The sequence below is a fragment of the Hakea prostrata genome, chromosome 1 (genome assembly GCF_041222555.1).
Source record: "Hakea prostrata isolate BN-2017 chromosome 1, UWA_Hpros_2, whole genome shotgun sequence".
In the NCBI taxonomy this organism is placed as follows: domain Eukaryota; kingdom Viridiplantae; phylum Streptophyta; class Magnoliopsida; order Proteales; family Proteaceae; genus Hakea; species Hakea prostrata.
In genome coordinates, this window is record NC_142600.1 from 78,966,529 (window position 1) to 79,110,707 (window position 144,179).

The following is a 144,179-nucleotide window of genomic DNA, read 5'->3' on the forward strand; positions in this document are numbered from 1 at the left end:
CTAAAAACAAAATAACGACCCATTTCACCAACCTTTTTGGCGTTCTTTTGAGAATAAAAAAACGACATACACTATTCATTGGCCCATACCAAACGTGCCCTCAACATAACAAAGGCAATTTTAGTAAATTTAGTACAATTTTCAAATTTTCTACCTCTAAAATCAAGTTTTATCAAATGCCTAAAAATGTGTATATATTCTCTGCAAACACTCACGAGACACAACTCGTCCACTATGGTAACCTAGGGGTTTAAATGCTTGTTGCACATGCTAAGTGCAACCGTGATTCCTACGAAAGTGAGTTAGGTTTTTCTTTCTTTATTTTCTGTATTACTTTTATTGTTTCATTTTGCTCGAGGACTAGCAAACACTCAAGTGTGGGGGTATTTGATAAGCATGCATTTACCATTATTTATTTGATTTAATTCCCCATACTTATTTAATTGAAGAGAGCTAATTGAGTATTTTTGTGTATTTTTCAGGAATAAGGTGATTTTAGATATTAGAGATAATATGGAGTAAAGTTGGCAAATATATTAGATATTGGTGGCTTTTAAATCATGGCATTCAATCTTGCTGCCCAAGAAATCATGAAAAGTGAAATCTTAGCCAAATTGGAAACAGGTGGAGGTCTAATGAACAAAATTGGTAATAAATCTGAAAATCGGGTAAACAGACCTACCTTCAGTATTTTGGGTATATCTCTCTCGTATGAGCTTGGATTGCAGTGATTCAAGATACTATGTACAACTTTCCAATTTTGAGTATTTTCAAAATCCGAAAGTGTAATTTCCAGCCCTATTCTAACCCTGACCCTAACCCGGATCCACTGTTGTATTTAGGTCCGAAGACCCGAAGCGGTGGTAGAAGAGACTTATGGACCATTATGATTAATGATCATGATTCGGAGACTGAGCCTATGGACATTGATGATGATACCCCTTGCTTAAATGCATTGTCAGTGTTTAAGGAAAGTCTGCACATCAGAGAAGATTAATCTAGTTGATGTACCTAATGACCTACTGTACACAATCCGAAGGTATTCCCCGAAACTAGACTTATCGATTGAATTGTGGAATAAAATCTCACTCAAATTGACCTTGTATAGCCTTTCAAATCCCTACTTGAAGTTGCTAAACTAAACCTGTTTTTCTGCTGAGAAACATTTTGGTCGATCCTTTTGGTCGATGGGGTCAATCCTTTTGGTCAATGCCATTGACCAAAACCATCGACCAAAGTTTCCCAATCTGCCAAGTTAATGATTCCATGGAATATTCTCATTCTATTTATTATAACCTCGAGCCTTGAGCCCTATTGCAATCATTTTCTCACCTGAAATCATGGGGAGTGATTCCCAAAGTAACTCCTTGGCTAATGTGAAGGGCACCTCATCAAAAACTCACTATTTACTATTGATTATTGTATACATCTTCCACACCAAGGTATGAATCACCATTCCACTCTATATCCTACCATTTTCTATTCTTTTCTATTCCTATCTTGCTGGTGAGACATTGGAAATGGTGCTGCAACCACCACTCCAAGTGTCTACACATGATTAACCTATGATCTTCTTAGCCATCCATTGATGCTATGCCTCCATCCCATACCTAGCATATGTATTCCTTAATTTTTCTATTAACATCATGCCATTTTGCACCAAACTGAGTTGTAGGGCATGCTATGTTTATGTTTACCACTACTATATGATTCAAATCGAAATTCTATTAGTTCCCCTAGCTACTACATGCCATTTCCATGTCAATGCAATCAATCCCAACTCATACTATGATGTTTGTCACTTGAACTTGTTAGCCCAATTTGGGGCTTTTTGTTTGGACCATTGGATTGGGTAAATTTCTTGACTAATAGTGTCCTACTACTGTTGTTAAGCATTCCTCAAAGTTTCAGATTGATCCTAAAACCGGAAAACCAATTTCGGATGAAAACCCCCAAAATCCACTATTCTGTCCCGAAGAGATTTTTGGTCGATCCTTTTGGTCGATGGTTGCAACCTTGGCCAGTTTTGATCCAATTAATATCCAATCTTCCCAATTTCTTCTCTAACTTATTATTGATGTTTGTTTAGGGCCTTAACAATTATTTTAGATTATTTATTGGTATTCTCAATTCATCATCAATTCAACCCAAGGTAAGGATGGTTATCTCCATAAACATATAGACCACCAACTTATGATTTATGTTATTGTTTATGAATAGAATCTCTTGATTACTTTTAAATCTTTATAAGATTGTTATATATGTGTTAGAACAGTAATGTTGAAATCTTCATACTCTTGTCATGTTACATTACTATTCTTGTTTACTTATGCCTATGATGATTCATTTCAATATCATGATTTAACTTTTATGATAAGATGTATTAGATGCATGAAAGATGATGAACTTGAATATGTGATTGTTTACGTACAACTTGGGATTGGGGAGTGTTCTATTGACACTTCTGTCCTTAGGCATTGGAGGGAATAGTATGGGATGTTCTCCGATGGTGCCTATTGACACTCTCCCGGTTTATTAGATGACATACATAGGACTGTCTAGTTGGTTGGCCAGGTTTATCCTTGTCGTGTCAGACCCGAATCGGAAGGGCATTGAGATCGAACAACCTGTGGTAGTGTATGGTTGGATGGGCGCTCTAGGCCGATAACCAATCCGATAGGGGACATAAACATACTACGGATACCCGAAAGGGGCCATTTATTGGTAGGGTTGCAAATGGCTAGACTTGGGCTCACGGGCGCTCAAGATCAGTAACCAATCCGTGAGAGGACGTGAGAGCTTCCCGTTTACTATTTGTGGATGACCAATAGGGTTGATGAGTCCGAAATCCGGGATTTCGCTGACTATAGTGTGAAGGATATTGGAAAGGATTGCCGGGGGCGAGGAATGGATGTATCTGAATCTAATTTGACCAACTGAGTAGATGATTTGCATTGGGCTAGGCTTTACTATGACATGCGCCAGTACTTATACCAAACGGTGATGTGAGAGAGCGGTGACCTATTCCCTTACCATGGTTTTTGAGATGACTTTATCGAACTTCCCTGGCATACCCAAGATATCTTGTATGATTGAGGGGGAGTGACTGACCACCCAAAGAAGTATGGTGCTATGACTTAAAGCATGTCTACCCTAGAGACTAGCATTCATAGAGTTAGAATCATACTGCATCATATGTTCCATATCACATTGCATTATGTATGTTTTGTATGTGTATGATTTCTAATTGTGGAATAACTACCTTGCTAAGTTCTTCGAACTCATTCCCTTTGTACATATGTTTTTAGATTATCCTACAGGTATCGAAGACTATGATGGCACCCCCTTCGAGACGGACTATGATTCCGCATACTACCCTTAGGGTAGTGGTGTCTGTGAAGATCCGAGTGTTGGTGCCGAGGAGGATTACTATTCGCACTAGGGTTAGCCCCACGGTTGTGCGGGAGTGGCAAAGCTGGGTTTACTTCATTCGTACCATTGAGGAGACTATTATTAGAGTGGAGGAAACCCTAGCTTAGTGCCCCATTTCCATTGTGTATTTATGGAGTATTTGGGCCTGTAATTAACTTTTTGGATTATTTTTAAATACTCGGACATGTAATTAACTTTATCACACTTCTTTCCGTTGCTCTGAGAGGGTGGTTGTCATTCATTCTCTCACCTTTATGACTATGTTCACACTTTGATATTATCTGTCTTCCGCACTCTGATTTATTTAATCTTACCTTATTCATGATACTTAGTATTAGTTGTTTTTACCTTGATTATCATTGTTCATGATTATGTCATTGTGTATGTGGGAGGCATGGACCTACGAATCTTGATCCTTTGACTGTGGATCACATTCCCGGGTATTTCAAATGGGGTACCGGCTGGGTGGATGTGACAGAAAGAATAAAGGTCAAATCGACGGGTAAAGAGAGGGGATTCATTGTGTGCGAGAGACAAAAAAGAAGATGGCAAATGCGGCTCTCATCTCTCTCATTGTTGAAGAAGAAGACCACATCTCTCTCTCTCTCTCCCTATGTTTCATCTTTATTTTTCTTATAAACTTTATGATAATGAGTAGCTAGTTCCTTTTCTTTGGGATGTAGATGAACCATGCTTATTTCATTAATTTGATTGTTCTATCTCTTATAGTTGATTGTGTTTGAGTTTGGCCAAATATGTTTTATAGCTCAGCGAACTAAGCGTGCCAAGCTTCTACGAAGGACGATAGTCTTGCGAATATAGGGCATACCTAGGAAGACCATCCCTAATTTGCTTTGGAGTGTAGAGTTATATCAGTTAGGGAAAAGCATTGGGGATTTGAAATCCCAAAGATCTTCACATATTCATAGTTAACGTTTTTACATTAATTAGTAGATTTAGTTTAAATTTAGTTTTATTGAATTCAATCTTAGTGACTTAGCCTTTTAGTTCCCCATAGTTCGACCTCGTACTTCCTGCTTGCTAGATTAGTATAGGATTTTATTTTTCATTGGTTAGCGACACGATCAGTAAGATGGATGAGGAAAGAGACGGGCAATCCAATACCCGGGAAAAAGGAGCCAAAGGAAAGTTGAAAAGAGACTCAGGATCTGGCCGAGAAATCAACACCCCTCTCACTGCTAGGCCTTCGAAAATCCTCATGCAGATATGGGATAGAGAAATCCCTGAAGTAGCCGGGGAAGATGCACTCCCAACCGAAAAGTATTGGGACATGAATAAGTACTGCCATTTTCACAAAGATTAAGGCCACAACACGGACGACTGTCGCAACCTCAAATATGAGATTGAAAAATTAATACAAGATGGAAAACTCAATCAGTTCATCGGAGGCTCAAGACGAGACTGGGACAAGTCGCTCAACAACCGAAAGAGACCCCAGTTAGACTGTAACAACCCCCATATTTCTAACCCGAGATCCGTATTTCAGGTCCGAGAACCCAAAGGTCTAGTCGGGTGAGTTTGTGGAGTGTCCAGATTGAAGTCCATGATCCATACCTTGAACCCATGGATCTGGATCCTTTATCTGAAGAGCCTGCCTTGGTTGGATTTTGGAATTCTGGAAGTCAAGTGTTGTTCGGAGACGTCCGGAATGAAGGTAAGATCTCCCCCATCTCTTCTTTAGGGCTAGGTTGGCCTTGGGTATCAACCCCATAGAAAAAGCACCCTTGTATGGCAAATTACATGGGGGCGGTTGCTAGTGGCGGTCGATCAAACCAAGTGACCGCTTGGAGCGACCGCCCGGTCTGTTTTCGGGAATTTTACCCTATTTTGCCCCCTGACTTCTATAAAAGGCAACCCTCATCTAAGTAACGAATATTTTATTCGTGGTTGCTAAATTTGGAGGTTAGACAGCTGCGGGGAAATTCCGAAAGAGACTCGGAGGCTTTGGCAGTGACTTGGAGATCAGTCCTTTCCTTCTCTGACTCTCTGGCGTGAGGTAATGAATTAATCCTTTGTTCTTTACTCTCTTTGTCCGTTAAATTAGTGTTAACCCATCCCCTCGTCTTTGTGGTTACCCCCTTGGATCTTTTTAACTCTCTTTTTAATCTATTTGAGATGAATTAACCGTAAACGAAACCCTGTTTTCGTGAGAAGGTTAATCCAGTCAAGGGGAGAGTTCGGGATAATCTATTGATGGTAATTGTTAGTTTTCCCTCACCCTTTTGGCCTAGGGAGTATTAGATTTGGGACTTAGGTCAAGATTACTCGAAATCCGGATTGAAAACGAGTTATCAGAAGCATGAGTTTCGGATTGAAACTCACTGTTTTTGGGGCGGTCACTAGTGGCGGTCGCTTAACCTAAGCGACCGGCTAGTAAACAGAGACCAAATGGTTTTTAGTTCTAATTCAAATTGATTCATTTAACTTATATGTTACTATAATCATGTGTATAGGTAATCACTGTTTGAAAGAAAAGTCATATAATAGTTATCGGATTTCATTTTACGGACAATCTTACTTATATGCAGGTAAGGACAATTCATCCTATCTCTTGAATAGACTTATAATATGTTAATCTAGTGTATATTTGAAATCATATTACTTTACTGCTGTTTGTCTTACTTATATACATATTGTGTTGATTATGAATGTTATGTATTGATGGTAGTTGGTATATGGTTCTGATGGATGAGGTATCTATTTTGGGATATCTTAGCTAGGGATATCAGAAGGTTTTGGAATGGGACACATGCCTGCTGATGTCTCTAGCACTGTCTTTACTATTTGATGGCATTATTTAGGTAGAGTCTAGATTTGCATGGTTAGGTACCCCACATGTTACTACCCTTTCGGTAAGGGGATTGAATCCGAGTGACCCGTGATGACAGTGATGTGACATTGTGATCCACTGTTAGTCATATAAATGGTAGGGTTGCATATGTTAGAGTAGGGCTCATGGATGTCCAAGGATCGGACCGGGTGTCGTGAGGAATCATGAGAGCATCCGCCCCAATAATATGTGGATGACCATAGGGTTAAGAAGTGGAGTCCAACAGCGGTAACCAGTCCGTGAGGATTCTCTCTCCTAGGTTGCGAAGGATATTGAACCGAGTTGGTTGGTGCCATAGGGGATGTATCTGGACTTCATGTAGACATGTAACCAGTATGACCTTGCATTGGATTAGAAACCCCGACATGCGCCAATACTCATTACCAATGGTCGTGGTAAGAGAGGGTTGACTTAACCCCCAACCATGGAATTGAGAGCCAAGTGTGGACTTTCCCCTTTTTCCCAAGATCCCTATAGAGGTAGCCAGTCCTTGCCAGATCAGAGTGATGAGACTTACCCAGAGGAGGGCTGGTGTATAACTTAAAGCATGTCAACTATTAGAGACCTGCATAGTTAGAAACCATAGTATCATTAATATTTTGTATTCATTCATATTATTTATGTATCTTGACATTTGCTGGATAATTGATGGGATATGTGATTGTTTTTTACCGAGTTCTCTAGAACTCACGTCTTTATTTTGTATTGTTTATTAGCCTACACAGAAGAAGGAACTTTACAGGAAGATGGACTGATTTCCTATGAAGGAACCATCCCATATGAAGAAGATGTGGCACCGTCAGTGGGAGATGGAAATAGCATGTGCGGGAGCTCCTGCAGCTACATGGAGTGCACTTATCGCACCTATTGATGATCAAAGACGGATGGTGGTCAAAAAGTTCGCTCGGCGAATAGAGTTGAATTGGAGAACACCTTACCTTGAGATCCATGAAAAACACTTTTTAGATTTAGAAAAGGAAACTGGGAAGAAATTGGTATAACTTTTTGTTTACTTCCGCTAAACCTTTATCCATTTTATTTATTATTTATTTCCTTTAATATTGTTATTGGAGTATTTGGACTCCTGTAATTCATTTAATTCAGTTATTGAATAGTCTTTGCTATCTTTATTTGTCTTGAATATTGTTGATAGACTAAAACCTTGGATCTTGTGACGGATCGCACCCACGGGTTGTCGGGCGGGTAACCGAGACCGGCGGGTGGGGTGTGACATAGACAGCCCGGGTGAAGCTTCAAAAAGTCTGAAAAAGGGAAGGAGCGAGAGGAGGCTCCTGTGTATGTCGTGTTTGGAGGCCTGATCGTGAGTCAGTAAGGAAAGCAAAACAAAAAGCCCGGTTTGTAGGGGCTATACCACTGCCGAAGAAGAGGAAGAACCAAGCCTGTCCCGAGCCAATTACCTTCATTGATTTGGACTCGGTCGGGATAGCCATTCCTCACGACGACATGATTGTCATAAAAGTAAAATTGGGCAACCAGGAAGTCCGTCGGGTCCTAGTCAACACCGGCTCCTCGGTTGATCTGTTGTCATATGAAGCCTTCAAGAGGTTGAAACTAGAGGGCGAGATGTTGACTCCTTGTGCAACCCCCCTATATGGGTTTGCAGGATCTTCAACTATAGTAGAGGGAACCATCCAACTCGACTTGAGGTGATACTTGGGCGGCCAACCTTCAACATGTTAGAGGTAGTGGTCTCGCCCAGGCACCTAAAACTCAAGTTCCCGACCCAAACAAGGGTAGGAGAATGTAAATCTGACCAATCCATGTCCCGACAATGTTATGTCAACTACTTGAAGAAGAAGTGAAGGTTTGAAGGATCTCAAAGTGCGCTCATAGTCAAAATTCAAGATGATCGGGACAAGGATAACATGCAGAGAGCTGACTTGGTAGAAAAACTAGAAAGAATTCAATTATACTCGGACTGCCCAAAGCGCGGGACAATGAGCGAGTTAGAATAGATCGAGTCCTTCAAGCAAGAGTTAACCGAGCTCCTCCGAGATAACCCAAATGTCTTCCCTTGGTCGGCAGAGGATATGCTCGGATAGATAGACGAGTGGCTGAACACAAACTATGGATTTAGAAGGACACTATCCCAATTATCCCAAAAATATGAAATTCTCTTTAGAAAAACATGAAACAATCATAGTAGAGGTAGAAAAATCAGAGCGATTGAGCTTCATTGAGCCGATCAAGTGCTCGACTTGGCTAGCGAACATTGTGATGGTCAAGAAAGCAAATAAGAAATGGAGGATGACTTTAGCAAAGTTTCCCCGAAAGACTGCTACCCATTACCCCTGATGGATCTACTCATCGACGCAACCGCCGACCATGAGGTACTCAGTTTTATGGACACTTACTTAGGGTATATAATACTCATGAACTGGGATGATGAGAGGCACACCTCATTCATGATTGATCAGGAGAACTACTTTTACCGGGTGATGTCATTCAGTTTGAAAAATGCCAAGCCAACCTACCAGAGAGCTGTAAACAATATCTTCAAAGATCAGATTGGGAGGAACATGGAAGTGTACGTCAATGACATGCTCGTGAAAAGCTTGGTTTGGGCAAAGCACTTGGCAGATTTGGAGGAAGCATTTGACGTATTACAAACCTACGAAATGCTGCTAAACCAGGATAAATGTGCGTTCGGGGTGTCATTCGAGAAGTTCCTCAGCTTCATGGTATCCCAACAGGGGATCGAAGCAATGCTTAAAAAAAAACCAAGGCTTTAATAGACATGCAACCCCCAAGAACAATAAAGGAAGTCCAATGCCTAATCGAGAGAGTGGCCGCACTTAACCGATTCATTTCCGGTGCAGGGGAGAAATGCAACTCATTATTCAAAACATTAAAAGCCACATCAAGGCAGGGAGAGAACATATGGGCCAAAGAATGCAAGAAGGCCTTTTACGAACTCAAGAGATCTCTAGGGACAACTCCTGTATTATCCCGACCTACTCCCAGTGAGAATCTCACTGTTTTCCTGGCCATCTCCCTAGTACAGTAAGTGCATTCCTGGTCAAGGGAGACATGATACAAAACCTGGTCTATTACATAAGTGACGTACTCATTGATGCGGAGACAAGGTACTCGGATAATGACAAGCAAGCCTTGGCCTTGCTGGTAACCTCCCCGAAATTGAGGCACTACGTCCAAGCGCACCCGATCATTGTGTTGACCAACTTCCCGCTCAAGAATATCTTATATAGGTCTGACGTGGCCGGGAGACTTGTTGGGTGGGCGGTTGAGCTGAGTGAATATCAAATCGAATTCAAGCGAAGGGCAGCCATAAAAGCTCAAGTACTGGCTGATTTCATTGTGGAAAATAGTCTTCCTCATACAATAGAAGACACCAATCCCAAGGAACTCTAGTTATTGCCTGTAGATGGTTCAAGCAACCACCTCAGGATCTGGGGCGGGCTTAACCTTGAAAAGCTCGGACAATTTCAAAGTCAGTTACGCTATAAGGTTTCACTTCAAAGCTTCCAATAATGAAGCCGAATATGAGGCATTTCTAGTAGGCCTTTGAGTTGCCCAGGCCTTAGGAGTCCGGGACTTAGAAGTGAGAAGTGGCTCTTAGCTTGTTGTGAATCAAATCAAAGGGGAAAATGATGCCAAGGATAACCGGATGGCTAAATACCTCAAGAAAGTGGAGCAGTTCAAAGCGGATTTCGATTGGGTGACATTCAAACAAATCCCTCGGAAAGAAAATCAAGAAGCCAATGAGTTGTCCTCGTTATCCTCCACCAAATACAAAAACCTTAACTCGGCTATATACATAGAAGAAGTTGTCTACCTGAGCATACATGAATCATAAACCATGGAGGTCAGGCAAGAACCTAGTTGGATGGACCCGATAATGTCTTACTTGAGAAACAATCAACTCCTGATCAACCAAAAGGAAGCCAAAAAAAATCATAAACCAAGCAGCAAGGCTCACCATCTTGGATGCCCATCCTGAGCCAAGTACACCCTTGTAGAAGTTCACAAAGGGATATGTGGTATCTACATGGGCGGTAAAGCCTTGGCACAAAAAATCCTGAGGATGGGATTGTAATGGCCCACCATGCAGCAGGACACCCTTGAGTATGTCCGCAAATGCGAACAATGTCGAAGCACGCCACTTGTCCCAAGAGGTCCATCCGTGCCATTGTCCTCGATCTTATGCCTAACCCCTTTTTCCATGTGGGGGATGGAGTCGGGAAGTTACCCAAAGCCACAAGAGGTCGGGAATACCTTGTCGTAGCCATCAACTATTTCACAAGTGGGTAGAGGTAGAACCCATGACTTCCATTATAGAAAAACAAATGGAATTTTTTTTTGAAGACAAGGTCACCTATTGGCTCGGGATACCATGAGTCTTGGTGATTGACAATGGCAAACAGTTCGAAGGGTCAGGGTTTGAAACATTTTGCAAAAGGTACCATATTGAACACCGATACTCATCGGTAGTGTACCCACAAAGTAACAGACAGGTCGAAGTGATGAACTGAACGAGATAAAAAAGAGGCTGGAAGACTGCTGGGCCATGTGGGTAGAGGAACTCTTGAGCATCCTGTGGTCATACCGGACGTCTACCTGAACGCCAACAGGCAAAACACCATTCCGCCTGGCCTACGGAAGAGAGGCCCTGGCCCTGGTCAAGGTCCTAGCCGAGTCAATGAGATATCAAGCTTATGTAGAGAAGGAAAATGAACTAGGACTCAGGATGAACCTCGACTTATTAGAGGAAGTTCATGACATGGCGAACTATAGGAACAAAAGGTACCAAAATAGAGTGACAGAATATTACAACTCTCGGGTGAAGAGCCGAAGATACAGGTCGAGCAATCTGGTGTTGCGAAGGACCAAGGCTTCAGATCCAAGGAACCAAGGAAAACTAAGCCCGACCATTGCACGGGTTAGGGGGCTAGTGTTACAAATGAAATGCACATGTGTGGAAACACACACATACAAGGTCGACATATCACTCGACCTTGTCACCCGACTTTTCGGTTGGGAATATCCCTAGTAAGTAAGACTCATAAGGAATGTCCCATTCACGCTAAGGCAAAAAATGACATGATATAGATGGAAACTCCCAATCGGGAATTCATCCCACAAATAGCTGCACAAGTAGATATGCGGGACTCTGTCAGCTCCAAGAAAAGTAACTCGTGCATTATATAACAAGGTTTCCACCCTTCGGTAAAAACACAAACATTTTATGGATAACCTCTGAGTAGGCTTCGCTCGGAATCCTAATCTAATCCCCGACTGACTTAGCCATTGGAGGTGGTTGCCCGACATCCTAGCCGACCCACATCTAACTCTGTTGCAGGTCTTATATTCTTCGTAGTCGAGACCTCAATCGGGAGTTAATCCATTTCAGTCGGGAAAGGGTTAGCTCTGAGACGCAACATGTTACTTTGGAAGAAGGGTATTTTGGTATAGCAAAATATTTGCCATAACTTAATTGAGATTTAACCTTTATATATATATATATATATATATTTAAAATCCTAAAATTCCCTAATTTAATTTTAATCTTAAAATCCGATATACCCTGTCAATAAAATTAAGAATAATTAAGGGTTCGGTTGGTTACAAGGGAAATGTAAATACTTAATGTAAAGTGAAATTATTTCTGAATGATATAAGTCAAAAAATTGAGATTTTTTGAAGAATAAAATTCATTAGGGGTTTGTTTGGTTATTTGAATCTAGAGAATTAAAATCCGTGAAGATTCATGAATCCGAGATTTATATCTGTTTGGTTTTAAAATATCCTTAAATTCATGAAATCTAGAAACTTTACTTTTTTGCCTAAAAGCGTGAATTAAACCATTCACGGGTATTGGGTGAAGTCTATGGATTCTATTATAAGTATAAAATTGATGAAATTCACGGATTCATGCGGGTAATCCAACGGAACTTTATGAACTTCAATAGACTTAAGGCTAACCAAACAGTTAACTTTTTAACCATGAATTCTTAGATTTGAAATATGCAATTTTTTTAATCATGAATTCGTAGTTTTGAAATATATAAATTTGAAATTCCAGTAAAACACCAGGTGATAAAATACGTTTGATGATGGCCATGAAAAATTTAGGTAACCACACTTTAAATAAAAATAAAAATATAATTTACCGACCGAAAACCCTGGTTCGACCCTCGTCCCTCGCCCTCGACTTCTCTCTTTTCCTCTTTCTCGCTCGGGATCACTCTCAGGCTTCAGCTTATACCTCCTTCGATAACGCTCAGTTTCTTTCACACACACTCTCTCTATCTGGATCAGGCTCTCAGCCATTGCAACCGACCATATGCTCAGGTTCTCCTCGCTCTCGAGAGCTCTCTGAGCCTCCTTATAAGCGGAACAGGGGGAGGCCGAAGGGTTCAGGCAAGAAACCGCAGCTGGTTGCACTCGGTAAGTTAGCATTCTTCGTGTTATTGATTCGTTTATTATAAATTTTACAAACTGAAAATTCCCCCTGGTTAACAAGTTGAAATCTCGAGTCGTGCTGTCGTCTAGGATGGCTTCGGTTTTGAAACCTGGCTTCCCATAAGTCGAATGGATTGTTGCTAAAAAAATATTTTTGTTAAATCCCCATTTTGTTTTATGTTTCTGTCAAAGGCTACTGAATTGGGTCCTTTGCTGTTGTTTCGTCTTTTTTGTACTGTTGTTGCTGCTCTCTCTTTTCATCGATTGCTAATTGCTGCTATAGTCAATGACATCTCTTGTTTTCTGATTGGTTTTGATTTATGCTGATTGAATGTTTCTATAAAGTGAACAATATCTACCTGATCAAGGAAATGCTGGTGATCACTGGCTATTATTTACTGCAACTACTATCTTCTTTCTCCAGTTTATGATCCCACTTTGACAAAATTGCTATTCAGAATGATATATATATATATATTATTTTAGACCCAATTAGGTTGGAAGTGAAGCAGAGAAGAATTTATAATCATCAATTTAAAAACACTAAACATGTGCTATCTAGAAATGGTTTAATCTAGGAGAGTGGGTTTGAGTTTTATTGGCCAAATATAGGCAATAGAATGAGAATATAGGCTAGGAGCATTCCTTTCGACATTGGCAGTCTTGCTAGGTTATGTACTGGTGGCTGATGGGTTGGGCCTTGAACTTGGTGCGATCATTACGGATGTCAAACAGGTTGCCATGGTTGTTACAGCTACAATTGCTGGCATTTGTGCTCACAGGAGGCTTTATGTACACAACCTGCCAGCTTGCATGACTGGATCAAGAATACTTCGGTTACATTCTAGTATTCTACTGCTATAGGTGTTTAATCTATGGCCAGTTTGGAGACGGCCACTCAATCTGATTTCTATTGGGTTGCTCAGAAGGGAGCAACAAGTACAGCTTAAATTTAGATGCAACAAAGAAGTGTTAAACTGTTAATCAATTAAGGTCAAAGATCCAGTTTTTGGTGCAGCTTTCTAGCCATTTCTTAGAACCCAAATTTCATATTAAGTATGACAATGAATAAAATTGATTGAAGGTCAGGGATCTGTTCTGCTAGCCAATCTTATTTAGTCGAGACAAAGTTGAATGATTGTTGTTTTCATTTTAAGGTTGTATTAACAGTAACAAAAGATTATAAAAGAATGTCGGATCAGAAACAAAAATTCCAATGGGAAGTTACATTTTTTTCATATGCTTAATTCTTGAGAAGGCTCTACCATGTTACTTTTCTGATTAGAAGCAATAATTTCAATGGAGGATTGCATTTTCTTTGTATGCTGAATACTTCTTCCTCATTTTCTTTTTCTTTCTTGTTCTTCAGGACCTGAGTAGCCCCTAGAAATTTTATTAAGCCATGGAAGCCATGGAAGTTGCAGACAAATAGAGGGACACATGTATTCAACCTTGCCCCTCCAGGAAACCCCCAACAGTAAAACAGTTAACTCATCGCAAAAACATGAACATTTAATGGGATTGAGTTCCTTGTCCAGCTACTTTTTTTAAGGTGCACACTAGTAGCAAAGGGTTTTCCCTTCTGTAACTTTGACTCTCTCTGTCAGGAGATAAATTTTATCTGACCTCAGCTTAAGTGCTAACGCTTGACATGCTTGCAGCCATCCCAAACACCAATTGTTCTGAAAACAAAAGTGATTCTGCTTACCTAGAAATGACAATTTTCAGCATGATTTCTTTTTTTTTTGGGCACATGGATGGGAGCCTCTGATCAGCTAAGCAAACAGAGTATGTGCAATGCACTTTTTAACTTACAAAGGCCTGGAGGATATGCCAACTGAAAAAGTATCTAAGATTCACAATATGGATGAGCTGGAAGTTTAGGGTCGGCAATGGCAACAAGTGGTATCTTTTTGGGTGTTAAGAGACCCATAAACTTCTTCGATGCCCAATCCTTAGGTTGCATTCTGTCTGGCAATTTCCACAGGAACCCATGAATAATGTTAGCCAAGTATGACTGAACCTTTGGTACTCCCTCTAATCATTGTATTTATCAAGGTCTTTTTTCCCCCCCTGCTGAATTCAATTTTTTGTTTTCCACAGTTCTTGAGGTTGAAAGATTCTACTGAGTTAACTTCATGGGCTTGGTTTCTTTGTATGTGTAATTGAATGTCTGATTAACTTCTTCTAATCTAATTAGGTTATTACTTGTATTGAAATAATATTTTGTCTCTCCAGAAACTATTTTGCACCTTTATTCCTCTGTTGACTAATCTTAGATGATGACAAAGAAGAAAAAAAAGAGGAAGAGCTGTTACTGTAGGAGGGTTAAAAAAGGGTTAACTTATAATTAAGAGTACCAGTTTAACATACTGTAATAAGGAATGAGTATGGTACAGTATCTTCCATGCTACTGATGCTGATTTCAAGGATCTCAAATGCAAGTTGTCTAAAAGGGTTATGAATTTCACAAAATTTCCAGGAATTAGCTTGTCTTAGTTGGTTAGCATTTGCTAATGCTTGACTTCTTCTATTATCACATAAATCTTAATAGCAAATAAGAATAACATTTAGATAGATAGTAGCTTCCATATTGGTTCCAGCTTTTTGATCTGGATTTGTTGTATGCACACTAATGTTAATAGATTGTAATCATGTACCTAATTTATAGTTTGGTGGTATGCTTATCTACTGATCTTGAAATTATTTGAGGTTGCCAATTCTCCCATTATCAGAAAATTGTTCAAGTTAAACTCGATTCTTCATGTAACTTTAGTTGGATTGTTCACACCCCATCTCAGTATGTTTCTCTTTTATATAGTGGATTTAATAGTCCATAGAGTGCAAGTAATTTGGGATTTACATGAAAATATCTTCCTAGTTAAGGGTAATTTGGGGTTTAAAAAATATTTAATGATAAAAATACAATCTAACTGAGAAAGTTAATAGAAGGGAGGAGTTTGATACCTTTGCCAAGTAAGAGGGTGGGTAAGTGATATTATCCAACTAAGAGGGAGTCTAGGTGCCATTTAGTCAACTAAGAGGGGAGGTAAGTGATATTTACCCATTTCAAAAGGACTAGATTTTTACATCCTAAAATACCCTTAACCATTAACTAAGTAAATTTATGTTTTTTTTTTGGGTGGGTAGTAAGTAAATATATGATTTGTGTGTCTATAATTGTAATTGTAACTTCAACTATATTTTCAATAATCAATATTAATTGTAAGAGTAAATTACATATACACTCCTTAAGTTTGAAATTACGCTTATACCCCCTAAAATTGATCTATTAAGCTTACACCCCCTAAAATTGATCTATTAAGCTTACACCCGTTTGTTTTAAATTATATATCAATTGCACCCTTACTACTAGTCTACTAGAATAATAGGGTTAAGTGATAAGTCATCATCTGCAATATTTTCATTAATCCTGTTGTGCCTTATTTATCTCAAATCTTTTTAGAAAAAAAAAAAAAAAAAAAAGAAGAAAAAGAAAAAGAAAAAGAAAAAAAGAAAAAAAAGGAGCGCGAAGCAGTTCCATTTAGCGGTGCAATTGTTTATTGCCGCCAGATTCTTCTTCCTCTTCTTTTCCCATGTTTGTTTACTATTTTACCTCACTCTTTTATCCACTCAACACCCCCTCCGCCCCCACATTGTCCTCGCCGACTCACCATTTTTCTTGCAACCCTAAACTGCTGATTCCTGTTTTGGCACTTCTTTCGACAATTTCCACAATTATCTCCCCACTTGTTTACTATTTTACCTCACTCTTTTATCCACTCAACACCCCCTCCGCCCCCACATTGTCCTCGCCGACTCACCATTTTTCTTGCAACCCTAAACTGCTGATTCCTGTTTTGGCACTTCTTTCGACAATTTCCACAATTATCTCCCCACTAAAATGTTACCAATATCCTCAATTTAAGATGTCCTTGAATTGTGGTGTCTAAACTTGAAATGAATGGTTTAGGTGGCGGGGATTGTGTTGCTCCTGCTGGAGTTCACATACTCGCCACAGGCGACTCACCAAAAGTTGGTGAATGGGGGTGCTCATCTAGGTTATTTGCAAATAATCTTTCTCCTTTTTGGTTTGATGTACAATATGTGCTTATTGCAGATCATATATCAAGTAGGATCTGATCGCCACACACACACTCCTCCACCCCTTCTCGAAAGGTCTAATAGGAATTGTGATACAATTTTCAAAGAAATTGTAGAAAGGGAAAGAAGTTAGAGTCAGAAAGAGATTTAGGAAAGAAGAATAGCAGAGAATTGAGAAAATAGAGATGAGATTTCAATTCATTCACACCAAGTTCCTCTGTTTTGTTACAATATAAAGGAGTGCTAAATAAAAAATTGGTTACATCTGATCTGTTTTTAAACAATCTCGTCCCTCCATAGCTAACAACCTGAGATCCTTCTAGAGAGAGTAATCCTTCATATAGGCGGGAAGTTTATTTGTGCGATTTGATCTACGGGGTGGATCAGGGACAGGTGGCTTGGTAAGGTGCTAAGGTGTAACATTCCATTCCCCATCAGGAACAACCTTGTCCTCAAGGTTGAACTTAGAAAATTGTTGTTGAAAAACTAGATAGTCAACCCATGTGGCATCCTCTAAAGGCAGGCCTTCCCACTGAACCAACAATTGTGTAGAAGCTTTTCCAGCATTTAGCACTTGTTGAGTTTGGAGAATTGAGACAGGGTGGAGCTGCTTGGGAGGCTAGGGAGGAATAGCAGCAAATGGTGGAGGTTCTCCTGTGCAAGGCTTAGGGATTGAAACATGGAAGACATGGTGTATTTGTGAGCCTTCGGGTAATGCTACTTTATATGCAACTTGTGCAATTTTTGCTGTGATTTGGTAAGGACCATATAATGCAAAATTGAAGACATATTTAAGAAAAAAGAAGCCCATTGGATCAGACCCAAGACCTAAAGCTATCACCCAAATCAGCCCATGGCTTTCATGGGCTAGGACTGTTTTAGTGGGTTTAAGTTAGCCCACATATGTTGAATTCGTAGTCTAGGCCTAAGCCCGAGTCTAGATTTTGAAAAGTCAATAAAAGGGGATGTGGTTTGAAAATAAAAGAACTCATAGTCAAAGGAGTTTTCTTTTATCAAAGAGGTAGGTAGTAGTTGAGTTATTAATAGGTAGGTGGTGTTAGCTAGTGGTTGGATGTTACCTTTAATGTTCATGTTTCTTTAGAATGCTATATAAAGAGACTTATGTAAGAGGTAAAGACACAACTTATCTATTGAAATCAAATTGCTTTGTTAGCATTCATTCTCTATGGAGACTCCTTGTGTTTGATCAAGGTAGGTTGGTGTTCGATCCAATCGACCCACCTTGCGGTGTGAAGCTTGGGTGTTATATTGTTATTTTCAATTCCCTCATATTGTCCCTTCAATTTCTTCATCATAGTGTTGCCCCTATTTTAAAGATCTATTCATCCTGTATTGTTATGTTATTATCCTTATAATACCACTCTAGTTTCAGCCCTCTTTCACATTTAAATTCTGTTTCATCTTAAGTCTATCAAATCTGAATTTGATTCCTTGTGAAAGGTCCGATTTGGCTATTGTTTTGATCAGTCAAATACAGTACTACATTACCATAGTATTGTCGGCCAAGCTTAGTATTTAGGCGTTGTGCAATAGAGGATTGGCGATATGGTTGCAAACGTACGAAAACCCAATCACCCACCTGATAATCCTTATCTCTTCGATGTTTATCAGCTTGAGCTTTCATGTGAGTATGTGCTCTGTGTAAATTGGCTTTCAGAGTGACTAAGGTATCATCACGACTTTGCAACTCATCTTCAACATTGGCGTTGCCGGTGGAATTTGGTATATAGCGATTCAAGGTTGGTGGAGGTCTGCCGTATAATGCCTGGTAAGGTGTGGTATTGATGGCATAGTGATGAGCGGTATTGTACCAGAGTTTTGCCCATCTTGAGTATTTGTTCCATCGTTGCAGTGCATCGGAAACAAACTATCGTAGATACATCTCTAGAGTTTTGTTAAGTACCTCAGTTTGGCCATCATTCTGAGGATGATAGGCAGTACTATATGTCAATGTAGTGCCTTGAAGACGATGGAGTTCCTTCCAGAAATTGCTAAGGAAGAGAGAATCTCGGTCACTATGAAACAGGGTATGCCCCATAATGATGGACCACATCGGAAGTGAATGTTTCAGCTACTTGCATACTAGTAGATCCTGTCGGAAGTGAACTGAAATGACTATATGATAAAACCCTAATAATATTTCCCAAAAATTCATACAAGAATGCAAGAAATAACAAGACAACACTGGTTTCTATGGGGCCAGTCACCCCCACACCTCACGGTGTTCCCTCAGCCTACGGCTGCCCACATGACTCTCCAAACATTCCATTCCTCTCTCTTCCCTCTTTCCCTCTATTTATTATCTCAAATAACCCTAACTAACCCTCATTCCACATGGCCTCATCCCTAGGGTAACCCTAACTAACCCTCATTCCACATGGCCTCATCCCTAGGGTCCTAACACTATATTTGGATAAATGGTCAAAAACAACCAGACAACGGTTTTACCTTGAGAAGGAGGAAGTCCAACAATAAAATCCATGGAGACATGCTCCCAAACCTGGTCTGGCACAGGGAGTGGTTGAAGCAACCCTGTTGGAGTTTGTGTTGGGGATTTGAATTGTTGATATGTTTGGCATTTGCCAACATATCGGCGAACTTCCTTGGCGATTCCCGTCCACCAGACGTTGGCTGTCAGGCATTTTAGTGTTCTCATGTATCTAGCATGACCTCCTGCAAGCGAGTCATGGCATTTCTTAAGGAATTGGTGGCATAGGACGGATGCTGCTGGGAGAAGAAGTTTGCCTTTGTATAGTAGTTCTTCATAATCTCGGAAGTTCTCAGAATTGAGATGAATTCCTTCTAGAGTGTGTTGGAATTCTATAGAATTCAGTGTCTCTGTTTGCAGAGCTTCCAAAAAAAGCAGAGGGGGCGATTGTTGTAAGAGTACAAAGGTGAGGCATTCGTGAGAAAGCATCAACACCGTGATTTTCCTTCCTTGCACGATATTGGATTTCAAATTCAAAGCCGAGTAGCTTGCTTACCTAGTATTGTTGCTCTGGTGTTTGGATTATTTGATCTGTGAGCTCACGTAAGCTTCGATGATCAGTTTTGATTATGAATTTGCTGCCCAATAAATATGGCCTCCATTTGGTAATGGCCTGAGTAATTGCAAACATTTCTTGCGCATAGGTGGATGATGCTTGTAACCGTGGTGTTAATTTCCGGCTGTAATAAGAAATTGGGCAACCCCGTTGTGATAAGATGGCCCCAATGCCTCCTTCTGATGCATCGGTTTCAACCACAAAGGTTTCAGAAAAATTTGGTAGTGTGAGCAGTGGAGCTTGCATGAGACTCCTCTGTAATTCTCAAAATGCTTGTTCTGCCGCCTTTGTCCAAGTGAAACCCCCTTTGCAAAGAAGGTCGGTTAATGGGTAAGCAATTTGGGCATACCCTTTGACAAATCTACTGTAATACCGTGTTAATCCCAACAATCCTTTTACCTCCTTCTGTGTCGTAGGAACTAGCCAAGCTGAAACAACAAGTACTTTTGTTGGGTCTACGCCCTACGGAGAGTCCCTTGCCGGAGACTATGTGTCCCAAATAATCGATTTCGGTTTTACCAAACGAACATTTGCTCAACTTTGCATAAAGTTGATGCTGCGGCAAGAGATCGAGCATAATTCGAAGATGTTGCATATGTTCTGCCCAATTGTTGTACTGTAAATTAAGAGATCATCGAAGAAAATCAATGCACAACGATGCAGGTATGGATGAAATACCTGATTCATGGCCGCCTGAAAAGTTGAAGGGGCGTTCGTGAGGCTGAAGGGGATCATGAGAAATTCGAAATGTCCTTCGTGAGTACGAAAGACAGTCTTCTCGATATCCTCTGACCGAACATGAATTTTGTGATACCCTGCTTGGAGGTCCATTTTAGAGAAGAAACTGGCACCGTGAAGTTCGTTAAATAATTCGTCCGCCGTTGGTATAGGAAACCTGTCTTGGATAGTAATGGCGTTGAGTGTGCGATAATCAACCCAGAAACGCCATGTCCCATCTTTTTTTTTTAACCAACAATTCCAGTTACGAGAAGGGGCTGATGCTGGGTTGAATTACGCCGTTGCTCAACATTCCGGCGACCTGGCGTTCGATTTCCTCTTTCTGAAAATGGGGATAACGATAAGGTCGAACATTCACTGGTGGGGCCCCTGAGTGAAGATGGATCACGTGGTTGTTGGCTCTTTTTGGGGGAAGTTCGGTGGTCTCTTTGAAGACGTCTTGATACAGGTTCAGCAGATCTTGTAAATCAGCGTGGGTTGTGGTTGTAATGGGCCTTTGAGTGGGCTCCAGTTCCAGCTTTAAAAGAACCATTATTTATGGGCTGAACTAGCTTTGCGTAGCCCATGATTTTGCAATTGACTGGGTACATGTTCTGTAGCTCCATGTAGAAGAATCGTGTGATTCTTTTCTTGGAATTGTAATGTCATCCGATGGTAATCAAAGACAATGGGTCCAAGTGCTGCCATCCATTGTACTCCTAGGATGACATTTGCTCCTGAGATTGGTAATACGTATGCATCAAGAACAATGGTGTATTGTTGCATTTTGAGTGTCATCCCACGCACATGCCCCTCACCCATTAACTTGTTCCCATCTCCAACTAATACTGAGATGCCACGTGTCGGTTCCACTGTAGGAGTTAGGTGTTTTGCAATTTCACTTTGAATGAAGTTGTGGGTACTGCCCCCATCAACCAGTACCTGAACCGGTTGGCCCATAATGAACCCTGTTAGACGTAATGTCGTTGGCGAATCAACACCCATGAGGGAGAACATTTCCTGAGTTGGTTTGTCTTGCTGAGTTAACTCGGAGTTCGCACTCATTGTTTGGTCCTTTGTACCGTCATCTCCTTCATATTCGAGCAAGAAAAGTTGCTTGGTTTTACAACGGTGGCCTGGGGACTACTTCTCGTTGCAGCTGTAGCACAACCCCTTTTCCTTGCGAGCTTGGATTTCTGTAAGGGTTAGCTTCTTAGAAGGTATGTTCATTGGTGGTGCTGGAAGCGTCGGAAATTTCGCTGTGTGGGTTGTTGTTGGCGGTAGAAGGGATGTTGAAGATCTGCTTGGAAAAATTGTAGGTCGTGCATAATTTTTTTTAGCTTCAGCAAGTTTCTGCTCTTGAATTCTGGCTAGCATTACAGCATCCATTAGTTCCTTTGGTCTAAACGCCTTCATGGCGAAGTTCAGATCTGAGCCCAGAGATGAAACAGCTGACCAAGAAATCGTTGTGTAAACCATCCACCCGATTTGTGAGAGCTTCGAACTGCGATTGATAATCGGCTACGGTGGTAGTCTGCATCAATTTAGATAAGGATGCTCTTGGATCCTTAAAATCAGTTGGTCCATAACGGACCTCAAGTGCTCTGGTAAAGGTTAACCAAGTGGAGAAGAGTTTTGTCTTACTTACCCATTGGAACCACTGTAGGGCAACCCCTTCCATATAAACAGAGGCCAAATTGAGTCGCTGATCTTCTGGTGTCCCGTGGATCTCAAAGAATTTGTTGGCACAGAATACCCATCCTATTGGATCAGTTCCGTCAAATTTCGGAAAATCCACTCGTGCTGTTCTTGTCTGAATAGCAGTGGAGCTTTTAGAGGTTCCTGGAGGAGATCCTAAGATTCCTCTGTTATCTGGAGTTGAAATTCCGATCGTGTTTCTTCCATCCATTGCCGTGAGCTTAGCCATTATTTCTGCTAACATAAGTTGCTGCTCTGTTAACGAATCTCGCTGTTCAGCCATTGTTTCTTGAAGGGAGTCAATCTTACTGGCATTATCAGTATTTGCTATGCTAAGCTGTCGGATCAATTCCTCAGCCTGACGTCCTCTGGCTCCTTCAGCCATGGGGATCCGGCAGGTCAGACCAAATTGATACAGTTCTCAGAAATTGTAGAGAGGGAAAGAAGTTAGAGTCAGAAAGAGATGTAGGAAAGAAGAACAGCAGAGAATTGAGAAAATAGAGATGAGACTTCAATTCATTCACACTGAGTTCCTCTGTTCTGTTACAATATAAAGGAGTGCTAAATCAGTAATTGGTTACATTTTATCTGTTCTTAAACAATCTCGTCCCTCCATAGCTAACAACCTGAGATCCTTCTAGAGAGAGTAATCCTTCATATAGGCGGGAAGTTTATTTGTTCGATTTGATCTACGGGGTGGATCAGGGACAGGTGGCTTGGTAAGGTGCTGAGGTGTAACAAATTGCTATTGCAACAGTTGGTTTGACCGCTGAACCCGCACATAATTTGGAGGTAAGGAATTTTGGATTACTATATATACAAGTGCACCAATATGATATTATATTATGATATGTTTGTTGTTTGATATAAAACATCTCCTGTTTCATTGGAATCACTGAATAATACAGAACATGTGCATTTGCACATGTGGGTCTCTAAAAAGTAAAGCAAATTATGTATACATCTTAGGTTTGCATACTATTACATTTACGCCTTTGGAATTATTCTCTTATTTGAGCACTTCCTATGTTTCAAATTTATATCAACAAGATCCCTATTTTATGAGTAATGAGATTAACTAACAACTCAACATTTACTGTATTTTCAAAATTCCTGTCGTCTATTACATTCAAAACTGTGTCGATTTTCAAGGGGGAAAAAAGGAAAAGAAAAAGAAGAGGGGAGGATAAAGAAAAACAATTTTGAAGTTTTTTAAAATATTTTCTTTCTTATAAATTTGGCAATGATAAATATGTCTTTTTGTTTTTTTAATAATTTGAAACTAATGACGTTAGGTATAGGGAATGTTTATAACATAATAAATTCTTGAGGGTTTAAGTGTAATAATTTGTAAATCTAAGGAATGTAAATATTATATTTTATTTTTGGGTAGAAAGGATATAATATTAAGAAAGCTGTGAGAAACACAAGGCCGAGTTATCGAGAACCTAGGAATGGAAACAGGCCAAACTATCAAACATGGCATATATAGGGCCTTCTGGGCCAAGGAGTCAGCCGAAGCTGTTATTGTCCCTTGTAACAAGAAGAGAATTACAAGTAATAAACTGAGAACATAAATGCACTACATTATCCAACACTGGTCAACCAATTAAAGGGACTGCAGCACCATGTTGCTGCAAATTAGAGATAACTTGTTTGCAGTCAGAGAAGACAAGCATGATTGACTCCTAGTTGAAGATGAAGTTGCAGCACTTCCATGATTGCAAAAGATTCATTGACAACAACTTCACCAATGTCACTTGGCTTTGTAACAACTGAATACATCCATCGTTGGCATTCCTAAATAACATAACCCAACCCACTTCCCAGTTGTTGGCCAAGTGTAGTTGCATGAACTGAAAGTGCATGAGCATTTTCTTCGGTGTATCTTTGGCTGCCGCATGTTTGTCACCAGATCAAGTAGATGTAATGCAAATGTTGACGGTTGAGGAACTAACTAGTTACTGGTTGTGAATTGAACAGAAAATAGAGAAAGAAGAACTCGAGTGTGAGAAGGAAGAGAAGGAAGAGAAGATTGAGAGAGTAACCTCTCTCTCAATATGGAAACTATCAAAAGCCAACCTCCACTATATAGGAAAATTCTGAATACAAAAAGTGGAAAGTAAATATCCCACGATTGAGTCTAATATTGACTCCAAACTACCGCTGGATTCTCTCCTACCTTTATTCCCTTATTACCCTTAGTACTTAACCCTAATTACTTTTCCTAACATGAGATTCCTATATTAACCTTATTAGTTTCTAACACTCCCCCTCAAGCTGAAGAATAAAAATTAAACATTCCCAGCTTGTTATAAAATATAGTTCACTCTTTCAGCCCCAAGGATTTGGTGAATGAGTCGGCCAATTGTTTTCCAGTTTGAACATGATGAGTGGAGATAAGTCCTTGCTTTAGCTTCTCATGAACAAAGTGATAGTTTACTTCAATATGTTTTGTTTGTTCGTGAAAAACAGGATTTGACGTTATATGAATGGCAATCTGATTTTCACACCAAGAGACATAGGTTACTCATGCTTAAAGCCAAGCTCTCGCAAAAGTTGCTTAATCCAACATCAACTCACAAATAATAAGTGTTACGACACGATACTCTGATTCTGCACTGAATTGAGCAACCACTGTTTGCTTCTTACTCTTCCAAGACTGGCAAGACACAAGGTTCCTCCAACAAAGGTACAATAACTTGTAGTCGACCCTATCAATTTTCCTATGATGATGATCTGTGTAAAGAAGCCCACAACCAGGAGCTCTCTTAGGATACCTCAAAATGTGCATGAGCGCATCCTAGTGGGTGGTTCGAGGACTTGACAAAAATTGCTCACAACGCTGACTGGAAAAGCTTCCCAACCAACCTTCGAGTTAGCTTCCCAACCAACGTTTGATACTTCTCTGGATCTTTAAGAGTAACTCCATCTTCAGGCATGAGTTTTATATTTGGATCCGTTGAAGTATTCAAAGGCTTTGAACCAAGCATTTGTGTTCCAGATAGTAAGCCAATCACATATTTGCATTGGGTTAAGAAGATCTCTTCTTGAACTGAGCTACTTTTATTCCCAAGAATTACTTGAGCCTTCCCAGTCTTTAGTCTGAAAATTTTACTGCAAATAGGTCTTTAATGCATTAATACCGACTAAGTTATCTCTAGTAATGATAATATCATCCACATACACAACCAAGAATATCCTTTCTATATTCAATTGATGAAAGAACACTGAGTGATCACTATCACACCGACTCAAATCAAACTCTGTCATAACTGAGGTAAATCGGCCAAACCATGCACGTGGTGACTGTTTCAGCCCATATAGAGACTTCTTCAAATGACATACCAAACCATTCTCCCCCGAGCAACAAACCCTAGAGGTTGCTCCATAGACTTCATTGTGGAGATCCCCATTGAGGAAAGCATTTTTACATCCAGCTGAAATAAGGGGCCAATGATGTGTCGCACTTAATGAGATTAGGATATGAATGGAATTAAGCTTCGCCACAAGAGAAAATGTATCCAAATAGTCTACACCATACACTTGAGCATATCCTTTCGCCCCAAGTCTAGCCTTCAATCTAGCAAGCGTATTAGAAGCAAGCGTATCATTAGGATTTACTTTCACTGCAAACACCCAATGCCATCCAATGGCGATTTTCCCAGGAGGCAAGGGGACAAGGTCCCAAGTATGAGTTTCCTCTAGGGATGCCAACTCCTTAGTCATCGCAGTTTGTCCACCTGGGACTCAAAAGGCTTCAGACATAGTCTTAGGAAGAGGGTGAGTCTCAAATGGTAGATAAACTAGCATGAAAAGTAGTAGAAATACTAGTGTAGGACACAAAGTTGGAGGTGGGGTATTGAGCACAACTCGGAGTGCCTTTATGAAGTGCAATCGGAATATCAAGGTCAGAAGCAAGGAGACTCACCACAGGATCCACATGTGGAGGAGTTGTAGGTGCAGGAGGGGCCGTAGATTTTGTAGGGCGTTGTTGATACATAGTGGTGATCTCTATCTGCATAGGTGGAAGTGGAGGCCGAGTTGGAACATGTGATGAAATAATGACAGGGAGATCTGTATCCATAGAAGAATAATTACAACGTCAGAAGAATAAGGAACATATTCAAATAATGAAACATCAGCAGTGATAAAATACTTTCGAAATTCAAAAGAATAACAATGATACCCCTTTTGAGTGTGAGAGTACCCAACAAACATGCACTTAAGGGCTTTTAGGTCAAGCTTAAACAACCCAGGATGGTGGGCCTGAACAAAATGGACACTCCCAAAGACACGAGGTGGCAACTCATGTAAAGCACTATCATAAGGCAGTAAGGAATACGGGATACCACCTTTCAAAACAGACGAGGGCATTCGGTTAATAAGTTAACTAGCAGTCAAGACAACATCGACCCAAAAAGATTTGGGGGACATGCATTTCAAATAGTAAAGAGCGGGTGACCTCCATCAGATGGCAATTCTTCCATTTTGCCACACCATTCTGTTGTGGGGTGTCGACATCAGAGTATTGGTGAAAAATGTCATTTGATATCATGAATGTATTAAAATGAGGGGAAAAATATTCTTTGGCATTGTCACTCAAAAGAAATTTAATAACAACCCCAAATTTTGTATGAATTTCCGTCAAAAAATCACAAAAAATACCAAACAATTCAGAACAACTTTTCAGTAAATATATCTAGGTAACTCTTGAATAGTCAACCACAAAAGTAACAAAATATTGAAAGCTCAAAGTAGAAGTAATAGGATATGGTCCCCATACATTAGAATGAATAAGAGAAAAAGGTTTGGCTACCCTATTATTAACTCGTGGGGGATAACTTACACAATGAAGCTTCCCAAACTGACAAGACTCACAAGGTAAAAAAGAAATGGATAAAAAATATTTATCCAAATTTTTTTAACTCTTTAATGGCCCAAACGATAGTGAACTTGGTAAGGGCTAGACATGCTCGAACATGCAACAAGAAATGTCATCAAACAAGTACAACCCTCCTGACTCACGACCTCTACCAATCGTCTTCTTCATTGTGGGATCCTGAAAAATACAATAACCAGGGGAAAAAGTAATAGAACAGTTGTAAGTGGTGGTTAATTTATGACTAAATAATAAATTAAAGGAAAACTCAAGTAAATATAAAACAGAAGATAAAGAAAAGGTGAGGTTGAGATTGACATATGTAGTGTTGCTAATCTTCAGTCAATCCTCTAATTATGCAAGCAAATAGAAAAAAAAAAGGAAATAACAATACTAAATTAATCCAAGTTCTAACAATCCTATAACAATCCAACTATGATTCATTCAAATCCTTCTCACAATCCTATAACAATCCAACTACAACTCAGTTAAATCCTTAAGATTGAGGAATCCTAACATTTCCTGCCTCTTAGTCTTGTCCTCAAGGCTGAGCATTTTAATGAATTCTTGAAACTTCTCCTTCAATGAGTTGTAAGACTCCCACATAGCATCTTCAATTGGAAAATGGGTCCACTGTGCTAGTACTTTCGTGATTGGGTATCTACGGCGAGTCACAACACGTCGATCAAGTATGGCCTTAGGCAGAATTTTGATCTCACCTATAGAAGAAATATTTGGCCAGTGATGTTGCATCATATCATGCTCACCCAATTTCTTTTTGAGACAAGGAACATGAAACACTGGATGTATCTTAGAATTTGCAGGCGAGTCCAACTGATAGGCAATTGGGCCAATACATTCCATCACCTTGTAAGGCTCACAAAATGAAGGAGATAACTTCAAGGAGGATCGAACCTTCACAGAACTTTGCTTATAAGGTTGAAGGCGAAGAAAAACCCAATCACCTGCCACAAATTCTCGCTCACTGCGATGCTTATCCGCTTGCTGCTTCATTTGGCTTGTGCAGCTACAAGATTATCTCTTAGATGTTGGATTATCTTATCCCTATCAAACAATTTGTTGTATCCAGGGATGGACTCCCCCTAAAATTGGGCCCAAAACCACACCCAAAGGTGCACCTAAGGCTGGCTGAATACTCCCAAGGGTATTCTGGTCATTTTTCAAACTCCTCTTTTGGGACCCAATATGGATTTGGAAGGATTCCCCTTGATCAACTTTTAGTTTGTTATTTGGTCTAGTCGACTATGAGTTAAAGTCCTTTTAATTTTGAGTATGTTGACTTAGTCAAAGTTTAGTCAAGTTTGGAGTTAGTTGGGGATTGGTTTACTTGTGAGTCAAGTCATGTTGAAAGAGTTTAGTTTGTTTGTAATTTGGTTGCTTAGATCTTAATTTATCTAATTAGCATGTGTTTAATTAGAAGACTTAAAGTGTTTAAGTGAGTTTACCCAAAAAAAAAAAACTGTTTAAGTGAGATCTCAGATCCAAGGACTGAGATCACGTAGCAATAGATTCCTTTTGATAAGTGTTTCAGAGTCCAAGTTAAGTTGTAATGGGACCCTAACAGTCAAGATATCCTAGTATTGGTCAGAGTCCTTTGTTTCAGGTTATAAATAGCATTTCTATTGTAAGTTATTTTCAGATTGGATTGATTGAATGAATTAAGCTTTGAGAACTGACTGGTATAGTCGTGGGATCCCTGGGAGGGTGACCTGCAGCAGGGTTAGAAGCTCTTGCCTTGTTCAATTCTGAGATTTCAGCATCTTCTTCAAGCATTCTTCTGCAACTCCAGCCAATTATCCATTCACAAGTAAGTTTGAACCATTCCCAACCCCTTCCCCTTAGTTTCAGCCACACCGTAGCCCTTCCAATGCAGCTGCAAGCCTTCTTCTTCTTCCCCACGTTTTCAGTCCTAACCTGACTAGGATTCCCTCAACCCCAGCCCCAAACCCCCCTCCCCATTATACCCTCATTAGGATTGCCTAGGCCTTAGGAACCCTACCTTTACTCCTTTAGTTTCTTCTAAACAGTCCATTAAACCTAAGATCTAAAATTCCTGCACTTCATCCTCTTTATTGAAGTTGCAGAAATTTCCAGATTTGCAGAATTTTCTCAAGCCACCCTACTTCAGCCCTACACCTCTAAGCTGTTTCTGGACTACAAAATAACAACTGCAGAAGTCTAATCTGCAGAACCAGCAGCCTGTTCCCCAATACCCTAACCAAACCGAAACCGTAAACCCAGTCCTACTTGGTCTAGGATTTGATTTATGAAGTCTGAATTTTAATTCTTATATAAATTCAGTTCTGGACTTCAATTCCAGCATACCTGAACAGAGTTAAAGCCCCATAGAACTTATAAAAACCCTAACCTGAACACCCAGAAACCCTAATAAGTGCTGGTTCTTATTGAAGAGGGTCCTTGTTAACAAACCCTGAACCTGAGTTTACATCACAATTCCTTGTCTACTTGATCAACTTTAGAGGAACCCGGCATATACTTCGTGATCATGAGAGGAGTTTGACCATAAACTGCTTCAAAAGGGGTCATGTTGGTAGAGGAATGATTAGTAGTATTGTACCACCAATCTGCCCAGGGAAACCGTTTGAACCACTCTTTAGGTTTATCACTAGTAAAGCATTGAAGTTCTCAAGACATCTGTTCACCGCCTCTGTCCATCTGTCTGCAGGTGATAAGAAGTGCTCATTTTAACTAAGTACAGCTCTTTCCAAAATGTACTAGTAAAAATTTTATCCCAATCACTAACAATAGAGTGTGAAATTCGGTTTAACTTCACCACATTTCTCAACAAACAAATGGGCAACAATCATAGCTGTATGAGGATGCCATAAGGCACAAAAATGAGCATATTTTGTAAAGCAATCCACAACCATAAAGAAGTGGTTTTCCCTTGAGAAGGTGGAAGACCATCAATAAATCCATGGATATGTTTGTCCAAGCATCATTTCGAATGGGCAGAAGTTGAAGAAGACCAGGAGTAGCCATGGTTTCTCCCTTTTGATGTTGACAAACATCACATTCAGCAACAAACTTCTTAATAGCATTCTTCTTACCTTTCCAATAAAAAAGCTGACTGATCCGCCTATGTGTACGATGAAATCTAGATTGACCTGCAGAAGGTGATGAATGGAACTCTTGCAGAATGGTAGTTTGGGGAGAACAACTTGGTGCCAAAACATTTCTACCGTTGTATCATAAATCAACATGATCCCAACTATACTTAGGAACAGAAGTTGGATCTTCTGGTAGCCTTTTGAAAATGTCACAAATTTCAGGATCATCCAACCACTCACTTCTGTTAAGTTCAATCTTTAGCTCAATTTTAGAGTTGTTCAAATGACCTATTAATTTGCTTTTTCGGCGAGGCCGCTGGTGTTCTTTTCCCCTATAAACAACCTCAGGTCTGTCCCACTTTGGTGATCCATTTAAATTCTTTGCGATTTTCTTTGCCCTATCGGTGCCCAGCCTCCGTGCGCCCCTCACACTGGGCGGGGGCGCCTTGCTCCCGCTCCCCCTGAGCTCTTCTTTGCGGTGGGCTGGGTGGCTCTGTTTGGGCTTTTGATTTGTTGTTGTGGGGTGCCCCCTTCTCGGTTCTGGCCGTCCTCCCTTCGTTTGCGGCGTTTGTTTTTCAGGCGTGCTCTGGGGGTAATAGTCCTGTGTATTGCTTTCGGCTTTTCGTGCCATCGAATCAGCGCTTGTGGCTTGGGCTCTTCTCGCTTTGGGTGGTGGGGGTTGCCGGCTCTCTTCTGTTCTCTCTGCGTTTTTGGATATCATTCTCGTACTTGATCGTGATGCTCGTCGAGTCCCTGTTTTTTGCCCTCCTGCTCATCTAGCTCATCCCCCTGTCGTCTTGTCTTTCTGGCCTCTTTGTTCCACCTTGTTGTTTGTTATCTTTAGCTCAATTTTAGAGTTGTAAATTGACTTTACTCTAAAACAGTAGAGGTCTGATGAATTTTGTCTAGTTCTTCATCAACATTCTCAAATTCAGATGGACCAGAATGAACAAGGAGCCCATTCTTAAATTCCCATGAGGGAATTCCATAGCGTGTTTCAAACCAATCATGCCATTGAATGGCATCTCCGTCTAATTGGATAGAGGCAATCTTGAGTTTAGAAGCTTCTGAAGTTTTATAGAAGCGAAAAATTTCTCTGCTCGTTAAATCCAGCCTGTTGGATCTCCATCTTCCCATCTTGGAAACTCAACCTTCATGCTAGGATATCCATATTTTGATCTTGAAAACCTCCTCCAGCAACTTGAGATTTTCCTGGTTGTTCACTGGCAGAAGCAGAAATTTCGTGTTGCTGACTTTTGTTAAGAATCTTAAGCAATCCCTTCTTGAAATCATCGAGAGTATTTTGCAATTTGCTCTCCAATTTGGCCTTAAATTCTTCAAGTTGGGATTTTACAGAGTTGTCAGTGGTCATGGCATAAGTTTGCAGGTCGGTAATCCTAAGGTTCTCTTTTTGGTTTCTGCTAGAAGGCATGCGCTGCCTTCTGTCACAGCAACCATAACTAGAGAAGACCCAAGGAAAAACTGCTCCGATGCCAGATGATTAGAATCAAGGGTTTAATCTGGGAAGGAATGGGGGAAAATTTAAGGGAAGAATGAAATAAGGTAGGGATTTGATCACTTAGAGGGGATCAGCCTCCAAATTAGCCAAAGGCTCTGAGTTGTATCTTATTGCTTACCTTCCAAAACAGTCAAAGGCATTACATATATAGAGTTCCTGATCTTCAGTCCATCCTCTAATTACGGAAACGAATAACAGAAAATAAGTAAATAACAATCCAATACTAATCCAAATTCTAACCATCCTATAACAATCTAACTATGGTTCAATCAAATCCTTCTAACAATCCTATAACAATCCTACTATGACTCAAATCAAATTCCTAAGATTGAGGAATCTAACACTTGGCTTGCAGCATGTTCAGCCAAAGGTGGTGGTGGTTGGATTTGTGTTGAAGAAACCAAAAATGATGCTTGGTTATTATGGTTCCAATGTCAAGGGTGTGTTGGGGTAGGGAAGAATTAAATGACATACCTAAGCGGTGGCCAGTTGCACTAAGTTTTCTTGCAGATGGATTGATTGTTGCGGAGACAGTCAACCGAAGAGGGATGGGCTGTTGGCTGTACTTTTATAGGTTTTGATGCAGTAATGAATGCATATGGAAATACAAATTTAAAGAAATTCACAAGTCTTGCAACATAGAGTTTGTTGGTAGAAACATCTAAACATCCATGTCCATATGATTCAAACTAAATCAAAGGAATAAACATTGTATGTATCTTCAAAAAGAAGACGGTGTGTCTATTACATGGATGAAGCAAAGGATAAACATCAAATATTTGATGGTTCTCACACTCTCAAGGTGATGTTTATGTGGCACGCTCATCTTTGTCGATAATATTATGAGAAAAACATGATCTTTTAGTGGGCTTTGATTTCTTGTTGATACATATTAACTTGGCTTTGGTTTGGTTCAGTTTGAAATCGTTATATTTCAGACAAAAACCAATCCAATAAGAATTTGGTTTGACTTGGGTGGGCCTCCTTTTTCGGTTCAGTTCATGATTGGCACTCTTTGGTTGGAACATCCAACGAGAGAAAGGATACAAAAGGGAATATATGAGTTCATCAGGGGTAAATTTGGTAGCAAGACCTGCTCACTATTAGACAAAAAATTATACAAAAAATTATACTATCATTTTCCCAAAAGTTCCAACATCAGTCGATATTAATAACTTCAAAAACATAAAGGAAAAAAGGGTAATTTATCCATGCCCTTAACGTGTTCTCCTCCTACAAGAAAGCGTTTGTACATTTAAATTGTTTTAATTGACAACAAAATCACCTGCGTATGTACATGGAATTTTTCTAGTCATATGTAAGGGTGAAAACGCAAATCTTGCATTAAACTCGAATTATAAATGCTTTTAGTTTAATACTTTTAATAAGGTATTTTGTCCCCCCCCCCGGCCCACAAAAAGGAAAAGGAAAAAATGCAGTAATGGATGTAATTTTCTTCTTCTCTGACTAAAGCTTCGAACCCTAGCTGCTATCCTTAGGGAGGCGATTCCTCTTCTTCATCTTCCCTGTCTCCGGTTATGCAGTCCATCTTCTCTGTCTAGGTTGAAGTGGTATATGTCTTTGGCATCTTCTCTGTCTCGGCATCTCTTGGTGGTGGGATTGTGAGATTCAGAGCAGTTAACTGAAGGTCAGTTTAATAAAGCTCATAATTAATGGATGATTAAGATTGTCATCGGTCACGGCTTTGTAGTGAGCAACTGTGAAATCAGGGCTTGTGGTGAAACTTTTTTGTTGTAGAGTTACTTCATTCATCTCAGCTTACTATTTGGTATGATTCAGAGTACCTACTCTGCCATAGTTTGTATTCTTGCTGATTCGTGAATGGTTTTTCATTCTATTGGGGGAGCCAATGATTCTGGGTAGCTGGAGGTGCTTGTATCTTTCTGATATTAGTTAATGAGTAAAGCTGAGGCATTCCTCAAAACTTCCATGTCATCTTTGTAGCCATGCAAAGCACCCAAGTGTTCTCAACATTAAACATTCAATGCTAGTCAATGGAACTGTAACTTGCAACTCTTACGGTCTTGCATTTCATTAATATTAGTTGCTGGACTTCTCAAGAGAAACTGTAGAATCCAGCCATTAGCAATTACTCTAAAACAATCTTTTGATTTACTTACCAGCTGCCAAAGCATCTCATTATGCAGACAGGTTGATCAGAAATTAGCGAACACAATCCAGATCTGGGGAAAATGTATGCATTGTTTGATTGAAACAGCCACCGTGAAGAAAAAGTAAAAGGCAGCCACATAAGGAAGAGATTTTCCATTTAGGGGAGCCCAAATATAAGAAATTAATAATGTTAGGACCCAGCCAGGGATGTAAACTTTCCCATCACATTCAATAGCCGAATGGATTTCTGGTAGCAAAAATTGCTTAGCCCTGTGAATTGGGTGAAAGATTTTCATATTTCAAATTTTTATTTACAATGTTAGAATTGTCATATGTATATCTGGTATGGTGCATCAGGTTTTTCTCTGTGAGCAGCAGATCTTGTGGGTTCATGGATTGAATGATGGATGTTGTGTATCCTAATCTTGAATAACAATCAGGGAAACCCCATTGGGCAACCCGGGCAATTTATAAGGAATGAGATGCAATGTATGCATTGTCTTCATGCCTTTTAAAAAGTATAGAAAATGAGAGATTTACCTACAACTGTATCCTCAATTGAGATTTACCTACAACTGTATCCTCAATTTGTTATAATGCAGGGTTAACAAAATCTATTCACACATAAGCATTCCAAATTTATTCTCATTTTAGAGCCATATTGTTTATTAGTGATCATAAACATCCAAAAATGGGTCCAAGGTAGGAATAAATCATATCAATGGAGCTTAAATCTCTCTTCCTCCCCAATACTTTCTTCTCCCCACCTCTCCCTATATTAAATCTCTCTTTCCCAAATGACTCTATGAACATCACTATGAAATTTTTAGGAAAACAAGTGGAAACTGTGATGAAAGTTTTGACTGGAGACTAGAAGTAAGGAAGAAAAAAAGAATTACACGGGAAGACTACTAACTCTCTAGGCATTGTTTTGAACAGCTCAGGAATGGATAAAACAGTTGGTCTTTTAAGATGTTCATTCAGTCTTATCAGAAGATTCAGTACCTCTGCTCCTGCCTCAAATGCAGCCACAGCAGTGGTATCAAAGAAATCAAAGCGGAGAAAGAAGAAGAACTTCTTTGAAGTTTCTCAGTTTCTTCCCAACTGGGGTATTGGATATCAAATGGCCAAGAGTCACTGGGTTGGAGTATCTTACCAGATTACGAAGATCAACCTCTACAAGGTTCCCCATTCCTCTGTTTCCGTCCTCTGATTCTCCATTTCTCTTTTTCTGTCTTAGATTTGTCAGTTCAGGATTGCTTCATTTTGTTTTGTTGCAGGATGGACAACATGGTAAGGCATGGGGAATTGTCTACAAGAATGGTGAGTTTTGTTTCCTTCCAAGGATGTGAGTTTCTACTAAGGTTGATACTTGGCATTTCCCTTTGAATCTTGCGAGTTGCCATGTTTCTTGAAGTAAATGGAAGGTTTGTGTTAAAATAGTGGTTGTGCAAACCAATACGTATTGGTAATTCTAGATCTGCCCATAATGTGCTTCCTTGATCTCTTGAATACTTTGCATGATATGACATCATAAATAAACCTCTGACTGCCATACCCCTACACAATACTTAATATTCACATTTCCTATTAGAACCTGGAATTTCAGATCTTATCAACTTCTACTGTATTCCCATACAGTCTGAACATTAGATTAAGATCAGATATCTATATCTACATCAAAGGTTCTTTAAATTCAGTGTGATTCTCTCTATGGTTTAAAGGAACCTTAGACATGACTTTTCACAGTCTAAGGTTCCTTCAATTCCATATGGTTTTTATCTTGGAGCGTTGCCATTTCTCTGGACGTACTAGTGGTAGAGTCTCAAATTCAGGTGTCTTTCAAAATTCCCTTGTGTTAGTAATCTCTCATTATGTGTTTTTCTGTTGTTCTGCTTCAGTGCTCTGGTTTTCAACTTCATTAGCTTCTATTGAGCTGAAAATTGGAATTTGAGCAGGGCCCTTTGGGTATATGTGTCCTCAACATGGCAAAACTAGGTGGTAGTATTGAAGTATTACAATTAGACTAGGTGTATTGCCCACCCATATCCAATATGTGATTGGGTAGGGTTGGGCCAGAATGGCCAATCTAGATCAGGGTTGCATGACTGCATCCGGATCCCATCTCTTAACGTATAACAACAACTTGGCCGGAGGCCAGCTGAATGAGGTTGACAACATTGATCTCATCTCGCATTTAACCCATATAAATAAATCATCAGCCAGATGTTTTTCTTGGGTTTTGGTAGTGTTGTGCCCAGTACACAAGGCTCCCATATTTAGCAGAACTAGTTATTGTACACGTCCAAATGCATGTGGGGCCTAGTCTGATTTGTAAATTGTGTAGAAGAACAATTACAATAGGTCACAATAAAATGAAACTTTTTGGTCTTTGAGATCCAAAAACACATTACGAGCTGATTAACCAATTGGGAGAAAGTGATCAACCAAAATACATTCACAGAATAAATAATAAAGGAAACACCTTACACAATATAAACAAATTCACTATGCACAAGGCGTGTGTTTGGTACATGATCCTAAAGTTTTCTACTGGATGAAGGGTGTGCTTGATCTTGTTGAGAACTTCTCACAGGGGTGAGGCACATACAAATTGACTACCCTCCATGATCTTATCGGAAGATGCAATATAGATAGCATACTAATAGAAACCATGTCTAAAATTTTCAAGCTGCACCGCTTCCTCTTCAAAAACGGCTACTTCTGCAAGAAGCTCCACTATCTGCAATAAAATGACCAAATTTCATATTTAGACCTCCTAATTACAGTAAGGAAAAAATTTCAAGAATTGATCAAATCAAAAGGCATATGAGTATGAAATATTTGAGTAACCCTCATGCATTCTCAACTAATTATTGCAAATGTTGAAAAAGAATAAACTATAGGGGCATTAAACTAATGAACCATACTATGAAATTATGGGAGAGAGTAATTGAAACCTGTTTGAGACACTTAACCACAATTCCAAAGAACTAATTTGGATTTATGTTGGGAAGATCTACAACAAAGGCTATTTACCTAATTAGGAGACTTATGGAAAGGTATAGAGAGTGTAGAAAGACCTTCATATGGTATTTATTTACCTAGAAAAAGCTTATGATAGAGTTCCTAGAATGTTTTTTTGGCAAGTATTGGAGAAAAGAAGTGTTGCAAGTAAATATGTGGACATAGTTAAGGATATATATGATGGTTCAGTGACAAGTGTAAGAACAATGGGGGGACAAAGTAATGAATCCCAATTATAGTTGGGCTATCCCAAGGATCAACTTTAAGCCCATATTTATTTGCACTTGTAATGGATGAATTAACGAAAGATATTCAAGACGAGGTCTCTTGGTGTATGATTTTTGCTAATGATATTGTGTTGATAGATGGGACTCAAGTGGGGATTAATCCCAAGTCAGAATCATGGAAAACAAATTTAGAATCAAGAGGCTTTAAACTAAGTAGAACGAAGACAAAATATCTAGTTTGTAACTTTAGTCATGATTGGATAGATGATGAGGTGGTGAAACTTGACGATAAGGAGATTCCTTAGAGTGATTGTTTTAGGTACCTAGGTTCAATCATAAACAAAAGAGGTGATATAGAGGATGATGTTTCCCAAAGAATTAAAATAAGGTGGATGAAGTGGAGAGGTGCGTTCGGGGTCTTGTATGATTAACATATTCGATTAAAGCTTAAAGGAAAATTCTATAGGACCGTCATTCAACCAACTATAATGTATGTGCAGAGTGTTAGGCAGTTAAAAAAAATCATATAGATAAACTCAGTGTAGCAGAAATGAGGATGCTAAGATGGATGAGTGGCAAAACTAGAAAGATAAGATAAGAAATGATCATATTAGAATTGGTTGGGAGTTGCTCCCATAAGTGATACACTTCGAAAAAGTCGTTTGAGGTGGCACGACCATGTTCAACGTAGACATATAAATGCCCCTATACGGAGAAGTGATATAATCCAGATTGAAGGAACTAGAAGAGCTAGGGGCAAGGTTTAAAGTATTGGTATTGAGTATCGTATTGGTAGGTGATTTTAAGAGACGATTGTCCTATATCGAGTATTGTATCGCTTTGGCTAATGTATTTTAGTGTAATTCAATGGAGAGACGTATCGAGATGTATCGTATCGGTTTGGTCAAATATGGATATGTATCGGGTAGTATCGTCGTATCGTATCGTGGGATACTTTAAACCTTGGCTAAGGGTTGAACTAAGATAACCTTCAGAGAAGTGGTGAGAAAGGATATGCATAGCTGTGGCCTTGTATCTAGCATAACTTCAAATAGAATTGATTGGAAGGTAAGAATCCATATAACTGACCCCATTTAGTTGGGACAAGGCTTCTTGTTGTTGTTGTTGTTGAAAAAGAATAAAAAATATAAATTACACAAAAGAAAGAAGATAAATGTGGAGCTAGATTATGAGTTTCTCCTATCTTGCCTTTATTCATTTGTCATTCCAATGTACATTTATTATCCCATAGATTAGTTATCTGCATCATAAAAAATTATCAACTAATTAATCCAAAGAAATTCTATGTGCACTCTAGACCAACAAATTTGGAATTGAAAGAAAAAAAATAAAATGAACCTAGGGAGGAACAGTCAAATTAAGCCAAGAAACAACACAAATGTGAAGGAGAGTACTCTTAGAAGAATTAGATACACCCCTAATCCAGGCATTGTAATGAAACAAACTAACATTAGTCAGAAGCAAAGTTTAAAGTATCGGTATCAAGTATCGTATCGGTCAAGTGATTTTAAGAGACGTATTACCCGATATCGTGTATTGTGTCGCTCTGGCTAATGTATTTTAGTGTAGAGAGATGTATCGTATCGATTGAGTCAAATATGGATACGTATCGGCTAGTATCGTATGGTATCGTGGGATACTTTAAACCTTGGTCAGAAGTGTACATTGAGCCAAACTAACCCTTAGTAGACATAAGAAAGAAGAATCAATATCTAAGATTCAAGTGCAATAAAATAGAAGCAATAACTTACATACCCATTTATTAAATCTGCCTACTACCATCAGCTTGAATGACAAATTTGGTAGAGAAACTGTCAAAGAAATTAACCTGTTCTCTTTCATCCTGACTATTTCATCAGAATTGTTGCAATTTAAAAGATGCAGAAAATCAATTCTAGTATATACTCCCTCCTAGTGAATCTCAGTGGAGCCCCATTAAAAATTGTCATAATAAGTATTGCGTTGTCATTGTGAGAGAGTTCTTCTTGAAGAATAATAGAGATTCTGAATTCATTTTTCCCCTCCCAGTATTTATTAGGGCTAATACGAATCATACTAATTCAGTTTCTGGTAAAGTTGTTTCTCCCTGCCTTCTATACATCTCACGGCTCCATATTGGACTTTTACATGTGGCATGTTTGACATAGATTAGAATTCTAGAACACCAGTTGTAGAACAATACTAATAGTCCAGGATCAATGTGAATGAATAGAACAAAAATACCAACAACACAAATTCCAAAGAAGAACAGTCAGTTAAACTTTCAGCCTACCTACACAACAAGTTTGGTCATGTGTAATGGATTAGTAGATTCAATTGATATGTGAATCTTGAACATCAGCTAGGTTGGAAGGAGTCTTTGTACAGTAAGGCTTAACATGTAAGTCTCTAATGCATAAAAAGAAAGGAAGATTATTGCTCAGACAGTAAGCATTGATGTCGGCACCCACCTTTGTAAGAGCTTCTGCAACATGAGAGAGGTCAGGATTCATGCTCGCAACTATCAAGGGAGTCTTTCCTTCTTTATTGATCCATTTTAAGTAGGACTGGGGAGTGAAAAATAGTAAATATGCACGAAGCTACAATTAACTTTTGGAGTGGTGCCCAGAAACACCAATTACAATTAATTGCTACCTCGGGACCTGCTCCTCAGCAAGCAGATTTGATTCCATCTACGTTTCCATAACTCACTTGCTGATATAGCAAATCCTCTCTGAATTGTTGTTGCCCCATTTTCACTTTTTTTTTTGCCTCTCTGAAGGAAAACCAAACCATCAGAAACAAACTCAATTTTAGTGTAAATAAATAATTCTGAACAAAAATCAAGCCGTACAACTATGCTTATCAGAGGATTTACTGATACCCGAGAAACTTAAAAAGAATAAAATATAATTTTTCAAAGCAAACCAAGCTTCCAAATCCATATACATTGTGGAAATTGAAATTGGTGCGAAAAGATTTTTCACCTTTGTCAAAGTTCAAATTCTGATTCCTCAACTTTGGCTGATTCGAAGAAATAGAATGGAAGTTTAGGATCAAAGAATCAAACGAGAAGATACTAAAATAGAATAGATAATAAAATAGAAGAGAATAAAATTGAATATGTCAGTCGTTTTTCTGTAGAAACAGCAAGAGGAGACTGTGATTTGGCCAAAATCCAAGGTTCATAGATCTGCAAAACAACCATAGAGATGGCAGCAACTTGAGAACCAAATAATGAAACAAAGATTAGGCCAATAATGTAGGGATCAAATAGAGGCATATATTGAGAAGATTCTCCAAAACAATGAGAGATTTCAGGTTCCTGTATAAAGGAAAGCAGTAAAAGTGAAGAATAATCCACCAACGGAACATAAATCATAAAAAACGTAGACGCGTGATCCAAGAGAAGAAGAAGAGAGTGGGGAAGCGAAGAACAAGAGAAGAATGATGAGACCGTGAGTTGTCCAAAATCCAAGGTTCGTAGATTCTCCCAAACAACCATAAGAGATTGCAGCAACCTGAGAACAAAACAAAGATTAGGCCAATAATGTAGGGATCAAATAGAGGCATATATTGAGAAGATTCTCCAAAACAATGAGAGATTTCAGGTTCCTGTAAAGGAAAGCAGTAAAAGCGAAGAATAATCCAGCAACGGAACATAAATCATAAAAAATGTAGACACATGATCCAAGAGAAGAAGAAGAGAGTGGGGAAGCGAAGAACAAGAGAAAAATGATGAGACCGTGAGTTGTCCAAAATCCAAGGTTTGTAGATTCTCCCAAACAACCATAGAGGTTGCAGCAACCTGAGAACAAAATAATAAAACAAAGATTAGGCCAATAATGTAGGTATCAAATGGAGGCAGATACAAAGAAGATTCTCCAAAAAACGAAGAATAATCCACCAATAGAAACATAAATCGTAAAAATCTAGACGCATGATCCAAGAAAAGAAAAGAAGAAGAGGCATGTTTGAGGAAGTGAAGAACACAAAGAGTCATCAGAGTAACCGATATCCATATCAACTGATGCCCCACTCTCATCAGTCATCACTATCATCACTCCAACCAAGAGCCAATGCAGTTTTGGGTATTAGTGATTTAAACCCAATTTAAAGTTAGGGTCTCTGAGATGGTTTCCCTAAATCCAAGGGTTTGCCCAGAATCTTTGATAAATTTGAAAGCAAAAGAATAAGGATCTAATGGGTGGTTCTAGAATTACTGGGGAACTTAAGGGAAAGGGTATGGGTTGCTTTGGGCGTCTTTCAAAATTTATGGGTTGTCCTGGTTTGGTAAAAGCTAACTAAAGGGTCTGTGGGTCGCAGGGCCTGGTTAAAGGGTGAACATGTGATATCCAAACTAACCTAGGATGCCCAGGGAAGTCTGAGGTTGGGTTTGGACAGATTTAGGGATGATTTTGGAATGACTATGGGCTTGATCTTTGAGGGAGGGAAAGATCTTGAGCAATCTTGAACTCTTTTTCTTCTTTCTTTTTTTTTTTTTTTTTTTTTTGGCTGCTGCCGCAAGTCTGTACAGGGAGAGAGAGGGGGCTGAAAGGAAAGAAAGGGGGACAGAGGGTGCTGCAAGGGAGGAAGGACTGGGGGAGGGTTTGCTGACTATTGCAAGGAAGTTGGAGGGCTGGGAAAGGCCTAGAGGGGTGAGGGGGGGGGGAGGGCTGGGGAGGGGAGGGGTTTCTAGGACCTTCACAAGAAGGGGAAGGGTGTGGGGAGGGGTGCGATGGGTTTGGGAGGTGAGGGGGGAGGGGATGGGGGCTTGCTGTACTTACTTGGAAGCTGCTGTAAATTTCATGAGGTTGCTGGAGATTGGAAGAAGAGTGCTAGAGCTTGAAGAACTCTCAATCTTGACTCAACAAGGCCATGATCCTGACTCAGTTCTTTTCAAATAATGACTTGAAGAGTACAATGAAAGACTAGGCTTATTTGTAGCCTACTCATGACTCCAATCTAATTGTGGGTCCTTTATGGTTTAGGATCTCTCTTAAAATTAATCTCAGCCACACAAATAAAGACTTTAATTTATGCTAAGCATCCAATAGAATCTTCCTGAGAATAGATTCCTCCTTGGACACTGAGATTTCAACATAAAGAAAATGAACTCTTCTTGTAAATAAAGACTTGTAGGAGTCGTCCCTTTTAGAAGACTGCTAAGGACTCAAAAACTCATCCTTAAATTAAACAAAACTCTTTGAAAACTAAGAAATAGGATTTCTGAAAATTAATTCCAGCATGTATTTAGGGCTGGAATAGACTGAAATACCTCTCTAGGAGGATTCGGCCAGCCCTGGGTGCGTCACTTTGGAGTGGCCTTGGGGCCCACTCCAGGGTTTCTACCAGGGGGTGAACCCTTGTTCACATCAATTAGCAACCTAGAATGGAACTTCAATGGAGACATAATTGATTAAGAGAGATAATTCTTGCCATGGTGCAAAGGAGGAGATTGTGGGGCTTTACCAAGTGCACATTTTGCAGACAAGGGAGACTGAAGCTGTGTATCTACGTCTCATCCCTGCGAGATTCAGAAAGTGTTACATTGAAGTGCAAATAAAATTCCTGATTAATAAAATAGCCCTCAGTAGGTACTACATGAAAGGAACCTTGGACAGTAGCAAATTCTGCACGAACAAAAATTTCCAATGTGGGGAAATAAAAAGCTTACGTTTTTCTATTTGGCAGCATTAAGGGCACGGACATATTCATCTGCCTTTTCTTCTTGAGGTTGCAGTTTAGGGTCAAAGTTATGGAAAACCCTCTGCTCGAAAACAATAGCCAAAAAATAAATATAAGGTTTCCAACCAATTTAAAGGCACTAATTTAAAACTTCTACAAGTACGGGAAAAAAATATTAGGGAGCTATCTGGAGATCCTGTCTGCATTCTTGTGCGATTTTCTCAGTATAATGTGAAAAAACTTTAAGCCTTCATCTTACATTGTATTAAGCTGATGAAGTGCATTTGGACGATGGAAGTAGATAATTGGAAATGGTCAACACAATGGAATTGATAAATTTGGCAAATCAATGCTGAATGAATCAGAAAATTTGAGCTACCGCCATCAGAAGGGTGGGGGGAAGGAAGAAAAATTTTGGGACGTTAAATTTGTCGGAAGAGTAAGAGATCATGGAGGCTGAAGAATAGTTTGGGAGGTTAAATTTGATTAGCGTCTTTGCCCTTTAAAAATCAAGTGCCTACTTTCCAATACTTTTGTATGATAAGTTATTATAGCTGGGAAATAAAACAATATGGACTAATAAAAAAAATCTCCAAATAAATGAATGGACAACTTTACCTTAAAGAACAATTAGAATACATAATTTCAAATGACTTATGAGAGGTTTTTATTGGATAGAAGTAGGACAATTTCGTCCAATGAAATATTTGTCACGAACAGAATTACATACTTGTAGTATATAATAGTATGATATGATATGATATGACGGTATTTTTGAATTATGTTCTGACTATTTTGACCTAATCCATGTGAGAATTTCTTACAGGCGTGCCAGCTGCAGATGCTCCAAAAAAAATAAGTGGGGTTCATAAACGCTGTTGGAGGTACATTCCAGATTCGAAGAAAGCAATAGAGAACCTACAAAAGCCAGAAGCTCAGTAGACTTGATGTTCTGTGTTGATTTATTAAGGCTAATTTTCTGTGCTTGTTCTTCTTTGGTACGGAGGTGAAATTTGTGATGTACATCTTGAATTATTGGGGTCCATGGCGTTGTCGTGGAAAGGATCATGTCTGGTGATGAAATTCTGAATGCAATCTTTCCTGAGTTGAAGAATGGGACTTGGCAAATTAAACATTGGTTAGTTTACAGTTTTTGTTAATAGCTGTTCTGATCCTGACACGTTTATTTCTAGGTCTTAAGTGTCTTGATTGTAATGTGAAATTGCAGCCGTTGTCATGAGTCATGACAGGCCACAATAATATCAACCTGCAATAAGCATCCTCCTACTCAAGGTCGCAAAAAGAGTAGAAATTTTCCAAAATATCAAGTTATCCAAAGTTAGATAATGACCATTTGAGCAATAAGTTTTGAGCAAATTGCATTGACACCCTAAAATAAAAGCTTTAAAGCACTGATACCCTATTTCTTTTGTTTGAAAAATACATAGGTCTTATTATGATAGAATGATTAATTATATTATTGCAAAGGCTATTATACCTTCTAAGAAATTTTATTCTCATTTATCAAAAAGAAAAGAAAAGGCATTCTTTGGGAGTAACTCAACGTTTGGGTGAGAAGGGGCCGAATTGCACCCTTGGCACACTGTTTGTTTGCATTAATGGGAGAAAGGAATAGCATGACAGAGCAGTTGGTGCACCGGCAGCCTTGAAAATCTGCATATGCCCTAATGCCAACTGGAAATCGTCCTTGGGAGTCTTTTTTTTTGAGTCATCCTTGAGAACTCTTCCACGCGAGCTTTGATGTATTTGTTTGAACCTTCCCTAGTCCCTACAGAGCCGACATATCGAGGAGACCAAATCATTGACGACTTGCCAAGTACGAGGAAACTTGGTGCTCCTCATCCGTCCAACAAGCTCAAGGCTAGCATCATTCTGGATATCGCACTCAGCGAGTGACTGTTCCCACTGCAACTGCTTGTCTCGTTATATCAAACGCTGCTCTATTACTGGAATTTTGGGGATCTTGCAAATCTTTTCATGAACATATTCGATAGAATCATCGGCGTTAGCATGTATAACAATGGCATTACCACTAGGCGCCACGAGCTGTAGCTTGTATAGAGCTTCGGCCTTGATCGTTGCGTTGCAACTATAGCATATTTTATTTTTTTCCTCCTCAGATTTGGTAAGGGTATTTTTGAAATTAAGGAAAAATAAATAGTGAGTTAACTATTTCACTAATAGAATAGACTAATGTGTTGTGCTTTAAAGCCTCCATTTTGGGGTGCCAAGCAATTTTCCCTTAAGTTTTATTTAATTGTTAGGGACAGTCTTGTCACCCATGTTGCCTGCCCTTCTCACATACTCCTCCTGAGTCCGCATACCCGCCCCTTTCTTCACCCTCTTCTTTCTATACCTTCCACTTGGACTATAACTAACTTTAGTTTTTTATTACTACTTGGATGAGATCAATCGTGAGCAGGATTCACATTATAAATTCATCATAACCCAATTAGTCTCGCATACCCCTTCACCATGGACAATAGAGTCGTCTTCCTCTTGAGTAATCTCCTTCTCATGTCCTTTCTTCCGACACCATTACTGGCCAAATCTCTCTGAGTCTTCGTTGCCACAAATAGGACTACTTAGTCCTTGTTCATAAATCTGACTGAGGAACCCGTGGTTCTCTCTTGGTCCAAATCTAGTTTCTAAGGATAAAACAAGGGTGAAAGTGGACTGCCTCTTAGGACAGGAAACCACCTCCAATGATTAAGTCAGTAAAATGGAGAAACCTGAATCCTCCTAGAGAGGAATAAATGTTCAAGAAGACAAAAAAAATGTCTTCCTGGAGTGGTTGCAAGTGAGTAATGGCTAGAGATCAAAGGTTCTACCTTTTCACAATGCATAGTGATGGTATATATAACTCATCCATACCTCAGAAGGGAATAGATGCCCCACAACCTAACGATATCTTTGTTTTAAAATGAAGGGTGGAGATGGCCTCTTGATTGTAGCTTGATCAACAAGTCAAGGAGTTAATTTGCAATACAACTAGAGGCAATATCATCGAATGAAAAGGTCAGCCTCAAGCTGACATTGATGTGACATTAATCCCTAGTTGGACAAACAAAACGTGGGGCGCTGCACTCAAGGGTGGCTCGAGAGAATGAGAAGCTTCTTTGTCAACAATGACAATTTAATGGTTCTTAGTGCATTCAATGCTAAAAATAATGCTATGATTGATGTGTGAACAAATATACGCTAGATCCTCTCACAACGCCACTTTGGCCGAGAAGTCCTGATGTGACAGCTGGGTGTCACCACAAGACCCACTTCTCAGCAAGCACCCCGTCAAGAAGTGCCTCGTCGAGAAGTGTATAACTAACCACCTCTGACCAGATTTGAGTCTAGAGGATTGATTTGAATGGTCTATTCCGATTAATGGTTTGAACCATAGTGGATATAGTAGATGTGAAGAAGATCAAAGCAGCTCTTCAGAACCCATAAATCTTGGCCAACCGAAACATTGAATGGAGCCGTCAGTAGTGGGCTGATTGTGAATGCAAAACTTTTTGCATCAACACACTCTACATTAGAGAGGCCATCACCGGCAGGATCCCTTCTGAGGTGGGTGACCTTCCATACCTCAGCACTATCATGATCCGAAACACCAATGTCACTAGAAACATCCCTTCCTTCATTACAAAACTCAAGCACTTCTCCACGATCCTCATCAAGGAGAACAAACTTTTCTGGTCTGAGTCCCTTCTTTCCTAAGCCAGCTTCCCAGTCTCTTGTACCTCGAGCTCAATTCCAACCAATGCATCGGTTCAATCCCCTCTTTTCTTGCCAAACCCCACAAATTAGGGTTACTTCATCTCAACCACAACAAGCTCACCGGAAAAATTCTAGAATCACTTTTGAATAACTTCGACAACTCTTGTATATACCTCAATCTCTCTCACAACAATCTCCGTGTTGAGATCCCCAAATCATTCGGGAATGTGTACTTCAACACCACTTATTTATTTGGAAACAAGCTTGAAGGGGACACTTCCATGTTGTTTAAGTCAAATGGGACGAGTGATACGATTCCTCTGTCCAACAACAAGTTTGCATTTGATCTGTCAAAGGTAAAATTCATAAACTTGCTGTAGTTGGACATTTCGCACAACTGGATCTTTGGGAGAATTCTGCAGGAGATAATTGGATTAAATTTGTAACCTAAATGTGAGTTATAATCGATTGAGTGGCAATGTTCATAAATTCAATTCCTACAACTTCTATTATAACAAGGGCCTTGTGGTTCACTGCTCACTGCTTGTAAGTAACAGTGTGTCGAAGAACCTGAATTCTAGAGTCTGTGTTCCTACAGAATCTAGCTCTGTTTAGCTTTTAATTTTATAATAATAAAGGTTTGAAATGCTTGGGTCTGTTACATGAAGCTTTGAACTATTTAGCCCACTGTAATCGTGGTTAAGGGAATAAGTCACGTTTGATAAAAGTACAAACTTATTTTTTCCATCACTCCATGGGCAATGTTAATAGAAAAGTAATAGTGGATAATTTGATATTTTGGAAAAAGTCAATTGTGGGTAATTTATAATATTTTTCACTTAAATGGGTAGCTTAGAATTTAGGCCCAACTTAAGTGAGCATTATGAAAAAATCTTAAGAATATTATAAAAATTATTTCTAATCATTGTTGCTATGTTTTGCAAGTTTTAGTATCCTGATTTTAAATCATTTTCTTTGGCTCCCTATCTCTTATTGTATTGGCCCAGCTAGAACATCCAAATATAGGACTATGATCTTTAGGTATCCTTCTTGTTGTGTTTTCCACGGCTGAACCTTGAACCTCCAACTGGAAACTGTGTGATTGCAACACGTTCCACCATTTTTTGGTCATTTAAGATGATATTTTTCTGTAAATTGTGTAGCATATACAAAAAATTGATTAGAAACTTAATTGTACCGTTAGGGGAAATGATCTAATAATTTTAAACTATATATATAAAAGATATATTTATGAAAGCATTTTTTTTTTGGTTAATAGAAAAGCATTTTGTTTTAAATGTGGGAAAATTCAATTATTTAAGGGAGTACCACTTTCTCATCAATTACATTCACGTGTTTTCAGAGTTTAGATCATCTCCCAGGGAACATCCTGTGTTCCTAAAGATATAATCAAGGTTGGTAGTGTGGTAAGAACCATACTTCTCAGTGGAGAGGTCATAGATTCGACTGTTGTGAACGACAAAACACCCCCCCGAGGATGTAATCAAGGTGCATGCAAGCTGACTCGGATGAACCTCATATTAAAAAAAAGAAAAAAAAAGAACACTTTGTGTTCCTTCGACGATTGTTGACCACAAATTAAAGGGGCATCCACAGGGTTAGGGTGATAGGGTTTATTTTTTATTTGTAGGCCCCACACTCGTGTCTTTGTTCCCAAAAGTTAGGGGAGATGATCCACACTCATGTTTTCAAAGCATCTTTACCATTGGTATTGGATTTTCTGATACTTTATTTTGTCACATGCATCATTTTTGGTTATTCTTTTTTACCCACACCATTTTATTTTTTTAAATCTCACACCAATTTATTACAAGATACTCGAAGGGAGATTTTTTTTTGGAGATTTCTTTAAAAATTATAGTAAGGGAGATTTTTTTTTTTTTTGGTGGAGATGCGATCAATGCAAGGTATAGAAAGCGAGACTTTAGAATTTTGATGTATATAAAAAAATTGATATTGCCTTTTTTGCCACGTGTAAATCAAAAGGTCCACCGTGTGGGCCTGTGGGGTTGCCGGTTACCCAAACACCCCTTTCCTTTCTTTTGTGTGTTTTTTCAGAATTGTTTTTGATTCTCATTTCTCAATATTATTGATCGATCGGATTAAACAAGAAAAAGTAAAATCTTAGAAACAATAGCAGTGTTTGCAAGAGGGCTCATCGAGGTGCAGAGTTCCGTTAATGGCGGTGGTTGAAAATGCAGGGATAGATTTGGGGATCAATGTTGGTACATCTAGTCGTAATTTAGAGTCTGGAACTATGGATTCTCACGGTTCCGGCGATGAAGCTGCTAAACAGAAACAGTTAGGGGTTCGGGTGGTAGATCCTAACCTGCAGCAGAATCATCAAACTTTTCGTCCGCATGATCAGACATTTCACATGAAGTTTCAGCAAATTCATCATCAGCCGCAAAGGGTCGCGATTTCTCCAGCGTACAATGTTCATGTTCAGCACAATCTTGACCAGGTGCCTAAAAATGGAGTGCAGAACATGCAGGTGGGGACTATGATGACTCAACACGGAGCCGGAAAGTCTGCCTTTGGGCAGACACATCAACGGTCTAATAGTATTGATTTACAAAGAAACGGGTCGGTAGGTGAGGGTTTTCAGAGAGACATGAGAGATTTGGAGGAACTTTTATCCAAGCTGAACCCGATGGCCGAAGAATTTGTTCCGCCCTCGCTTACCAGCCATGCATCACTCGGCGGGAGTCTCTATGCGAACAACTTCGTGATGCTTGGCCCTGGCAATGGCAATGCAAACGGTATCGCTAATAGACGGGTAGAATCATTTCTTCATCTCTATTTTCGATATTTCCTCACCTCTTTTTATTTATTCCCCCTACTCGCTGCTATTCCTCTGAGTTTCTGATCGTTGTGCCTCACCTGGTCTGTCCCATGCTTACCCTTTTATTTCTGTTCTTGGTCAGAAGAAAAATAACCATAATCAAGGGAAACGGAGAATGAACAGTCGAACGAGTATGGCTCAGCCAGAAGATGTTATTAGGAGGACTGTATATGTCTCCGACATTGATCAACAGGTATGGGTTTTCTGATTTGCTTTATGACTTTTGGTTTCCTAAGTCTCTCCCCTGAGTCATGGACCAAATTCCTGTGCCTAGGTCACTGAAGAACAGCTTGCTGCTCTCTTTATTAATTGTGGACAGGTAACTAATATGTTTTCCGCTGATGTGAAATGCTATTAATTATCCTACTGTATTTGTGAATGAAGGCTTATGTTTCTGATTAATTTTTTTTTCTTTTTTTGGGATAAAGGTTGTTGACTGCCGTGTATGTGGTGATCCAAATTCAGTTCTTAGGTTTGCTTTTATCGAGTTCACTGACGAGGGTAATTCTGATAACCTCTTCCATTTAATTCGTAGAATCATACTGTGAAGTATGTACCTCCCTGGAAAGTGGAAACAGGGGTAACGTTGTGCACATTTTGACCCTCCTCAGACCCTGCTAACTGTGGGAGCCTTGTGCAATGGTACTGTGGTTTTTTAATTGTACAGTGAACCAATGGGATTGTGTCTTTCTTATTATGCAGAAGGTGCAAGGGCGGCTTTGAATCTGGCTGGGACGATGCTTGGATACTACCCAGTTAGGGTGCTGCCATCGAAAACTGCAATTGCACCTGTTAACCCAACTTTTCTGCCTAGGGTGAGGAAATATGTTGATTGAAGTCATATTACCTAACCCCCATATGTTGGCAATGCTTCATTTTTCTTTACAAGTTGTATTTCTAGAGATTCTATTTCCCACCTTATTCTTATGGGTCCTTGATCCCTTTCTTTTATCTTGATGACTAACAGTTATTGTGGTCTTCAGTCAGAAGATGAACGTGAAATGTGTGCAAGAACTATTTACTGCACAAACATCGATAAGAAGGTATCTTTCCTTTTCTTGTGAAAATGTAGGGCATTACCTGACAATACTTCTCTTCATTTTATCGTTTAGTTATTTTGTTATGTTTATATTTTTTCCCCTTTCCTTTCTGGAATTTGTGTAGATTTCACAGGCAGATGTCAAGCTCTTCTTTGAAGCAATGTGTGGAGAGGTTTGTAGCTATTGCTGAATTGAACATCTGCCTTATGTTGCTACTTCTCTCAGTTGGTACCTCACCTCATTTATCATAATTTTAATGGGATGCATCTTATTTTATGTAGGTTTATCGATTGAGACTCCTTGGAGACTATCACCATTCTACACGTATCGCATTTGTTGAATTTGTGCTGGTAATTGCTTCTAGCTTTCTTTATTATTACTGATATTCTTTTCTGCATTGCAATACTTCTCATTGCCTTTGTTACACATGCATGATGGAATTTTGTAACCTCTTCTTTAGTTTTCTAGTGAATATTAAATTAAAAGAATTCATGAAGGTTTCCTTGTCAAAGGGCTTTGGGTATTTCTCAGGGAATATCATGATAGTGACAAAACAATTTATTACTGTGTAACAGATGGCTTTTTTGTGAGGCTACTGAGACAACCTTTATTTCTTGTTGGCGAACACATTAGGTTCCCTTCCTTCTATGATGTAAATTGGAATGTGAGGGATTTTAGAGTAAAGTTTAGGAGGATATTTGGGGACTGTTTGTTGAGTGCATTTTCTCTCGTTTTTCATAATGATCCATCAGGGGCTGTTCCCTTTTATAACTTAATCTAGGGCCAGATTTTCCTTGAGAGTTTCAAAACTGGTGTCTTGAGGGAGAAGCTGATGAAAATACGTTTGCTGAAGTTCTTCAGTATGTTGTTATCTTCATTTTCCGTATGTTCTCTGAGTCTGAATGGCCATTATTCTTCAAAGACTTATTTTTCCTGAGTTATACGACTCTTCCTGGCAATCTAACAACCGTGCCTGTATAAGATAGTTTGCAAGATTTCTGCATATTTTAGACTTGACTGTTTACCTTCTTGTAAAATTCTATAGTTAAGGAAATGTTGGCACCTTCTCACCCATATTGATGAAGTGCATGTTCGCAGAAGATACATGGAGCCATTATTTGTTCCTCTCTCTTTGAAATGAGGGTGATGCAGTTTGAATAGACTGGTTCAATTGATCTCGGTCCACAAAAAGAAGTGGTCCAATGGGGTTTGGTCCAACAAGAGTTGGACTTAAATCAATTATTTCAGTTTTAATATTTAGTCTTTATTTGTTTTAGTATTCTTCCATAAGAGTGAATGAGACTTTTGTTTGGATTTTGATTTTGAGTTCGACTAGGATTTGTGTTTTATTCCTTTCAATAGCTTGTATTAGGATGCAATTGCAGGTTGAATAGAATGAATTGAGTGCAAGTTTTCCTTGCTGTCTCTACTTCCTCCTTCCTCTTCCTATTTTTCTAATTCCCTGTGAAAGCCACCATAGCAGGCCATTCTCGGGCCTGCATCATTTGGTATCAGAGACGAAGGATCCTTTCCTTCACCATCACCATTGTTTTTCTCTGCCCTTCTTTTCTGCTAATGTTTTTAATGTAGTATTGTATTTGATTGATCAAAACAGTAGCCAAATAGGACCTTTCCCAGGGAATCAATTTCAGATTTGATAGACTTAAGATGAAATAGAATTCAGATGTGAAAGAGGGCTGAAACTAGAGTGGTATTATAAGGATAATAGCATGACAATATGGGCTGAATAGATCTTCAAAACAGGGGCAAAACTATGATGAAGAAATTGAAAGGACAATACGAGGGAATTGAGAATAACAATGTAACACCCGGGTTTCATACCACAAGGTGGATCAACTGGCGAACACCAACCTACCTTGATCAAACTCAAGGATTCTCCATAGAGAAGGAATGCTAACAAAGCAATTTGATTTCAATTCATGAGTTGTGTCTCACTCTTACATAAGTTTCTTTATATAGCATTCTAAAGAGACATAAAACATTAATGGTAACATCCAACCACTAGCTAACACCACCTACTTATTAATAACTCAATTACTACCTAACTCTTGACAAAAGAAAACTCCTTTGACAACAAGTTCTTTTATTTTCGAAGCACAGTCCCTTTTATTGACTTTTCAAGAACTAGATTTGGGCTTAGGTCTAGATTATGGAGATCAAAATATATGGGCTGATCTTCTCCCACCAAAGTAATCCAAGCCCATGAAACTATGGGCTGATTTAAATCCACTAAAATAGTCCTAGCCCATGAAAGCCATGGGTTGTTTTGGATCATATCCTTAGACTTTGATGGGCTTGACCATTGGGCTTTTCTTTTCCTTGTATATGTTGTCAATTCTGTATCAACTCTCCTCGGCTTGAAAAATTCGTCTCTGACGAATGGATGAATGATATGTAACACTCATACCAATCAGGATCAAGTTTCTCGAGATTGTCAGCATAAATCCAAGTGCTATCATGTCGTGGACGATTCTTCCATTTGACCTCGCCTTTGCCTTGCTTTAAACATTCGGTAATAGGTACCATGACTGCACTGATGTTCTGAATGACTCTCCTGTAAGACGATGCAAGTTGATGGAAATTACAAACTTCAGTATTGGTCCTTGAGTTAGGCCAGTCGATGATGCTTCTTATCTTCTCTGGACCAACTTCAACCCCCTATGTTATAACCCTTATGAAGGTGCTAGGTGCATTCATCAAGACAAAAAGCATGACTTTTCATCTAAATAGTCCAACATTGGTTTTTGAAGACAGTTTTCCATTCGTCTTTAGGCCTAATACGGATCTAATAATAGCCACTTTTGAGGCCCAATTTAGAAAAGATCTTAGCCCCAAACATCATGTCTAACATGGCATCAAGACGCATTATATGAAACCTATACTCGACTGTAATTTTATTGATTGCTCGATTGTCTACACACTTAAGCCATGAGCCGTCCTTTGGAGTGAGTAATGTTGGTGCAACACATGGACTTTAAGTTCTCTTGAATGAATCCTTTATATGGCGACTCATCCACCTGTAGTTTGAATTCATTGTGCTTTGCTAGGCTAAGGTGATAGGCCGGCAGGTTTGGTAACACCGGGCATGCAGAATATCGCGCATAAGAGGTAGCTCATTAGGCAACTCATTAGGAACCACCTCAGGAAAATCAGAAAGAAACTCTTTGATAAGTGGAGGGAATGTCACCTTAGGTTGAGGGGTAACTTCTCTCGTAACAAGAGCCAATACCAGCCCCTGTGTTATGGCTAGTGTGAATGAAGTCCTGGTATTCAAGCTTTACCTTTTGAGAGTCACCAACATGCTTATTGAATGTAGGTTGTTCTCTAGTGAAATTAATCCGTATGTGCTCTTCGAGGGTTGGTAGCACAACTGGAATTCTTTGGGGCCCTCTCCCTGTATTCATCTAGGTAGGAAAGTTGGCTATAGAGTGAGTTGGTGGGGATTCTTCACCAAGTGGAGGGTGTGGAGCATGAGTAGAGGCAACAACTCTAGCCTCCATTGCTGAGAACCTCTCTTCCACTTGCTTATGGCTTGCAGTGATTTGGTTGCTCAATTGTTGCAACATCCCCATCATTGCTGCTATAAGGACAATATCCAATCCAGAAGTTTCACTCCCTATCCTGGCTCTGATACCAAATAATGTAGTACTGTATTTGATTGATCAAAACAATAGCCAAATAGGACCTTTCCCAGGGAATCAATTTCAAATTTGAGAGACTTAAGATGAAATAGAATTCAGATGTGAAAGAGGGCTGAAACTAGAGTGGTATTATAAGGATAATAGCATGACAATATGGGCTGAATAGATCTTCAAAACAGGGGCAAAACTATGGTGAAGAAATTGAAAGGACAATACGAGAGAATTGAGAATAACAATGTAACACCCGGGCTCCACACCGCAAGGTGGATTGATTGGTGAACACAAACCTACCTTGATCAAACACAAGGATTCTCCATAGAGAAAGAATGCTAACAAAGCAATTTGATTTCAATTCATGAGTTGTGTCTCACTCTTACATAAGTCTCTTTGTATAGCATTCTAAAGGGACATAAACATTAATGATAACATCCAACCACTAGCTAATACCACCTACCTATTAATAACTCAATTACTACCTAACTCTTGACAAAAGAAAACTCCTTTGACAACGAGTTCTTTTATTTTCAAAGCACAACCCCTTTTATTGACTTTTCAAGAACTAGATTTGGGCTTAGGTCTAGACTATGGAGATCAAAATATGTCGATTGATCTTCTCCCACCAAAGTAATCCAAGCCCATGAAACTATCGGCTGATTTAAACCCACTAAAATAGTCCTAGTCCATGAAAGCCATGGGTTGTTTTGGATCATATCCTTAAACTTTGATGGGCTTGACCATTGGGCTTTTCTTTTCCTTGTATATGTTGTTGGTTCTGCATCAGTTTTGCAACCAATAGCAGTTAAAAAGGAAAAAGTAAAATGATCATTCTGTATCTAGTGACAAATCCATCACTTCCTCTCCTCTATAGTTGTAGCACCTCCACCCTCTTGTGTTCTGGTAGAACTGGAAAAAATAAAGAAGAAAAGCCGAGAGACTGATAGAGAAGCAGCAGAAGAAAAAGAATAACAGAAGAGGAGACCATGAAACACGATCTGAACATCAGAATTCGGAAAATAAAGTAAGGAGAGCTGAGAGTTTTAGAGAGAGACATAGCAAAAAAGGAAGAAGCAGAAACAGAGATCAAAGACAGTCCAGAACCAGAGGGGAAAAAATCCAAAAAAAGAAAAGAAAAGAAAAACCAAGACTGAAGAAGAGAACCAGAGCTCAAAAAGAGAAAGAATACAGAGAAGAAGAGAAGCAGGAAAGTAGAGAGAAAAAAACTCAACGTAAAAAGAAAAAAGAAAAAAGAAAAAGAAAAGAACCATCATACCTGGCAGAAAGAGCTTTATTAAGGTCCTATTGAAATTGCTGTTGCTGGTCGATTTTCAGCCCTAAAGTTCCAATTGGACTCACGCTGCTTCTGGTAGATTTCAGTAGGATAGCTGTTGGTATTTTGGTAACATCATTTCTTCTCCTAATCTACCTTTTTTAATTCCATTCATTTTTAATCGCACTTCCAATATTGTCCTCAGTTGATTCTTTTGGTTCCATTTAAGTCTTATTTTACCTTGCCACACATTCGTTGCCTTTATTGCTTAGTTTTTAAGCCTCAAATTACACTTATGCCATTCATTTATATCGTTTCACTAATCTACAGTTTTGCCTTTGCTGATGACCTCATGATCTTCTCCTAAGCCGATCACTCTTCTGTATCCTTCATGCTCTCAACTCTCTCCCTCTTTGAATCCCTCTTTGGTCTTCAGGTTAACCTCGACAAGTTTACTCTCTTACTTTCGGTGTTTTTTGATTCAGTTTGCACTACACTCTTGCAGCTCATTAGTTTTAAGCTTGGCTCCTTTCTTGTGGTCTATCTTGGTCTTCCTCTTACTCTTGGTAGGCTCACTAACCACCATTGCACCCAATGCTTGATCACATTTGAAAAAACTCCAACTTTGGAAAGGCAAACTCCTTTCATTGCAGGTAGAGTGGTGCTTATCCGCCCTTTATTGGTGTGGCATCTTCGCTATCCCCAAAGCTACTGTTTGTGCTATGGAATCCCTTTTTTGTGCCTTCCTCTATAAGGGCCAAGAGTCCTATCGCTTCCTTCATCACGTCAGTTGGTCGGACACCTGCCGCCCAAAATGCGGAGGGGCTTGGGGATACGTGCATCCAAGATGTCAATATGACCTGTCTCTTGAAACTCATTTGGAAGATTGCCTCTAAGCATGATTCCATTTAAGGTTAATTGGGTTTACTCTTACCTTTTCAAAATCTGACTGACTCAATATGGACCGCTCTTATTCCCTCCAACACTCTTGGGTCTGGAGGAAGCTGCTCCCGAGAATGCGTGCCCTTTCCGCCATCTCCACCGAAATCTCTTTGGCTCCTCCACCCCTTTGTGGCTCAATTCGTGGCATCCGATGGGTATTCTCTTCACACTCCTGGCCCTCGCATAATTTATGATACCTGCATCCCTAAAACCGCCCCCTCTCCTCTTTCATCACCGATGGCTCTTAGTCCCCCCTCCCCCACCCTAGTGTCACACAAGTCTAGGATTTTCTCCCTTCTGGATTCCCCTTGCGACCTCACTGTTGGCACCCCTCACCCTCCAAATCATTCGCCACTTCCTCAGGTTGGAACCTGCTTCATTCTCCTTCCCCCTTATCCCTTGGGCCCCCTTGGTTTGGTTCAAAGTCACATCCCTCGTCACTCCCTCACTCTTTGGAGAGAGCTTAACCTTACTCTCTTGACTCAATCCTTTTTCATTAGCTTCCATATCCCGGTTAACCCTAACTGTATCATTTGTTGGAATGGTTCAAAGGATCTCCAATTACCTTTTCTTCACTTGCCCTTTCTTCCTGCCTCTTTGGGGAAAAATGCTTGCTTCCTTTTGGCCCCGTTCGAGACGTTCCTTTGGCTTTGCTCGAGTTTGGTCTTGGGTTTTGAGCTACTTTTCAGGCTCCTCCATTTGTGACCGGAATGGTAAGCTAGTTTTCAATGCCACTATCTACTGTTGTGGTGGGAGCACAACCCTAGGAGATGGACCTCCAAATCTTGGCCTCTAGATATGATTTGGAATGCCATCTATTTTGATGTTTCTTCTAGTCTTCTTTCCATTCCCACATGCTGGTTGTTGATACCCCAAGGAACATGCTCATTGTTGTCTCCTGGGGTCTTAGCTCCATGGTTGAAGAACTTGCTTTTGATAAGATCTCGACCGAGTTGGCAAGATCCCGGTTGAGATATGGTCTTTTTTTTGGGCCAACTCAATGGCCCATCTCGGTGGGTTTTAGGGTCTAGATGGTTCAAACTTGGTAGTCAACATAATTTAGGCCTTCTAGACACACTGGTGGTCTTGGATTTGTGAGAAAACAACCCTAAGTATGAAGTCTAAGTCGGCTATAAGTGTGAAACTGAAATGCTACAGGATTGGAGACTGCAAGGTTATACAACATGTAATATAGAACCTTTAAGGCTTATAAATGAAAAATAAGTGTATCTAACACATCAAATAACTTAAATGTCATCAAAATTCCATCCATATGAGTATCAAAATCTCGACTCTTGAGAATAGAATAAATGAATAATAAAATTACACAACCATTAGAAGTTTTATATAAGGTATAACTCATAAATTCATAAGACAAACATAGAATGATTGATCTTCCTTTGGTGTTGTAGATGTGCTAAGAATAGTTGTAAGTAAAAATCCAGTTGAAATCCGAAAAAAAAATTGTGCAAAAATTGAGAGTTCCAGCTAGATATGGCGAGATTTGGGGAGATATATGGCGAGATATGATGAGATAGCCGAGATGTGGGAATCTTGCCGCCGAGATCTTGTGAGTTCTCAAACCGTGCTTAGCTCTTCCTTCTAGCCTCCCTCTTGAAGCCTGGTCCCACCTCCTCTTTTGATAATTTTTATGTAGTTATTTATTCGTGTAAAAAATAGAAAGCTTTCACTTATTTTCAATTCTGCCAGCCACCGATATAATTTTCTTTTATTTACCATCTTGCCATTATCCTTGCACTTACACTTGTTTATCTTGACCATGGTATCCAACAATGAAGTCCTCCAACAGTTTTAACTCTTATAAGACTGAAACAGATGCTAAATTTGACACTTACTGCCATTGCCAATTCAATAAGGATGATGATGGAATCTATGCAAGCACCTATTGATCAGTTAAAAGCTTCAGATAAAGGAAAGCTTCCCATGCTACTTGGGAATTCTTCCATCCATGATGCTCCTCATGGTGCGCCACCAAGATCACCAACCCTTCCACTAGTGCCACCGCCCCCACCCCACATTATGGAGTTGATTGTTATGGAATCTATGCAAGCACCTATTGATCAGTTAAAAGCTTCAGATAAAGGAAAGCTTTCCATGCTACTTGGGAATTCTTCCATCCAGGATGCTCCTCATGGTGCTCCACCAACCCTTCCACTAGTGCCACCGTCCCCACCCCCACATTATGGAGTTGATTGTTATGATGTCTGTGGAGTTGATAGAGCAGCAAGGTTAGATGTTCCAGAATTTTATGGGGACAATAATCCAAAGCAGTACCTTGATTGGATTCATAGTTTGGAGACCTTTTTTTCATATGGTATGGGTTAATAGAGGGCAGAATTTGAGGGAGTCGCAGGGTTCCTAGGAAAGCTGTGGCTGCTGGAGACTTGTTTGCCAAATTTTCTTTAACCTCTTTCATCTACAGGTAAGTACATACAATCCCCAACCCCTGCCCTATCATCTCTTCTTCTCCTCCCACCTTCGTAGCACCCTTTTCCCCTCCCACTGCCTGTGGCAGAACTCTCCCCATCCCAAACCGTAATTCTATTCAACCCAGGCCCCTCCTTTTCCTATCCCAAACCTTCCCACCCTTTTCCAACCCCTGTGGCAGGATCTCCATCCCCTCCTATTCCCCAGTCCATTTCTTCATTACAGCATCCTCCTTTTCTGTTTTCTTCTTCTTTTCCTTCTCTCCTGCAGCAGTATTGGATTATCCAGATTTCTGAAACTGAGTTTCCCCACATTCTTCCCAAACCTAACACCCTAGATCTTCCAAACGCCTTATCCAATTCTACCCGTTTAGGAATCAAGTCCCCTTCCCTCCCCTTACCTTTGATCCTAATTGCACCCCTTTCCCTTCATCCAAAACCCTAGAAAACCACACACTTGACTTTCTTCGCCAAACGCTAGAAACCCTAACCTTCCTTCACTCTTTATCTTTCAAACCCCTCATCCAATCCCTATTTCCTTTTAGAATCATCTTCCCCTCCCCCTCCATTCCCTTTGACCTTAACCCTAGCCCTAGTTTCCCCCTAGAAATCCTAATTCTTAATAAACCCTAATTTTCCTAATCCTTGAACCTAAGATTCAGCTCTGAATTATAATGCACGGCAAGTTTCAGATCTGGAAATCAATAATCCCTAGACCTAAGCTTACCTGAACCCTATAGGCCCTATTCCTAGACCCTAAAACCCCTCAAGACAACATTATACTTGAACTGCAGGGTTACAAAACTCTAGTGTTACTGCTAGTTTCTTGAATAGATCCTGAAGTCTAAACCCTAGATTTGGGGTTTACATCTATTGTTATCAGAGCTATCGACAAATGAGCAGCATGTGAGTGGCAAATACCAAAAAAAATTGAAGGCTTTGTGTGGATTTCTTGGGCTTATCGATTGTCCTAGAAATGATCAAATGGAGGCTACTAGAGTGACACTTCAAGGTCACAATGTACCAGCATTGCCTGGAATATCTCTTGGAATAACAATTGCTGACTACTGATCAGCAGAAGTGGGTTATAAAGTTGCTGTTACAATTTTGAGATTGCTACAAATAGAGAGTGAAAAACAAAGCTGCTGACCCTTTTCATGGCAGTCTGAAGGAGAATCTCAGCTAGGTGCTCTCACCACCAACATTTGGCTAGAAGGAGAACAGCTGATTGAGGAAGTCAGCAATTACACTCGCTACGGGACCATTATCCAAGATTTACCTAGTGGGACATCTGATCACCCCAAGTACCGGTTGAGGAATGCGGTTTGTAATACAAAGATAGGCGTGTGGTAGCAGAAAACTCGCCCGTGATTCCCAAGCTGTTGTCTGAATTCCACTTCACCCCCTATGAAAAAGCCATCCGTGATTATGATTATGTGGCAGCTCGTGATATGTGTCAAAGGAGCAAGCGTCAGTTCATGAGTCGCGTAGGACTTCTCCAGCCTTTGCCCATTCCCGAGCGAGTTTGGAAGATATCAGTATGGATTTTGTTGGTTGGTTGCCAAGAGTCTTTGGGGGGGGGGGGGCTTTAATACCATACTGGTTGTAGTTGACAGATTGACCAAATATGCTCAATTTGTGGCACTCTCACACCCTTGTATAGCTTGCGATGTGACTATACTATTCAGCAGGGAAGTTGTCAAATTGCATGGTTTGCCACGATCAATCGTCTCCAACTGTGATCAACTTTTCCTAAGTAATTTTTGGTCCCAATTGTTCAAGATTGTAAGAACTCAACTCAAATTCAGCTGTGCCTCAGACGGATGACCATACCGAGGTGGTTAACAATTGGAAGTTTATCTATGCTACTTTTGTGCCTGGAAGCCCAAGGACTGCCCAAATGGCTTGCTTGGGCAGAAAATTGGTACAATACCACCTATCATGTCTCCAACAAGATGACACCGTTTCAGGCTGTTTATGGGTGCGAACCCCCAACAATGCTGCGTTGGGATGGCAGCCAACTAAGGTCGATGAGTTGATTCATATCTACAGCAGTGAGACAGCATCTTGGATGGCCTCAGCCAATTTATTGATAGCACACAATTGAATACAAAATTCAGCAAATCAGCACTGGTGAGAAGTCACTCATGCTGGGGGATGAAGTCTTCCTTAAGGAGCAGCCTTACTGCTTCAAAAAGCTTGCTCACAGACCAAATGAGAAGCTTAGTCCAAGGTTCTATGGCTCCTACCAGATTGTTTGGAGAATAGGACCTTTACCCTATAAACTGCAGCTACAATACACTTACATTTCTGTGTATCCCAACTAAAGAAGGTTATAGGTGAAGGCATTGAGCCACAACCCCTTCCAGACTGCTTCGCTGAGGATTGGGAACTAACACTCATACGTGAGGAATGACTAGCAATCTGGTATTCAAAGGGATCTTGTAGGTTTTGGACAAATGGAAGCATTTACCGCATTGTGGGAACACTTGGGAGGATTTTACTGAGATGCATCTACAATTTCCAGATTTTCATCTTGAGGACAAGGTGAAACTCAAAGAGCTGTGGTGTTGTTATGTCCCTAGTTTCACGAGTGGACACTTATGGGGCTAGGCAAGCTACTGGGTAGTCAGATCAGCAGCCACTAGTAAATAAGTTAAAGCAATAAGTAGTCATGCTTATATTATAAGGAGAATAAAGAGGAAACATGGAGAACAAAGAGACGGGCAGTGAAGCAATTCAGTTTATGGGGATTGAACGGCTGAGTTGGGCTAGGAGGGGTGTATGTGTGGAGGAAGGAAGAACTGGTATGTGTTTTTGGCAGCAGATCACTACTAGGGAGCACTGGACTCTAGGTAATCCAGGTTAACTTTAACTGTTTCTATTTTTATTTATTTTTCTATTGCTGGGAATTCTGTTGTGCTAGGTTTGGAGCTTATCATCGTTTCACCATGAGATGAAGAAACAGAGTACAGTCCTAATCTGTTTTCTACCCCTCTTTAACATTTAGAGACTGTTTATAAAATGCTGGTGAAAACCTTATATCAGGAAAGTGCAAAATGCCCTGCACCTAAGGATGGCTCAAGAAGAAAAAAGGACCTCTTAACAGTTTTGGGCCCTCTACCAGTCATTTCAAAGAGCTTGAAATTCTGAACATGACCCATAGCCTACTCAACGGCAGTCAATGTCACAAAACAATGATTCAGGCGTGTTTAGGCCCTGAAATGGGTCCTAGAACATTTTACATGGCAAAATTTGTTTTCACCACAATACCATGGATGCCGGAAACGATGTGACACACCTTTAAGAGTAAGGCATCATATGACGCTCTTTAGATTAACATGCCGATGGATTAACCAAGTGAACTTCAATTATTGGTTTAAGATTAGTGATGTTCACGTGCACATGTGCACAACGTTGTAGGTGTTAGGATGCATCTTTGTCCATAAGCTGATTTTGTAGGCAATGTCTTCATAGAGGTCATTGGTTCGACTTTCATTATCGATTACCGTGGTGCACAAAGTGTTGTTGCATCACGTTCTGGTCTAGTAGTACTTTTGACATCAATCATCCTCATCAATGACCTTGTATGTAGCCAAAACTGGATGGAAAAAGTAACAATCCATCACTATTGGTGTCCTAGGTTCATGATCGCACACTAAATCCAAAGTAATGCTAGGTTGTTCCTCCATGTCTCTTCCAGATATGTAGCCATAAGTTCTCCCTCATGACTAGTGAAAACAACCTAACTATTTGGACATCAAGCTGAATAATGTCTGTGTCACTCACATGAGAAGAATTTAGTTTAGCCTTTGACGTTGTTTGAGGTCCATCAGACTACACTGACATGGGGAATAAGGGCACTTTGTCCTCAAAGGTCTCATAGATGAACTAGTAGCCTGGGGCCTGCTGAGTAACTTTCCATGTGGAAAAGATGTTGCTTGCTATGGACTTTCTTCTTCCTGATAATTTACTTGTACTGCTTCTCTTTGTTCCACTCAAAATCAGATGAAGGGACAAAAGAGTTGAATCTCGTGACATGCTCTCATCAACTGTCATGTTTTCCACTCTGCAATTTTATGAACTCCCCCCTCCCCCCTTTTCTTGGTAGTGCAGTTGTGCAAACTTGAGGTACATGTGTGCTAATCCTCCACCGAAAAACAAAAGATGTGAATTTTGTTGCTTATATTTGGTTCATGATTTACTCACCTCAGATTAAGTAGTGACCAGCTTAGCCTTAGGTATTTTTTTTTGGATGAACGAATAATTAAATTAAGCAAAGAGAAAGAAGGGTAGATACAAGGGGGGGGGGGAAGACCAGTCAAGAAGGGGACTGGAGAGAGGAGGTGAGACTCCAAGAACTAAGAATCAATTTATTCCTTGGAGTATCAGTGCTGGGGGATGGGGGGAAGGAGAGAAGTCTTAAAGAAACATCGAAATATATGGCATTCCAAATCATATCACGGGATCGGGATTTGGAAGTTCATCTCCTTATGTTACGCTCCCACCACTAATGGTGGACGGTGGCGGCAAAGACAAGCTTTCCAACTTGATCGCATATAGTGGCGCCCACATAGCTTTTCAGGATCCAATTCCAATTAAAACCAAAAGAATGTCTCGATCGGGGCCTTATGGAAGCAAGGGCTAAGTTCCAAATAGAGCAGGAGAGAGGGCAAGAGAAGAAAAAAAGGTCAAGGTCCTCTGAACTATTCCAACAAAGGGTGCAATTGGGGCTGACAAGGATATGGTGGCTAATGAGAAATGATTGGGTAGGGAGAGCGAGTTTGAGAGCTCTCCAAAGGGCAAAGGGAATGGTGGGGGATATGGCCTTTGAACCTGACAAGTGGTGCCTAGGGGACAGGGGGAGGGGGAATTCTAAGGAGGTTCCAAGCCGAGGCGGTGGTGACGGATTTGGTATGGGAGTGATGCCAAATGGTACAATCAGAAGCATGGTTGAGAGAGAGGGAAGGGAGTTCCAAACTAGTGTGAGACAAGGGTGGGGGGAGGAGGACTGAGAGCCATTAGAAATAAAGGAGGAGAGGAAGATAGATTTTGGGATACGGGAATCATAGACAGCACAAGGGCCAAGAAGAGTGAACAATATACCCATCAGATGCTAGGGATCAAGCCAAAAATATGTGGAGGTTCCAAATGAGGCGTGAACGGAAATAGCAGAGAGAGCACGGTTTCAGAGAAGCAGTAGCTTTCTCCAAATCCAAGAGGGGTGAGGGGGTAGGAACGATGAAGATGGAATCCGATTTGGGAAGATAGGAGTAGACCCAGGAGCCCCATATGGAATTGTGTTTGGAAGCAATTTTGCAAATGAGTTTCATGGGGCAAGTGGCTGATTGGAAGACCCATGAAACTCATTTGCAAAATCGCTTGCCCCAAATCTAATGTGGCCGATTCGAAGACCCCCTTTAGATTTGGGGCGGCAAGTGGCAAGTGGCCTCAGGTCTTAGTATGTTGTTTTTGCTTGATCCACCGGATTTGACTTGTGCCCTTCAGCTTAGTTGCTGCAAAGATGGTCTTTCTGGTCTCAGCAAATGTGTGCTAGTCAAATATATCTTCAAATGTAAACCCAGTCAAGGACCCAAGGTGTATTGTCCTGGGTTGTGATCTCCTTAAAATCTGAGAACATCCAGCTTTTCACCTCTTTTGGCTCCATAAATAGGATCATCATATCGACCAATTGTATATGAAGCCCGTGACAGCTGCAGTGGTGTATGATGTGGTTGTGGCAGTGGTGGACCATGAGATGGATCTTGTGGGATGGAGTTAGAAGAATTCCAAATTGCATGGGATTCTTTCAAATGTAGCCTCAATTATATGAGGGTTAGATAGGTAAGATCTCGTTGAAACCAATTCAAATGCCTAGAAGATAGGCTTTGTAGGAATTTCATGTGGTTAACGCTCTTATTGATTTTATTTTTCATTTCTCATTGTCGGACTTTTTTTCTTTCTTCTTCTTCTTCTTCTTTTCTTTTCTTTTTGTGTGTATATGTTTACTTATATTTGTTTAAACTAATAGGAAGTTGGAAACCAATCCCCCCCCCGAAAAAAAAAAAGAAGAAGAAGAAGAAGTTTCAATGACTCAGAAGTCTCATGAATTGTGGGCGATATCAAATTTTGATTGTTAATACCCACATGTCCATATGTCTGCAATCTGAAGGGTAAAGTTTGGTTTCTAATTAGAAACAACCACTATCTTCTCCTTCCTTTCTTCTTTGTTTTCTTGTAATCCACCACCATCTCCCACAACACCAATCATCCTGGCTCTGGGAGATCCGGATAGCTTGTTATACTTTGCTCTTATCTCTTTCTCCCATAATTTCTTGTGATTTTTGTTTATACAGAAAATCCTAACAAAACCGAAGTCTCTCGCTTTTTGTCTTCTCCCGTTTTCCATCTTCACTTTTTGTAACAGTTCAGAACTGTGATTGATTCAAAAACAGTTACCTCCTCGCAGTGATAGATTTACTAAAGTTTCACACTTGTACATATGAGCAAGAGTGTGGGGGATGGAGTCCTGGCTTTCTTGCCATCTTTATAGTTCATGGTCAATTGGTCATAATTTGTTTCCATGAATGGTTGAGCATCCCAAGTGTAAGAATCCATCCGGGGGAGAGTTTCTACAAATTGGTCGCCAAAAAGGAATAGAAAAACACGAAAGAAATAGGATTGGAGCACAAAAGTCTAATTTTCAGTTGGATTTGAGGATTAACAAAGTAGGTAAGGCCTCAAGGTCTTGGAGGATGGAGGGAGTTGCATGCTCTCTCACAGTTTCTCTTGCCTGTGTTTCTTCATCTCGTTATTCTCTTAATCATCTGACCTACATCAATAAGATAATATGACCAAGAGATACCCCCAATTGGCCACTTCTATCGTCTCAGCTTGACGATGCATAAGTTTGAGGCAAGTTGCTACGTGATGGTTTATGCATGTACACTTACGGGATGTTCTGTGATTGGAAAGTAAGATTGATTACACCCCGCCTGTGCACGATGCCTGTTCCACTTCAAACCGTCTTTAGGTCTCTACACATGATTTGAGATGGAAGATTTGTGGAGAGATCCCTTCACCCATAAAGCTAAATTAGACCCATTTCTTCCAACATATTGGAAAAATTATTCACCCCTAAGGCACTTTTTGGTATCAATTATCATTCTCAATTATGATAAATTTTCATTATTTTAAATTGTTTGGCATCTATTATTAGTTCTATTTTTATTTAAAATAATAGAAAACCTCCAAAATCCATAATTGACTTTTTGTCTATTATGGATTATGGTGAGAATTTCATTCTCTTCATTTATGCAAAAGTTTACTTAAAATTTTATAGTTAATATGAGGGTAAAATAGTGATGTGGGTAAAACAGCACGGACCGGGTTTAACCACGGTCGGGTCACAGATTTCCGTTGGGAGTGGCTCAACCGTGATCGAGACTGGCCTAAGGTTCGAACCAGACAATTGCGTAGGGAGGAAGAAACCTTGCGATTTTGGAGATAAGCATGATCCTGTGGAATTCGGGATGTATGATCGAGTCATAAATGGCAACTGCCATTATGCGAGATGGGCAATCATGTTAATCATGGAAACCGCCATTATCTACGAAAAAGGGGTAAAACCCTAAGATCGAAAGACCATCAAGAGGAGGCACGAACGAATCCAACAGTCGAGAATCAAAGGTAAAAGCTATTTAAACAAGCGAATAACACATGGTGAAGGTAACTGAATCGTTTTCCCTCCATTATTATACTCAATTCAAGCTTTGCAACGAGTCAAAGCTCTGTGGTGTTCCACTTTCTAACTTAGCTTTCGGAGGTGGCCACTCGACCCCACCGTCGGGCCACATCTGACGTTTGTTTTGCAGGGATCTGAGGGCTGAACGAATTTTGGACGCATCAAATAGTCAATACACATTCTTTTATAAAAAAAACCATTTTTTTTTTGTCTCTTTTCTCTTTTCTCACTTGCTCACTATCATTTTTCTAACAATTTTTATTTTGACATAGCAAACTTATTTTTTATTTCATAATTTATTTTTGACAAAATTCACCAAACCATTTTTCATTCTTGACCAATAATGAATTCTTCTACTTATTTCTTTTAAATAGGCATAATAGAGAATGAGAATGATACCAAAAAGAGCCTAAATGGTTAAATGAATGAATTTTTCGTACTGTTCTTTATATGTCTAATGTTTAGTGAACAGTTTTCCATTTTTGACAATTGGCAATGGATTTTTTTCCCCTGGTAGAAACAATGATTTTTTTTCCTCTCTAAAATAAGTAAATATGAGAATGAAATATGTTACCAAAAAGAGCCTAAAAGGGATGCATTCTCAAATGATGTTGATGTAGCATAGATTGAAGATGATCATCTAGATGCAGCCTTTTGTTGGGTGTCTAAGCAGGCCAGCAATACACTAGGATCCTCTAAACAGAACCAGATCTGATTATTTCCAAGCAGCACTGTGGGCCTTATTTGGATTGGGTGGGGGTTGGGTCTTTTTGAAGAGTGGCTTTAGGGGTAGGACTGCTACATATAGGAGGATTTATTTGAATTTCAGCCTCAATGTGAGGCTCGTAAAATAGGAGTTCGTTTAGTGAAATTAGGATCTCTGATCAATTGTCTTCTAAGGTTCAGATTAAGCTGGAATTCTCATCGAATGGAAGGGACGACATGGAACTGCTGTGGTATAGTAAAAGAGTGAATAACAAAAAGGGAATGGAGAGTTATTAGGATTTTTTTTGGGGTGGGGGGTGGGGTGGGCAGGGCCTATCGAGCTAGGTCTGTTACAAGCCGTTAAAGACTGAGAACAAAAACAAAAGAAAGGGTTGAAGAGGTCCCAGATCTAGGAATCTTGCCTGCCTGAGAGATTGGCCAACAATGATGGTTGCCAGTAGCTTTGAAGGTCCCAGACCTGATTGATATTGGAGTCCAGCTCCAGCCTTATTGTGACTCACCTGGAGAGGAAAAGAGTTGCAGCTTCAACAGCTCATAAATTCAGATAGTTTTACTTGATTCTAATCTATCTATTTTTCCATACTAGGTTTAATTAATAGGCTAACAGTTGTACCGTGGGGTGTCCTTTTTGGACTGAAAATAGAAATAAAAGAATCCTAAACAAATAAGATAATATTCTACGTAATTCTAACCACCAGTGCACCCTTTTTAATAGATTCTAGAGCAAATAATAACCACTAGCCTACATTTTGCAAGGGCTTCTAAATGAACTAAAACTCCTACTCGAATTGCATTAATTAAAATGGAAAAGACTCCAGTACTCTCACTTACATAGGACCAATTATTAAACCATGCATGGATTTTCGTACTCAGCTCAGGAACCCATGTTTGGGGTCCATTAAGTTTGGCCACTTACAAGGGGCACCCAACCAATGAAGGCCCAACCAATATGCCTATCAACCCTAGGTTGATTTCTAAGAGGAAGAGCCTTCTTTGGTGCTGGATCAGCATCAGCCAATCTTCCAAGATTTCAGTTCAAAAAGTTAGTTCTAGGTTTCAGGATTTTTGAGGTACTGGTTGATGTACACAACAATGCAGGTTATAATGGTTGGATGGGGATAAAACTTGGAGAGAAGTTGGGAAATGATATATGGGGATAATCCCTAAAGTTCGGGACAGTTCTAAAGTTTAGATTGGTGTAGATCTAAGTTTGAAAGTTCGGTCTTTTGGGCTTATGAAAATAGTAAGAAAAAAAAGAAAGAAGGAATTTAGGGTTGGGGAATTTAGAAGGTTAAAGAAGAATCTTAGAGATGGGGTGCTCCAACTTACTGCTGCTTTGAAAAACAAGAAGTGGTGATGTAAATCAGATCCAATCCTACCCAAAGAGGGCCCAAGGAGTTTCCACTACCTTGCAGTCCTAGTTGCAACCCAGGGAGTTTCAGCCAACCCAGGGGTATTTTGATAATTTTGGGTTGAGTCCACTTAGGGTTTTGTTGGGCCCAATATGTTTGTGCGATCCTAGATCTACTTTTATTTTAAAATTTGAGTCATTATTTTACAAGTTATAAAAGAGTCTTAATTAGAGTTGGATTCCTAGTTTGTGAAGGAGTCCACTAGAGTTGTCCTACTCCTTCTGAGGAGTCTACATCTACTCTTAAAATTCAAATTGGATTCCCCAAGAGTAAGTTATGAGGGTTCCTTGTGTGAGTTTTAAGTCTTAGGAGTTTTAGTTTGATTTGATTTGCAAGTTAGAGTCCTAGTTTAATTTATTTTCTAAAGTTGAGTCCTACTGTGAGTTCCTTCTCAAAGGTTATAAATAAGTCTCTCTAGATTGTAAAAGACAGATAATGATTATTGAATAAAGTTTGAGATTGAAGGGTGCAAAAGTTAAGGATCGTGGGTTCCCTTGGAGGAAACTTGCGGCTGCTATTGAGTGAGAATTTCTGCAGAATTTTGACATTCAAGCTTCCATCCTTCTTCACAAGTATAAACTCCTACCCCACTCCTACCCTTCCCCCTTCCCCCCCTCCCAATCTGCCAGTCCTATTTCTGCCATCACAGCCCCTTTCCTCATCGAGAATCACACCCCTCCCTGTTCCCCTTCCCTGCGGCAGCAATCCTATACCTCCCCCAACCCTCTTTCCTTCACCCCAACCCTACCAACCTTAGGTTAGCAATTTCAGCCCCGCTCTTCTTTCTTTTCCTCTATTTCTTCCTCCTTCAACCATGTGGCACATCTGGAATTTCCAGAAATTACAAAACCAGAAACTTGAACCCTAGAATCCCCTACCCTAGATCTTACCCTATTAGGAGATTAGATCCCCTCCCCTAACCCTACCTTAGATCCTAGGTTCTAGTCCTGTCTTACGTCTAAAACCCATAGAATTTTCTGCAGTTCATCTTCTTCATTAGAAAACCCTAAACCCTGGAAACTATAAAAACCTAAACTACTTAACCAATTAACCAAATATTAAACCCTTTTAGGATTAGCATCCCCACTCCTCCTAGAACACTCGGCTTGACCCTAGGCTCTATCCAAACCCCAGAAACCCTAGGTTCTGAAGAAACCCCTAATTTTCCAAAACCCTAGATTTGAATTCTATTCTGAAAATGAAATTACGACAGAGGAACAACTATGGAATTCAAAACCCTAAGCTTCCAGACCTAGCCAAACCTAACCGTACCCTTCCAAACCCTAGAAGCCCTTAACCAGCCTAATTCCTTCAACTGCTGATTTTCAGGAAGAAGATTTTGGAGATGACCGAGATGTAGGGCTTTTCCTTAATCAATCAAACCTTAGACCCTGATTTACATCAATTTGGTATTAGAGATATAGATGAATCAGCAGTAGCCAGAGCCATGGATGACTCAGTAGGCAACAACAAAGTAGGAGAACTCGAAAGCTTGTATAATGAAGAATATTGTGACTACAAGCCTTTCCTGAATGTTATATAAAAAATCCTTGTGACTGAAGTAGAAGAAGAAGACTATAAGAGAAGTTGTATTTCTACGCCAGACTCAGATCAGGAGGTTCTACAGCCGGAGCCGCTGTAGACAGTGGCAGCAGTGTAAATGTAGTATCTGAGCTCTTGTCCAGAATGCCAAATTCCAGACTGAAGAACATACCGATCCTTATTGAATAGCTCTACTCAATGATAACCATGTAGAGGTAAAATTTAGTTGTTTAGTCCTTGTTAGTCTCCATTCTTATTTTGAGGAGATTCGGCGTGATGCAGTCGTCATGAAGTTGTCATATGTTATTTTAGGAGACCTTGGTTATATGACAATGATGTAACTTGGGTAGGGAAAATATTTGCGAGTCACAAGGGTCAAAGAATTGCACTACCTAGGCCTTCCTTGAGAGATTAAGAAGAAGCTGGCTCTCAAAACCCATCACAAGGATTCCAGTACCTGCAGCCCTTGGTTGTCCCCCCCCCCCCCCAAAAAAAAAAAAAAAAAAAAAAAAAAAAAAAAAAAGAAAAGAAAGGTTCAAAGGCCCTAGGGAAGAAAACCATCAGAGCTTAACCTTGATCACCCAGGCTAGAATTTCACAACCACAAGATGAAACTTCTCCACCAATCCGGAAGATCCTTCTAGAGTTGGTTCTAGAAGAGACTGATACATGCAACAAAGCTAAAGCAGAACAGGACCAAGGATTGACTCAAGCCTTGATGAACTAGACTATGACAGCAGAAGAAGGTGCTACAGGCTACAAGGATGAGATCGAAGTAACAACACCAGCTGAAGATGTGCCTAAAGAAGTACTTTCTCCACCAGAAGTTGATGATTCCCTTGACTTGAAAGAAGATTTGCAGCCCCAAAATTACTAAGTGACTCCAAAATTGTTACTTGGTCTAGCCCCTACTCTATGCGACATTCATCCAGCTTTTGAACTAGTTATTGATCCTGCCCAATCCAAAGAAGAGGTAATATCAGAAGCTACAAAAATGGAGGCAATGCAAGTAGAGGAGATTCTTGGAGAAGAACGAACAAAGGCAATCAAGTTTGACTGGATGCAAGGTAAGGAAGATACTGAGAACACTATTCTACAAGCTATCAAAGCCCTAGAGTATGCACCCCCAACGTTCAACTTGAAGAGCCACAAGGTAGAAGATGGTACTAGAGCTAGAGGTGTCCGCAACAATATGATGACTGTACTAGTGGAAGCTAAAGGATAAGGAAGGCTCCTACAGAAGCATGGCAGTTGACTTTGAGCATGAGCATATTGACTTTGTCTTACGCCTACAGTTCTTTGAAGAGAAGGCCCCTAGACTTGAAGACTATATTTCTTACATACCCACTTTGCCAAAGTTGTGTAGGAGTAGTACAAGCAATAACACATGTTACCTGCCCAAAAAAAAAGAGTAAAAAATTCAAGGTTCGTGTAAACCAGATCCAAGTCCACCCAAAGAGGGGCCAGGGATTTACTAGTACCTTCTGGCTCTACTAGCAACCCATAGATATTTTGGTAATTTTTCTATTTTTGGGTTGAGTCCACTTACGCACCGTTTGTTTGCAGAAGTGGGGTGGGGGTGGGGGAAGGGTTGTGAAAAATAAACATGTACAACATATGAGACTCAAATGTAGTGGGGTGGGGTAATAGAAAAGGAAAGGAAAGGATTTTGTGGAAAAATTTAAAATGTGGGACCCACTTTTGTTGTTTCCTTCACTTTTCGATAAAGTCCCTCTAAATATGTGGGACTTTGGAAAGGGATGGGGTGGGAAAAGTAGCATGCCACATCAGTAAACAAGCTTCTTTAATTTAAGGAAGTTCGTCTGCCAACTTTTGCAAACCTTTCCACCCCGTTGACCAAACAAGCCATACTTTGGGATTTCATGGAAAAGTTGATTTTTCGCACCCCATTTCAGATTCAGCTAACAAATGATGTGTAATTTACTAAGACTTTGAAAGGGGATGGGGTGGGAAAAGTAGGGTTCCATGTTAGTAGACAGGTTCTTTAAGGAATCTTGTCTGCTGACTTTCCTACCCCAGCGAACCAAACAAGCTATGCTTTGGAATTTTGTGAAAAAGTTTATTTTTTCCACCCCTTTTTTCCCACCCCACTTCAAATTCTTCAAACAAACGATACCTTTAGGGTTTTTTTGGGTCCAATATGTTTGTGGGAACCTAGATTTACTTTTATTTTTAAATTTGAGTCCTTATTTGCAAGTTATTAAAGAATCCTGGTTAGAGTCGAATTCCTAATTTGTGAAGGAGTCTGTTCGATAAAATCCACAAGTGCACGGAATCAAACCGAGTAATATAGAATGAGTAAAGATCGTTCCCTCGGAGACCAACTCGAAACCCAAATTACTTACCAATATTCGCTTCTCTTATAATTATTTAGCCGATCAATACTAATTTTTTTTAATTAATTGATGAGATGTAAATTAATATTTATAATTGAAGCAATTTAATTAACAAATCAAGCGACACAAATATCAGATTTTCGATTTCACCAATTATTTTCAAGGATAACAATCTAATTTAATAACACTATTCAATCAATCCCTTTTCCAGTTGGCAGAATTCCTTCAGGTAGACTCTTATCCCTATTATAGTAATAAAGTCCCTAGTTTGCTCGAAACCATCTTATCAGTAATGAATCAGATGCAATTTGGCAAACAACATGAAATTTTGTGGAAATCCTGGCAAGGCCGAATAAGCCACCTAGAACTATGACGCATTAGGTGTAACAACTCACCTTTCAATTCCCCTTGGGCACACACAAATTCTTCACAATTAAGTACATCAAAAATGCATCAAAGATCAATAGAGGGGTGATCAGTCACCCCAAAGCATTAAGAATGAGAAAGAGAATGCATGAATTGAAACTTATGAATTGGATAACTAAATTTATCAATCATCCATGAAAATAAAGGGATCCATCTACAACTCTGATTGAAGAAATTTAGAACATGGCTATTGAAAGAAAATGCATAATTTTTTTAATTTTTTATATAAAACAAGATTCTCGAAAGAAAATAGAGAATGAAAACTTCACAAACGAGATTCCTACAATTCAGTCCAAGGCCACAGTCCAAGCTGTCCTTCTCTTCTTCCTCTTTCCTCTCTTCTTGGATTGTATATCCCTCTTTATAGAGCATAGTGGTGAGTATATCTGAGATGGTGTGTGATTTTTCCTCTTTTATATTTAATAAAGGAAAAGGAGAGAGAGAGAGAGAGCCCCCATAAAGGAATGGAGAAACGTGAGTGGGTATGGTATTTGGGTAGTTTAAGGATTTAAGAGAGATATTTGGGTAGTTTAACGATTTAAGAGAGAGAAACGTGAGTGGGTAAAGTGTTTGGGTGGTTTAAGGGTTTAAGAGAGAGAAACGTAGCGGGTAGGTGGGTTCTCTTAGCTTAATTAATTTAATGAGAAGGCGGGGCCTATGCAAATTTGGATTTCTTCTATTGAGATGAGAATCTGATTTGGAGTGTAACAGCCTGACTTTCCTTGTTTGACAATGATATGGTGATTCCAAGCCTTAGGTGCCACTCAACCGAAATCTAATCTTCCTTGCTGATGAAGCCTTTGCATCATGGTTGTCAAAGCGTCTGCCTAGGCGACAAAGCGGTTTTTCAACCGCCTTGTTTTGAACCACTTTATTAATATGCAGTTTTTTTGCCGTGTTTTTACCTAATTGCTACCACTTTGTCACCTTGTGCGTTTTATTGCCGCCTCCTAGATGCCAAAACGATCACCTTTTTGACATTTTGTATATGATAATATTTTTTCTTTATTCTACAAAGCTGTATACAAACTTAATAGTTAATCATTTTGGAATTGGGAATCAATGAATCATTAAATGGATAAGGCCCTTATTTGGTATCACACTATCATAGAGGTAAGTAAAAATGTAAAATTACTATTTTCATTTTCATACTTATTTGATATAGTTTATAGTCATATGTTATGATGCTTGATGAGATGACTTATGTTTGTGTTCTTTTTTTAATAATCTTTCATAATTATGATTCTTGAATGCTTGTTTTTTCCAGATGAATGTGATTCTTGAATGTTTGTTTAGCTTATAATAGAAATCATTAGCATAAAAATAGTCATATTGAAAGAATTTGACCCAATTGCTTTGGTTGCCTTATTGCTGCCTAGGCGCCGCTTTCTCGCCTAATCGCCTAGGCGGAGCCCCAATCACTTTGGTCACTTTGACGCCTTGACAACCATGCCCTGCATATTTCCAATATTACACAATTAGTCCTTAGTTCCAAAATTTTACCAATAATTTTTGAACAAATTTCTGAACAAATTGAAGGAATCTTTGAAATTTAATTACAAACTTTAGAAATCATCAAATAAATAAATCAAGGTAAAATAACTCAATTTTGACTAAAATAAGATAACTCCACTCTGAAATTCAATGAAATTGATGTATAGAAAATAAAATTATCAGAGTCCACTATAGTTTTTCTACTCCTTGCAAGGAATCTATATCGACTCTGAAGAGTTCAAGTTGGATTCCCCTAGAATAAGTTATGAGGGTTCCTTATGTGAGTTAAAGTCTTAGGAGTTTTAGTTTGATTTGAGTTGTAAGTTAGAGTCCAAGTTTAATTTCTTTTCTAAAGTTTAGTCCTATTCTGTGTTCCTTCTCAGAGGCTATAACTAAGCCTCTCTAGATTGTAAAAGGCAGATTATTGTTATTGAATAAAGTTTGAGATTGAAGGAGCAAGAGTTTAGGAGTCGTGGGTTCCTTTGGAGGGAACTTGCAGCTGCTGTTGATTGAGAATTTCTGTAGAATTTTGACATTTGAGCCTTCATCATTCTTTCCAAGTAAGTACAAAGCCTCCCTACCCCAGTCCTACCCTTCCCTTTTCTTCCCCTCCCATCCCCAGCCCTAGTTCTCCTATCACAGCCCCTTCCCCCGTTGAGAGTCACTCTCCCCCTCCCTCTACCCTGCAGCAGCAATCCTATGCCTCCCCAAACCTTATTTCCCTCATCTCATCCCTTCCCAACCTTAGGTTAGCAATCTCAGCCCCCCTTTCTTTCTTTTCCTCTTCTTCTTCCGCCTTCAACCTTGTGGCACTCCTGGAATTTCCAGAAATTAGAAAACCAAAACTTTAGTTTCTAGAAATCCAGACTTAAAACCTAGACTCCCCTATCCTAGATCTAACCCTATTAGGAGATTAGTATTCCCCCTTACCCTACCTTCAATCCTATGTTCCAGCCTTGTCTTACATCCAAAACCCTAATATTTTCTGCAATTCATCTTCTTCATTAGAAAACCCCTAGAAACTTCAAAAACCTAAAATTGATTAACCAATTAACCAATCTTAAAACCTTTTAGGATTAGCATCCCCATCCCTCCTAGAATACTGGACCTAAACCTAGACTCCATCCAAACTGTGGAAATGCTAGATTCTTAAGAAACCTTAATTTTCCAAAACCCTAGAGTTGAATTCTTTTCTGGAAATAAAATTACAGTAAAGGAACAACATTGGCATTTGAAACCCTAAGCTTCCAGACCTAGCCGAACCTAACCGTACTCCTTTCCAAACCCTAGACTTCCTTGACTAGCCTAATTCTTTCAACTGTAGGGTGTTCTAAACCCTAATTGACTGCTCATTCTTAGGAAAAGGATCCTGCAATGGACCTAGATGTAGGGCTTTCCTCAATCAAACCCTAGACCCTAGTTCACATCAGGTGGAATGTTTGAAGAAGACATTGATCTTGTAGAAATTTTCATTTATAAGAGAGGCTGGGGGGAATTGGGGTGGGGGTGAAAATTGCTAGAATACCATTGTATGCCATTATACCTCAAGCAACAATAAACAAAACTCAAAATTCAATTGAGCAATTACATCTATATTTATAGCCATAATGGCTGACATAGTTTTATAGTCAACTAGGACGCAAAATCAGAAACTAACTCCAAATGATCCTATATTTAAAAGAAAGGACCAACCCAATCCTTAACCAATTAGGTACCTAAAGTGACTTAGAATTGAGATACTAAAAAATATAGACTTCAAATAGGACTCTATCTAAATTAATGATTAAACCCGACTTTCTGCCAATAGTTTACGTTTATCAAAATGGCCAAATACAAAGTAAACCCATGGAATCAAACGCCAAATACATATATGATCCAATCCTACACTATTCCTAAGACATTGTTTGTTTACTAGATAAAAAGGAGTGGAAAAAATAATATGCGGGACCCACATGTAGTGGGGTGAGGGAGTATAAAAGGATAGGAAAAGATTTTGTGAAAAGTTGCACATGTGGATCCCACTTTTATTATATCCCTCACTTTCCCACAAAGTCCCACTAATTTAGTGAGAATTTAAAAGGAGGTGGGGTGGAAAAGTGAGATGCCACACCAGCAAACAAACTTCCTTAATTTAAGGAAGCTTGTCTGCTTTCCCACCCCACTTTTTATCTAGCCAACAAACGATACCTAAGGAAAGAAGCTCAGCTGGTATGAATCTGGGTCAGTATCCTGGTTTATGTTTGGCCTAGGAGTTTGATGATATGATAATGAAGGGTTAAAGTGATTGCAGGTCAACATAGAGATCCACCAAGAAAATTGCTTATGAGTTGGTTTTTTAGGGATGCTAAATTTTCTTACAATGGAAGCTGGGTTTCTAGATGCCAGCATGGGGTGAAACTAGGAGGCAACGTAGGTGATGATGTTATGAATGATCCTCCTAAGTTTGGTAATGTTCTAATGGATAGATTGACCTAGATCTAGGTTCTTGTTTTTTAGGCTTTAGGGAGTCCATAGGTGGATTTACTATTTTCTAGGGTTAGCATGATCAGAATCAACCAAGATTTGGATCAAGGGTTACTAGGCTAGGGTTTTTTTTTTTTTTTTGGGGGGGGGGGGGGGGGTTCTCACGTGCATGAAATTTGGGTCATATCTGATGGTTAGATTGGTGTAGATTTGACTATGAATTTTCATTGTCTCGAGGACTTAGAATATTCATGATAATAGAAGAGAAAGGGGAAAATCTTGATCTGCAACTGACCTTGCTAGAATAGGGGTGCTTCAATGGATGAAATGAAGATGGTGGTGGCAGGGTGAATCCAGAACCTACAAAGAGCATTTGAACTTGAATCACCAAGAACCTTAAGTACTTGAACTTTGCATACCATGGATCCTAGGTTACTTGGACTTTAAATCAGCAAGACCCGAATCTAGACTTTAAACACTAAATCAGTAACCCACAAAGGAAAGAAACCCAAGTGAAAGCTGGGAGTCTCATAGGTTGAAGTCCAGTTTTGGGCTACTAAAAGTTGGAAATAAACTACTTGCAGAGCTTGGAAATGTAACTCTAAATAGGACCAGGGGATTGGCCTTTTGAAAACTGTTTTTCTATGATATGGTAATTTGCCTGTGGTGGCATCCATAGAAAAAAATTCGAGGGAAACTCAAGTTTCGACTAGGTGAAATTGGGAAACTGAGGTAAGAAACTAGAAAATTTCAAGGAAACTTAGGACTTTTTTGTGCAAGTTTCGACAGGTTTTAGGGAGTATTTTAGGGTGGGACTCTGCATTTAAGTTAATTAGAGTATAAATAACACATTGACTGTATTTTGCTAAAAAAGTCAATGTAGATATGCCAATGTACATAACATCAATGTAGAGTTGTTCGAGAAGTACACTGTAAACTTAACTACTTAAGTACATGAAATTCAATATATAGTTTCTAACTTCAAAACATCAAATACAAAGTAACTGACAATAAAAGGAAGGTACAACCTAGTGCCAAGAGGAGTGCCAAGAGTGGATCCATCCTGTGAGCTGAGTAGTACTATGCTTGTAACATCCTCTCCTCCAACCAATGAACATAGACATCCCATGACATTTTATGCCTATGGTTGTCAAGGTAATCGACAACTGTAACTTTATAAGTCTGGTCATCTACATGCCTAAGATAGCTAGTCTGAGGGACATTTGGATAGGGAAGTCCTGATGGAGGGAGTATTTGTTGTGGTATTCGGGGAAACATGAAAGAAAAAAAAATTAAAAATTTGGGAAAGCTACAAAACTTGTAGGAAAAAGTCCAAGTTTCCACGAAATTTCCCAGGTTTCCACGAAATTTTCCATGTTTCCCACGAAATTTGAGAATTTTTTTTCCTCATTAATTAGTTGGTCCAGCTGGGTTGAACCATGTTTTGATAAGTTTTGATGAAATTTCTACTGTTTTGATCGAAACTTGGGATTTTTTTTGGTTCCATAGTTTTTCATTTCGAGGTTCCCAAAATGGAAATTTTCGCAAGTTTGGATGGAATTTTGTTCTATGGTGGTATCTAAACCTTTAAATTGACGCCGTAAAAAGGGGAAACGAGGAATTTGTGATTGATTATTGCTTAAAATAAGGCTTAAAGAAATTAGTTAAAATTAGGACCTTTGTTAGAGTTGTCAAAGCATCACTTAGGCACCTTCTTGTTGTTGCCTTAGTTTTTGACCACCTCCAATGCTTTTGGTCACATGACCCTTTCATGACTCTGCCTGTTGCAGTGCCAGTTCTTGGCATCTTTTACTCCTTTTCGATTTTCTTCATATTTTTTAAGGTGGAAAGTTTTAGCATCTAAAAGGGGTGCTTTTGTAGGTATTTTTGCTGTAAATCTTAGTGTATACCACATTCTTTGTGGTCTTGTAATTTCTGTTAGCAAGAACTTTTTTTTTGGTTTTTTTTGGGGGTGGGGGGACTTGGTCTGTTGTGTGTGCCTCTGAGTTACGCTGATAAGGAATTTTATGCATAACTCCAGTCTTAAGCATTTGAGTTGATTCAGGTTTAAATTTCCAAACATGAGATTGTTTGAGTTTCATGATTGTCACATTCTTGTCCGTTAAGCTTGGAATTGCTAGACATGAGCTTAATTTTGTCATGGTGGTTATTCTTTGTCTCTTGTGACATTAAGATGTGAGGTCCATGTGATCAATAAACTTGTTTCGTGTAGAAGCATCAACCAAGTGTTTACATGACATTAAAGGATGTGAATGCTAGGTTGACATTGAGAAAGGGGGGGGGAATCAGTGTGTTTTAAATTTCTCTTTTGATCTGGCAACGCTTCGTTAATTGCAAGTCAAGATTAGCTAGGTAAGCTAGTAATAATCAACCACAAACAGACATGTTCATCTCACCATTATGTGGTTGGATAATGTAGTATTGTATTTGAATGATCAAAACAATAGCCAATCAAGATGTTTTCACAAGGAATGAACTACAATTTCATATGTGAAACGAAACTGAAAGCTAGAGTGATATCAGGACAAAAATAATATAACACCAGGGCAGCGTATGAGATCTCGCCTTTTTGAAGGCTTGAGATGAGAATCAAATTGAGTCTCATGAAAATCCCAATCTTGACTATGATCTTGGTCGAATCTAGATCTCGATTCGACCTGAGATCTTGGTCCAACCTTTGTTTTAAATACCAAAATTCGGGTGAGACAGGTCAAGGTCTCGGCAGCTTTCCAAGTTCATTTTTGCTGGATTGTTGCTCCTCTCTCCCATCTCACTGACAGCTTCCTACAACTCCCTCTCACCTTCTTGTTAGGGTTAGGACAATCACTCGCACACAATCAAGTAAAAGCAAGAAAGAAAAGAGACATGGATTTACCCTAGTTCACCCCAATGTAGGGCTACGTCGAGCTTTTAGGTTTTCACTATATTCTGCTCTTTAACAACTTGTTGCAGATGTTAGGTTACTAGAGAATATATATAGGCTTAGAAACCCTAAGCCACAACGGCTATTCATGGGCCCAAGCCGAAACTGCATAGGAAATCCCGAGGCCCTAAGTGATATAAGGCCTCTACAGCAGCTATTCCTACTGTGTTCTCTATATTTGCTGTAGGCCCATGATGGTATCTGTATTGTTGAGACTGCCAACTGATGCTGATGGCAAATTCCAGCTATATGTTTTGCCATGTGGAGGAAATATTCAATAATGTGAACTTTGAAAAAAGAGTTTGATGGCTGGAAGTATGATGGATTAAATCTATTTTATGGTTTGCTATATGAGAGGGGTCTGGAAGCCTGATGTACAATGGATGTAAAAGGGCAGTCTAGTTGTTTCTGATACCTTGTTCTTCTTCTTGTTCTATCTGCATTTCACTCCATTCCTCCCAACCCCCCCCTCCCCCCCTTTTTTCCTTTTAAAATGTTATTTCAGACGGCAGTGCTGTAGGGACTTCTCTTTATCCCCCTTCCACTTGCAAATTACTTATACATAAAACAAAATTAGTGCTGAGTCTTCAATACCCTGTACTTTCCATTTTGTTTCCCTGGTTCTTTACATGGTAGGTAGGTCAAGTTTTGAAGATGTGTTTTGGCATCTCCCTAGCTTAAACCTTTTGCTCTTGGACATCTCAGATCTGTGACTTTTTTTCTCATCAAATGGCATCGTCAGGAAATAACATACAATTTTTGTCTGTGACTCAAGTTTCATCATCAGATGATAACTTGCACCATGTAAATGTAGGCCTAGACAGAGGATCAGTCCTATTTTCACCATATATGTAGAAGGGATATGAATTCTTTAGCCCCAAAGGTTATATATTTATTATTTTTTAATTTTTCGGGGGTTATTGGATTAAAGAGGTTGTGAAAATAGATACTTAGGTATTAGTTGTGTCTGTTAGGTAATGTAATTGGCTTTAGTGTAGTTATTAAATAGTCCTATTTTGGTAAGTTATGTGGGGTCCAAGTATTTGGACGACCTAGAGTAATCATCTGGAGCCTTTGTTAGTTAAAGTCAGCCAGCTATCCAAAAGTTTTACATTTGGAGGATATAGTTCTTTCCCCTCCCTCTTGACTCTTCCCTTTCTTCCATTACTATTCATGGGTGTGTGATACTGTTCACAGAACCCCAACTGAATAGCAAGACCTCAGAAACAGGGCATGTCTCCAAAGTATGCTTTTGTTTTCGCTCTGTGAGGCTGTATGAACCAGTCAAAGATGCAATGACGACTGCATCTGGCGGGTGGGGGTCGGTAAGCATATTTTAACCTGCACCATCAGCCGCCCTTGGGAGTACTAAATGTGGAGAAGCAAATTGGGAATACGGTAGGACATACCTGGCGCTTAGGTCTCAATAACTTCTTCCAAAATCCATTCCAGCCCTTAGTGGCGTTTCAATCCACCCCTTTGCTCCTATTCTGATTCCATAGCCACCTGTTTCCCATTATGGCCCTTGCATTCTCCTTTGTTTCTTTCCCGAATGCCCAGGCTACTGAAACTAGGAAATCAACGGCCTCCTCTGACACTGACTGTTACTTGGAAATAGTTTTGGGTCTGGGCCTGTGGATCAGCTGATTTTTTATTAGTCGACTGTAATCTAGGATTAGTGTTGATACTGGTTGAATCTTCTGGATGGGGAAGTTTCTTATCTTATTGCTCCTCGACCTTCTTTGTTAAATCTTTATAGTTCTGTCAAAGGTGTCTTTCATTGCTTAATTGAACTTCCGAGCTATTTTTTATTTTCTTGATGTTTCTTGCTTGCTTCCGTTATTTTTATGCCCCCTTCACCATATTTTTCTTTCATTAGTCTGGTACTGTTGGTCATTCCAATTCTTTACTACGGTTATGATTCCTATGTACCTTGAACAGGAAGATGAGACAACCTTCTAGCATGTGACTTTTGTGTGGCTTGCCTGCTTGTATATGTCAAACTCAATCCTCAGATTTTTATTTACTGTTTTGTTGCCTTCTCATAGGCGGAAAGTGCAATTGCTGCTCTTAACTGTAGCGGTGTGGTGTTGGGTTCCCTACCAATAAGGTATGTTTCTTGGACTTTCAGCATCCTGTGGGGTGCATTCGGTAGTCAGGTGTCTTTTGGGGGGGTTCTTAGTTGCTTAAATAATGCGATGCAGGGTAAGCCCGTCAAAGACACCAGTTCGACCACGTGCTCCTCGTCAACCCATGCATTGAGTCATTGCAGGTTTCTCCAGATAAATATCATTGCTATACATATAGATATATATATTTATATATACATAAATATATAAATACGCATACATACAGCAATACTTTGGTCAGGCTATTTAATTTATAGTTTTGTTCCCTGCATAGCCTGGGTGGTTGTTGTCTATGGGGTTATGGTTTGCTTTTTTTAGCATGTAGGGTTGGGTGGAACTTCGAGGCTTTAGAAGATTTTATTGCTGCTGCACATTAAGGTTAACTGTAGGAATTCCCTTAAATCTATTACTCTCCATATGTTTCATACTCAAAAGGTGTCCTTGTTAGAAATCCATGCTTACATCGAATGTTCCATGAACAGAATTATGCTCACGTTGAATGTGCCATGAACATAATCGTAGTACTGCTTTATTTGTCCTGCTCAAACTGCCCAAAGGGGGAAATGAGGATGAAAAATAGAATTACCTTCACCCGGCAAGATACAGCTATGCGATAGCGATAGTTACAAATTCTACTGTTGACTTGACTCATTTAGGATGGAATTACCATCGCTCTCTTAGATACAGTAATGCGGTATTGAAAGGCTACACTGCCTGGTTGTCCTTCTGTTGACTCACTCATGATTCAAAAATCATGTAATTTATCAGGTTTTCTGTTTCTTTATATTTTTTTTTAATTTTAACAAGAGACGGAGAAAAGGAACGTGAGTTCAAAATTTGTACTGTTGACTTTCAATACCGCTAGGCTTCTTCCGTCCATTGAAAGATAAGAAGACTTCTTCTCCATGCAATCCTTCTATTTTTTATTTTCTGTGCAAAACTTCTTCATGCAATCCGTAATCTGGTGGAACGAGTGTGCTGAAGTTCCGAAGCAATCGCTGCAAAATGTAGCCAAGCCATGAAAATTGCGCACCTCATGAACATTAGCTGGTGACTGGTGTGGGCCACGATATAATCGCGTCAACCTGTAGAGGAGGTAAAAACACCATTCCCAGGGCCTGTTAGTCTTAGTCATAATGTAGCCCAACGGTTTTGCCTACGTTGACTGCGCATTCTGGGCAATAACCAAAATCCGAAAATCAACAGAGGGTCGAATTCTATCCCAAATCTTTGGTCTCTGACTCTCGAGTCTCGACCCCTTGGGTTTATAGAGAAATTAGGTATGACTTTCATCCTAACAAATAAAAACCATTGGATTTTCTTTTCCTGCTCTCCTAAAGCCAGGCGCAATCACGATGTGATTACGAGGCAGAGCGTAACAGTAATGGAACATATCTGTCGTCCACCCAAAATATATAATTTAAAGGACCCTCTGTTCCAAATTATTGTTGCATGCAGTTCAGGGAAGGCTGTGATGCATTGGACTCGGTTAAGCTAGTTAAACTCTTCATCTTTGTTCTCAGTGTCACACTGCAATGTGGGGAATTAATAGAATTGACTCGACCAAACAAGAAAAGAAAGGACTTCAAGGACCAGTGGTAGCGGGGGGCATTGGCCATAGGGGTATGGTTACAGCTGGGGCCAGAACCCTGCGCTAGGGAATTCTGGAATATCCCAGGAGACGTAGTGGTGAACTAGGAAGAGAACTGCTACCCTCCGCGGTAGGCAATGTAACGGTTCTACCCATAAAGAGCAAGAGTAAAACCAAAACTGGATATCTCTCTCTCTCTCTCACTCTCTCGTGTATGTAGACTTAATCCCTCGAACCGCCAAAACCACCACGCCCGGCCACCCCTACCCCCACCGTTCCGGTTCCTCTGTCTTCTCCTTTTGTGGGTGAAAGAAATAAATTTAAGTGAAAAATATATCATAGGCCCCAGTGGTCGATCATTGATAGTAGTAGTAGTGTTCTTGTTGCTTACCACCCACAAGCAGAATAAGATGCATATTGAGGAGGTCGGTTGATTCAACTACACGTGGATGAGGAGCTGATAATTAAGATGGTGAAGCAATCGATCCTGATGTTGGGTTTTGAACCTCCCATGCCCTGAATTCGGAATTCTCACTGTGTTAGCTTTCTAGAAAAAGAGGTGGAGAGGAAAATATGCTAGGAATGAAGATATACGAGACGCGTTGAGGAGTAAGTGGCTGATTAAAATGTGCACCAAGTGACATGTCTGTATATATATATTATGTGGTTGATTAAAATTCGCTACACCTTGAGCTTTCCGGCCTTTGTTGGTCCTCTTCTTAATAATAGTCTCTTTCTACCCAAAAAGAGTTATCAACAAGAGGCTGCAGTTGGCCCTCTCCCGTCGACCATGGGCGATGGATCCTGACAGTAGCTCATTGCGGCATCTGGATCTTTATCCAAAAGCCTAAGCATTCAGCTAAAACAGAAAGCTTAGATCCACGCATGGAGAGGCAGAAGGGCAATCTGACTTTAAGAGAGAGAGAGAGAGAGAGAGAGAGAGAGTAATAATGCTTTGGAAGCCATACCCTTGTCCAGAGTTCTTATGAACTGCTCAAATTAAGCGTTTCTCTGTGCATCCTCCAGGCCAATCCTCCCACAAAGATTTTGGTCTAAGTGTATCTCCAAAACTGACGGGTACTGTCTCCTCCAACCATCTGAAACTGTCTAGGCGTTTAGACATGAAAGTATAAATAAGCAAGCAAGCAAAACAGAGATTAGCTAATATAGAATAAATAGAAAGCAATCAACAACAGCCACCACCAGTAGCGCCACCTTCAAGATCCGGAACGCACGCAGGCGGAGAGAATTGGCAGAGAGATTCGTTTCGATAACCAAATGGATGTCAGAGTCGATGCGATAACTAATGGATGTCAGAGTCGATGAACGCTAGGTGATATTTCAGAGCCACAGCTCTTATAGTAGTAGGTATGTATGTACGTGGTGGTGTCGAATTGGCCTAAATTTTGGTACGTGAAGTTTTAGACGTAACAGGAAAAGTGCAGGCTAGCTGAGGGTAAAATGTGGAGTGAAAAACAGACATTATGAATTGATCAAGTAATTGGATAGAGAGGAAATTAAATTGAGGAGGGAGAGAATAAACTTCTGGAAGAGAGAAGAAAGCGTGCAACCAACTTCTCCAGTCCATTGCTTAATTAGGAAAAGGAAACGGAAGCGAGGAAGCAAGCAGAGGGTCCTGTGCAGGTTTGGGATATCCCAACCAGCTCCATTGGATTTTTTTTCTTTCTTTGTTTCTTTCCTAAAATCTTCGAAACTGATCACCACTTTCGCTACCACAAAACCAGAGCGGTCAAACCTGAATTTTCTCACTCTCTCTCGTCTCTCGTCTCTCCCCGCCTTCGGCTCATTCGTTGTTTTCTTCTCTTCCTTTGACGCTCCCTTTCGTGTGTGGACGCCATAAAACCATGGTGCTCCGTTTGTAGCTAGGGTCGCCAAGTTTCATCTTGGCTCTTGACTTTGGACTGCTTTTTACAACTTTTAATATGCTCTAGTATGCATGAGAGGGAAAAAGCCACAAAAAAATTATGCTTATTTATTGGGTTCATATCCTAATATAAAGAGGTAAGAGGTTCTTACCTCTTGTAATTCCGTTTAGTTCTGTGCAATTTTTATGACAATTAATTATTCAAATATCACCATTAGAATTCAATTAAAAATTAAATCTAATATATCTAGGCTAAAATTAAGCCTAAAGAATAGAGAAGAGACATTAGATTTACCGAGGGTGTAACGGGTAGTTAATGATACACGGATAGTTGTAGTGATATGAGCTGCTAGAGAGTTTGGTACTTTGGTACGTAAGATCGTATACGTACAGGAGTGGTCTCTAAAAATTAATGGGTTCGGGGATAGAGGTCCTCAAGGAATGGCACGGAGTGCCTAAGCACAACAGCATTTTTGATCTGATCATCTCTCACACTAAACCAATACATGTGAACGGAGGAGGAGAGCCTCGGGTTGGGATGCCCCCCCCCCCCCCCTTATTTATAAAATAAAAAAAAAAAAAAAAAAAAAAAACAACAAAAACCCAACCCCCCCCCAAAACAAAGAACAGGAGAAAAACACATGAATATATTTTCATTATGAATAATAATTATTATTATTATTATTATTATTATTATTATTATTATTATTATTATTATTAATAATAATAATAATAATAATAATAATATTTATATATATTTTTTTAATACATCAAAAGTAATTCAATTCAATTAATTGATGGGGAAAGATTCTTTACCGGATTCGCTTTCCTTAATTGAAGTATTCGTGGAGTCTAGATCCACGTTCTAGTTTCACCACCAAAGATTTACCGGCGAGATTCCACAATCACCGGGAAGGGAATAATATCCACAACGCAAATGCCGTGGATTAATGGAATGAAGATAAAAACTAGGAAAGAAAAATTTCTAAGCTGCAATTCTAAGAGAGGGGGGAGAGTGGAGCCGTTTCTTTCGAGATTCGCTCGTGCGAATGAATCACTCGTTTTACTCACTAATGCGGTGGTTACCAAAATATATAACCCTATTTTGTAACCGCCCTAATAGTGAGTTTCAATATTGCCCTTGGGCATTTAATTTATTAATCATATTAATAAATTCCAATGCTCCCACTTGCACAAGGGCAAGTGTTAATCTTTCAATGTGTCCCAGACACACTTGTATATCCCGATATACACATTCAATCTCTCTCGCTATGTATCCCGATATATAGACCTCTTGTGTCCCAGGACACATGTTTATCCTAGATATACATATTCATTGATCTCTTCACTATGTATCCCGGATACATAGACCACCGTGTCCCGACACTAATATCCACAAGTCATACGGCAAATGGGTTGTGCACCGGTGATATCCGCACGCGTGAGCCCCAAACTAGAAACCTTCCCGAAGGCCGATGGCACATCACTCATGAAACAAATCAAATAAGCATTAGTATAACACGGTGTCCTAGGTTTATTCAAACTCACCGGACTAAAGGTATCTCGATCCCTCCGAGAGATCACCTTCTTGTCCTTAAAATGTTCACTACCGTAACACATACGGTTGGCGCCAGAAACACTTTTTAGGGTGCGGTTGAATCAAACCTTTCCTTTCGCCCCGACCATTACTACACTTAGGATTGACTTCTTTCTCGGTAGTGCCCCTTTAGGTCGAATCAATCATGACCATAGGTAACACCCCAAAGTAGCCACATCAACCCTTCGTTTCATGATGTCGTGAAGTCACTAAGAACACTAATGGACCATAAGGTCCAGGACTCACACAATGAGAGGAGCGGGGATCCATCCTCTCATTTCCAATGATCGCTAAGCACACATAGTATGATATACGTGCTATGGTGGAGCATTCTATATATAATAGAACGTATGTCCATCTCAACACCATACATGTCTTAGTCTAGTCGCAACCTCTTGCGCCTAACCCGAGTTTCTTTATTGTCGCCACCCTAGCGCCACATAAAGTACTCCACTGCTCCTATGGCAACATGAATAGTGGGAACATTCATGTCGATTCTCTTCACAATAGAGAAACTCATCTTGATTCCAAATCAAGGCGACATCATGATTATGAATTGACCTACACAAAGTCATTCATAATCTGTCTCATCTCTGCTCGCCTCCAAGGCGCCAGAGGCGAATGCTCGTGTGAGTGAGCCATTCTCTTGCCTATTGACATATCTTGTTTTATGCTAACAAAACACAATCACACGAAAGTGAATAAAAAAATGCTGGAATGAACTCATATTACTCATTAATAAGAAAGTCTCGGACAAAAATAAGTCACAATCTACACAAGCCCAAGGATTTTACATGAGAAATAAAAACATCCTTGGCTATAGGTTTGGTAAGAGGGTCAGCTACCATCAAACCAGTAGATATGTGCTTAAGTACAACTTTCTTTCTTAATGTAATGTCTCTAACAAAGTGATATCTCAACTGTATATGTTTGGTCTTCCCATGATACTTGGGGTCCTTGACATAGCTAAGAGCTGTCGTACTATCCAAGAGACAAGGGCAGCCTCTTTGGATGTCATCACGGTCCTAGTATGTCGAAGGAATCTCCTCAACCAAACAGCCTCTTGAACCGCAGCTGAACATGCCACATACTCGCTTCCATGGTCGAGAGGAATATACAAGCCGCTTCTTGCTACACCACGAAATGGCCCCGCCATTCAGCAAGAAGCATATCCGAGGTTGATTTGCGCTCATCGATGTCTCCAGCCCATCGGCATCACTATAGCCAACTAACCGCAAATCCGATCCTTGGTAACACAACATGTAGTTACTCGTTCCTCTGAGATATCTCAATATCCTCTTGACTACTTTCTAGTGCTCTATGCCTGGGTTTGATTGGTACCGACTAACCAAACCCACTGCATAACAAATATCCGGCCTAGTACACATCATAGCGTACATAAGGCTACCCATTGCACCGGAATATGGAACTCTTTCCATCTTGGTTTTCTCCTCGGAGTCTTAGGACCCATATCAAGGCTCAAATGCAAACCCTTCTCCACTCGAGTATCAATTGGTTTGCAATTGTGCATCTGGTATCTCGTCAAGACATTGTCAATATAGGTCTCTTGAGATAAACCCGGTAATCTCTTTTGCCTATTTCGACAATCTTGACACCAAGCACATAGCTTGCTTCACCCATGTCCTTCATATCAAATACGGAGGACAACCATCTCTTAATGGTTTCCAATAGCTCCTTGTTATTGCTAGCCATAAGTATGTCATCTACGTACGGTGTCGAATGACATAATTATTATCGAGATCTCTTGGTGTAAACACGCGTGGTCTTCCTCAAGCATGGAAAAACCATTTTCCTTTATAGCTTGGTGGAAGCGCACATTCCACCTGTCTAGATGCTTGCTTTAAGCCATATATGGACTTCTTAAGCTTGCACACTTTGCGCTCAAGTCCATGTGCTTCAAAGCCTTGAGGTTGATCCATATAGATCTCTTCCTCAAGTTCTCCATTGAGAAAAGCAGTTTTTACATCCATCCGATAAAGCTCTAAGTCCAACCGAGCAACAATGGCTAGTATGAGGCGAATTGAGGCAAACCTAACCACGGGGAAAAAGTTTCCTCATAATCAACGCCCTCTCGTTGGGTGTCGCCCTTAGCCACTAAACGAGCCTTGAATCTCTTAATAGATCCATCCGCCTTTCTTTTGATCTTGAGAACCCACTTGTTCCCAATCGCCTTTCGGCACGGCGGCAAGTCAACCAAGTCCCAGACATGATTAACTTTCATCGACTCCAACTCTTCCTTTATTGCTTTTAACCATTCCTTTGAGCTTGACCCCGCAAGAGCTTCCCGCACGCTCTTTGGTTCATGCTCATCGACTGAAATCATCTCACGCTCGATCTCTTCAGAGTTACCATGTAGGCTTCATCCTCTATGTCGAAACGTCGCGAGGAACTAGCCCGCGCCCACTACGGCGCAAGTGCATGTCGGATTGCTCACCGTCTAAGGTAGCTATCACATCTGCCTCCCACTCCCACTAGGATCTTCCGGATGAACCCCGGGTTCATTATCCAAAATCTGAATCCCTTGAGTGACAAGACCACTATCTTGTATCTCAAAGAATTCCGATGATTATTTGTTAACTCCCGAAAGAGATGGAAAATCATTCTCCAAGAATGTTGCATCCTTAGACTCAAGTTCCGTTCTCCTCTCACTCTCATCTAGTCCAATGAAGACATGGCCCTTTGAGGGATCGAATATCTCACAAAGATACACTTTCTTCCTCCGGGTCCAAGCTTTCCATATTGGTGAGAAGTAGAGTGAACATATGCCGCACATCCCCATGCGCGCAAGTAACTCAAATCCGGCTTCCTTTCGGTCCACAACTCATATGGTGTGGAAGGAACCGATTTGGTTGGAACTCGTTGAGGATATAGGCCGCAATCAGCAAAGCATCTCCCCAATAAGAGATGGGTAGATTTTCCTGCGCCATCATGGATCTCACCATGTCTAGCAAGGTTCTATTCCTCCTCTCAGAACCCCATTTGCCGTGGAGTCCCCTGGAATAGTAAGTTGTCTAGATATCCCCTTTTCATCACATAACCCTTTGAACATATCAGAGATACTCTCACCTCTATCCGTTCTAAGAGTTTTAATCATTTTATCTAACCGATTCTCAACCAAGCTCAAGAATTTCTTAAAACATTCCAGGCTTCGACTTATGAGAATTAGATAAATGTGACCATACCTTGTATAGTCATCTATGAATGTGATGAAATATGCTGTCCTTTTCTAGTATGCCATTCATGGGTCCACACACATCCGAATGGATAAGTTCTAAAGGAAGAGAGGCTCTCAAAGCCTTTTAAATGGTTTTCTAGTTGCTTTCTGCTAGACATGACTCACGTTGGCAAATCGATAGTGAACCTTGGCCTAAGAGACCTTCTCTTGCCAACCTGTTCATCCTATCTAAGCCATATATCCTAGTCTAGCATGCCACAAATTAGAATCAATACACACGTTTTTGGCAAACAAAAGCCTACTGAATTAAATGAATAATCAATTGTATCCAATACAATGAAACCATTATCAAGAAAACCATAACCATAACTGTATCACCCGGATACAAAACCAAATAATTGTTTTCAAATACAACTCTAAAACCATGTCTTAAAAGATAAATAACGAAACAAGATTTCGCCGAATGTCGAGCATCCATATCATGGGTAACAGCGTCCCCACCTCCAAAACTAATTTGCATGTGCCTATGCCATGAACCTCCACGCTTGGCTGTTCCCCATCGTTATTCTTTGCTTCCTCTTGGAATCGCGGTATTCCACGGCTTGAGCGTTCCCTGTTATGTGTTCTGCGCACCGAATCAACAATCCACAAAGGATTTAGTTCACAAGCATAGTAGAACTTGTTACATAACAAGATGAGGTATAACACACAGTACATCCTCTTGCTCGTGCAATCCGAGCAATGACCAGGCTTCGGCACTTGAAGCAAATCAAAGCGATTTCTTCTTGCCCACTAGTCCCCCTTGACGCTTGGCCTACTCTTGTTTTGTTCCCACCCCGGTTACTTGCTTGGACCGCTGAGGTTGAGCTTTCTCTCTCTTGCGCTGAAGCTTGCCCCTTACTAGTGCTGCTTCGCGCATCATCGGTTTGAGGGGTATCGGCCAACATCCGATCCTCATCAGCTCAAGGTGCTTGCCTTGATCGAAAGTCTTGACCTCATCGCATGAGTCAAGAAGATCTTCATATGCTCCCAAATCTTTGGCAATGACCCGATGACCTGCGGAGACTTGCCCTCACGGTCTTCGGCGCCCACTGCGCTCAACTCACTAATCATGTTAGACATGATGTTATATCTGCCTCATGGTGTGACCCTAGCGCATCTTATAACCGTCAAAGTGAGTCCGCTGGCGGCCTCTTGTGGTGGATGTCCCTCCATCTGGAACTTCCACCTCCCATAAAGACTTTGCAGTCCTATGCTTCTCATACGAAGCATCGGTCATCCCTCATGGAGCTCGGTTGTAATCCGGCTACCCTCTTTCCTCTTCCAAGCATTGTATGTATCAAGGTCCCGCATCGTGCGGTGTGGTACCTTCCTCTGGGTTCATGTCGTTTATGTCTCCAGATATCCCGCTCTTCCGAGATATTGCACCTTCGTGCCGAGGTCATAATTCCTCTCATTCAGCTTATCTCCTTTAGTGAGGTCCACAATGCTCTTGGTAGCCCATTTTTCTAGAGATATTACATACAAGATGAGTTCAATAAATCTAGCATAAAACACAACTCATGCAACAAAAAATCACACTAGCATAGTCAACCTATGGATAAGCACTTGAACCAAAAGAGATGCTAAAAACATTCAATCAAATTCTCATGCAAACCCACATAGACTTATACACTAGCTTCATTCGTCAAGAAACATGATTGATAGACCCATAAATAAAAAATAGTTTTATTAAAATAAAACATGCAATCATGTTAAAGCTATGGGTGGTTCACCGAACACTTCTACCTCATTAGCTCCCACTAGGCCCCAATAGGCCCTCAATGCCCAAACATCACCTTGTCCCATTGTGTCCTGTTAGAAACACATTCACGGACAAACTAATATCCAAAAATCCATCTCCCAGACAATTCCGTCCGCATTCGACCGCGATGACCGTCCGCCGATAAATTCCGTCGCATTCTGCCAGCGGTGCCTCGCCCGCTTCCGTCCGTCCCGTGCTCTCGATAATAGCGGCCGCCGCAGCGCTCGCCTCGTCCCGACAAAACCTTTCAATTTTCTGAGCAATTTTTTCAAAAAACGGAAAACACGTTTTTCACCCAAAAATCATCCAAAAAAATACATGAAAAAAATCCAGCATCAATTATTAAACAAAAATAATTATCATCATGGATTATCAATTCATTCAAATCTTCATTAGGAAATTCACAGGGATCCCCCACTGATCCGAACAAAATTAATGGTTTCCAAAACCCGTCAATTCTCCCATGGGTTTCGTATTAAACCCTTGATCCTCCCATTGGATCCATACAATTAAAATAAACAATGGGGAGGAACAAAGAACCGTGGGAACCAATGGCTCATGCCAATGTTGGTAATACATCAAAAGTAATTCAATTCAATTAATTGATGGGAGAAAGATTCCTTACCCGGTTCGCTTCCCTTACTTGAAATATTCGCGAAAGTCTAGATCCAAGTTCTCGTTCTACCACCAAAGATTTACCGGCGAGATTCCACAATCACTGGGAAAGGGAATAATATCCACACCCAAATGCCGTGGATTAATGGAATGAAGATCAAAAACTAGGAAAGAAAAATTTCTAAGCCTGCGATTCTAAGAGAGGGAGAGAGATGGAGCCCCGTTTCTCGGAGTTCGCCGTGCGAATGAATCACTCGATTACTCACTAATGCGTGGTTACCAAAATATATAACCCTATTTTGTAACCGCCCTAATAGTGAGTTTTCAATATTGCCCTTGGACATTTAATTTATTAATCATATTAATAAATTCCAATAATAATAATAATACCTAATATACTTTGCTGATAGTGTCATTATCTCTATTTCATACTTCAAATGCATTATGGAGCTCAAGATATGTTAGAGTGTATCAACAAAAATCTATGTATTTGTGATGAAAAAACACAAACAATTAATGCGAATACCGGCTGGCATGGGGAAGAGAGTAGGAAAGAGCACACGTGGTTTAAGCATATTCAACTCTACCCTTTATTTGATTTAGTTAAGAAATATATAAAACAAAATAAATCTGATCATCAAAGAGTCAAAGTAGAATTTTCAATGACGGAAAACCCAACCACATATACTAAATCATTGTATGGTGGTACTCAATTCGGTAATTCTTTTATTATTTTTATTTTTATAATAATAATAATTATTATTAACCAACGGGGTTGGTCCACGGGCCGCGCAGGTTCGTATCGAATTCTTGTGGATGCAAAATTCCCTGCGGGAGACTCACCCACCACAGCCAGGTGTGCGACGCGGGTCGAACCCCTAACCAAGGTTGGCAACGAAAAAAATAAATTATTATTACTTTCCTAAAAAACATTAATGCATTTCTAGACTATAATAATTATACATTACTTTCCTAAAAAACATTAATGCATTTCTAGACTACATAGAAAATTTTCCTTCTTTTCCTTTGAAATACTTTTAGTTTTTATTGTTTATTGGTTCTTTACTTATTTTTTATTGAGTATTGTTGACATTTTGGCTATTAATAACCAGATAATATTTCTTCTTAGAAAAACTTTTAAAAAATCTTTATTAAAAATACTTAAAAAAGAAAAATCTTCTCCTAAATTCTACACCTCACTCCAAGATTTCAATTTTCATTTTTTTATTAGAGTCTAATCACCTTTTAATTCCTTTCTTACCATTGACCAAAGCTAAGGTTTGTTTCTTTTTATTTTATTGTCAATAATTGCTTCAAAATTTTCTTTTTGATAGAATTAGTAAATAGTACTTGCTTATCGGTAATGAAAATAGCGTGAATAGGAATCTTGGTGTTACTTTAGAATATGGTAGACTTTTCTTATTCTTGCCTAAAAGAAAAAAGAAAAAAAAAAAAAAAAAGGGAAGATCATAATATTGATATTGATCTCTTTTGAAAATGCAATATAATTTGGAAAAAAAATGAAAGAAAAGAAAACATTAAATAGATCCTATTTCATTAAGAAATTTTTTTTTTTTTTTGTATGATTTTTATTAAGATATCATCTCTTTCGTTCCCTTTTACTTATTTTTTTAGTAATTGCTTTAATTTTTTTTTAGGTAGAATTAGTAATTGCTTAAATGGAATGCAATATCATTGGAATAGGAATCTTGATGTTATTTTAGAATATGATATTTTTTCAATAATTTAATGATGTATGGAATTTTTTTTTTAATTCATACTTTAAAAAAAAAAAGAATATTGTAATATTTGACATCCAATAAGTTAACTGGAAACTCAAAATTAAATTGTAATAAGTTAACTGGAAACTCAAAATTAAATTGTAATAAGTTAACTGGAAACTCAAAATTAAATTGTAATATCATCCATTCACCACCACGTGAGCCTCACTCTCATCTCTGCAACGCTCTCAGATTTACAACAAGGTGAATGATTGTTTCATGATGAGGGTTTCTCTAATGGATCACCAAAGATGAATGTCGTTAGAGAAATAACTTTGCCTAGAGCAAGTTATTAACAAGGAAGTACTTGTAGATTTCACCATTGAGGGGTTCACTTCTTCTTTTTAGATCTTTACTAATTAATTCCTTCTTGAGTATTGTCATCTTTTAGATTCTGAATGTTTACTTAAGTTTTCATTTCTTGGATCATTTTACTTCATGAAACTGCTAGGTTATGGCTCCAAATTTGGTACTAAGAAGGATGCGTCCCAACTGAAGTTATAATTGAGCGAAGAAGGATGCATCTCAACTTAAGCTATTATTGAGCGAAGTAAAAATGTGACTCCCTATATGCAAACCCAAGTACCAATGTAAGAAAGATACAATATAACAAAAAGTTGATTTTCAAGACATTTCCCTTCTTTCCCTACATGTATGATTAGATAACGTGCATTTGCACGTGCAATTATTATTAGTACTAGTAATAACGCACGTGCACATGCACGTGTGATGTGTTTTTGAGTATCATTTTTAGTTTATGTTATTTAAAATTTTTAAAATTTTATATTTTTCTCTTTGTGTCAAATTTTAGTCTAAAACCTATGTATTTGTAAGCCCTAGCGCCACTACAAACTCAAATCATGACCCTATAATAAATAAATGTCGGGATTTTATTAAAAATTATTGATTTGAGTACATCACTTGGAACATTAAAATGAACCTCACAAGTGACTTTAACGGAAACTCAAGTATCAACCCAATGTTCATAGTAGAAAGATCGATGCAATCAACTTGAAGCCTCTTCAAGCTGGCTTCATAGGCTCTCCTCACATAAGTCCGGTACTCCGTTGGAGCAATATTATGGTAGGCCTTTGGGCTGATATTGAGAATCATACCATCCATTGCTACTCCGTGCTCCCCCATCAACTGATCATTCCTACAAAAACATGCTATAGAGTAAAAATCCTTACCATATGAAACATGTCAGTTTAGGTTCCTTCGACTCCTTCGATGATCAACTGAGAATAGACAAGATGCTCAAAGAATTGGCTTAGGATTACACATGTACACAAGTAGATATGGATACAAGTGCTTATATCTTTGGAAATTTCTGACCCTAAGGAGTGGTAGAACTCCATAATTGAAAGGGAATTAACTTTGAAATTGAGTGAATGAATATCACTTATGGAATGTCATCAGAAATATATTTATCAGATCAAGAAAGCTAAATTTATGAAGTAGTCACAAGACTGCTTCTTAAGTGTGTACCTATGCCAGATAGTCTTGATAATAGCTCTACCTTCTATTGCCATTTTCCATTTTAAAATTTCTTCTTCAGCAACTGTTATGTCCATATGGGCCCTTCAACCTTCAAAATTTTGATAGCTCGAATCAATACCTGAGATAAATAAATTCATTTAAATTTGTGAAGGAACATTCTCTTATTTCTTTTGTGGTAAGATAACCTACCATAGTTAACAGGACAATGGGAGGAGAAAAAAGATTTCTGATTTTTTTATCTCAAAATTTATATAAAAACAAAACCAGTTGAGCAGTCTACTTAGATTTTTATTATAGCCAGTCTTTCCTTCTCTTCAAGCTTCTCTATCCAATGCTTTCTTTGATTGAGTTCCCTGGCTTGAGCCTCCATGTTGGCCATAATTAGACACAGCTCTACTCTTAATCCAGTAAAGCAACAATAAAACAAAACAAAGATGGTCAATTTAGAATAATAACATTTTCAATATGAGTTACTTCCAAACACAAATGCAAAGTCAATCACATAAACATGAATGGACAATCTTCATTAGAGTAGAGGTCCTTTATTTTCTATTGTCAATGAAAAGTTTGCTAATTTGATTATAAACTCATTAAAAACAGTATGCAAGGTACCGGGTTCTCCCACATATCTTTGAAGATAAATAATTTGTAGCTGATATTCCTTAACATTGTTCTCCAAAACACCGGCCTACATGTGATAACATAGAACATAACTAGATTTCAAAAAAAGCCTGATTAATTTAAGCTAAATTCTTTTAGAAATAGCCTAAGCTCAGCTACTGGCAAAAACACTTACCCGATTAAGAATCAACTTCTTAAAAGTCAATTCAGTAAGCGCCCCTACATCAATCATCTGTCTTGGCGTCAATATGTGTACCGGCATATATCGCTTAAAAAAAAATTGAACCTTTGTGAGTAAATTGACAATTGTAGAGAGTTAAATGGCTTTTTAGTGACAATGGAATGAACCTGAGCCAGAGTCACGGACTGAGAATCATTGGCCTTAACAAGTTGATCATATTGTTGTTTGATCTTCCTGTGTGTTACACTGGACAGGGAAATGACGGGATATAAAGAATCCAAATCATGCTTGTCCTGTACAATAAGAAGAAATACCTCATCTCCGGCACCATCAACGACACGTTGTGAATGCTGTCGCTTCTTTTTGGCCCTCGTTTTTCTTCTTCTTCTTCCCAATCTGATCCCCAGTCTTTAACAAACCATCGGCAATAGAATCATTACCGTAGTTTTCAGGCTTGGGACATCAAAAAGCCGGGTAGTCGCAATTTATTTGCTATCAATGACAGATAGATGAGTAGGCAAAGAAGAAAGAAAAGAGTCCCATTTCGAGCGATTGGAGGAGAGGATGTCTAAAATTCTCTCATGGGCTTCATCAGTGATGTCCGGTGGAGACTACACAACAACGGAGTTCAGGTTTTGAGCTGGTACGTACTTCAATTGCAACTGTTGCTAGCTACTTCTTGTTCTTTTGTTCTCTTCAATCTTTTAAACATGGAAAAGCAAGCAAGCAAGCAAAGAGAAACGGTGGAGAAGGCAATGATGCTCCTTGAGATATGAATGCGTGATGCAGATAGATGAGAAAGTAGAGGTAGCTAGCCATCGCCATAGAATGCGTCATCACTTTTACAGGACGAGAAAGAAAGCATTTGCAGATTCTTGGGTTTCTTTCAATTCTCCAAAGTCAAGCATTCCCTTGCTCCAAGTGTTGGATTACTTCCATTGTTGCTTTGCTCTCTGCAACTTTGGGTACATCTCTCTCCATATAATGAGGAATAACGAATACGTGAGTTGAGGATCAACCCAACCCAAAATCCTACCCTAAATTCCCAAATACAGTACCTTGCGGGTTTTCGGATTAAACGTTTCAGAGCCATGGGAGAAGTTGGGATGTTTAAATAAAAATGAGTATAAAGACAAAACAAGAAGGTGAAGAGATTTTATTTATTTATTTATTTATTTTTAGTAGACAGGAAGGTGAAGAGTTGCATAGGAAAAGAGTGATGAAATATAAAATTTAATTAGTGAGAGGAAAGAGATCAATACTCAAATATTTTAATGGACTATTATTTAAAAAAAAAGGGGGTGGGTGGGGGGGGGGGGGGGGGGGGGGGGAGAAAAAAAATAAACTCCTAAATTGAGTAAATATTAACTACAGTTGTTAGTTAATTATATTTAATATCAATGAGATGCGAGATTTTCAATTAACATTTCTTAGTTTTTGTGGGAAACTTTTCTTACTCCTTAGGTTAAAAATTTTAGTTGACCATTGTAGACTTAATTTATTATTAATAGATAGATCTAATTAATTAAGTACAAGAAGGTATTAAAGGAAGACGAAATGTAGCCGTTTCTTTTGAGTTCACACTTTTATAATAGTAGTATGATAGTATGATAGTATAATATGATAGTATGATATATATAGAGTTGGCTGGATTAGAAATGGAGAAGACATCTCAATGCTTTCCCGTCTGAGAGAAGTTGAAATGCCTCGTTGATATCAGCAAAAGGAAGCTCGTGAGTGATGAATCCGTCGAGGTTCACGCCCTGAAATCAGGTCCTCGTCCGATCGAGGAACGCGGTAGATCGAAATGTCAGAATGAGTGAAGAGAATAAAGTAGACATGCATGCATACATACATGCAAGTGCAACTAATAAAAATAATAAAAAAGTAGAGGAGGAGGATAGGTTAGTTAATTAAACAAGTGAATCCAATTAATTGACCATGGATGGATGGATGGATCGATCGAGTGATAGTAGCAGTGGCAATACTGACCCCAGGGCGCATGCATTCGGTGGCGAAATGAGGCAATTGGGTCTTTCCTTTGAAGTCTCCGAACACAGATCCCACGATTCTCCTACCATCGAATAGTTCCATGGGATGCAGGGGAAGCATTTTTGGCGATGTATGGACGCCCAAAACTACAGTCAATCCCCATCCCTGCACGCATTCATGCATGCATGGTTAATGCATGGTTAATTATAAAGAAAAAGGAGGAGTAGGAGACGAAAGAGAAATAAATTCAATAATTATTAAGAAAAAGAAACGCACGTCATGGGTTGACAAGAATGCCTCCCGAAGAACTCCCAAGTTTCCGGTGCACTCGAAGCTGTAATCCACACCTCCATTGCTCATTTCTTGAATAATCTGTAATGTACCACGTTCGTGTATCATCAACACTACTTCACCAGAAAAAGCCTTTTGGAATATAATGCTCATGACATACATGCATGCATAAAAGAGGATGATACCAAACGCATGAGGATCAGCACAAGCATATATTTTAAAACTGCACCGTTCACATCCTAGCCTACAACAATATTAATTTCCATGAGTCTTTCTAGTGACTGAGTCATTGAGCCCGAGTTATTGCATGCATGCCTTGGAGGTATTAAATTAGCAAGTGGGAATTCAACAGAAAAGAAGAAAAAAAATGAAGAACAAGAAGGGTGTCGGTTGTGGGCTTTGGGACGGAGGGCCCAACGTCCCACGTGGGTGCCATGCCCCCAACAATTTGAATGGTATTCATTTATTGGTAGGACAGAGTACAACTCCTTACCGAAAAAAAAAAAAAAAAAAAAAGACAGTGTACAACTTTTTCGGGGTTCAATAGTGTCTGGTTAATTATTCAATGGAATTCCATCTATAGAAACGCCATTATGATACCTAATGAATGAGTACCACACAGAGGGAGGGGGACCTTGTTTGGGTCTTGCGAAATAAATGCGCAGGACCATCAAACCATTCACTTTGGGCGGTGTGATTGGAATTTCGTTTTCGATCGTCGAAATTCAATGGTCGAGATCGAAGATTTTGATCTTGACCATTGAAATTTAAACTAGACCAAGATTTCGATTCTACGGACCGGAATCTTGCGTGACGGTGATCAAAACAATTTCCCAATGACTAACCCTCTCTTAATGGAGTAATTGTGAGTTCTGACTCTCTTTAATAATATGCATAATAATTTTTACCTCGACAATATAAATGTACAATAGCAAACCTAGAATTCAAGGAATTAATACCCAATAATTATGAGTAGTTGACCACAATGTATGTATCACCTCAACAACTTGAGAAATTGTGACGACGGTGGAGTTGTGACTTGTGAGTGAGTGAAAAGCTGGACTACTCTAGTTTGCCAGGATTCAGGATTCAAGATTAAACACTGAAAACTAAACTGGACTCACCTTAAGCACAGCTTTATCCTCCTCTTTCGGGGAATGATCCTTTGGGTTAATAAATTGGGTAATCCCCACCGTCTTGCCTGCACACATTCAACAACAACAACATGTACCCAACGGTTGATTAGTACATATGCATAAACCTTCGTCTCTCTCTCTCTCTCTCTCTCTCTTTTGTTTTTTTTTTTGTTTTTTTCCCTTCCTTCCTTCCTTCCTTCCTTCCTTCCTTGGGTATATAGAACATGTACATGCATAAACCTGGGCATGCAGGTACCTCTGATAAATTTATCAGGATTGACGTCGATGCCTATAATTGGTGAAGCTCCTCTCAGCCGTGCTCCTTCCGCTACCTGCAACTCCCGGTATGATTATAGATTTTATATCGTCTCAAATTAAAGTCAAAACACAGGGACGCCGAGAGAGAAAGAGAGAGACTTACAGCAAGCCCCACAGCACCCAAACCAAAGATGGCCACGCTTGATCCGGCTTCCACGTTTGCCGTGTTCCAAGCAGCTCCGATCCCTAAATTGCACCAATATATTATTTTATTTTCACAAAAATAATTTCTTCAAACCCATCTATTATTACTATTATCAGATCATGCATGCTAATGCTAATGCTAATGCTAATGCACGCAATATATGTTCTTCGTGATGTGAATTCTGGAAATTAAAAACCGGAATGTTCCACGCCTTGTACAAGTACTGCCAAGTTTCACCTAACCAGTTGGAGCCTTGGAGAAAGCCCGATCGAGAGGGATATAGATATAATATAATAAATAAGGAATCGATGATATATGCACAGAGAGCTGCTAATTACTAATTAATTTTATTTACTGCACTGCACTGCACCTGTAGAAACTCCACAGCTGAGCAAGCACATCTTTTTCAAAGGAGCCTCTGCATCTATCTTGACAATACAGGCGTAGTCGAGGACGGTGTACTCCGCAAAGGTGGAGCTATTAAGGAAATGGTAAATGGGTTCCCGGCCGTCACCGGTGAAGAACCTCGTCTTTCCATCGTTAACCATTACGGATTTAAATGGATTCACCCGGAACTTCTCGCAGAGGTTGCTTTTCTTTGACTTACAATAAACACAGTCTCCACATTCTCCATTGAAGATTGGAACCACTTGATCACCTTCTTTCATGTCCTTCACTCCTTCTCCCACGCTCTCAACGATCCTGCACCCATACATTCAATTTGCTTCTTAATTCCCCTCACAAGTCATGCATTATTAATTTGCTTCTTCAATTCCTGAGAAACAACACAGTATAAATTTACCCTGAAGCTTCGTGGCCAAGTATCCGAGGATAGGCTTGCTGGGCTTTGTCCTTCAAATATTTCCAAGTTCCCGGAACGAAACAAACAACCAGTTAGTCCTTCATTCATTATCATCATCATTAAGAGAATGCATGCCTAATAGTATTTTATTGTGGGTGATATTATCATGATCAGATTAATGGTCTGATCTGTTCCAAGAATCGAGAATTCTATCTGTTATATATCTCAGATGATGATCTATACCTCTCCTTTCCAAGCGCTGAGGTCCGTGTGGCAGATGGAAGCATAAAGGACCTTCATTCGGACTTCCATCTTCTGGGGAGGATGGACTTGCACTTCTTCGATAGCCAAGGGTTGTCCTGGACCCCGTACAACGGCAGCTTATTCGCATTCATCGTAAAAAACAAGTTTTAGTTTCTTTGAAGCATCAAATTTTAGTTTAGCATTAATATATGTATTCTATCATTTCGATGGATCAAATAAAGAAAACCAAATAAACAGTCGTGCAGGGAAGATACCTTTGCAGGTGATAATTTTTCCTTTAGTCTCAGCTGAGTCGCCCATCTTGTTTGTGTGGTTTGGTCATACAAGTTTGACATATTTATACTATGATAAATGCTTTGCCCAAAACAAAGAGTAAAGATGATAAATAAATGGTTGAGCAAATTACACGGCACCTGCTTAAGAGGTAATAGCCTTTTTATAGCTTGTGCCGTTAAATTTGCTCTAAATGGTTCAAAATGGTTCAATTGAACTTTCAAAATTTTTTCCCCCCTTGATTAAAAACGGTAAAACTAATAAACTCTATGAATGATCATTTCCCCCTCAATGAAAACAAGAGCAAATTATATATACATATGCCTGAATTTTTTATATTACAAATATCTTCAAAGTGTCTCATGCAGTGAGTTTTATCTAAAAAACAGTTACTTTTATCCTCACTAAATCTAGTTACACAAATGAAAATGTTGAAAAGAATTTTAACAAAGGATACAATTTAACAAAGGTAATTATAAACATTAAGTTCATTAAATAAGGTCGATTTGATGGGTCAATCCATCAAATTTTATGTGAACTCCTCATTTGGTTTGTCTTGGGACTACTCGCCAAGTGGTTTTTCTATAAAATTTCACTCATTCTGACATGGGAAAAATGAATTTTCTTACATTCTCGACCATGAGGACTCAGAAATAGAAATTTAGACTTGAATTTCATGTTGGTGCAATTGGTAAATTTGGCAGCCCTTCTTCAACCTTCTCCTGACCTAGCTACCATACCATATGGGTTATATATGGACTATATTAATGTAGGTCTGATATACGTCTTTGCCAAACTGAACTACCTTACCTATCCTCCTGGACTTATGATAGTTCCGATTGATGCATGCCTTAATTACTTAGCTAATTTGCGAACCATTGCATATATATATATTGAGCCTTGAGCATGCGCTAGCTACATGTCTTTGCCTTTTTGAACCGCCAACTGATCGACTTCATTTTTATGCACTAGTAGTCATGCATCAATTAATGCCTTCCTATTGATGGTCTATTCACTATTATCTATCTAATTCCCAAGAAGGTAGTTGCATGAGTTGACATGCGATGATCATTCATGAAAATGTGAAGTCTTAAGTTCGATTCTTAACACATGGAGGACCACTCTCTTCGCGGGGTTGTTGTTCTTCTTAGCCCATATTATCTTATTTGACGTTAAATCAATGATTAATGGCGACCTAAAAAAAAAACCCCCTTTTGCTTTCTTCTGACCCCGTGCCTATGCCACCCCGAGGAGTGGGCCCGGGAGCCGTGTTGCCCCCGGCCGTTCCGACACGAGTCTTTGGTTCTTCGCGGAAATCAATGAATATTGGGCCTTGACAGGTGTAGTTCGATAATTGATACATTCCTTTAATTTATATCCTGTCTCATTCTTTAAGAATTTTTAAGATAAGGATGCAAAGTAGTTTTCGAAAATAAAATGACACCGTAATGCAAATATTTTCAATTAAGGCAAGTAACATGGCACCAACAACCTCATCTTTTTGACGGGAGTTTGATTCCAACTGCAAATTAAAGGGGTAGTTGGAGTTGGACCGGTGTTTATGTTCATCATTAACTTACTTGTATAACAATGATCCCTGAGCATGCCGGGGACGCCAAAGCAACCAAGAAACCAACATAGAGGGATGCTGGAAGGTGTCTGTGAAACCTTGAATCGTTGACTCCGGTATGTGCAAATCTGGACTGATGGTGTGCAGTTGCAGCATTGGTTAATTGAACCTGATTATAGAAGAATGAGATATGTCAAAGGCCACATCAGAATTAAGAAATCCTCCGATGGCTAACTTAGAATCTTATATACTATGTGTTAAATTTATCATAAACATTTACATACAAGAATCCAATAATTATAGTGGTTCGGCATTTGTTGTGAAGCCTACATCCACGGCAAGAAAACCTCAATCAACTTATACAAGAAGTTAAATTCTAAAATGGCTCCCCCTCTCTGCTAGTAAAAGACATTTTTTACATCCATTTGCAAAAGTGACCATCCACAATTAACGGCAACTGACATCAACATTCTTACAGTATTCATTTTAATTACATGAGCAAATGTCTCTCTATAATCAACTCCATATGTTTGAGTATATCATTTGGCAACAAGTCTTGCCTTATACCTCTCTAGAGTCCCATCATTCTTGAATTTGATTTTATAGACCAAAGACATCTAATTTGATGTTTGCCACTTGGGAGTTGTACTATATCATATGTTTTATTTTTATGAAAAACTTTTGGTTCCTCATTCATAGCCTTCATCTATTTAGGTGAATTCTTAACTTCAATAAAATTGGTCGGGTCCTTTGTGGTCTTTGATGGCTGGAAAAAAATGCAAAATATTGAGGAGATATATGATCATAATAATGAAGTGCTACAGATGTTTCAGAAATTTTGCCGATGGTTTTGATTCAAGTATTAGACTCACATTAAAGTTTTACAAATAGATAATGTGACATAATACACCAATAGGCATTTTCAATCATATCTAAAAAGTTTGGGAATCTTACATCAAACTTCATGCACATGCATTCTTCAACAAAGTGGGATTGGTGAATGCAACACATATACTTGAGGTGACTCAATCTTTATTATTTCATAGGAATCTTTCCAAAACTTATTGGTTAAATGTTGTCAGCACGAGTTGTTACTTAATCAACTGGTCTCCCAAGATAGTTTTGGACTTTTAGATACCCTTAGAGGTTCTATATGATCGTCCCATCGTGATGTCTCATCTTCGAGTTTTTTGTTACAATGTTTATGTTCATGCCTAGGGTGGTGATAAACTTGAACCATCTATTGGTTAGCTTTTTGTTTCACAGGATGTGTCTTTTGATGAAACTCAGATGTTCTTTTCTGGCAAGAATCAAACTCAAGGGAGTTAGACTACAATGAATTTGTTCTTGTCCCGTTACCAAGTGTACCAGACAACGTGGGTGATGCTAATGAAAACAATGTTATGGGCGACACCACTGAAAGTAGCACTGTTATAGGTGATGTCATTGAAGATACTGACAGAAATCTACATGGTGAAGCAACCGCAAATGTATCTATTGCAGGAAATGATACAGTTGAAACTGTAGTGCAATTACCAATTCGCAGATCTACTAAGGTCTCTTAGCTTTCAGTGAGATTGCACAATTTACCACTTATCATACAGTTAAGTTCCCAATTCAATCTCGTATAAGTTATGATCATATCTCTCCTCAATATTTTGCATTTATTTCGGCCATTGAAGACCAAAAGGACCCGACCAATTTTATTGAAGCTAAGAATTAACCTAAACGAGTGAAAGCTATGAATGAGGAACTAGAAGCTCTTCATAAAAATAAAACATAGGATATAGTGCAACTCCCAAGTTGCAAACATTCAGTTGGATGTTGTAGGGTTTACAAGATCAAATTCAAGAGTAATGGGACTCTAGAGAGGTATAAGGCAAGGCTTGTTGCCAAATGATATACTCAAACATATGGAGTTGATTCTAGAGAGACATTTGCTCCTATAGTTAAAATGAATACTGTAAAAATGTTGATGTCAGTTGTCGTTAATTATGGCTGGTCACTTTTGCAAATGGATGTAAAAAATGCATTTTTACAGGGTGACTTACAAGAAATTGGTCGGGTCCTTTTGAGTGTGAAACCAGCCATCACATCTATGGAATACACTTGTAAAGTTACTGATAATGATTCTCCAATGCAAGATAATAATTGTTTTCAACGGTTGGTTGGAAATTTTATTTATTTTGACCATTACTAGACCTGACATTGAATATGCAGTGAGTTATGTCAGTCAATTTATGCATAATCCTACCAAAGGGCACTTGGAATTGGTTAATCACATATTATGTAATCTGAAGTCTTCTCCAGAAAGGAGCATCTTCATGAAGAAGAATGGACACACAAACATTGAAGAATATGCCGATGCAGATTAGGCTGACAATCCTACTGATCGAAGATCAACTACTGGCTTTTGCATATTTGTAGGAGAAAATTTAGTCTCTTGGAGATGTTGTTGCTCGTTCTAATGTAGAAGCAATGTACAGAGCAATAACGTCTACAACTAGTGAATCAATATGGATTGGTGCCCAACTTCAAAAATTGAGGGTAAGAAGTTCTAAAAAACCCATGAAGTTGTTCTGCGACAATCAAGCTGCTACACACATTGCTTCTAATCCGGTGTTCCATGAAAGAACTAAACACATTGAAGTTGATTGGCATTTTGTTCGTGAGAAGGTTTAACATGGAACTATAGAAACCCCTTATGTGAGAAGTGAAAATCAGCTTGCAAATGTTTTCACCAAAAGCTTTGTCAAAGGGATTTATTAAAGTTACATTGAGCAAGGCTCTTAGAGATGTCTTCGGTCCAAATTGAGGGGGAGTGTTATGAATGTAATTTGTTAGTCTTCCAACTCTATAAGGAGACTAGCAGAGAGAGGGAGTCATATTAAAATTTAACTTCTTGTAGAACTCTTACTATTTTCTATTTAAAGATAATGAAAGCTTACCCTAGAAGTAAGTTGATTGGGTTCTCTTGACGTGGATGTAGGCTTCACAATGAATGCCGAACCACATTAATTCTTGGATTCTTTTGTGAAGATGCAAATGTGTGTTATGAATGTAACCTGTTAGTCTCCCAACTCTATAAGGAGGCTAGCAGAGAGGGGGAGTCATCTTATCATAACTTATATGAGATTAGATTGGGAACTTAGCTATATGATAAGTGGTAAACTCATGCAATCTCACTGAAGGTTGAGAGACCTGAGTAGATCTACGAATTGGTAATTGCGTTATAGTTTCAAATGTATCATTTCCTCCAATAAATACATTTGCGGTTGCTTCACCATGTAGATTTCTGTCAGTATCTTCAATGACATCACCTATAACAGTGCTACTTTCAGTGGTGTCGCCCATAACATTGTTTTCATTAGCATCACCCCTTACAAACATGTTGTCTAGTATACTTGGTAATGGGACATGAACAAATTCATTATAATCTAGCTCCCTTTGAGTTTGATTCCTATTAGAAAAGAACATCTGAGTCTTATCAAAAGACACATCATGTGAAATAAAAAGTTTACCAATAGATGGGTCAAAACACTTGTAACACTTTTTAGTAGAGGAGTATTCAAAAAATATACATTTGAGAGTACGAGGATCAAGTTTATCACTACCTTGGGCATGAACATAAACAATGAAACAAAAAACTCGAAGATAAGATATTACAATGGGACGATCATATAGAACCTCTAAGGGTATCTTAAAGTTCAAAACTGTACTGGGGAGACGGTTGATAAAGTAACTACTAGTGCTGACAACATTTGACCAATAAGTCTTGGAAAGATTCGCATGAAGTAATAAAGATTGAGTCACCTCAAGTATATGTTTGTTTTTGCGTTCAGTAATCCCATTTTATTGAGGAGTGCATGCATATGAAGTTTGATATAAGATATTCCAAACCTTTGAGATATGATCGAAAGGGCCTATTGGTGTATTCTGTCTCATTATTTGTTCGCAAAACTTTAATGCGAGTTTGATACTAAGTCAAAACCATCTGTAGTATTTAACTCTTGGAAAACAATAAATACAACCACATAGCTCGAGATTTATCAACAAATGAAACAAAATATCTGAATCCATCTCTAGAGTCTATATGAGAATGCCAAATATCAGAATGCACTAGATCAAATAATGCACTTAAAACATGAGTACTATATGAAAATAATAATCTAAGTTGTTTGAAAAAATGACAAATATCACAATCGGTAGAAATAGTCTATAATTTTATACCAAACTGCTATTTTTTGAGGACCTCTCTCATGTAGAGGTGCAATTAACAGGCATAACATTCTCTCTCCTACTAATCGCAGGAAAGGACGGGGGCTGGTTTGACAGGATTTTTATCAACTCCAGTTTTGGCAGGCTCGTATTTCCTTCAGTTCGCCATTAGATGATCAACACATGTCATTTGATCTTATGGTTGAGATTTTTTCAACACTTAACCATTTCATCTCAATTTTTCTCCCACCTTTTTCAACTCTTACTCGTTTCTCTCCACCTCTCCTTTGCCTCACCGACTGACCACCGCACCACCATTTGGCCTTCTCCCTCTTCGGCTCCGACGGAGGACCACCGGCACCACCATTTGGCATTCTCCCTCTTCGGCTCCGATAGTGGACCACCGACACCACCATTTGGCCTTCTCCCTTTTCGGCTCCGATAGTGGACCACCGACACCACCATTTGGCCTTCTCCCTTTTCGGCTCTGACAGAGGACCAGACGGATAGTACAAATTTTTGGGAAGAAAAAATAATCCATTAGTCTGTTTTTCTCAAGGTTAACCATTGATGAAGTTCCCACATTGGTTGCATGAGAAAGATTCAAAAATCTAAGACATATCAGCCATGAAATCTTTGATATCTTCACAAGGGTGGAAATCAGTTGGATTTTTTAGGAACAAGGAATATCGATATGAAGAAATACCCGCCTGGATTTTCGACGTCTTCTTTATATTATCTTTGCTATTCCAACAGATATACCCGCCTGGAGTTGATTGTTTTTTTTTGTAACAAAGGCGCTTTTTATATATAGGGAAATTGGGGTTGGGGTAATTACATATGCCTGGAGTTGATTGTTGTTGTAGAGGTTAAGAGTTGGAATAATCTAACCATAAGATTAGAATAAAATATGTATTCACCATCTAACGACCAATAAGAGGAAATAGTAACCTGTTAGAAAGGGGGGGGGGGGATAAAAGTCTGGTTTGACGAGGAAGTTTCGAGTACGACCACAAAGCCGACATGAGTCACGAGTCATGCGAAACAAGGATTGAGAACTTGGAGGTATATATAGCTCGCTAGGTTCGGGGTAGGACCCTGCCTTCTGTACTCCAATATTACTTGGACTTTACTTCCGGGATATATTCCCATCGACGACCAACAGTCAACACTCACGCACAAAGAAAGCTATGGTTTGATCGATAGAAGGCTATGATGGGGTTTGCTCGCCCGTTTTCAAAAATCTTTGACCCAATTGATGAGCCTCAAGTATCGTTTGACTGTTTGAGAATTTGACTGGGCCCAGGTCCAAAACCAGATGATCATTAATGAATTAAAAAAAACTAAAGGGTAAATTAAGATCGTCATGTTTTCTTTTTACACTTTATTCCTGCACCTTTGTCATCTTTATGATGGATGCCCTTCCCAGCCAGGATTTTGCTTGGGAGCAGCGCCCAAGGGTTCGCAGCTTAAAATACGATTAAAACCCTCCATTTCTCAAGGATGTGATCGATGATGGGTTTGCCATTTGATCTTTGGATACTTTGGATTAGAAATATGAGTAGTAGTCTCTACTCTCTAGGGCCATGCGTTATATCTTATACTACTTTAGCTTCACACCATCGATCCCAATTCGGAGAAAGATGACAAAGTAAAGGCGGCGAGATACTGTGATGTTGGATTGAGATTTGTGTCTCTATATACTCTCTAGCTAGCTTTCCTTTGATTTCTATTAGTTTAATTTCCTGGGTAAAAAATAACTTGTGGCGCGCGGTTCGGAAGATCAAAGGAAGCATCGCACCTTCGCGCCCTGCTGTGATGCATATCTGCCCGCTTCCTTGTTCCATTCCATCTTAGTTTAGATCTGCAGTAAGTAGCCGGCCGGTTTCATTTGCAGAAGAAGATCAGCGAGACAACCAGCCAGCCGGCCAGTGGATCAGTTCTTCAATTTGAGAAAGGAGACTTAAGGGATCAGAAAAAGGAGACATTTATATGGGGAACTGTGTGTTTCGAGGAGGAGGAGTTGGGCAAGTGGAAGAGATGATAAGAGTGGTGACCTCCAACGGTGGGATCATGGAGCTGTATGCACCGATTACCGTCGAGTGTATCACCAATGAATTCCCAGGGCACGGTATATTCCGAAGGAAAGATTTCTTCTCGCAGCCACTGCTCCACAGCGAAGAACTGGAGCGTGGAGAATTCTACTACCTCCTTCCCCTCAATACCACCAGAAGCCACCGCAGGAGTGTATCATTCCCCAATATCTTCTCCTCTTCCTCCTCCTCCTCCTCCACCGCCGTCATCACGCCGTATCGGATGTCATTTGACAGCCAAGGGATCCTCAAGAGGTCTGTCAGAGAAGTTTTGCCGAGACAATTGCACCAACACAATCACAACAACAACAACAACAACAAAGGGTTCTCGACGGGGGTATGGAAGGTGAAGCTGGTGATTACCCGGGAACAGTTGGCGGAGATACTGTCGCAGGAGGCACGCACGGAGGCGTTGATAGAAAGCGTCCGGACAGTGGCCAAATGCGGGAATGGAGCCGTGACATCCGCCGCAAATTCTGATCAGTGGAGTATTTCCAGCAGTTGGATGGCTTCTTCCGACAGACATGCCACCTTCTTCGACTTGTAGACATAAAACCTCCAAGGAAAAACAGCACCAAAAGTACTTAAGACACTAAAATACTCCCAAATTTTCCAATTAATTCCAGCTCTCCAATCAATCAAGAGCTCTTTGAAATAGTCTCTCTTCTATTGTGTTTAATTTTCCTTCTACTTCATTATATTTTATCAGTCGAGGTAGAACATGCTGAACCGATGTAGTGTTTATATCAAAGTAGGCACATCACTCTTGAAGCAAAATATATCTATAGCTAATGGCAGGCGTTCTATTTGAAGTTGTTAGCATTGCAATGTCTTAGAATCTGAAATTTCATTTTAATGCATGCTCTGTAAATTATCTTAAAAAGAGAGTCGCTTAAATATTATGAATTTCCTAGCTAGCAACAATTTCAGTTGTTAATATAACTAGAAATTAATTAAACCCTAGGCCGATACTCCTTCGAAGTTGAGATGGGTCATCAAGTTTTAACTGTCCAATCAAAGAGACGGCATGTCATCTATGTATCCACTATTTGAAATGTCATATGTCACAGATTTGGCAAGATTTGGGAATCTGATGATGTAGGATAACAATTCTCGCTCATCGACCAATGTTTGAGGATAGCCGCTCAATATGTTTCAATGTCAAGAAGCAACTTCGCTTGGAGAGAAAATGATTTTATCTCAATTTTGATGATCTCTAAACCTTGTATTTTTATGTGTTTGGGTTTTGTTGTTCCAAAGCGTCTCAAAGCTCATCCTCTTAAAATTTCCTTCTAATATCTTAAAACAGAAATTACATTTTCAGAAAAATTTGGGAAAGGATACTCACTGCTCCATTCTTCGACCTGCAAGATCCACTATTACCCATTGATTCACTTAGTGGCAATATTCATAAGATTTACCATACGTGAATGAAGAAAAACTCTTGCTTCCGCAAATCAATGACCACAAATCAAGTATGGTTAATCTTTTGGGTGGGTCTACTTTCAGGGATAGGGTGGTTTACCCAAAAAAAAAAGATAAAAAAAGAAAAAATTCAGGGAAAGGGTCTAGCACAAGTTACATGGTCATATCATTCCCATGCCTAGACATATAATGATGTGAAATTATTATGCTGCTCCATGGGAAGACAAAGATTCTGCCCAAGTTGATGGTCAATATTGCCACAGGTTCTAAAGGTGTCTTGCATTCCATCAATGAAAAATAAGCTATTGTATTTCATTAATGGAAAAAAAATATATATTATTGACACTAAAAGAAAAAAGCAATAGGAGATAAAGAAAGCAGTCAGACCATAATATTTTTAGTGAATAGACTTTTCTTAAAGAAGAAAAGGAGAAAGAATATGACACCTAAAGTAAAAGAAAAAATAAAACAACTATCAAAGCAGTCAAGTTACTTTTCTTTTTGAGTTTTTCACATGTTTTCAATTTACAAGCTAATCACAATTAGTTTATTTTATGTAAATTTTATTAAATGAGAAGTAAAATGACTCTAACTCCTTTAGGCAGTAAAATGACTAATTATCTCCATTTAACTCATTTAAAATTTAAAATTCAAATTATCAAATGTCTTTCAAATAGTAAAATGATAATTATTTTCAATTTAACTCACATACACGTACCCCTCTTCCGTCAACGATTTCATCTCCACTATCTCTCTCTCTCCACAGCTACTCCTCACATTGCAAGTCTTCATCTCCCACCACAACCGTAACCCCCACTGTAAGTCTTCTTCTCCGACTACCCCCCGTAAGTCCCCCTTCCCCTGTTATCTCGTCTTCTTCTCCAACCACTACAACTCTCCATTGTCTCATCTGTTCTCCCTGTCGACGTGCAAATCAAGATAAACATGTCAGACAATGCGACTAGAAAAATACCAAATCAAGGTGGCTCAAGAAAAAATTCAACTTGATAAACACTAGAATCTAGCAAAAAAATATGAAACACAACTTTTACTAGAAGCTAGACCTAAAGTTTGACGAATCAATCCAATTCTGCATCCTGTCTTTGTAACTCTTGATTCATCTCATTATCAGAGAGAAAGAAACCAGACGAAATTGCCGAAGAAGTCATACGCCTATCATCAAGGGATCGATTACCTAACCCAATTGAAATCGATCGTGTTTGAGGAAAATCAACAGGTTCTCCAAGTAGTCTTGTTCTTTCAATTTTTTCTTCCTAGGTTTGGTACGAAAAAAGGGACTGCACCAAGAGCAAACCCGACAACATGAACTACAAAAAGTAAAATAATTTTTTTCATAAAATCAGAAAATTCCACAAACAATAATAAATTCTGGGAGAAAAAGAAAGAAAGTTAGAAGATGTTACCGAAAAGGATGTATTGTGGATGAGATTGGTTAGCGAAATTTGAAGATTGAAGAAGGCGATCGGTGTGGACATCTGACTATCGATCCACAATAAATTTCTAGAAATAGCAAATAGATAAATCTATCAAGGATACAAAGATATCAAATTGAAGGTGAAGGGATGAAAAGCTTTCTCAGTGAAGACTAAATAATAGAGATGGAAGAGATTGTAATATTTTAAAAAGGGTTTAAGAGGATGAATTCTATTCTTTTGGTTCGCTTAGCTGAAACACACTGGAGAGTGGATGAGCTGATCGAAGAAAAAGACAAGATAATGGAGGACTTACGGTGGTGGTTGGAGAAGAAGACTTGCAACGGGAGTTATGGTGGTCAGGTGGTGGTTAGATAAGCTTACGGTGCAGTGGGAGGGTAAGTGAGCTAAATTGGGGTAATTATGTCATTTTACTGTCCAAGGGGTATTTGGGTAATTTGAGTTTCACCTTCTGAATGAGATAAATGGGGGTAATTAGATCATTTTACTGTCCAAAGGACATTAAGGTCATTTTACTTATCACTTAACATAATCTAAGTAAAAAAACCTAATTGTGGATAACTTGACATGTAATTTTTCCCACCATAGTGGGAACCCCAAGTTTTACTCCCATTATAGTGGGGACATATAAAAAACTCTCTTTTCATAAATGACTAAGCTATTGAAAAATTTGTTGAGGAATCTGCACAAATACTTGTAAAACTACTGTAATCATGAACTTTGATAGAGCTGAAATGTACTAGAAGTACTTTCTTTAAAGTATTTAGATACCCCGATTTGTGCAAGATGGGATCCAAGTATGTCTTCACCCAAAGATCCAAGTATGTTTTCACCCCAAGATCAATCAGTCCAAACCTTTAATGTTGCATCCTAAAAAGGTTACTTCAAGTGCATTTAGGTTGTATTCATTTTTTAATAAAATTACAACAGGGAGAGAGAGGAGGGAAAATTCATAGTAAAAAACGAACTCGATTATGAGTTTATATAGAGCTGGGTGAAAGGGTAATGTCACTTCCCTTTGTGAACTTACCTATTCAGGTGACTCCCAGCCCCCTAAGGGAAGGTACCTCTCTAATGACATCTCCACATTTCCACCCAACATTGGGTTTTCTGGATCAAGGCCCATGACAATATGGACTTTCCGAATCAATGCCGATGACCGACAACCCAAGTACCACGTCCCAAGTCATATAGAAATATACCACTTTCCTTTGTGAGCTTATCTGTTCAGATTACCTCTCTTAGGGAATATACCTTTCTAGTGACATCTCCACATTTCTACCCAGCATTAGGTTTTTTGGATCAAGGCCCATGACAATGTGGGCTCGATGTCTATGACTCACGACCCAAATCCCGGTCCCAAGTCATATAGAAATATTACTATTGATTAGTATACGACTATAAAATCATGGTTAGGTCAAACTAAGGCTCGAATTGAGTTCATGTTGCATTGGGGTTTGCATCATACTACATGAACACAATCCTTAACCCCAAAGATATATAACATATGTCCTTAGTTATATAAACCAAATAGCTAGCTTCTTGCTGTCCCATGTGAGAACTAAAATTCTCGTTACATAAATTATAAGATAAAATGATATAAATAAAACATATATTTATATTAAAATAATATGCATAAATTTTAAACATTTTTCAATACAAGCTACATACCTTTTTTTTGTTCTTTTTTTGCGTAAATAGTAGTCAAGCTATTTTTTTTTTTATGGAAAAGAGTCAAGCTACTTAGAGAGCCTAATTAACATGCAAACTCCTTTCTGGCCAAAAAAAAAAAAATAATAATATACAAACCCCATAAAGAAACAAAGATATATATGATTCCTTGCACTAACAGCATCCAAAGCTTGAAAATGATACATCTGTTTTGATGTCAAAAGGACATCGAGAACCCATGCTTGGGTGTGTTGTGGGTTTCGTATATAACTTTTTATGTGTATTAATTCATAAAGAAAATAATGGAATATTCATCTAAGTACCCTTTTTCTCCTTTGAGTAATATGTTATTTATTCGTCTGAAAAAATAAAATATTCTTTTGACATGCAAAATTTTTCTTTCGGTAAATTTTGTTGTCCCTCACTATTGGAAGTGGAGATGCACTTAACATGTCCTTAATTTCCATTCCAACATCATAAATTCTTTTGTCACTGTGAGGTAATCCCTACTTTTGAAAGAAACTTCTTGTGAAACTAGACGTACAATTCATCTCAAAATCAGATTGACCTCTCAGAACTTTGCAAGAGATCTTGCAAATTAATGATTTGGTTTGGTTTATTTGTCTTAAATTTCACATGATTAACACACAAAACAAATAAACTAAGTCAAAGGATACATTTTTCAAAAGCAAGTTGAACTTGTATTAATCTTATTGTACCCGATTTTCAGTACACTCGTGGATGGGTGCACCCTGGTGCGTCCTATTCTGATCGTCTCACGCGAAATCTCAATTCAGAACTTGAACTCGTCCATTCGATTCGTCATTTCATTGTAATTAAGCTGGTGGTTTTCTCCAATAAGATGGAAGATCTAAAACAAACTCTTATATATTTAATGCATACGCCTCCGAAAATTGATTTTTATTTCTTTCTATTACAGTTATAATTCTGGGCCGTAGCTAGGGAGTCTTGATTTTAAGGGAGAGAGAGAGATACATTTACAACGGGCATGGGATGATATCGACGACGGAGGCGAGAAATCACGGAGTTGAATTGAATTGAATTGAAGCTCATTGGATGTCCACATCGATTACCTTACGATCAACTTTCTTCTTGGGGACGGAGATGAAGAGGACACCGTTCTTCAACTCACCCTTGATCTTGTCCTTCTCACAGTAGTCGGGAAGGCGGAAGCGAGTGTTGTAAGAGCTAACGCTCCTACTCATCCACGAGGCCGAGTCGTCGTCGTTCTTCTCGCCGCCTTCTTCCATCTGCTTCTGCTCACCCTTGATTACCAAAACGTCATCCTCCACTAACACCTTCAACTCTTCCTTGGACAGCCCCGGCATGTCGATCCTGATCTTCACCTCCTCCTCTGTGTCTTTGATTTCCCATGGAGCCCTCATCTGCCACTCGCCTTCCGTCGTCTGACTACTTCCGGGGAAGCTCATCATCGTGTCCTCGAACAGCCGGTCCATCGTCTCCAGCATTTGCCTCATCGTCCTCATCGGGGACAGTGGGTCCAACAATCCTATATCATATATATATTCAATCAATCAATTGATTTTTAAATAACCATTATTATGTATTAGTTTTAGTGCTACGGCCACTATACATACCAAAGGGAGAAACCGCCATGGATGACCGTCGAGGCCTCCTCTCGACTGACGTCCCTTTCTTCTGGTCCACATGTTGCACGTCCACGGCGCTGTCTTTGTTCTCTCCGGCGGCCTGCGCTCTCACCGGCGACAATCGAGATGATGGAATACCGGACACAACCCTCTTGGTCTTCACGTTTGATGATGGGAAGAAGGCCAAGCTAGGCATAGTCGCCACGCTTCCAGGAGCACCGGAAACACCATCTTTAATGATCATGCTGCCGCGGAGAATTGGAGAGATAGAGGTGGAAGCTGCAACGCACGCTGCCATGCCGGTCAATTTTCAAACTCGGGGAGCAAATCAAGCACAGGGTTGGTTGGAAAACAAGCAGAGATAAAGAAGCGAATCGAGCAAGTGCAGTAACAATCAGGTCTTTCTTTTTTCTTTCTTTCTTGCTTCCATCCGTAGGTTTCGAATGATCTTTATAAGCGGAGGAAGGAACTAACTAGGAAGAGCGTAGAGGAGTCGAGAATGTTTGATACCAAAGGTGAACGTTCTAGGACCTCCTCCCATCTTCACTCATGGGTCCCAAACCAAATCGTATCCAGTGCAAGCAACCAACTCTTGGAATCCCCATCCATGATCCATCCATCCATCAAAGGAACTGACATTATCAAGCTACTCTCAGGCCCCAGCCGCAGTTCCCTGCTTTGTCTTCTCCACCGGCTCAGCAGGCGCATGAGTAATGATAAGTTTCTAGAACGGAAGTTACGGTCCAGTTAAATGAAGTAATTTCATTCTCCTCCTCATCTCCCCTGTGTCGGATACCGGGAAGCTTCTCGATCATCTTCTTGTCTTCATCACCCCGTAATGCCGGTTACCGGTCACTTCTCTTTATTTTCGCTTCTGACTTGGCCTCATGTGACTGGACTGAATTATTTGAGTTCAGCAGTAGCCCAGGCCCAGGCCCAGTGAGACAGAAAAATGGCCCTAACTATTAATTAAAAGCTCACTGAGTTGCTTTGGCGTTGGATTCGATTTGGGTCGCCGCAACCAAAACAGGCATTCGCCGCAACCAAAACAGGCATTCGCTTTAGTTTTTGTTCATGAATTCAGATGCTCTCCACCTAAGGGGTGCATCCCCCAACCCTTAGCCTCTCTGAATGGACAACATGTGGCTTCTAGCACCCTCACAGACCATGAAACCGAGATGGAGAAATTGGGGTTTTGGTATGTTGGGAAGAATAGGAGGGACAGGTTGGATTTCAACAATTCCATCTGGTTTGGTTGATTTGGTCCAATTGGAGCTAAGTGTGGTTCTCTCAAGTGAATTCAATCTTAATTTACGGTGTTTATATTTAAACAGTCTAGATTGTTTGATGCCACGTGGTGCAATGTGATGGTTGGGCAGCACTATGTAGCATTCAACATTCTAGTAAGACTTGTCAATGACAATGTGGGTTAGCTTAGAGGTTAAAAGTCCAACCTCCCATGGGAGGTCCTAGGTTCGCACCCATCCGATACTTGGCAGTATTAAAGTATTAATAATTGAACAGACAAACATCCATGCCCCACCTAACAAGACTTGTCAAATTAAGCCATGAACTTTTGACATATTGTTGTACATGTACTTTGGCGGTATTGATAATTGAACAGACAAACATCCATGCCTCACCCACTGTAAACTCCATAATCTAAGAACTCAGCCAAAGGAAAAATAATATGAGTTCGTAGACATCACATTACTTGTCTACATTCTGAAAGACTTGTAATCATTTTAAATTTTGATTACTTTGATGAAAAAGAAGCAAGCTGTTTCTGTATCTCAATCTGAGCTAGGAAAACTCCACATTTTGCACCTAGACACTTTTTATTGCTTGATTTGTTAGAATGGATTTGATTTTAAACGTGTACATTGACATATATTTTATTTTTTTTTATCATTTTTTTTTTAAATTCTAAGACAATGTGGATCACAAAAACTGCATAACAAGATATTAATTGTAAAAATAAAATGTATCCTAGTTGTTTTTAGGATATATGCATGGCTACATGTTAAACAATTCAGAAGTTAGTTTTGTAGGATGATGTATGATATATTGTCTTTATAAATTTTTTAACTCGAATATCTAATAGCAGGGGCAGAGATGGGATTCAACATTGAAGGAGCCATGATGAAATTTCTGTAGTAGCCAAGACTCAATCTAAGGAATTGGGTAATTTAATATACATTTGCTAACATTTTCGTTCTTAAGGACTAGTTTTTGTGTAAAACTGGTGTTACATGTTTCTGTGCTGTGTGAACCCTTTTTTGTTTGAAAATGAAGGTTTGATAAACTCGTTGTAAAAATATTTTTAGAACACTATTAGAACAAATTACTATTTGATACACCCGCTACACAAAATGTGTTCCTATGATAAAAATTTACCACAGTAACATTATCACTTAAATCTTGCTACAAATATATAATATGGATACAAAATCAAAATATCTATAAAACAAATAATAAAATCAGATTAATAAAAAACAAAAAGATCATAATAAATGAATACTTAATACATTAATAATACCCTTCCCCCCTTTATGGAAAGGGGAAGGTATAGACTGGGGTATGGAGCATGTAGCCTATATATTATCAAATAATTGCTCCATCTCTATTAATAAAATTCCTAATTATTGTTACCATAAAACAATGAACACATTTTGAATTTTCTTTTTTTTCACTTCCATTCTACTATTTGTTGACTAGATGTAACAAAAAGTGGAGCAATCCATGGTTAGTGAAGATGATATTAAATAATGAAATTGATTTAAGAGGAATGGACGGTGGAAAAGCCATGACATATGAAGAACCAGTGGATTTAGAATGATGTTTTGACTTACTATTTAAAGAACTCTTAGAAGAATTATGACGTTCATTGCTTCTACCTCTTGTCATTAGCTTTCGGTCCCATTTCCAAAGAACTTCTCAAAGAAGTCTTTTTTCAGATTTCTTTGACAAGTAATGTCTTACAAACTAAATAATAGTCAAGAGAATCCCCCTTACTAAAATTTAGAGTCATGACTAAATGATCATAAGATTATGGTAGAGTGCAAAGTAAAATCACCGTTTTGTTTTCGTCCTTCATCTTCTCTTCAATACTTTCTAACTGACAAATTATATTATTGAACTCATTCAAATGATTGAAATATGTAAACCATCCTTCATTCCTTAGGAGGGGGCAGTGGTTGTTGGCAGGTAGGGGCAGTGGTGGAGTTTCTGGCGAGATGTATGAATGAAAATGATGGGGAATCCTTTCACCTACCTAGGGAGTAAAATGAAGGAAAATTAATTCAAGGGTACTTTAGTTTTTACAGAGTATTAATGTTATATTGGACATTTTATAATCCAAACTTAATGGTCAAAATGCTTAACGGTTAACAGAGGTAACTTAAAATATTTGATTTTAGAGCAAATTGTGCTCATTGGCACCCCAAAATAGAGGCTTTAAATTGTTGATACCCCACTTTATGTTTGAAAAACACAGATACCGTTTCATTAAACATAGTAGTCCATTCTGTTAGTGAAACTATTAACCCACTGTTTATTTTTCTTTAATTCCAAAAATGCCCTTACCAAAATATGAGGAGAAAAAAAAATGGGTCATTAGATTATTGAAACGTGTTTTATTTATATCCTATGTTCATTATTCTTCCAACACTTAAGCCACGCTCTGATCCTCCAATCTATTCTCTCTTCTCACTCGGCTCTCCTCTGCTTCACCCCCTAGGGAGCAAAATGAAAGAAAATTAATAGAGGGATACTTTAGTTTTTATACAATAGTAATGTTATATTGAATATTTTACAACCCAAATTAAGGGTCAAAATACTTGAATATTTGATTTGCGGTATCATTTATTACAGTTACAAAAACCAATCACTAATTTAGAACCCACTTAAAAGGGCAGGGCCATAGTAGAAACCCTATACATAATGCTATCTGGTAGCATACGTCACTGTGAGTCAATCGTTACATCATACAAAGGACTCGCTCGGTGGATGCGTACTAGTGGTGGCTGCAGGGCAAACTAGTTTTCCATATATTTCTTTTCTCTTTAGCAAGAAACAAGAAAAAAGCATAGCCAGTACGTTGGTTGGTTTTATATATACTTTTATTGCTTGCCATGCATGCAAACTTTGTCCGCGCTGCAGAGGGAAGAAACAAGAAATTAAGAAGATGAAAAATCCAGGAAAGATAAAATTTCTGAATCCGAGGAACAGATAAATGGGTAGTGGATAGTGGATATGGATGCTTGTTTTCTTTTCTGTCATTTCATTCACTCGTTCACTCGGCCAACCAAATTTGAAAATTTCCTCACGTTAATAATGCGATTGCTAGTTGCTACCATCGGTTTGTGAGGGTTAAGTTTGGTTATAACCACCCAATAATAATACTTTTATATCTTTCTATTGGAGGAAGATTTAACGGAATCACTCACTCATTCACTCGCTCTCTAATCTCTAAGCTCTCGAGTATTCTCATGACTAGCTTTCAACAACAACAACTACTACTACTATAACACCAACAACAACAACTAAAAGTGATGGATGGATGGATGGATGGAGATGGATTTATAGATTAGATAGATTAGATAGATGGATGCGTACGTGGAGGGGAGGGGAGGGAGATCCCATTCCCACCCAAATCATCATCATCATCATCCTCAGGTTGTATTGTAGCTGTAGTTGTAGTTGCTGTTGCAGTTGCGGGTCCGTAAATAAAAGAAGAAAAAACCAGTAGTGGTCGCTCCGTCATTTGTCGGCCAAAACAGATCATTATTACTCTTGAGAATTGAACTCTAATTCGAATTAAGGTTGCAACTCATATGATTACAGACGAGACTCAAAGATGCATGCTGCCAAGTGCCAAGTGCATGCGAACCCATGCTGTCTAAATACCATCTGCAGTAACTTACCACCGACCTGCAGGGCAGCGCTACACTACTCCGCCCTGCCCTGCCTTGCCTTGCCTTCCTCTACATATATATACAAGCTGGAGCTGGAAATATACAAGCTCGCCAGTATGCGTATGAGCCAAGCCAAACTAAACCAGGCTATAGCTCACATCTCAGACTATACATGAAGAATATACATATGAAATCTACGAAATGCAAATATGCCCATGCATGAAAATTGTAGAAGAGCATAGGAGGTGGTACAGGCACTACTGTAGGCATGCCGCCTGATTCATTCATAAATTGGTTATTTACTTTGTCAGCAAATTCGGATTCTAATAAGGATCCGATATTTGTGTGGATATTGTATTATGAAAATGGCTTATGTAGAAGTTCAATTTCTTCTTGAGTATAGGTGCCATCAGTATAGGTACTGGGGTCTTGGAGATAGTAGAGACACTACTATAGGCATGCCGCCTGATTCATTCATAAATTGATTATTTACTTTGTCAGCACATTTGAATTCTAATAAGGATTCTATATCTGTGTGGATATTGTATTCTGAAAATTGTTTATGTAGATGTTCAATTTCTTCTTGAGAGGAGGTAGTAGAGACACTACTGTAGTCATGTCAAATATATATATATAAACCCTAAGCCACAGCTATTCATGGGCCTAAGCCCGAACTGTAAAGAAACTTCCAAGTTCAAAGAAACATGGATCCTCTACAGACTACAATGTGAAGCATGAGAAGAATTCCGTGTTCATCGGCAACACAATATGAAGCATGAGCCGTACTTAACAATTACCGGCCAGCATCAGCATCAGCATCAGGTGAACAAATAGAAAAAAAAACCTAAGGCTTCTGCCGAGCCATTTACTAATTAGTAGGTTGACTTTTGTGTATCTTCTTAATTAATTAATCTGTTGGGAGAATATGCATAAATTAATCAATTTGTTGGGAGAATATGTATTTTTAACCTAAGTAGGTGGGTCGTCGTCCTATTAAATCATCATGTATTATTATTATCATGTATGGAAGTGGAAGTGTGGAAGTATGGATTGGATTAATTGTTCACGAAAATTACCACCCATCAACATCGATCCGTTTCACAAACCCGACAGGAGGCTTTAGTCGTCGAGTAACTAACAGTTGTTACGCTGTCTCCATTAGCAATGACAAAGGCGCCAATAGGAATTCGGTTTAATTGTCCATTAATCCTATTTAATCAATAATTTCAAATATTTTTATCTGTTTTCTTTTTTTTAATTAATTATTATTATTATCGTTATTGGTCTATTCATCCGAAAATAGATTCACAAAATATCGGAGTGAGTGAGTATTATAGTGTAGAATCAGGCTGCAGTGTAGGGAATCCTCTCCTTTTTGTTGTTTTGGTGTTTTTGCTTATAATTCTAATTCTAATTCTAATTCTAAAATAGGTATTAGATTAGATACAACACATGGATTTAGATTAGCCGCCAATGATGCGATAGAACATAGAATCCTCTCACAGAGGACTGACTTTGACAAAGAAAGGTTTGTTGTCATGTTGTGGTCTAAATAAATAGGCTATTTAAGCTTATGTGCTAAGAATTTTTATATTCTCGACCATCCAACTATATATACATTATTTAATAATGAATAACTAATAACTTTGTCGGTTGGTGTCTGATTCTTTCCACAGATTGTGGGCCACCCTGGAGATCAAAGATTCGACCCTTCACCTCGTATGTTGTTGAAAATCAGATCTTAATTACATTCCCAAATAACGAGTGTGTAGAAACAAAATTAATTTTAAATAGACTTGTCATGGTAGAGAATGTAGCATGCAGATATCTTCTTTTTTCTTTAACAATAAAAAAAACTCTCAAATTTTAAAGGCCAAAGAAGAATAACAATATCATCACACGCTGGTCATCGGTTGGAAAATATCCTCTGTTGTGCACAGACTCTGCCATGCACAGTAGTGTACATAGATGCCAGACTGAAAAAGCAAAAAAAAAAAAAAAAAATACAAGTCTATTTTGGACTTTTTAAATCTGAAATCATTCTTTAAATTTCAACCTATTGTTTGACATCTATGTGTACTGCTGTGCACAACATAGAGCTGTGTACATCAGATGATTTTTTCCAAGAAAAATTAAGAAAGAAAATAAAGTAACATTAATATCTTAAATCACTTGCAAAAATGAGACACGTGAACCCCCTCCTGCCTTCCCGCGTTAAAAATAAGAAGTCAAAATTTGTGGTATCATTACTTCCATCTACCTGAATTAAAAATAGAATTATACCGAGAAAACAGTAATTAATAGTGACCCGGAAATTCATTTACAATCTTCACTTTCATTTTCACGTGGCAGTAGCCTTTAGATTTTATCTGTGAAAGGTGGGAAAAGGTGAGGTAAAGTCCAGGAGTTTAGGTGGAATGTGATGTCTTGAGATTTCCTGCCAAAAAGAAGATAGTTATTTTTCACCAGAAAAAGATAAAAGAAGAAGAAGAAGAAGAAGAAGCAGATAGTTATATATTATGCTACATGTACGTAATACTACGTATATAGTTTTTATTACCATTATAATGGCCAACGCGCCAACACTTTTGGTACATAATTACTCAACAACAGAAAAAGCAAAACATATAAAGAAATTCTGTTTGCCTACTTTAAATGATGAACCCAAACAAACATACATCCGTATATATATAGTTTGCCATGACATTGGGAGAAGACCTCAGTGGAGTGGAGTCCGCATCTCTAATTATCTTATGTTTTAGTTGTCTGTTGGGCCCGCGAAAGCCCAGTGGCTCCCACCCCATCATATCATGTCATCCTCTCCCTCCCTCTCTCTCTCTCTCTCGGTCTCATATCGTTACTTGCAGTGGTTGCACGAGAAAAAAGAAAGTCATGGTCTCTCTCTCTCTCTCTCTCTTTCTTTCTGTGCCTGTGCCTGTGAGCCTGAGAGAGAGAGATTCCCTGGAGAAGATTTTAAGGTCGCGGGTCGTAGTTAAGATGGTGGCGTATCGCAAAGCATACTGTTGGCCCTAACGCCCTAAGAGGGCCCTTTGTAGCCAACCTCTTTTAGGACCCACTGCTGCTTCACACACACAGAGGAGAGTCACGGACAAACGCACGCACAGACACGAATGGATCCAGAATAGGGTGGTTGGGTTTTCTCTTCTGGAAGGCCAATCAAACTAACCCCACTAAAAGCTACAACCAATGATCGCTCACGATCGAACATCTTTTCATGCATCTCTGGTCCCCTTGCACCTGCATGGCCTACACATCTACCGCAGATATATATAAATCACTCCTTACCCTCCCCCTACTCGGCCTACTCATCATATTCATACCCACTTCTTCTTCTTCATCGTCTCTCCTTCCTTCCTTCCTTCCTTCCTTGCATCTCCGTCTCTCAAACAAGTTAATCCTTTCTGGGCAGGACTGAATTGCTGACAGATCTGGTTATAATTAAGTCCGTGCGTCCAGGTAGGACTAAATGCCGGAGGAAATGAGCTTGTCAGTGAATGGTCAGTCTCGGGTGCCTCCGGGCTTCCGATTTCATCCCACAGAAGAGGAGCTCCTGCATTATTACTTAAGAAAGAAGGTGATGTTCGAGAAAATCGATTTGGACGTTATTAGGGATGTCGACCTTAACAAGCTCGAGCCATGGGATATACAAGGTATTATATTAATTATGTTTGCATTTTTTCTTTTGGTTCTAAACCCCACCCCAAACCCCAAACCCCAAACCCCAAGCCTATTCTTTTTCTGTCGCTCGCTCCTGCGAGCAGCCTGCCTACTTTAATTTGTTTATCTATTTCTTCTTTATTTAAGTATATTTTGGTTGCTCAATTAATGTTTCTTTAAAGTAGAGAATGATACCAAACGGAATTTCAGCAAGAAAAAAAGGTAGATACCCAATGGACAAAGCCAATGTCCCCTCCTTCTCTGTGAATGTCTCTGTGTTTGCTTGATTGCTACTCTGTGATATGGCCGGTGTGGTCTTCCTAACCTGCTGGTGTGTGTTTGCTACTTTTGCCTTGCAGAGAAGTGCAAAATAGGATCCACTCCTCAAAATGACTGGTACTTCTTCAGTCACAAGGACAAGAAATATCCCACCGGCACCAGAACAAATCGAGCAACGGCTGCAGGGTTTTGGAAAGCTACTGGGCGTGATAAGGTCATCCACAGCAGCTTCAACCGCATCGGAATGCGAAAGACACTCGTGTTCTATAAAGGTCGAGCCCCACACGGCCAGAAGTCCGACTGGATCATGCATGAGTACAGGCTCGATGACCACCAAACCTCCTCCTCCTCCTCCTCTGATCCCAGCGTAAGTGCATTAGAAATTAGCTAGAATTACTCTCAAGTACAAGTACACAATAACCCCTACCGTTTCTCGTCTTGCTCTAACAATTCTAACTTTTATCTTTAACATCTCCCAGCAGGAGCCATTGAATTCAATGGGAGAGACGACGTCACAAGAAGAGGGGTGGGTGGTTTGCCGTGTATTCAAGAAGAAGGGCCATCATAAAACTACAGACAGCCTGAAGAGCACCTCCATCAATATTGTGGATCGGAAAACCCAGATGTTCAACCCAAGCAACGATGGTGCCTTGGAGCAGATTCTTCAGTACATGGGAAGAAGCTGCAAGCAAGAGAACGAAACCACGATTAATGGTCTCAATGTCAACAACATCCCAACAAGCACTGCCAACAACAATAGCTGCTATAGTCACGGCGGCGGCGCCAGTACTAACCCGAGGTTCATCAGACCCCTCGAAATAGCAGCAATCAGCACTGGGCTTCACGACAGATTCTTGCATCTTCCACCATTGGAGAGTGAGAGTCCAACTCTTACTTCCTTCCCAACCGATGATCGGATCCAGGACAGTGACAACCACGATTGTTATCGACCGCTGGATCACACGCAGACGTTGACCGATGCTGACTTTGGAGAAAACCCGGCTAATCTCAGCCCGTTCTACCACCCGGAATCGGAGATGAGTGACTGGGCAGTACTGGATCGGCTGCTTGCCTCCCAGCTCAGCGTCCAATCAGAGTCTTGCAAGCAAATGGCCTGCTTCAACGAGCCTACCACGGCCTCCCCTTCACCGGCACCTCCAACCTCCGATGACCAGGACCTGCTACCAGTACTGCTGCGCCGCTCCACCGGCGCCAATAGATCCTATCCTAACACCCACGACTACAACAGTGAAATCGATCTGTGGAGCTTCACCAGATCATCGTCTTCCTCCTCCGGCCCGCTGTGCCACATGCCCAACACTCCTCAATAAACCAACTCTTTTAGAGAGACGAAGTATCATATAGTATAGAAATACCCTAAAACTGAACCCAAGAAGGCCTGATTAGAATGTTACATGATGTTATGTTCATCCCTCCATATATATACATATATATATATATATAGACTAAGTGCTGTATGCAATACGTAAGTACCACTGTTGGTCTTCAATTAAATAAAAAGCGTTTTCCAGATCACTTTTAAATAAGCTGGGGAGCCATTGTCAATCATAACTTTTACATAATTCACTGTACTGTGTTTGGTTTCAGCCTTCTAGTCGGGGACCATATCCATGTAACGATTTCTTTTTGGGTGGTCTCATTTGTTCTGCCTAGCGATAATCATGTTCCAACTTTTCAAAGCTGTGCTTAAAAAAGCTAATTACCATGTAAGTGGTGAGAGGAAGTCTTGGCCACAAGAATAATGCCCAAGTTTTTTCTCAAGTAAGGAATGAAGTTGATGTGGGAGAAAACTGTTTAAAATGGCACAGCTATATTCAACAAAGGTCTTTAAATGTCACAGCACAGAAGAATGATTTAATCCTTGTCTCTCTCTTCTTCTTTTTTTGGTAGAAGATTTAACCCTTGTCGAAGGAACAAGAAAAGCTAGGAATGGACATAAATAAAATTAAAAAAAAAACCGTAAAAGGAGTGGTGAGAAAAAATAAGGATTGCTTAGGCTTGTATCCAGAGTGGTCTCAAATAGAAGTGATCAAAAGCAAGGATACACGTAGATTTCTTTCCTGTTGTATTCTTCTCTAGCCCAAAACCACTTCAGAATTGTGACTACAAGTTGTAAGGCGTTGGACCCTGGTTCCTGGCTCAGGTTGTCTACTTTCTATGTCAAGTTAACATAGCAGTTATTATGCATTGCATGTGTTCCTAGCTGATTGAGCCTGACTTGCCAGTTTGATCTGACTCCGCAAAGCGAACTAGACAGAGAAAACGGTTGCGAATATAAGAGAATTCATTGTTTGTTAACTTCTTCAAACAAATTTTGATTACTGAGACTTGAATCTAGAAAAGAAATCAGCCGTTGAATGTAATGCCCAGTTCTAAGTTTGGATTTTGTACAACGCTGTATGGTTCCTCACACCCATGGGGGGGGGGTCTTACTTGATCTTTGGACCTTCCACAAGTGCCGTCAATGAACTCTTGATCCACTTTCCAAATTTGTCAACATTCGTATCACACCCACTTAGCCGGGGTCCATCCACCCGAATACCCGAGGGAATGATCCACAGTCACAAGATCCAATTTTAAGTCGCATCACACCATTCCACCTAATAACACAATCATGACCAAGAATAAATCAAGTGTCTAACATTAAAGGTAAAAAGCTGTGGAATTGCAAGAAGGGAGCTCTCACAGGCGATTTCTGGTGAATGGGCAACGGATCAAACATTATTGGGGTGCACCATTGGAGCGTGACAAATCTTCAATCATCCTTCAAGATGCTTAAAAAGGGAGGCAACCCAATTTCATTGTTTTTAGTAATGTTGGTTATTAGTTAAGTAGATGTTTAATAAAGTTTGTGGATAGTTTACAATTTTATCTTACTCTTCACTTGATAGTAAATCTGGAAGATGACTAGATGACATGTATTTTTGATCTGCAAGGAGCGTGGGTAACACAAAAAGAATGAGTTGGTGTTTTGCTACCTTGGACAGTCAAGTCAACTGTAAACAGAGCATGTGTCAGTTATCCAGGAGAAATCACTATTTTTGCTGCAGCAAAGTTTTGTTCAACAGCTATGGGAATTGCATTCTCTAGTAAACAATGCATTCTATGACCGATGCCATAGCGATGTTGCAGCAACGCCACAGCAAGGATAAACCACTTCAAACTGACCCAGTTTGCTCTCGAACCCATCCAACCCATAGTTCCCACACCTCTAAACCCATCTTAAACCACTGCTGACCCATACTGACCCAAACCCATTTTAAACCACCCAACCATTGAACCCACCTTTTTAAAACCAAAACCCACCAAAAACAAAAACCCCAAACCTAACTGCACCTTCGTCTTCTCAACTACGACTCCTCTGCATCTCCTCTTTCATCCTCTGCTCTGCTCCGCCACATTTCTACATCCATTTGCGTAACGTTACTTACCTTTGCCCACCCCTGTGCAACATTCTTCACATATATTGCCTACCTAACCAAAACCCTAAATTCCTACCACATTCCCATTTCGATTTCTTTCTCTATGGTTCATCCTTGCTGCAACGGTCTTCCATTCCAGGTCGTTTTTACATATTAGGACTGCTCGAGTTGCAATCCAGCCTAGCTACAACACATCGGACACCACTCCAGATGATGCAGCCAATATGTAGCCGGTTCAGGGAAGTCCTGTTCTACTCTTTCTTCTTCCTTGTTTTTCCATGATTTTCTAGCTGTGAGGACACTGCTTATTTTCAGTTTAGGGGTACACTTTGCCTGTTCCAATCATTGCATGTGTCATCTTGTTATCTTCATTTTATAGATGTTTTTAGTTTCTTAATTTTCTTTAACCTCTTTTTTTTTTTTTTTTTTTTTTTTTTTCTTCTAGTTGCTAATTTGTGAATTGCTGTTCAGCATTTTAGAGTCAGGCTTTTGTTATTTTGTATATTGTTGGGTCATTCTATTCTGCTGTGTTTCTGCTGTTTGATGCTGAAAGCAATATTAGTAGATGTTTTGGGTAAATGTTTTATGTAGTCAATCTAAGTTATGCGATTTGGATGGTAATTAGTTAATATAAATGTCAGTGCCTCTTAATTTGATTTTGTTGGGAGATAGATCATAACATAATTCTGCTATAATATTTTGATGTTTGCATTTATTCATTTTTGTGATGTCATATTATTGAGCACCAAGTGATGTTTCAAGCTCCGGAGAACTTGGGAAAAATTGGATCAATGTGAGAGTTTAGGATTTTAGAATTGGTTGAATGAGAACCTTGAGACTTACATATTAAGGGTCCCCATCGGGTGTTTCCAAGAATTCTGTGCATTGTGAGTATTGACTGAGGATTGATCCCTCCCTTCCCCCTAATAAGAGAAGAAGAAGAAGAAGAGAATAATGCTTTGATGATTTGGGCTACCCAATAACCAGGAATATGCATGTAACCCATGTGTACTTTTGATGTCAGCAGTGGCCCGGAGTATGAGCATGCAAAGGCACTTTTGGTTCTAATCTTGTTGAGTAACCGGGTATCTTCATCACAAATGAGTGATATTCATGTAAAAAGGCAGGATGACAACAACAACATATAAAAAAGAAAAAGAAAAAAGAAAAAAGAGAGAGATAGTTCATAGAGAATAAGTTTGGGGGTCAAATGCTCAAAATATAGTAAAACATGTTTTTGGAGTGTAAAAGGATATGGGTCCCTAATTAGTGGAGAGGTAATCATTTGGTTAACTTATGAGATCAATGAACTAAACTTGATGACCATAATTCAGCTGGACTAGGGTAATCTGGGGTGAGATCCTTAACTTTCACACACAAACTTGAGGGCAACCTTATGAGTAAAGTATGACATCTAAGTGTTATTGGCAAGAAGGGTTGGAACTGAAAATTAGAAAAAGATTGAGAGTCAACTTCTGTCTAACATCTATCATATTGCATGACTAAGCCAGGTTATGGTATTTTCTTTTCTTTTGGGTCTCTTAATGATTTCCTTTGCAGCTAGTTTTGTGTTTTCATTTTTCTTTATTGCTCAAGGTCAAGCAATATCTTAAGTTTGGGGGGTGTGGTAACTTTACAAAATAGAGTTAAGTTTGGTAATTTTATACTTGAGATAGCTTGATTTAAGAGTATTTTATCTTTGTTTTAGAGTTAGTTGTCATTAGATGTTGTTTTAGTGAGTCTTAACATTTTAAGTCTTGTAAAGGTCCTTTATGTCATTCTTGCATGAATTTCTCTTCAATTAATGGATGAATTTGATTAACCCTCTTTCTCTTGGCATTGTAGGTGAAGACCCATAAGAGAAGAAGAACATGGCTTCTAACTTTGCTGTAAAGATGTTGCAGCATCACGGAACAGAATATTCTCAGATTGAACTCACGTAAAAATGATTAAAAAGGGCTAACTAAATGGGACTTTCCTCTTGTCAATACATGAAAAATCTCAGCCTTGGATATCGAAAGGGAACATTCTAATCCTAAAGTCCAGATTTCTACCCTATCATTGGGGGGATTTTGGGGAAAAGAGAAGAGGCAAGCGGATGAAAGAAGGAAGGAGGCAGAATAGAATAGAAGGAAAGACAGAAGAGCTGAGCTCATGGAGAAGAAGCAGAGCTGCGGGAGAAAGAGACCTACTAGAGAAGAAAGCTGGAGCTCATGTGGAAGCATTGCATCTCCTAGTTTTCTATTCAGTTTTATAATTCTATTTTCTTATACTCTAGCTAAACATGTTGATGATTATATGTAATTCTGTGCTTTTGAATTATGATATGAGCTAAGTTCTTACTGTGTTGGGATGATAATAGTACCTGAACCTGTATTTTGAGTTGTAATTACCCAGTGTTCTTTAGTTTTACTGCAGTACAGTCTATTATCAATGAATTCAACATGTTAGTTTAATTTCATTTATTGATTGATCATCCATGAATGAATGCTGTGATTTTAGTTAACTGGAAAGTTAACTGAGTCTAGATGATTGCTGAATGGCGTGGGTTAGACCTCTATTTGGTTTTAACTAATTAGTAGGTTGGGTAGGAATACTCACTTGCCTCACGTTGCCATGATTGAAATTGAGTATAAGTTGCATTCTCATTTCATTTCTCTATAGGAATATGAGGATTTTGAATTAGGATGTTTAAGCATATGTGGATTGAAAAATGCCATTATGTCATTTCGTTCCAGGGTCTTGATATACTTTGTGCTATAGTATTGCTATAGTATCTGCATTATAAATTCAGGGAGGGGAAATTGATTCCCAACACTCATATTATTCATTAAAGGTCCTTCTATTGCATATTTTCCATTTAGGTTCTCAAGTTTAATTACCTGTCATTTATTTATATAGTTCATCAATCACAAATCAATCTTGTTTAAATCAATTTTACTTTTACATTGAAAGTTAAAGATAAAATTCTCCGTGGGATCGATACTTTATTTATTATTTACTACTTGATTGCGACACGTGCACTTGCGTAGCATCCTTAGACACAAGCAACAATGAGCAATAGGGTTGATGAATCCGTAGTCCGAGTTGGTTGTAGTCATAAGATACGCTGACTCTAGTGAGAAGGATACGGGAAAGGATCGCGAGAGGCAAGGAATGGAAGTATCTAATTTAACTTGATATAACTAAGTAAAAGACTTGCATTTGGCTAAGTTTAACCCTAGCATGCGCCAATACTCAGACCAATGGTGATGTGAGAGACCGGTGACCTAAACCCCAATCATGGAATGTCTGAGAGGAATGCATGACCCAATTACTACCTGAGAACCCAAGATATCGAGATGGTTGAGGGAGAGTGATTTGAGACCTACCCAGAGGAGTATGGTGCTATGACTTAAAGCATGTCTACCAATAGAGACTAGCGTACATAGAGTTAGAATCATACTTGCATGTCTGGTTCATATCATGTTGCATCCTTTATGTTTTGCTACCATGCTTTATTGTGTTATTGTGGAATGAACTCCCTTGTTGAGTTCTTTTGAACTCACTCCTTTTTGCAACAACTTTGTTAGATCTATTTGCAAGTGTTGATGATTAGACGGATCAGCATATGAGATTGCCCCGGATGACTCATACTACACCCAAGGTGCTAGCTATGATGATTACAACGATGAAGACTATCATGGTGATGGAGGAGCGTATCAGGATTAGTCGTACTCATGTGCTAGTACAACTATATTTGGATATAGAGACATTTACTTTTAGAAGTGTTTTCTATAAACTTGAAGAAACATTAGTTTAGATTTTTATTACTTCTTTTCTTTTCGTTTTATTTTGGAAATCGGTTGTAATCTTCATTTTTAGTTTCGATTTACTTTTTCGCTGTTGTTACTGAAGAGTGATTTTCCGCTACACTCTACATTTGATTTATTCTATTGATATCATTTTCCGCACTCGATTATACTTGTATATTCTTTGAATCTTATATTGATCTTGCAGTTAATTTAGTTTAACTTTTAGTCATGTTCCTAATCACATTATTGTAAATGTGGGAGGTTGATTTCCTCAATACTGATCTTTGGGGCTGTGGATCACACACTCAGGTATGCCAGATAGGGTACCGGCTAAGTGGATGTGACACCCTTCATATGTTAGACCTTCAAGAATGCTCACTCACCAACCTGAAATTCCAGATCTGACCTTCTTTTATCCTCATAGGACTTCTGTCTAGACCGAGTAACCTTGATCCTTTCTCTAATCATATCCATCATAGTACCCGTGGTTTCAATTAAATCAGGGCCAAGAACACACATTTCCCCAACTTCATTTCAATACAAAGGAGTTCTACAAGTCCTTTCATACAAAGCTTTAAATGGGACAATTCCAATTGTTGATTGGTAACTATTATTATAAGTAAACTCCACCAAGGCTAGGTAGTCATCCCAGTTACCACTCATATCAATGACACACGCTTGAAGCATGTCTTCCTGAATTTGTATAGTCCTTTCCGATTGTCCATCAGTTTGCGGATGATGAGCAGTACTCAAATTCAACTAAGTTCCCAGGGCTTTCTGCAAACTATTCCAGAAATGAGAAGTGAACCTCAGATCTCTATTCAACACAATGCTAACCGATACACCATGTAGTCTCACCACATTATCAACATACAGTCTGGCCAACTTGTCCATAGTATAGGTGTTCTTCATCGGAATGAAGTGTGCTACTTTAGTTAGTCGGTCCACTACCACCCACACTGAATTATTCCCTTTACTAGATCGGGTTAAACCTGTAACAAAATTCATGGCAATGTTCTCCCATTTCCAACTAGGTACGGGAAAAGGTTGCAAAAGACCAGACGAAGGCTGTCTGATAGCTTTCAGCTACTGACAAGTTTCACACTTAGCAATGAAGTCTTCCAAATCACTTTTCATGTCGGGCCACCAGAAATATCCCTTCATATCTTGATACATCTTTACACTTCCTGGATGAATGGTGAAGATAGATTCATGAGCATCAGTCAAAATCTCAGTCTTGAGGTCTTCCACTATTGGAACACAAATTCTTTCCTTGAAAACAAGAGCACCATCAAAGACTAGGGAGAAATCAGTCACTTCCTTAGTCTTTGAGGTAATCAGATCAATCTTCTTCTTCAATTCTGGATCAGTCGATTTTAAAGTAATAATTCTGTTTCTTAGACTCAGTCTAACTGATACAGCTGACAAAACAACATCAGAACCTTTTGACCCAATCTCAAGCCCAAATTCAATGATGGAGGACAACAAAGGCTTACTCAAAGAAGTTAGATCTACACTTTCTCAATTGCTCTTTCTACTAAAAGCATCAGCAACCACATTAGCTTTCCTTGGATGATATTGAATATTACAATCAATGTTCGAAATGTCGACCCATGTCGCCGTGTCGTCCCCCAGGGACACGGCTACACGGGCGACATATCGCCGAAAGTCGACCGACTTTTGGTAGGGGTTCGATGAAAAATCGAACCCCTGTTTCGAAGGGTATTTCAGGTCATTTTGACCTGAAATTTGACGTGTAACCTAATTTGAGGCCAATAAACACATTGGGAGTGTTATTTTGACCTAAAACATCACCTAACCTAAAGTTTATAATTGGCACATGTCCGGCTATATGCGGGCAAAACTGGAAGTTTGGAAAATTCATATAAACTAATGTAAATATGCAAAGAGAACACAAATACACTAACACAATTAGTAAAGAGATGTACTAAAGTTTACAATTCATTATACAATTATGTTGAGTATGACTCATGCTTCACATATTGTTGCCGACGGACACGGGGGTCCCGCTCCGTCGGGGGTGTGGGGGCAGCGCCCCCGGAGCTTTTAGAGGCCCTATGTCAACTTGGCAAAAATCGAACGAAAAATCGGCGAAAAACAAACGAAATACAGTTATATATGGCAAATTTAGTGATAGATCGCCGACTTTTCGGCGATATATCGCCGACACAGGGCGATATATCGCCGACATATGGTAAATGTCGTGTCGCTGGGGGGAGTCGTGTCGCCCCCCAACGACAAGGCGATATATCGCCGACACAGTGAACCTTGATTACAATCATAGTCTTTCACTAGTTCTAGCCATCTTCGCTATCTCATATTCAACTCCTTCTGGGTGAAGAAATACTTGAGTGTCTTGTGGTCTGTGAAAATTGCTATCCTTTAACCATACAAATAGTGACGTCAAATCTTCAGAGCAAAAACCAATGCAGCTAATTCCAAATCGTGAGTAGGATAATTATGCTTATAGTTTTTCAACTGTCTTGAAGCATAAGTCACTACCTTCCCATGCTGCATTAGCACACAGCCCAAACCAACTTTAGAGGCATCGATATACACTGTTAAACCTCCAGAATCATCTGGTATAGTCAACACTGGAGCGTTAGTCAACCTCTTCTTGAGTTCTTGAAAACTCTCTTTGTAGACTTCATTCCACTCAAACTTGATTCCCTTTCTGGTAAGCTTTGTCATATGAGCCGATAGTCTAGAGAAAATCTCAATAAAAAGCCTATAATTACTAGCCATATCTAGAAAACTTCAGATCTTAGTGACTAACTTGGGTCTGTCCAATCTGCCAAAGCTTTCACCTTCGCAAGATCAATTTTAATACCTTCAGCAGAAACAATGTAACCCAATAAGATAACCTTGGACAACCAAAAGTCACATTTGCTGAATTTAACATACAACTTCTTCTCTCTCAATCGCTGCAAGGTAAAACTCAAATGCTCAAGATGCTCTTTCTCGCTCTTTGAATATATCATAACATCATTGATGAACACTATAACAAATTTGTCCAAAACATCCTAAAATACTCGATTCATCAGATCCATGAATGCTACCAAAGCATTAGTAAGACCAAATGGCATGACTTTGAATTCATAGTGCCCATATCTGGTCCTAATGTCGTCTTGCAGACATCACTAAACTTTACTCTTAACTGATGATATCCATATCTTATATCGATCTTCGAGAAAACAATAGCACCTTTCAACTGATCAAACAAGTCATCGATCCTAGGAAGAGGGTGCTTATTCTTGATCGTCAACTTGTTCAATTCTCGGTAATCTATGCACATCCACATACTACCGTTCTTCTTTTTCACGAACAGAATCGGGGCTCCCCAAGGTGAAACACTAGGTTGAATAAACCCTTTGTCTAACAGTTCATTCAACTAGGTTTGAATTTTTTTCAACTCAGTTGGAGCCATTCAGTACAGAGCTTTTGAAACCGGGGCTGCTCCAGGAATTAGATCGATAAAAAACTCTAATTCCCTCTCTGGGGGTAAACCAGACAAATCATTAGGAAAAACATCAGGGAAATCCCTGACTACCCCAATATCAGACAACTGCTTTGCACCTTCTAAAACATCTACAGAAGAGGAGAGTAGTCCAACATCTTTAGTCCATTCTCTGACCTCCGCAGTCGCAGCAATAATCTACTTACTCATTTTTCCTTGGTTCCCTTGATATTTGAATGGATAAGCATCTTTAGTATAAAAAAGTACTTTCCTTTCAAAACAAAGGATGACTGCTCCATGCTTCGTCAATCAATCCATTCTAAGTATCACATCAAAGTCTTTCATATCAAGCTTCACTAACCGAGCTTCCAAAATTATACCAGCTATAGTTACTAGACAAGACTCAACCACTTCCTCTAATCTTACAACATATTTGGTAGGAGTACTAATAACAAGTCCTCTTTCCAATTTCACAAGTGTGACAGGGATACGACTCACAAATGAAGATGAAATGAATAAATGAGATGCGCCAATATCAAATGATACAAATGCAAAAGTAGATAATGTTGGAATAATACCTGTCACCACATCAAGATTTGTCTCAGATTTCATACCAGTAACACTGAAAAATTTTCCTGATGGAGCATTCTGAGTAGGCTTTATCATAGCTGACACCTGATGATCCGGTTTCTGAGTGCAATTACGAGAGTAATGACCGTCTTTCCACAGTTAAAGCAAGTAACATCCCTAATGCCAATAGGAGTTGCTGAGGTAGGAACTGCAGTTCTTTGACTACTCATCACTAGATGAGGATTAGCATACACCGGTCCAGTCCCTTGACTTCCCACAGCAGGACATACTGGTCCACTGCTAAATCCATAGCTCGAGCTAGAGCTAAAACCAAAACTAGCACCTCTAGGCTAAAAGTAGTTGCAGGATATAAAGCAATCCTAGAGAATCTTAGGTTACGGTCCACCAGATTGTTCCAATTAGCTACTGATCTCTGGAGCTGATAATGCTCTCTCTCATTATCCTCCACTTTCTTGGCATTCGCACTATCTTGAGCATATCTCTCTATCGGCTGAATAGCAAGATAAGTCTTCAGCGACAGTCTCAATCCCTTGAAGAATTTACTTGCCTTCTCACGATCACCTCTTGATGCTTCAGGGGCAAAGAAGAACAACTCTTTAAATTTCTATTGATACTCAAGGACTGAACTAGATTCCTAAATGAGAGCCATGAATTTAGACTCCTTAGCATCTCTCACAGACTCAAGAAAATAGTTCTTGTAGAATGCCTCTTTGAAGATTTCCCAGGTAAGATTCTTATGCAAATGCTTCCAAAATCGGCCAAGTAACATTCCACCAAGCATCAGCCTCATGCTATAGTCTCTGGCTCAAAACATAAAATCTTCGAGCATCATTACAGTGAAGGTTGTGAAAAGCTTTCTCCATCTCTCTAATCCACTTGTTCGGAAACAAGACATCCCTGGTGATTCCAGTGAAAGCAGGGTGAAGCTTCATGAAATGTTCCATTAGCTTTGAATGAGGATACAAAGGATGATGACCAGGGAGACTCACCGCCACCATCCCAGTTCGAGGCAGGGGGTCCATCTGGGGCTCAGGGTACACCAGAGAGATCATCGACTTCAACACCTACCAGGGCAGGAGACGCAGTCCTAAGTGAGATACTCACTCGGGTGGAGCACCTATAGCAGCATCAGGCAGTGGTGAGAGATCAATTGACAGAGTGCTTAGATATTCTCCGCTAGTTGAGACCAACTCCACCACCACCACCACAGGAGTAGTTCAGTCTAGTTTATGCTCTTTTTGACTCAGTACTGACTGGCTTTAGGATTTTATAAAGTTATTATCATTTTTATTTCACCACATGTTTGGTTCGTTCCCACAGGAGACCAAGTCGCAAACATTCTCTCCAAAGGTTATCCGCCATTCGAATTTTAATAATCCAAGCTCACTGTCTAACCCCAACCAATGCGTTTGTGGGGGAGTGTAAAGGATAAGCCTCTTAATTCAAACTCAAATTCACCATAACCAACTTTACCCTCAATTAATCTTATCTCCAACCAATCAAGAAGAGTTTGAGTAATGGTTAAAGTGTTAACAAGTTGTTTAGTTCTAATTGTAAATAAATTGTAATTTAAATTCAAATATTCAAGTTGTAATTCAATTAATGTATACACATCTTTCACTCAGGAATTTGAGTGCAAAAGAATTTTCTCTCAATTGAGTTCTCTCTAACTTGAACTTTAACTATTAATAAGACCCAACTTCCCTAGGGAAGGTCTTGGGTTCGCACCCACTCGGCGGCATTAATATAAAGCTCCCCCTTGAGGAAGTAGATTGTGGTGCGCGCAAGCTGGCTCAGATGATCTCAGTTCAAAAAAAAAAAAAAAACTATTAATAAGAACCCACGTGATGGAGACAAATTTAAGTGGTTTGACAAGACTACTTATGCTTATATTGAAATGAGATCTTCTGCTTCACAATAAAAGGAGGGATAAGGATACATGCACTAGCTAGTTCTCTTCCATTGATGTGGAACTCCTATTGACAGGGGTTTCCTCTTTCTAGTTGTTGCCCATTTTTTTTGGTCAAAAGATTCAAACATTTCATTCATAATTAAAAGATAACACAGACACAAACACCGAACAAAAAGAGAAAACAAAAACTAAGGGATGGGCCGAACCCAATAAACCCTCAGAATACTAGTTGTTGCCCATTTAACGTTGTCTTATACTCCTTAAACCGTACATTTATTTAGGTGACGGAAGAATATATATTTATGGATCATTCTGATTATGGATATATATTTATTCATGTATATAAATTAAAAGCATGAGAATAGAACAAGTCTCCAAGGTTTTGAACCGGCGGATCGGTTTGACACACCCACACGGTTCAGCATATACTGGGTCCTACGTACCAATTCATTATCTTATTTTAACCCTTATGGAAGTGTGGAACATGACAAAAGAAGGTATATGATTAAGCTTTAGGACAGTGACCCACACCCCCCCCCCCCCTCTTGGGAGTGACTTGTGAGCGTAGGTGCCATAGAAGAGACAGCGCTTGTCACTGACCTTTCCTGGCTAAAGGCCAGGCCACCCCTATTTCACCGAATATGTGGCTTTTGCGCATGATACTAACTGATCGATGACTTTCAAGCCTGTCATGTCCAATCTAAAACTGCTTTTAAATGGATCGATCTACATTTAAGCATCATCCATCTCTAGTGACTAAATTATTTAATTACCTCAGTCAACAATGATGAAGAGTTTGTCAAATACTTAACAAGCCATTAATTGTCGATGCTACCGGCGTGGCATCTAGATATTACGTATCTGGCTATTTCTCCAAATTGGTCAATAAAAAAATTGATTGTTTTCAAGATTGCTCGATCTAGCATATACGATACAACATATATGTGAAACTGAAATATTTCCATAAATGATTTCAGATTACAATATTCTATATATAGGAGAAAAAAATCCACGTGGGTCTCTCCTTTACATGCCCCCTCAAGCATAACGATTCATGTACTGTTAGCTTGTGTCGGAGAAAAATAAATCTAGAATGATGTAATTTTTTTGTGAAGATGTCAGTCATTTGATCTTAAGTGGATATATAACGAATCACTAGTTGCTGAAAAGATACCAAGTCAAGAACAAAATGGAAGTCAATCTCGGTATGTTTAGTGCATGAGTGAAACACAAGATTCGCCGTCATATAGATGGCACTTATTTTATCACACCAAATAGTAGGAGCCTGAGGTAAAAAAGTTCCAATTTCACCAAGCAAGAAGCACAACCATAATAACCCAGTCAAAGTAGCTACGATAGCTCTATACTCGTCTTCAGTTGAGGAGCGTGAAACTGTACGCTGCTTGCGAGCTCCCTAAGAAATGAGATGGGAGTTCAAATAGACACAATAACCCGTGGTAGAAGGCCTATCATCTAGACAGCCCGCCCAATCGGCATCAGCAAATGCAGTCAAAGAGATAAAAGACTGACATGATGAAAAGTATAACCCATGAGATGGAGTATCACATAAGTAGCGTAAATTAATTACGTTTAATAACCATCCAATGAGCATCAATCGGGCCATGCATGAACTGTGCAACTTTGCTCACAGCAAAACTGTATCTAGGCGAGTCTTGGCAACGAATTGAAGCGCCCCAACTGTATAATGATATAAAGTCCCATCAGGCAAAGGAGTCCCAGTAGTAATACTCAGGGCGGGGTGCGAAGCAATGGGTGTTGGCATTGGCTTAGTTTCATGCATGTGCACGTGACACAAAAGATCAATAATACACTTGTGTTGAGACAACAAAAGCCCGTCAAGAGTGCGAGTGACCTCAATCCCTAAAAATAATGGAGATTCCTTAAATTCTTGAGGGCAAAAGTAGTTGCAAGAGACTTGAATAGCCAAGAAATTGCCTCAATCAGTTGCTAGTGACCAATAATCATCGACATATATAAGGATATAAAGAACCACACCAGCCTTGGTATACATGAAAAGAGAAGTATCAATGCGAGCCTTTGAACCCAAGGAAAAGTATAAAAGTGGTCAACTTATGAAACCACACCCTAGGAGTTTGTTTAAGGCCATACAAGAACTTCTGTAGTAAACAAACATGATCAGGACATGTTGGATCAACAAAACCCGATGGTTGCTGTAGAAAGACTGTCTCCTCTAAATTGCCATGTAGAAAGACATTAGAAATGTCAAGCTGGCGAATGGGCCACTTATGAGAAACGGCTAGGGATAAGATAACCCGAATAGTGGTATGTTTAATGACCGGACTAAAGGTATTACCAAAATCAATTCCGGGTTATTGATGAAAACCCATGACAACAAGATGTGCCTTGTATCTATCAATGGAGCCATCAGAAAACCGTTTGGTATGAAACACCCACTTGCACGCAATAATATTCTGAGTGAGAGAAGAAGGGACCAGAGTCCAAGTCACAGAAGAAGATAAGGATTGATCTAAGTATCACTGGCTTGACAAAACTAGCTGTGGGGTTTGCCGACAAACCATCAAACCCCACAGTAAAAACTTCTTTGATTACTTGATTCGAATTGGATTAACACAAACTGGAGAAAAAGCTTCATTTCAATGATTTAATTTGATTTCCTGAAACAACATCAGGAAGTCAATTCTAACTCATAATCAAGAAGGGATTAGCAGTTAGGTGTGGCATATATGGGTCCCAAGCGCACTCGCCGGCCGGCAGGCCGGGGGAGGTTACATCTGGCTTGGCTCATGATTCGCAGGGGAATTGAAGTGGGAATGCAGGATTGATTAAATCATAAATGGGAATGCAAAGAGATCGAAGCCATTGAAAATCCTGCTGAGAGGCCAATGGAAGAAGAAACATCCATGTCCCGATGATCGGTGGATATGTGATGTGATATGTGTGAATTTTATTGGTAATTGAGGAGACCACCTCCACGGCTTCACCTTATAATTTACTTTCTCAGCTTTCTTCCCTTATTATTAAGGTTCCGATCTATATTTTTCTGTTAAGACATATGCTACGATCGATCATTTTGTGCTCTTCACTAGCTTCCAATCAGAACGATCACGCAAGCTTTCACGAGGGAGGAGACAGCAGAGAGGTCATCATCTTCGGGGAGAAGAGAGAGAGAGAGTGTGAGTGTGAGTGTGAGTGTGTAGGGAAGTGAAGGCGATGTGCAATTTGAACTTTCCTTGTAATTTTCAAGGCTATATAATCCGTAGTCTTTACTCGTCATGATTCTTCACAAGAATAATTGTCCTTCTCATTGTGATCTCCCTTTCTGAAAAGGAATTCGGGCACATTTTTTCTTTGCCATTATCCTTTAAGAATCCTGGGTGATTGATTTTATGAGCTCCTGTCCCAATCTTCGCCCATAGGATAACGAGTTTTAGTACTACATTGTTTTGAGAATATATTTTCTTTTTCATGAATCAGACAAGATGTTCAATCTTTGGGCAAGCAATTTTCTGTAGACGACAGAAGAGTACTGAGTGAACTGTAGATGGCCATGCCTATTTAATAAATTATTTTCTGGCATGATCATACATTCATACAAAGAAAATGAGGGAATTCTTTTAGTAAAATTACCTACCATCAGTAGCCTTTCTATTCAATTGCTAATTTTTCAGAAGAAAAAAAAGGATTGGAGCTGAACGGAGAAAATTTAAGATTGGTGAACTTGTTAAATTTAAGGAATTGATCCCTAGCAACACCAGATCAAAGGATTTCAGTCGGTTGTAATTTGTAACCCCAGAGGTGAAATGAGAAGAATATCCAAGTTATTGGGGTTAAGGTGGTCAAATATATAAGAAACTGAATAAAAGGTGTATATTGTAATATTTGTATTAATCTTTCACTTTTTATTGAAGAAATGTTTTTTCCTCCAGTGGACCAGGCGTATGACCTAGGCGTGGTACATGCACATGATGAAGTCAATAAAATCTCAAACATGATTTGTCATTTATTTGGATCCACATCCTCTGTAATTCCTTTCCCTGTAATTCCCTGCAATTCCCTCATAGGATTGTGCCATGTGGCATTTAAGTAATCCAAAGGTTACCCAACAAACTAGAGTTTAAATAAAATTCAAATTTAGTTTAAATTGGATAACCTTTGGATTACTTAAATGCCACATGGCACAATCCTATGAGGGAAATTCCAGGGAATTACAAGGAAAGGAATTACAGAGGATGTGAATCTCATTTATTTAGCTAGGTGAAGTCTTCATAAAAGACGTAGTAATAATATTCGATTTGCTGTTGTCAAAACCTAATTTTTGACTACATAGGGTTGGAAGTTAAAACTACACCATCAAAGTCAAACTAACTAGTAAATTTTCATTTCAGAGGTTTTAAATCTCACACTCACAAACTATGGTTTTTGAATGCTTGCTCAGTCTAACTGACATCGCCTCTCTCTGAATCTGAGAAACAAGGTACATGCTCCATTTTGAGGCGGACAGAACCCAGCGGTCTCCCACCTCTGTCTCTCCGCCTCTTCTTCTTCTTCATCTGTTTCTTCTTTTTCCGTCGTTCTTCCTCTCTTCTTCCAGGACTTCTTTTTGTCTTTCTTTGTCTTCCCTAAATCAAAGGGTTTTCCCTAGGATTTTTCTTGGTTCTCTCTTCACACCAAGTTTGCTTTGTGCTTTGGTGTCTTTTCTTCTTATCCCTTTCTCTTTGTTATTGTGTATTGTTAGTTTTGGTTTTGTTTTATGGGAAGGACACGTGCATCGATATGTTTCGGTTTTGGAACAGAAGGAAATCGCAGGTGTTGATTTTGTTAATGGTCACAAATTTGGCTATTCCAATCTTTGGGAAGACTAACCCCTTGCCAGATTTAGACATTCATCTCTCGAATCTGGAAGTTTTGATAATGCGGGTCTCTACCGCTACATCATCTTGCCACCAATCTAGCGAAGGCAAATCACTGTTGCTGAAGCACTAGCCCATTCGCTCTTTGCATGAAGTTGAGCGACGACACCTCCCTTCACATGTATCTCTCTGCATCTACGGCATGCTTTCTCTCCACCCCTACAACGTATCATCTCTCCACCCCTGTGGCTTGTCAATCTTCGCCTTTGTGATGTATTTTCGCCTATTAGGGCGCTTGAGGTGGTGAATGCTTTTTTCGCATTTTTGAGTTTATTTGTATAGTTGTTTTTACAACTTCATATCTAAGGTTTTATTGGGTCAAATACCTTAGCTTGAACGACCATGTCTATTGCATGCATGACAGTTTGGTCAATTCCTCTCATTGGTTTCGAATTTCAGTTCGAACCTTGTGTTTGCATTCAGTTATCTTTCTGCATTTATCTTTTGGTGTGTTTCTATGTGTCTATAATCCTTTGTAGTTTCTTTTAGGGGTGTAAATGAATAATCGAAATCCGCTCCCGAATTCGCATCCGTTTAGCGGTATCCAAATCCGTCCGATTACTAATAGGATGTGGATATGGTATACCCATTTCTTACCAATTATTATCCGTCCAATAAAATTATCCAATTAAGTTACTTATTTGGATTTATTTTTCTTGATTTTATAATTTTTACTTGATATATGTGACTAATTTTTTAGACTTCTACTAAAATAACTACGAAAGTTGCTAAATTCTTAAATTTCAAACCTAGTCTCACAAATAAAATGGTAAGGATGTCAACAAGTAGTCAAAAACTTATATTCAATCTCTATACATGCCCATTTAGAAGAATCTACTTAAAAAAATAGTTATCCAATTATCATCCGAATCCGACTAAATCTGTCCGTAAACCAATAGGATATTATTCGAATTTGTCCAAATATAATAGGATGCGGATATGGTATTACCACTATTCGATCTGAATCCGACCCATTTATACCCCTAGTTTCTTTCAATGAAGCTTTCATCTTATTGGAAAGAAGAAAAAAATGCTTACTCAATA

General features: G+C 39.3%; 7 protein-coding genes and 1 pseudogene across 10 annotated transcripts; 5 read left to right on the forward strand and 3 right to left on the reverse strand.

Moving 5' to 3' along the window:
- The first annotated feature begins 12,429 nt into the window (after window positions 1-12,429).
- On the forward strand, window positions 12,430-43,993 carry LOC149030302 (uncharacterized). Its single transcript, XM_089142577.1, has 4 exons — window positions 12,430-12,712; window positions 34,877-35,120; window positions 35,218-35,260; window positions 43,706-43,993. The coding sequence occupies exons 2-4, from the start codon at window positions 34,884-34,886 to the stop codon at window positions 43,819-43,821; spliced, it is 396 nt and encodes a 131-aa protein (XP_088998703.1). The 5' UTR covers window positions 12,430-12,712; window positions 34,877-34,883; the 3' UTR covers window positions 43,822-43,993.
- LOC149030303 (uncharacterized) lies at window positions 27,671-28,207 on the reverse strand. Its single transcript, XM_089144983.1, has one exon. It carries the CDS (start codon window positions 28,205-28,207, stop codon window positions 27,671-27,673), a length of 537 nt encoding a protein of 178 aa, XP_089001109.1.
- Window positions 43,994-45,707: 1,714 nt separating the features above from the next.
- On the forward strand, window positions 45,708-47,171 carry LOC149030304 (uncharacterized; annotated as a pseudogene).
- Window positions 47,172-48,680: 1,509 nt separating this feature from the next.
- On the forward strand, window positions 48,681-83,802 carry LOC149030305 (polyadenylate-binding protein-interacting protein 12-like). Of its 3 annotated transcripts, none has more exons than XM_089142579.1 (10): window positions 48,683-49,417; window positions 49,569-49,676; window positions 49,758-49,802; window positions 49,912-49,984; window positions 50,186-50,298; window positions 50,467-50,526; window positions 50,648-50,695; window positions 50,805-50,873; window positions 81,997-82,058; window positions 82,153-83,802. In XM_089142579.1, exons 1-10 carry the CDS (start codon window positions 48,818-48,820, stop codon window positions 82,208-82,210), a joined length of 1,236 nt encoding a protein of 411 aa, XP_088998705.1. In that variant the 5' UTR covers window positions 48,683-48,817; the 3' UTR covers window positions 82,211-83,802. The 3 variants fall into 3 exon arrangements, with proteins under 3 accessions (XP_088998706.1, XP_088998705.1, XP_088998704.1); XM_089142578.1 differs by having other exon boundaries at window positions 48,684-49,417; window positions 49,566-49,676; window positions 82,153-83,801; XM_089142580.1 differs by lacking the exons at window positions 81,997-82,058; window positions 82,153-83,802 and adding an exon at window positions 81,890-81,988 and having other exon boundaries at window positions 48,681-49,417; window positions 49,566-49,676.
- An 11,023-nt stretch (window positions 83,803-94,825) lies between these two features.
- LOC149030306 (alcohol dehydrogenase-like 4) lies at window positions 94,826-102,096 on the reverse strand. The gene is made up of 11 exons (XM_089145004.1): window positions 102,051-102,096; window positions 101,776-101,912; window positions 101,533-101,582; window positions 101,101-101,432; window positions 100,689-100,771; window positions 100,524-100,599; window positions 100,256-100,332; window positions 99,117-99,212; window positions 98,841-99,005; window positions 98,508-98,611; window positions 94,826-94,907 (listed from the first exon to the last, which is right to left on the reverse strand). The coding sequence occupies exons 1-11, from the start codon at window positions 102,094-102,096 to the stop codon at window positions 94,826-94,828; spliced, it is 1,248 nt and encodes a 415-aa protein (XP_089001130.1).
- Window positions 102,097-109,849: 7,753 nt separating this feature from the next.
- LOC149030307 (uncharacterized) lies at window positions 109,850-110,497 on the forward strand. The gene has a single exon (XM_089145016.1). The coding sequence runs from the start codon at window positions 109,850-109,852 to the stop codon at window positions 110,495-110,497; it is 648 nt and encodes a 215-aa protein (XP_089001142.1).
- A 4,910-nt stretch (window positions 110,498-115,407) lies between these two features.
- On the reverse strand, window positions 115,408-116,586 carry HSP21 (heat shock protein 21). Its single transcript, XM_089152740.1, has 2 exons — window positions 116,120-116,586; window positions 115,408-116,031 (listed from the first exon to the last, which is right to left on the reverse strand). Exons 1-2 carry the CDS (start codon window positions 116,427-116,429, stop codon window positions 115,571-115,573), a joined length of 771 nt encoding a protein of 256 aa, XP_089008866.1. The 5' UTR covers window positions 116,430-116,586; the 3' UTR covers window positions 115,408-115,570.
- Window positions 116,587-124,383: 7,797 nt separating this feature from the next.
- On the forward strand, window positions 124,384-126,668 carry LOC149030309 (NAC domain-containing protein 43-like). Of its 2 annotated transcripts, none has more exons than XM_089152762.1 (3): window positions 124,384-124,718; window positions 125,085-125,371; window positions 125,487-126,668. In XM_089152762.1, exons 1-3 carry the CDS (start codon window positions 124,535-124,537, stop codon window positions 126,333-126,335), a joined length of 1,320 nt encoding a protein of 439 aa, XP_089008888.1. In that variant the 5' UTR covers window positions 124,384-124,534; the 3' UTR covers window positions 126,336-126,668. The 2 variants fall into 2 exon arrangements, with proteins under 2 accessions (XP_089008888.1, XP_089008879.1); XM_089152753.1 differs by having other exon boundaries at window positions 125,484-126,667.
- The last annotated feature ends 17,511 nt before the right edge of the window (window positions 126,669-144,179 follow it).

Excerpts from the sequence above, each read along its gene's own strand:
- LOC149030307 (XM_089145016.1), top strand. The coding sequence starts at position 109,850 with ATGGGGAACTGTGTGTTTCGAGGAGGAGGAGTTGGGCAAGTGGAAGAG.
- LOC149030303 (XM_089144983.1), bottom strand. The coding sequence starts at position 28,207 with ATGAAGCAGCAAGCGGATAAGCATCGCAGTGAGCGAGAATTTGTGGCA.
- HSP21 (XM_089152740.1), bottom strand. The coding sequence starts at position 116,429 with ATGGCAGCGTGCGTTGCAGCTTCCACCTCTATCTCTCCAATTCTCCGC. Across the intron at positions 116,032-116,119 it reads CATGGCGGTTTCTCCCTTTG|GATTGTTGGACCCACTGTCC; the intron begins GTATGTATAGTG and ends TATATGATATAG.
- LOC149030309 (XM_089152753.1), top strand. The coding sequence starts at position 124,535 with ATGCCGGAGGAAATGAGCTTGTCAGTGAATGGTCAGTCTCGGGTGCCT. Across the intron at positions 124,719-125,084 it reads CGAGCCATGGGATATACAAG|AGAAGTGCAAAATAGGATCC; the intron begins GTATTATATTAA and ends TTTGCCTTGCAG. Across the intron at positions 125,372-125,483 it reads CCTCCTCCTCTGATCCCAGC|CAGGAGCCATTGAATTCAAT; the intron begins GTAAGTGCATTA and ends AACATCTCCCAG.
- LOC149030305 (XM_089142578.1), top strand. The coding sequence starts at position 48,818 with ATGGCGGTGGTTGAAAATGCAGGGATAGATTTGGGGATCAATGTTGGT. Across the intron at positions 50,527-50,647 it reads GCACAAACATCGATAAGAAG|ATTTCACAGGCAGATGTCAA; the intron begins GTATCTTTCCTT and ends GAATTTGTGTAG. Across the intron at positions 82,059-82,152 it reads TTGGGTTCCCTACCAATAAG|GGTAAGCCCGTCAAAGACAC; the intron begins GTATGTTTCTTG and ends AATGCGATGCAG.
- LOC149030302 (XM_089142577.1), top strand. The coding sequence starts at position 34,884 with ATGGATAAAACAGTTGGTCTTTTAAGATGTTCATTCAGTCTTATCAGA. Across the intron at positions 35,121-35,217 it reads CGAAGATCAACCTCTACAAG|GATGGACAACATGGTAAGGC; the intron begins GTTCCCCATTCC and ends GTTTTGTTGCAG. Across the intron at positions 35,261-43,705 it reads GGGAATTGTCTACAAGAATG|GCGTGCCAGCTGCAGATGCT; the intron begins GTGAGTTTTGTT and ends AATTTCTTACAG.
- LOC149030306 (XM_089145004.1), bottom strand. The coding sequence starts at position 102,096 with ATGGGCGACTCAGCTGAGACTAAAGGAAAAATTATCACCTGCAAAG. Across the intron at positions 101,583-101,775 it reads TCAGCGCTTGGAAAGGAGAG|GACAAAGCCCAGCAAGCCTA; the intron begins GTATAGATCATC and ends AAATATTTGAAG. Across the intron at positions 98,612-98,840 it reads CCGAATGCATGCGCCCTGGG|GGCGTGAACCTCGACGGATT; the intron begins GTCAGTATTGCC and ends ACCTGATTTCAG.